The following is a 103,364-nucleotide window of genomic DNA, read 5'->3' on the forward strand; positions in this document are numbered from 1 at the left end:
TAGGAAACAGACAGAGACTTGGGAGAGCTGGATTTAAGTTCTGGCTCAGCCACAAAGTCCCTATGTGACCTTGGGAAATTCACAGTCTCTCTGCATCCCAGGTCCCCCTCTGGACAATGGAGATCACAACAGTTCCCTGCCTCCCAGAGGTGTTTGAAAAGGAAATCTATTGATGTGTGTGTGAGGTGCTCAGATGCTGCAGTGTTGGGGGCTATAGAAATACCTAGACAGAGAGAACCGCTCTAGCCTTCCCAGTTCTTCACCCTGCTCCCCTACTGGCTAGCCAAAACACAGCTACTGTAAGGATCAGCCACACTCGGAATGAAAAAAGTGAGAGTAAGATAGCCAGAGAGCAGAGGGTGAGCACCCCCCAGCAATAATCAGAAATCCAGCCTGGTGTGAAGAGGTAATTATGCCTGGAGCCAGTGAGGGGAAGGGGGAGAGGGAGCCAAGTTCTCCATAGCAACAGGTGTTTGCCACGTAATGGAGCCCTTTCCGTTTGGCCTCAGCAGCAGTCACCCTTATTCACATGGTCATAAATAATTCAATTTTATCATTCACACACATGAATGCTGCAGGCTTGGGCTCCGTGCACATCCAGCCTCCATCTGTCTGGAGGGGGAAAGGCAAAGCACACACTGATAACAGAGGCAAACATTTGTTTAACATGTATGAGTGTGGCCAGATGGTACATTTGGAGCGGGGGAGATGGAAAGGAGCAGTAGAGAAGGGGAAAGGAGAGGAATGAAGTGAACTAGAGGACATCCCCTCTTTAGCTCCAATTTCCATAGGGACCCTTAAAAAAATTCCGTGCCATTTCATGTTTTAGCCCGTATTTGCGGTCTTTGTAGTTGGTATTTGGAGACATCTTTAGATTGCCAGGTTAGCAGTTCGGCCGTGCTTCTTCCTGGGTAGCGAGCACAGTCAGAGGAAGCTCTAGCACCTATGGTCATCTCCATCAGTTAATGCAAGAAGTCCTTGCTAATCAGAGGGAGGCTGCTACATCTCCTAAAATATGTGGGACAACCCTGATTCCAGTAAACTAAGCTTACCCCCAGGACAAGGAAAGAACCCAAATAGATCAGGGGGGCTAAGACATCACACATGTATGATCATGGAATCGGGCTATTGCACAAAGATGCCAGCAACATGGATAGGCGTGGACTGGATTTGGGGCACTCTTTGTCTGAAATCGAGTGGTACCACTCCCCTCTCCTTCCTGTCCCATGAATGGGGGTGGTAAGCTGATGGGCAGGATTTCTAGTGTGTATACAATGCCAGAGGGGATTTGGGGAGCATTAGTTTGCAGAAGGACCAAACTGGTCATCTGTTGTAGGCTTGGGAAAAGCCTCCTAACCAAATGACTAGGGACATGTAGATTTTTAGGGTCAAACCAGGAAATCTTCAGTTCAGGTCTGAGCTAAATATCCCTGCTAAATATTCCTGTGCCAATATTAGTGAGGGGGAGTAAGCAGAAAGCTTTCCTCTCCAGCTGCTTCCTAGAGCCAGAGGATTCCTGGTGTTTACCGCTGTATCCCATGCTGCCTGAGAAGGGAGAACAGCCCCCCTGAAACTGTTGGCTTTGTCAGAAAATAATGAAACTGACAAACAGAAAGACACATTGCAGAACGCCCATTGTTAGTGTAATTAGTGGGCTCTGTGCTGCTCTCTCTTGTGGGTGAAGGGGGGCTGATGAGAGAAAACAATAGAATTAACAGAGTTAATAGGGTGGATTTTAAAGAGACTGCATATTATTCCAGAAGAGACTGTGCATGCTGCACACACACAAGCTGATCTGCCTACTGAAGACACAAAGATGGGTCATTAGCTCCCGGTGGCATCAGTTTCAAAAATACCCTTGCAAATGCTACGAAATCCAGACCATATCATGCAGGGGCACAAAAGTTGAGATCTCTTGTCCCTCTCCATTAGATCCACATTCAGACAGAATGAGGGTTTTCATTCTTACACATGAATCACGCAGACCATGTAGGGGCAGATATCATATACTGTATGCGAGAATTATATCAAGTGTTATGATCAAATAGTGAAGCAATCAGAAGTCTAGAGTTACTCAAATAACCTTAACTCTGTCCCCTTGTGCATTAGCTTTTCAATACATTATTATAATTCTATGACTGCATACTATTGTTTCCACAAGATCTCTACCTCATTCACTAGGTGCAAAATTAAGTCCTGATTACTCTTTAGGACAGCACCTAAGTACATATTTATCTTTGAGGTTAAGTATTATCCTGAACTGAGGCCCCATGAATGATAATGATAATGAATATTAAATTATTTTAGATCACGTCGGTTCTATTGTTAAGAGGAAGGATGCACAATGTGCAATTGCTATCTGTCAACCAACTTTTACAATTTTTCCTCTCTAGAAATGAAAATACTTATTTTAAATAACATAAATGTGTGGGGACAGAGCTACAGGATACACAAGCAGCCATAGCTCTGACATTTCTGAACTGCATATACTAACTGCAGCTGTAATGCTCTTAATGTAGGGTTTTGTATGGAATTTCCTAGGATTTTTTTTAAAGTGATAAAAATATAAATATTTAGGTATCTAATATTTAAGAAATACAAACAAAACCCCTTTGGATTATCAAGACATGGACAATCACTACTTCAGCTATCTTCCTCGTATGTTGTATCCCTCTCTCTTTGTCTTTTCAGAATGTAAGCTCAAAGCCAATAACTGTGCCTTTCCATGTCAGTACAGACCTAGCACATTATGGGCATGACTGTAATAATTGTAGGCCCACAACTATAGATAACTAGTACTAACCACAGGCAGTTAATTACACTTCCCAAACCACTTCTACTACACTGTTAGTGCCAAAGAAAGAGTTAGGTCAGGTTCTAGCAATCCTCCAGCCAAGTGGTTATTACATTCATGGATCTCCACAATCCAGTCTAGCACCCGCTATAATTGTCAACGAGAATCTGATGGGTCATTATCTTGCCATGGTATCAGAGCTCTATTCTCTGCTGTTTTGTGCAGCAGAGATTGCAAACACAGTTAAGACCTTCCGCAGGTCACCTTGCTAATCTTTCATCGGGTTAGTTACCCAAAAAGGAGCCATCTCAAGAACAACAACAGCTTCCTCAACAAGCTGGACCAACAAACCCTCTGGCAACTGTGGATACACTCATGTTTTACTAGTTCAGTCTTAGATCATATAACGGCCTTAGAATGCACTAACAACATGTACATGAATAAGATGAATCAACATGTTAGCTAGTAAATTATGGCTAGTCTCACTCTCATCATTCCTTGAAGAGGAAAGTCAGCAAGAACTGCCTGCTCTGAACTAGCCCAGGAAGGAAGATCTCATAGGTGATTAGTCCAGTCCTCATCAGGACTCCACAGAGGGATTACCATTTGACAAGCAACTGATTCAAGCTGGATGACAGTAGCACCAGCACATTATCTAGTATTCCTGATTCTTGGCATACAGGCATTTTGTTACAATTGTAGCTAACAGCAACATACAATCACTCTCCTAGAATTTTTACCTCCTCCAAAGGGTTTAACCCTCAAATTTCCCCAGGGAGGGTGTTCTTGGTCTTTCAGTGGGTTCCTAAACACTCAGACCCTACTGTCTACTGCCCAACACTCCTGCACACCTTTCTGCTGCACCAGCAGGTAATGCTCAGGTGGCCTCTTGGATTTCCTTTGTGCTCATCAGTCACTACCAGCTCAGCTCTCTCTGAGTGGCATGATGGTTAGGCTATTGCACAGGTGATAAGTGTCTTCCAAAGTGTCAGTTGGGAAGGATGGCTCAGTTGATTTCACCATGGGATTCAAAGGCTTCATCCATCACTGTATAGGCTTCCAATAGCAAGCTCCCTTGATATCATTGGGGAAGAGCTAGCAGGCTTTCTGGGGCTTCCTTATTATTGCTTTCAGTGGGGATTATTTTTAGCTCCTTCGTGAGCAATGTCGATGCTCAAATATCTAATCTTTATATAGAAGAGTGTGCAGTTGTTGGTGCTTCTTAGATTGACCTCATTGCCCTTCTCAGCTCTAAATTCAAGCTGGAGTAATGCAGCCACAGAGGCCATTTGAACCTTGTAATCAGTAAGGTGCTGCTGCATCACTGGCTGGAGTCACCCCATCACGTCTCCCCTTACCCTAACCCCCAAACAAACAAACAAACAAAAAATCCACCCAGGGACAAGCCCCCTGGGGTTGATTGTTGGGAGATTTTAACCCAATGTGTGCCAAAGCACTTCAGCTCCCCGTGCTGCTGCTGCAAGTGGGAGAAGCAGATGTGCAAACCCAGGAAAGCAGCAGCCTCAGATTCCTACCCAGTGGGAGATTTCCATTTTATGACTTTATTTGCTTTTCTGCTACGTCAAAAAAAGGAGGGACCAGCCCAAACCCTCAGCACCCTGGGCAATTTCAGACATCATTACTTGTCACCTAGGTGACAACACCCCAACATCATTGTAAGTAAATTCCACCAACAGATTTGTCTGCAGATGAATACTGAGGTGGGGCAGGAGACGAAGTAGAGATGTTTACTTTCTCTGACAAGGGACACATTCCAGGGAGCTGAGATATTTGCTCTGTTGCTTTAGGGGGAAAAATCTGTATATTGGGGATGGCATGTTTGACAGAGTATCTAGTAGCTCATCTATGAATAGCACCCACCCTTTGTGATCTGGGTAGGAAAGGAATTCCGTCCACAGGCAGATTGAGCTAGTCCCCGGGGGCTGACCCAGTGCCCTCCACCAATCCAGACAGACACTGAGGGCCAGATCCTCAGCTCGTGTATACCAGTGCAGCTTCTTTGAGTTGGAGGGACCTACACTCATTTACACCCGTGGAAGATCTGGTTCACTGATGTTCAAACCTGAGAACAAGGTAGCCTGGGGGAAGTGAATTGAAGAGTTTTTAAAACAGTCACATTTATACAGTCAGGAAGGCAGTTCCATATGGCGGGGAAACACACAACCCACTCCTCCTTCCTCGTCTTCTCTTAGCCTCTCCTAAGCCTCAGACCCCATCCCCCCCCACCCAGCCCATACAGTGACATTTCAATCCTTGGCAAGAAATAACGCAAGGCACTTACCTGCACTGGAGCCTGGCTTCTTCCTTCCCCCCAGAGATGGAAGAATCATGGATGGTAGGGCAGGAGCACTGCAAACCCGGAGAAAGCTGCATCTGCCACCTCACCCCCTCGGCTTTGTGCAGCCTTCTGCCCTTCCTGAGGTGATCATCATGTTCCCTGCCACATTTACCCCGGGCGTCTCATGAGTAGAGGGTACCTGGACAGGGCAACCCACACACACACACACACACACCATTTCTGCTCCGCACTCAGCGCCTGGTAGCTTTGCTTCCAGCAGGCAGCAGCAGCGTCTTCCCCATTTGCACTGAAGCTGCCGGAGACTTTCCAAGCCATCTGGCAACATGCCGGGGCCATGCCCCAAGCCCAGCTCGCTGCCAAGTGCCAAGTACGGGTGAGAAGACACCAAGCTCTCTGGCTTTGGCCAGGCATACGGCTGCATTTTGGGCCCCTCTGAATTTGGGAACCCTAGTTTGACTCAATTTAAAAACAGTCCCTGCTACACACCCGTTTATACCCACCACTGGAGCGTCTGCTGCCTCTTGACACCCACATGAGCCTCGACCTGCCCCCAGCTCGTGCTGGGGCTGGAGAGGCAGCAGAATGAAGGGTATTTTCAAAGATCTAAATTTGAACGCAAGAGAGAGCTAGGCAGACGTGGCTGGAGCCCCCCTCCAGAGTCCTGCAGACTGCAAGGACAAGGACACTGTCTGTGAAGGCGTCAACCAGAGAGATCAGCAGGGAGCTGTCCGCGGTTGTGGTGCTGCTAGGACGCTGAATAGGTATGGTCTGGGGAAATGCTGTCCACTTTGCTGGTGCTGAAATCGTACTGCAGCCTCCCTCTGGGGCCACGTTTCAGGTGTTACCGGACCCCTCACACATCTGCCCGCCGGAGTTATTGAAACCGGGGACATTTACTTCTCAGGGTTCTGATGACATCGCCCACCTGACAAATCTCAGGTTACCATTCACCACGCCGCACAAAGGCAGCCAAATCCAGCCTTTCAATTATTAAACCCCAGGATATTACAGGACACATGACCCAGCACATGAAAAGTTCATCAGTTAGGACATCCCACCCTCCCCCCATCAAGAGAGGCTGGGGGAGATTGGAGAAAAACGGTGGCTAGACTGGGTCACTGAAGACAGAAGAATTGGGAAGAGCCAGAACCTCAGCCAGGGAAGTGCTTCTAACCTCCTACCCACCATCCAAACTGCAGCCAACTCTCCATCCTGAACTGTCTCTCGCCTGTTCCCCCACCTTCCCCAATCTACCTCTTTGCTGGGAAATAGCTCCCTTGTGATGGGGGACCCTTGGGAAAAAGACATGCTTTTTGCTGGGTGATGCTCAACAGAGAAGGATTGGACGCATTGATGATGGAGAAGTGCAAACATCAAGCCATTGGGCATGAGTTCCGCTGGCTGCTACCATTTAATAAACAGCAGCGGAGTAATTGGGGGTGGCAGTGACACACAATGAAGCCCCTTTGTTAAATCACAGCCCGCAATTGTTCTCCAATTCGATTTGCACTAAAGAGAAGTCAAAGCAAAGCGTTTTCTCCTCTTGTAAGGGGGAGGGGGAAGCTAAGGGAGAGAGAGAGATCCTCGGAGATATTAGATTAAAGCCCAATAACACAATCAAGAGTTTGCTGAATTAAATTATTAGCATTCAACAAGTCCCGCAAAAGGGTAATTGCCATTTTCCAGGAGAGGATGCTAGGATGTCATTAATTGCACCGATCCCCGGGACGAGAAGGGAAGCCGGGACTGGAAAGCGAAATGAAAGGCGGGCGGAACCGCTTGTCGCAGGGAAAGGGGAGCTATTTAGGCTCTTGGTTAACAAGGGGGAAGCTAGCAGCTGCAGAGTCCCGGGGCAGTTTCACGGGGTGGGGTCCTTACAAGACCAGGCTGGTTGTATGCCTGGACGCTCAGCCCGATGGAGGGAGTGGGGGACATGGGAGTGCGAGAGAGGGAGGAACACAGTAGCTAGAAGGGAAGGAGAGGCAGGCGTGGAGGGAGAAGGAGAGCAGGTGAAGAAGCGGATGCAGCTAGCAGCGTCCGCGGCTGCCAAGATTTGCTCTGGGACAGGGAAGCCCTGGCTCGGGGGAGGGCTGCTAGGAACCCGCCAGAGCTGCCTCGCCCCGATTGCTCCCGAGCCGGGTTTGCAGGGTCCGTGGCAGCCGGCGGGGTCGGGCGCTGCTCTCGGGAGGACTAGCGCCAGAGTCCCTCTCCGTTCTCCCCCTACTTCCCCCAGCGCCTTCGCTCAGGCTGCAGCCAGCCGCACACGCGTGTTGGCCGCTCCCCTAAAGCCGGGGGCCGAGGCCCAGCGGGATGGGACCGGGGCAGGCTGAGAAAAGAACCGCGGCCGCGGAGCTGGGAGGGCAGCCGCCCCCTTCGCCGGTTGCAAGTCTAGACACACGCACTCACGCCAGCGCCACAAGACCCTGCGAGCCTCCCGGGGCTGGGGGCACAGGGGTTCCCGGGCAAACTTTCCCCAGCCCTGGGAGGAGGGGGGGCAGTCTGAAATGAAGCCTTACCTCTGGCCATCTCCCTGGGGCGGACGGACAGCCGGTCTGGAGGCTTCGTTCCGCGCCTCGGTCTCCACCGGAAGGAGGGAGGCTTTCACCCAGCGCTGCTTCTTGTTGTAGTTGTGCTCGCTGGGGGCGGGGGGGGGGGCTGGGGGTGGCCAGGCTGCGCCGTGTCCTGCCACCTGGACCACCTGCCTCCTCCGTCCTGACAGCAGCAGGCTTGGACGGAGGGTGGGGCCGGGGCTGCTGGGCCCCATCTTTTTATCAGGTGCAGAGACAATAGCCGGGGCTCCTGTTACAGGACTGTCTCTTTAAACCCTTGATCAACCCACAGGTGGCCTGTCACCACCGTGGACATCCATGACGTCACCTGAAAGGAGGTAGGGAGAAAAATCCGACTTCAAAACAAGAGTCCCTGGGCGACCATGGCAACAGATTGCAAATGTCAGTGCACACATCATCCATCCTGGTGCTACTAAACTGCCTTCCTAGTGCCTCCCACATGGGGGTGGGGGGCGGAATCAGTGTAAATCTACAGCAGTTAGCACCGGTGCCAGCCTTGCTAAGGAAGAAGCATTGCAGGGCTGCCCAAAGGTGCTACCGGATTTGCAAAATCCTCTGTGCCTCAGCAAATCTCTTTCATCATAGCACCTTCATTTATTCTCACTCTCTCCGCTGAGAACTAGCAGCAGCTCCTAGGATGGAAAAAGCTTAGCTGCTCCCTTGCTTAGAGCAAATCCCAAACAAGTGATGTTTTGCATCTGATTGTCAATAGCAAGAAGCTCTCTGAAGGAGAGAAGAGGCTGGGTTCCATTCAGAGTTAAGGAATACACCAATTAGCCTTAGTTCCGAAAACGGGGATTAAAATGCAGCTGCTTATCCTTTTTATAACCTCTTTACACACACCTGGTCCTATTTTTTCCTTGTTGCAGGAGAATAACTTGCCTCAGCTATAGACATATTCAAATCCGCTTGCTGCCCTCCTTCCCTGCTCTACCCTTTCAAAGTCAGCAAATGGGCACAGTATGTGGAAAGGTTTATTTTTTACTTGAAGAGGTTAGAACAGATTGGGTATGTAGAGGGGTGTGATAGGAGGAGGGGGTGAAGACACTATCTCTGAAACACTTGCAGATTCCCCCCTGGCAACTCAGTGCAGAGATGCGACCCCACAGGGCTCAGCATACTAGATGTTCAGACACTACCTGGGTCTGGTATAAATACGTAACTAGATATTGATTGTGACGATTTAAGTGCCCATCTCAAGCTCTGGGCCCTTTAAAACAATTCCATGCAAAAGTTAAAACATTGTCACCCTCTCAGCATCGTTAATAGGTGGCCTGGAAATCATCTTAACAAACTAACCCCTTTAACAACAATGTCCATCAACCCACTTCCCCAAATGAAAGCGAAGGTGGGATGTTTGGATGATTAACCATCTGTGCTCTGGCAGACCAGGCAGGGGAACCAATTCCAAAGTCAAGGACACCTCCCAGAAAATGCCTTACCGAGAGCCCTGTATACACAGAATATATTATTCTCTCATATACAGAAAGGGCTCCAGTTGTGGGAGCATGGTCTGAGAGAGTGCGATGGCCTCTCAGTTAGGCAGCTCCCATTCCATTCCATGTTTTATAGGTCAATAGCTCTGCTATTAAGTAGCCAGTGTAGTTACCTGAGAATGGGTGTAAATTACTCTCAAAGCAACGCACTGATTAACAAGTGGGTGGCTACATGCTGCATTAGCCTCAGTTTCCAAATGGTCTCAATGTGCAGCCACATGTTGAGCTCACTAATGTCATCTTGATGGATGGAACATACGCTGATGGTAAGTCCCATTGCCTTGCTCCTTTGGCTCTGTGAAGTGTTATGCCCTGCAACATGGGTTGCTGCAAGAGTCAGGATCATTTAGAAAGATCTCATGCAACCTTTTAAACTGTCTACAGCTCTCAGTAAGCGCTTGTACAGCATCTAGCACAATAGGGCCCAGATCCCTTTGTGGGGTCCTTAGTCACAAGCAAAGTACAGGTAACAATACAATTTTGCCATTTTCAGCTGTGAAAAGAGCTTTGGGCACCCAGTTAAAATGGGATTTTGTGATGTTTCACTATGATGAAAAGGAAAGCGTATTGCCACGTTAAATAGTGCTATAAAGGTACACAGTGTTTTACAAATCACAAATCAAAACAAGGTCCTGGCCCCAAAAGGACGTAATCTGACTCAGACACATAAAGGACTACATAAAAAAAAGTGAAAAATTTAAAGCAAATGGACAATGGGCCAATATTTGCTTCAATTACACCATTACCACCCTGCTGAAGTCAATGAGGTTGCAGAAGCGTCAATGTGAGCAAAATGTGGCCCCTAACTTTTTGTGAATTTGGGGACAACACAAGTCATCCTAGTGTTTGTCTGCACTGAGAACATTTTCACTCAGAGCTGAAGTGAAGTTCATATTTCTGAATAATACTTTATTAAAGATCATACATTGCACCTTCCACCCAAAGAGCTCAAAATACTTTCCAAACATCAATTAAATCTCCCCCACAGACTTGGGAGGTAAGTAACTACTGAATTAAGGTTATTTTGGGATTTTTTGGCATGGTAAAAAATCTTAGACATTAGAGATAGTTGAGACCTTTGAAACCAGCTAGTGTCTGCCCACCCCAAAACCTAGGGCTGGATTGTTCCTTACATTCCTTGTCCAGTTACTCAAGCAATGGAGCTTCCACTCCCTCTCCAGGCTGAAGTTCAAGGTACTTGAATGTAAGGCAGGATGCTTTGCGTTAGAAACACTGTGCTGATAGATCCTTTCTAAAGAAAAAAAAAATGCAGGACTTAGATTTCTCATTGCAGAACTGACTAGTTACATCCTACATAGGAATCTTTAAAGGATAGCTTTTAGAGTGTTTAACCTAACTGAATTAATACTGCCTTTTATATTTAAGTGGCATAAAATACCATTCTGAAGGAAGCTTTCATAAGGCAAGTTGTAGGTTGTATGGACAACAAATGGTTTGACAGCTGAGAATGGCAGAATTCATTGAAGCTGCTGGATAACCCAATGGTCTAGCAGCCTAAGCATGCATGAGGCTGTTGTATGCACACTGAGTTAACATTTAATTAACAAGCCAAGTGTGTTCTGAGAATTCAGTCCTTGAGAGGGAATAGGTCTGACGATTGGTAAGAAATAGTATTCAAGGCTGAAGTGATCTTAACTGCTCAACAGTATCTGTACTAACCATTTTCTGAGCAAATCCCCAGAAAGCTGTATTTTCTCTGAAACAACATGTAAGTCATGTTTAATGTTCAGCAACACTCTGTAGACCTTGTGGCTTTTGCTATTTCTGAAGCCTAGTGCTAGCCTTGGAGGGGGAAGTTAGTTTAAGGTTCAGAAACGGAAGCATTTTCTTCTCTACAAGTGTGGCCCTTACAAAGAGAGAGGCTGACATTCTTCTGTAGCAGCATGGCACTCAAGGGTATGCCTAGTGGCTTGAAATCCACAATGCAGTAGGTAATCCATTGCCCCTTGCTCATAGCATCTCCATAATCTGCCACATTAGGCCACTCATTGCACACAAGAAGGCACAGAGATCTAGATCCAGCAGGCTGTTAGTAAAAGGCATCAGGAAGAGTACAAAAAAAGTATTAGTCATCAGAAGAAAAGTTGTTCCGATACCAAATAAATGAAAAGTTATACATGGGGCATAGTGCCTGCTCTCTACACATGAGGGAGCTGGTGAAGGAGACCTGAAACAGAAGCTTTCCAATGCAAAGCAGGAGCGGGATCAGTGTTACTAGTCTGAAATTGGAAAGCACTTGTTCTTCCTGTTCCATTCAGGCCTCACAAACAGCATGGCTGAGAAATCAGGCAGAGCCTTTCTTCTGCTGGATTGGACTCTTGAGGATAGGGGTCATATCTACCTGCTTGCACGGTGGAGCCCAAATCCTGCGTCTGGCCTTTAGGTGGAGCCACAATACAAATAATAGTAAAGGGACACCACACTGGGAGGACAAACCTGTGTCCCAGAGGAGAGGAATGGGACCAGGTTAAATGGAGAGAGAACTTTACAAAGAAGGAAACAAGGTGAAAGGTGTCACACATCAACAGATTGGTCTGTCTCAAACTAAGAGGATTTAGGCTCTCTTTGGGTTTTGGAGATTTCTGAAAAGGACTGAAGTAAAGATTCTTAGATGAGAAATCCTAGTCCTAACAAAGGCCCTATCTGTCCCCCACATCATGATGTCCTTCACCAGAATCTTAATTCATTCCAATCCCTGATCAGATCCCAAACTCAGACCTTGAGGATGCCTACAAAACCTGACCTTTAATCAAAACTGGAAACCAAGACGTATAGCACCCCAGATCTCTCTTCTTTTCAAATACATGCCTCTGTTTTCACATATAAATAACAATACCTTCAGAAGGGAGTTAAACATTCAGCCTCATTTGAGATTGAACAGGATGATTTCTGTGGTGGGACCAACTGACGTTTCATAGCGTGACGATTTGCTACTAATAAAACAATATCTGTGAATATTGCATCACAAATACACACTGGCTATGGTTCAAATCCATCCCTTCCTGAATTTTGACTTTATTCTTAACATATACACTAAAGCCCCAAAATAGGATTGCACTTACAAAGATAGGCTTTGGTCTGCACTAACTGCTTCTAGGTTTCCCCCCCTTTCTAGATCTCCTGACCCTCCTCCAAGCAGAGAGACTTTCAGCTGTTTATACTCCTTCCTTGGTGTTAATGAGCCTCATCTGATCTAACTGCCAGCATGAGTTGGCAGCGTAGCTCTGCACCACCCCACAAAGCCCTGAAGTCTAACACCTGGTCATAACCTGTTAATAGCAGCTATTTTACTGTCACTATGGCATCTGAAATGGCAACATAAGAGAATATGTATTAGTCCCATGCAGTGGTGCAAGTAGAAATCATTTCTTGCTGGTACCGTACTCATGGGACAGACATAAGACAGGGGCATGTAACCTCCCCACATGACCTTCCGTGTGACTCCACCCCACCCCCATCCCAGGGCCCCACACTCTCCCCGTCCCCTCTGACACCCCCCTTTGTATATACAAACATCAACATGCTTAACTAATCACTTTCCCCCCAAATATGTAGTATTCAGTCTGTTTATATGGAATGTGGGAGTTGGGTGAGGAGCCATTTCAGCATATGTATGACTTATTAAAAGACAAATTTTAAGTAGAACTGTATCCCAAACTGCTTTATAGTATTGTACCCAAACATTGCATTTCAATGGGGGATTCAATTTCCTTTATAGGAACAGACTCTTGAAACTCTTACTAGTCCATAAAAGTAGTCAATAGTCATGCAAACAGTCCCATTATCTTCAGTGGGATTGATCAAATGATTAAGGATTTACAGGATTAGGTTCCAAGTTTGTAAATTGTTCTGGATGAAACTGACAATGCCTGAGCTGTCAGATCAGAAGGAGCTTCATTCCAATAAAGGTGGGCAAATGTGTGATAAGTCTTAGCTCCATTGCTAAGATGAAGAACATATTTTCAGCAAAATTCTTGGCAGATTCCTAAGGCAGTTGGTTTAAGGCCGTCAGTGTCCAGCATTGTAATCTTCACTTATAGTTCTCTCACCCCAAAAGCTGGAAAATGAGGCATTTTTTTGTTTGTTTTGCTGCTCCAGTCAGAATCCAAATATCCTCTGGCCACTGCAAGCAGAGGCATTCCTCTAATGACCTGGACTTGATGTGATGCAGCATGAATGCCATGGATAATTCAGACCAATGGGGAGAAACAGAATAAAAACCATTGTTTTATTAAAACACCTTCCGTCCCCCTCACCCCTCCCCTCTTGAGGACTCCTGATCAACGTAAAACAACACAATACATATGCTAACAAACTTAAACAAAGCCTTTTTTAAAGTTTGTTAGCATATGTAGTGTGCTGGTAAAGCCATAAAGAATGAATGCCCTCCCTAGCCACTTTCTGCTCCTTTAAGGAGCAGAGCGCAGACCCGCCCCCCAGCCGTGTGCTCCTGTGGGGGTGCTGGCCCCTGTCTTTCCAGTATCCTGTACCGGCTAGAAATTTCTTGCAGGTATTGCATACTGGAGGGTACTGCCCTACTTGCACTGCTGGTCCCATGACTTGCAGGCAGGTCTGTATTGTAGATCTCTGCACCAACTCAAAGACCCACAATGAAAAAATGCATATTGGGGCTATGAATTTAAAGAGATTTCTCTGCAAACTGGAAAAGGAGCTGCTTCTTTTGCTTCTGTGCACTTCACCAGCCACTGCTGAGAACTAGGTTGTGCCGTTCCATTATCATCCCATTGCTACCAGCCTTTCTTTCCCAGTGAGTGCTACTGAGCAGCCACAGCAGAGACTCCAGAAAGAGTAGCCAGAGCAAAAGATTGGAGTCTATGAACAGCTGATTTTTGTGCCGGACGATATAGGGTTCATCGAACTGGACCTCAAGGAATGCATCAGCATCCCCAAAAAGAATTTGGGGTGGAATGAACTTCTCTCACAGTTGCTGGTCACAAGTGGCAATGGGACATTGTTTGAACAGTTCTTAGATTTCCCGGGGCCTTTGGTGGAATAGTCACAGAAAGTGCTCGGCAGCTTGGATGGATGTTTGTGTCTGGTGTAGCCTTCAGCAGAAGGGTGGATGGTTATTTCCTTAGTAACATTAAGAAAAAGGAAACCGAGAGACACCAAGATAAATGGCCTTGCAAACTGTTCATTAATTCCATGATTACAATCAGGAACTGTTATCTCTCCATTAGACTCAAAGGAAATAAGGTGGGCAATGAGGAGGCCTTGGTGTTGAACTGACCCTGGCAGCCAACCTGGTTATTTCCTCTGTCAGAGACAACATAACAAGAACCCAGATCCTAACAGCAGCATGTCCTGAAGGATATGAACAGCTCTGCAAACTCCACCTGACAAACATGCCAGGAAATGGACTGTGGCATCTCACTCCCCACCTGACACTTTTATGGCACTCAATTTAAATTTATGACTGACTTGACGAAACGGCTTGTCAGCCAGCACAGACAGACTGTGCAGCCCCAGCCCCTATGGTCAGCTAGCATAGAAAGACAGTAAATCCCCATTTCCCAGGTGATGCAGAATCCCGCATCTAATGCAGAGCTGCCCAAGCCCAGCTACATCTTTCCAGGTACTGCCTGCCCGTCCCCTAGAAAAGTTTGTGTAGAGCAGGCATGGGGAATTTCCTTCTGAAGAGATGACAAAGTACTTAGTGTAACGACCCAAGAAATGGCTACGTTGCCGCTGATGCTATTCAAATTTGTGTTTTTAGGGAGCCTAGGTGTTTCAAACCTTAACAGAGATGCCATCCCCTCCAGGACACCAAAATGTCCTAGAAAGGAAGTTATTTCAAACTGCCTTGGTACAGCTGTGACAATATATCCCTTCTTCTTGCACTCTGCTATGTATTTAGGTATTGTATATTCTTCTGGGCACATTCTATACAAAACCTCAGTTAACAAACACCAAAAGCATCCTCCTTTAGAGGCTGAAATAAAGTCTGGCAGCATGCCCTGAAGGTCAAGAAAACTGATCTAAGCTCTCTCTCTCCTCCACCCACATTTCTCTATGTGCCCCAACCTCTCCCTGCCCCCTCCTATTAGCTGCCTTTCTCAGGCATATCTGCATGTTTGCTTGTCTCGTGTAATACTACAGTTCAGAGGCTCATTCCTGTCCATATTTTCCATTAAATCCTTTTGTCTGAAGGTTTTTATATTCCAAGTCCAATGGAGACAGAGCTTTGCTGCCTGGTTTGGCTCAGGCTCGCTGTGAATGCTAAAGATTCCCAAAGGCACATTTCATTTAGAATCAATAAGATTTATTGTGTATCATATAAATCCCAGCTGATTAGTCAAAACACATAAGAGGATCGCCCCTCCTGGCACACACCAAGCTCATCACAGCCATGTTGACATTGTAATAATGATGTTATTAGCTTAGGAACCTCTAATAAACACTCTTAAATGGGTCTTTTGTCCATTTAGCTGCCTTTCTCCCTTTCTATGTCTGGCTGTTGTTTTCCTGCCAGCCACTGTGCGTTTGGATGCTATTCAGTATTTAGTTTTATCCTATTAAGGTGGATCTCAATTAATTACACAGGAGGAAGAAAGACAAAGAGGGAATTTGGGACCCACTCTTTTAAGTCCTGGCATCATGCTTTTGCAACATAGATGTAGCTATAAGACTGAGGATAACCAAGATGCCCGTCTAGCTCAGGGGGTTAATACACTAGCCTTTCACCTCTGACTTGAATTCAGTTTCTGATTAAATCACAAATGGAATGTGTTTGATGGGCTCAGTTTGATCCCCATGCGAACTGAGTACATGACCACACCATGAAACCAGCAACTCATTCTGACATGACTTCACTCTGGAGTGGCTGATGGACCGGAACAGTTAGATGCACCAGAGGTTGGGATTCAGATGCAGCCGCAGAATTGGGTAGGAAAGCCCAGTACTGAAAGAGCAAAGGTGCTGCAGATCAGGTTGAGGAGCACTGTCAGAGCTGCAGAAGGAGTGGGAAGTTGCTCAGAGCCTGCTGGCACTTCACTTGCTTCTGGCCAATGTTCTGAACCTATCAGATTCATAGACCCCCACCATTCACCCAAAAAGAAAAAGGAAAGAAAAGTGAGTGTTGCACCCCTTCTCACTGCCAGAGGAGCAGGGAATATTGCAGCTTTGTCATCCCACTTCCATTCAGTCCCTGTAAATATCCGCATAGCTGGCGATTCCACGTTCACTGCCTTTGGCAACAGCATGTCCAGGCATGAGGATGCCGAGAACACATTGACATGAGTCCCAGCACATGCCCCAGAACACCCATCATCCCCTCAGTTCTCTCCTGAATCTCCCCCGCGTCACAACTTTGGAGCACAGCGGAGATGTGATGCCTGTCACATCCCAGTGCCCTTTCACCTCTCTGCCCATCAGACAGATAGTGGCTGTTGGGTTTATTTAAAGCACCATGCCTCATTAAACCAGAGCCAAAGTGAAAGAAGCCTGTCCTCTCACTCTGAAGTTCAAAGGTGGTAGTAACAGATGTCCCTGTCAGCTTTACAGCACCTGAGGCAGGCCTGGCGCTGTTTGTTTAACAGCACCATCAGTAACTGATTATTGGCACCAGCAGGGAACATCTGTTCAATTTACAGAAATGGCCGTGCAGCCCCTCTCTCACCTGACATCCTCCCTGGGTTTTATTGAATCTTTGGTCCTCACAATTGCCTCTAATTTCATTGCCAGCCTTGTGAATAAAAGCACTTCCCCTGCAGCTACTTCAAGACACTTTTATGTCCCCTTCCCTCTGTCTCCATATTTTCCCTTTATCGTACACGTGAGCAGCACTTAAAAACTGCATTGAAGGAATCAGAAAAGCCTGGCTGGCGTTTATCACCAGTATGGCCAGGCTCAGGTGCCTTGGGCAACCTTCATTCGAATAGGAAATCTCCGATCCTGCCCAGCCTCCAGACCAATTGTGCCTGGGCTACACACGCCTAAGGCGCAAAGAACATGTAATAAAATCAAGGTTAAAATAAATACATGGAAACCAAGGTAAGATGTGCAGAGCGAGACGCAGATTATTGATGGCTGCTTGAAGCAAGGTCTGTTGTGCATAAGGCAGGGCACAGGGCTTACACTCCTTGGGGTCATTTTACTGTTCTCAGCATTGGAATCAAGATCTGTGAAACTCAGGGTCCCCATCTCAGCAGTGTTTTCATGCAGCTTTCTTTGGTGTATATCAGGGGTGGCCAAACTTACTGACCCTCTGATATGGCAACTGTCAGAAGTTCAAGAGCCGGGGCGTGCCTGCTGGGGCTTGGGGCTTCAGCCCCGCGGAAGGCGCCTGTCAGGGCTTCAGCCTTGTGGGGAGGGAGGTCTCAGAGCTTCAGCCCCATGGGAAGCCCCTGCCTGGGCTCGGGGCTTCAGCCGCACTCCTGCTGAAGTCCTGAGCCCTGGCACATGCGCCCTGTGGGGCTGAAGCCCTGAGCCCCAGCAGATGTACCCCACAGGGCTGAAACCCTGAGACCCCTCTTCCCGTTGGGCAGAAGCCAGAGGCAATGCATGAGGGAGGCATATGGGGGTCACATGCCCCCCTAGATTTTTGCCAGGGTTTTCTGGCCCCACTTGGTCACATGATGCACCAGGCCCCCCCACCTTGCACTGCAGCTGCTGGAGTCAGAAAGATGGGAGCTGCGCCTTGGGTAGAGACAGCGGCAAACAGCTGAGAGTTGCAGGAAAAGCCGCTGCTTTTGCTACTGTCTCTCCCTGCAGAGCTAAAGCAGCAGCCCCTCCTGCAGCTCCAGCTGTTTGCTGCTGTCCCTCCATGCGGAGCTAACACTTGGGAGCTGCAGGGAGGGGCAGCTGAAGGTAAGAGGGTGGTGTATGCATGGAGGGGGTGTGACTCAAGCTGTTGGGGGGGGTGGGGGGACGAACCTTTCACTTGTGCCCCCTCTCCCCCGCAGCAGGCACCAGTCGTCTCTGCTCCTAGCTCCAGCACCCGCCGCAGGGCAGAAGCCCCAAGCTCCCTCTCGGTAGGCCGAGAATGGGGGGTGGGGTTGGGAGCTCCGGGAGCCACACTTTAACTGTAAAAGAGCCACATGCAGCTCATGAGCCATGGTTTGGCCACCCCTGGTGTATACGTTGAATGTTCTTCCAGTCTCGATTTCGCCTAGGTGCAGTAACTGGCATGTATTTCCCAAGATCCTGGCCCACAGTGTCCTATTCTCCTCAGTCCACCCAGCTCGGCTATCACTCCTCAATCCTGACCCACCTTGCCTCACGCTGATTCATTCCAGGTCTCCCCACACAACTCTGCCAGTGAGCCTCTGTCCTGAACTGCAGTAGTTCCCAGAGCCGGAGCCCGGTTTTCCAGAGGTGGAAGGCCTACTGCACTGACCCCCCTAGTGTCATCTGGTTCTTAAACCATTTTTAGTAGCCTCCAAACTCAGGTGTGGGCTTTTGGATTCTTTTCTTGGGGAGGGTCAAATACTTAGGCTAGATGAAGCTCACCCCCTTGCAATGATAATAATAATAATAACAACAACTATGATTATAGGTGGAGCCAGCAGTGCTCCCTATAGTTCAGGTTTCCAGACACTTTCCATTATAACACCCTGTTTTCAGTTGCTTATAACTTTGCCAAATGTTAACTATTTGCACTGAAATTTCCCATGCAGGGTGTCTGTCTCTGGCTGAATTTTTTTTGGAAAATTTCAGCGTAAATGGTTCAGATAACTCCGAGAACGAGAATCTGAAAAAATACATTGTTTTGCCCATGTCAAAAAAAATTCTTCCAACCGTTTCTCTAGCACTTCCATTCATTGGAACAAGGACTTGCAGTTTGGCAGGGTGTGGGCAGGAGGCAGCAGGTCCTGATGTCAGGGGTGTGCCTTTTCTGTTCCCATGAAAAAACACTCCAATTTGGCCATGTTATAAGCCTTTGAAAAATCTCTGTTTTCATATGCTCAGCAGGGACTTGTTAGAGTTTGGCAGGTAAATTCTCCAAAGATTCCATCCGCATGGGACAAGCCCCAATACCTCACAGGTCTGACATGCTGACTGGACTGTGCATAGGCACCCACTCCGTGGGTGATTTGGGGCTGCAGCACCCACGGAAAAAAAATAGTGGGTGCTCAGCACCCACCAGTCACCCACCAAACAGACTGTTCGGTGGGCCCCGTTGATCAGCTCCTCCCCCCCTCCCAGCATCTCCCGCCCACCACCGATCAGCTGTTTGGCGGTGAGCGAGAGGCATTGGGAGACAGGGGGAAGAGCAGGGGTGGGAAGAGGTGGCGTGAGGGTGGGGCACACTTGGGGGGATGGGGAGGAGCGGGGCAGGAAGAAGCAGTGCAGGGGCACTGGGGGAAAGGGTGGAGTGTGGTTGAGGCCTCAGGGTGGAGCAGGGGTGGAGCACCCCCAAAGAAAGCCAAAAGTCGGTGCCTGTGGGACTGTACATGCACCATCCCCACACAATGACTAGGCATGCTCCATCCCAGGGCTTCGTAGCTGAACAGGACTTCCCTGCAAGTACCGCTCTGGGCTGTTGCCAATCGCTGTGGCCCTGGACACTGAAAGCAGGGAGACTGTCTCTCCGGTGCTCTCAAAGCTCCCTCTGCTGGTGCGCAAGCAGCTTGGAGGAAACTGAGGCAGGGCAATGCTTACAGGTGTTTAGATTTTTGTCTAGCTCTGTGTATTCCTTGAGCTATCTAAAGTAAAGAGTAATTGTGTTAGAAACCTTAGCAAAGAGGCGGTTATGTGCTTCCACTATCTCATGTCCGTGGGGGGAGATACAGTAAACCAGAGTGCCATGAGGTTGGTGCTTTGGGAAAAGGTGTGCTTAAGGAACTGGGGAGCCTATGATGGATCAGGACAGGTCCTGGGGACCTAGGGCAACTGGATTGTGAGGTCTCAGTTCTAAGCAAAGCTAACAGGCAAAGAGCCTGTGTCCAGGAAGTGTTCCAGAGAGCCCAAGGTAAAAGACAGTGCTGGAGCCCACTCAGACTCAGGAAACTTAAAGCACAGGGGTCCAGTGTGTGAGGATGAAACACAGCAGCAGGGTGAGGGTCTCATGATTAAAGCAGCTGAATGCTGCCCTGGAGAACTGGATTCTACCCCGGCCTCAGCCAGGGAATTCCTACATGATGCTGGGCAAGTCAGTTAACCCAAGTTTTTTGCAGACACTCACTAATTAAGTGTTCCTCATTTACTGGGTGCCTGACTTGAGACCCTGGGATCTGGTTTGCAGAAGTGCTGAGCGCTCACAGCTACGACTGAAGTCAACGAGACCTGTGCTTTGAACAAATAAAGTGCTACATAATGCTAAGTACTGTGAAAAACCAGACCCTAGGCATCTCAAATTGGGCTCTCAAAATTAGTGGATACTTTTGACCTTAACCTCTCTGTACTTCAGTTTCCTATCTGTAAAACAGGTATACCCCTGGATCTTACAAAGGGGTTGTGAAGATAAATCAATTCATGTTTGTGACGCGCTCAGATGCTACAGCGATGAGTGCCAAAGAAAAGCCAATGAGGAAATTAATGCTTCTGTATTCAGAGCAGGGTTTGAATAGTGTGCAGTAAGGAAGGCCTGGGGCCACACACTGAATGTGGAGGATAAAAGAAACATTGAAGAGCTACCTATTCACTAAATGTGGCTGGGATGCTGTGGGAAAATAGTATGTGATCGTGTAATTAAAGACTGTATCATAGTGCATATGCACAAGGGGAGGCAAATTAAGGCTGCACAGACAACCTAGAGTCTGGCATTGCCTAGCTTTTGAGTGCTTGACTCTGCAATCTTAACATTCTTTTAACATAGTTTTTTAAATGTAATCTAAAATTTCTATTGTGTCAAATCCTTTGTCGGCATCAGGGTCCCTCTGTCATAGGTGCCAACTCTATGGGTGCTCTGAAGCTGGAGCACCCATGAGGAAAAAATGGTTGGTCCTGAGCAATCCCCCTGTTAGCTCCCCCTCACCCCCTAGTATGTTCTGCCTGCCTGCCTGCCAGGGGGCACCATAAATCAGCATCTCCCTCTCTCTCCCCATGCCTCCCGCTTGGCACAATCAGCTGTTTTGCATCATGCAGGAGGCTCAGGGGGGCGGAGGGGAGGAGGAGGAGCAAGGATGCAGCGCACTTGGGGGATGGAGTGGAACAGGGCAGGAAGACGCGGGGCACGGGTGGAGCGGGGGCAGGAAGAGGCAGGGTGGGGGTGGAGGCTTGGGGGAAGGGGTGGAGTAGGGGTGAGGCCTGGGGTAGAGCCTGGAGTCCAGCACCCCCTGGCACATTGGAAAGTTGGTGCCTGCATCCGCTGTCCTGGGCAATGTACAGATACGTGGATGATATGGTCCCTAGCCCAAGGATCAACCTTGTTTTGTATTTATAGAGTAAATTCTAATATAGGATATTGCCCAGAGGAACCAGATGTAAGATCGGTGGTGAATACCCTCCCCACGCTGCATTTTGAAAACAAAATATATAATAATAGCATGTCTAGATCATCCATTGGATGGGAAATAATAACCCCCTCTCACCTAGGTACCTGGGAGATGGGGTCTGTGCCAGCCAGTACAGATCCTTTGGGACCCTCATGCACCCCGGTCCCACTTTTACTAATAAGGGAGGAGGCATCAGCCTAGCTATTGGGACAGGAGGGCTCCAGGAGACACTAGAGCCAAGGACAGCTATTCACAAAGCTCAGGGAGTTGGGAGAGAGTATGAGCCCTCTGAGCCTGATTCACTTGCACAGCTGTGCCGCCATCCTCACAAAGGGGCATACAGAGAGCCTGCCAGAGGGAACTTCTCTCCATTTCCTCAAGATGCTCAGGCAGTGATCTTGAGAAGAGCTGGGAATTGAGCCTGGCGTTGTTATTAGTTTGCACCACTTTGGTTCCTTTGTGTAGCCTGCCCAGGACTGCTGGGCTGGGCACTGCACTCAGGTCTCGTTAGATGGGATGGTCTCTGCAGCACATAAATGAGGCCTCCGAGCAGGAGGTTATTTTGTTTACTGCAGTGAAGCCTTTTGTGGTGGGTGGATCTGTATATGGGGCCCGGTTACAGGCTCTCTACAGAGCATAGATAGGTTAGCTCCAATATCCTCTCTCAACCCTACAGCAAGCAGGGGCCCACTCAGACTGCTGGCTATGCGATAAAGAATGCTAGCATTTTCAACATCATCCTCTTTCACCCTCCTCCCCCAGTCCCATCTCTCTTTTATATCTACTGCACTTATATCCCTGCTTTATGAAGTAGCTCAAAGTGCCTGCACCAGGAATGCTTAATAAACCACTCAGCCTCAGAGTGAGAGAGGACAGACCAGCAGCCGGCAAATGGAACTCGAGGGACCCCTGACATTGTTCCTTTCAAAGAAAAAAGGAAAGGGGGAAAAAAAAGGCAAGTGCCCCTCTAGTGCATCTTCCCCGCTCCCGCTTCCTTGCCGCTGCTGTGTGTCACTAATGCAAAGGGCGTGAGAGGAAGAGCTGCTAAAAGCCTTGCAGAATCAAGCCTCAGTTTGCTGCACAAACCTGAGGAGAAACAAAAAGCTTTCAAGGCCTTTAAAAGCAACCGAGTGCTGCCCCTCCTGAGCAACCCATTGCCCGCTGGTCATTCCTCAGGTAAAGAAGACACCCACCGACCAGGCTAATCGGCCAGTTATAGTCCCCATGTCATGCACAGATAGGAAGAAATGAGTTGAGAAGGGGAAAAATAAGGAATCAATTTGATGTAAAGCCTATATTAATATAGAGCTTGTGAAAGTGAGGGATTAAAAAGCTACTGGCTAAAGGTAGGTGTGGTACAGAGAGGGGATGGGCAGCCTTCCCACATCAGGTCTGCCGATGCTCCTCACTCTTGACCAGCAGCATCCCCTGCTGTTGCAGTCCTGAGCTTCTCCAGCCTCCACACAGCAACACCACAGCAACTCAATCCTGACCTCCTAGTCCAGAACAGGTTCCCCACACAACACTACCAATACATCCAACTAGTGACCTACAACATTCCCTGCTGTTCTGGATCTGGGCTCCCCATACACAGCTCTGCCATTGCCCCTTAATCCTGCCCCACAATATCCCCCGAGTGTAGCCCAGGAACCCCCTCGCGCACACACAGCTCTGCCAATGCACCTAAATGCTGGTCTGTAACGCTCTATCCTATTCCTGACCCAGGACTCTCTTGGGAAGACACCATTATGAAAAGTTGTGTGTGAGCTTATGAGCCCTGGGTGAGTTGGATGTGGTTTGAAAGAAACATGAGGAGGGCAAGGTGGAGTGGTACTGAGTTAAATGAAAAGATGGTTTGTATAGGAACTGTTTGAGACAAGGGCCTGTGCCACTAGAGAGGTCAGTGTTCAAGGATACAGACTGGCAGAGGAGGAGTTTGGGCAGAATACATTTTGTAGCTTGTTTGTTTGGATGGAAGGTTTTGCAGAAAGTCAGTACTCTGAGAAATTACTTCCGTGAATCAGCTATGACTGCATCTCACAGCATGTGCAACCCTGAGATCTGGGGGAAGACCGACCAGACCTCCAAAGAGTAAGGCAGTGAGTAAACCTTTTTGGAGGGACTGTGGGACCAGCCCTGAAATCCTCAGGCAAAGCTCCTCCTGTCTTCAGGGTGAGTGTGTTACACGCATGAAAGTATGCAGTGTAGTTGTAGCCATGTTGGTCCCAGGATATTAGAGAGACAAGGTGGGCGAGGTCATATCTTTTATTGGATCAGCTTCTGTTGGTGACAGAGACAAGCTTTTGAGTCACACAGAGCTCTTCTTTCTGTATGGCTTAAAAGCTTGCCTCTTTCACCAACAAAAGTTGGTCCAATAAAAGACATTGCCTCACATGTACCAAAGGACAGAATTCAGCCCTTAGAATCCAGTGTGTCCTTAGAATTGTGTTCATGCAAGGGCAAAAGGGGATGGAGAGAAAGCAGCGATTTCTATTTAACAAACACAAGGCAATGGAGGCCAGACGGCTGCAGTTTCTCACCATGCTCCAGATCACTTTCCAGCACCCTGCAACATCAGCAGCATCTCTTGGAATTAGAACAATCTCTCTGAAAAGATGAGGTGTTTACTGTGCAGGGAAGACCAGCCTTTGCTGTATATTAAAGTGTGTCTCACAAATTTTCATGTGCCTTCGTCTGGGTCGAAAAATACCACCCACCATCAAATACCAGCAGATTTTAACTCAGCACTAGCCATGAAGCCTAGGCTTGACCTGCACTGACTGGAGATCCTGAGGCCCTCAGTGTAGCAGAGGCAGCCAGGGGACAGCTATTTACTTGGGCAAGAAGGGAGGCCACACACAGCTGTCCAGACTGTGGAGCAAGGTATACAGCGTGAAGTAATAAAGTTTGCAAATGACAATGCAAACCACAGAAACACAGAGAAGGAGAGCAGACAAACTCATTCCCTGGCTCGGAAATTGCTAAGCATACAGATTCTTGGCTTTTCCCCTATAAATAATCTTTGCTGGTACAGCACAGGTGAGAGGTAGAAGGGGTGGAAGAGGCACAGGGGTCAACCGAGAAACGTTACTGAAATATGGGAACAGCTGACGTTCAATCAGAAACCATCTGAGAGAGAAATTATTCCATGCAATCAGAATGGATAGAAATGCACTGTAACCTGGGTACAGTACAACCAGGGATTTAAATACACTAGTGCTGAATTTGGCTTAACATGACTCCATGCTCATTGTTTCTTGAACCTGTTCTACCAACAAACATGATCTGCTTGGATGCTGAGCTCCCACTGAAGTCACTGACTCAGAGGAGCAGGGCCGACAGAAGCAATTCTGAAACTGCAGATAAACTGGAATGGCCTCATTTGGGTGTAACAGTCCCAAGCCACACTGGTCAGATTGTATTGTACCAGCATGGCTCTGCCAGTGCCTCCGAATGGACAGTTACATTCAATCCTGTACGTTTAAATTACAGGCCCAGCTGCTGAAAGTTGGCTGAGGGGGCAGCGTTCGCTCTAGTTAGTTCCCATCTCGCCTTGCAGATGTAAGCGCTGAGCATCCCTCTCGCTCAAGTTGATTGGTGCTGCTGGTGCTGAGCACTTTTGAATATGAGGCCCCCAATGACTACAAGAAAGGGCAGATGATTCTTTGTTGAAAGAATCCGACTCCAAATTCCTCCTTTGTTTGTTTCCCTCTCTCTGCCTCTCAGGCTATTTTGGGAGGAAGGTGTTTGCATAAGAGGCACTTTACAATAATTGTTTCATTCCTGCAGATCCACGCAGCACCGAGATATGTTTTGCAGCTCACAATGTCTTTAATGCAGAGACATACTGAGACAGAGGTTACAGCTCAGCTCAGGGCCAGCCTTGCAATTTGTGGGCGAGCGAACAAAAGAGGCTGCTGGGAGTGGGACATAAATGGGGCTGAGAGTTGTCTCTCCCTTTGGTCCCACTGTGGGGGTCAGTGGAGATCAGAGTGGGCCATAACTTTTTCTGTTTGTTTGTCCCCCCGCCACACACCATACTCTGAGAGGTGAATGGTATCACTTCTTTGCTATTTTACTGCCCTGGGGAATCATTTATTTGGAAGCTGAATCCCATAAAAAATATACCATGAAATAGAATGATCACAAAATCATGTCCTCCTGCAAACAAACTGCTCTGAAAACCTGGAGGCCATGCACACCTCATGGACCATACACTACAGTAATGGAGGCCATGGGTCAGTTTTCAGCTCAATGCTTTCCCTATTTCTCTCTCATTTTCGGGTGACTCTCCCTAGTGGCCATCTGGTCACTAAGGCCAAAGTTACAACAGTTACAAGCCTGCAGTCTGCAGAATGGTGAGGACACCACATTTCCTGTGCCGATGTAAATGTAATTGCAATTAGTCCTTGGAGGACTGGAAACAGTCTGAGCTCTAGAATGAGATGTCCCTATTTAACAAACTCAGGGCTCTGCATGTGTGAGGCATGCAGATCTCTGGTGGATGGGAGAGGATGGGGAAACAGGAAGGGGAAATTCTGCCCTCCAAGCCATTTTGCTGAATCTGACCTCAGGAAAGACCCCGTCTCAATCTGCAGCCTCCTCTAATTGGTGCTTCCCTCCCACAAAACAATGTTCATTAAGAACAAGGGGACGGGACTGCCAGAAGTGAATGATAGTAGGAAGTATATCCTATCCCTACACCACTCAATGCCCATTGGCATCCAATCAATGACTGTTGTCATTGGCCATTAACTAGAATGGAAGACTGAGATACACAAAGCATAGCTCTTTCCATCAAGAAGCAAGGGTGACACCAAGCGACAGAAGAAACATCCTCTCTATTCCAGTACTCCCACTATGAGGGAGCATGCATGAGTGAGTCCCTCTGATTACCAGAAATGATAAGATATCTCATCAAAAAGTGTTCAGGAAAACTAGTGCCCGGTCCTTGGGGAAGGAAAGAGATGGCAGGGATACTATTATGCACTAGTACAGTCTAATCTCAGTGATAAGAGGGCAAGAGGGAATCTCAGTTCAGATCCTTGGAGACATGATCACATGAAAAACCAAAAAAATTGGCTTCCTTCATTGGGCCCTGGAGCTGAACTCATCTGTCACGCCTTTGAAATGGCCCACTGGTGGAGAGGCTGGTGCATGGGGACATGGTTGCCTGCTGTTGCCTGCACTGGTGATCTATAGAGGTTTCAATCTTTAGCACTGCTGGAACCTGTATTTTTCACTGGCACAATATTCATAGTTTTATACCAATGGTCGAAATGCCAAACCCTTGGATTGCATTGTGTTCTGATAACAATAGGTCACCTGCATCCATTGGGGACTGGCGTGGGGCACAACTCAGGCTGCATCACTTCTGTCATATTTAATGATCAATAGAGCCTACAACCACAGGGGCTGTTGTTGAATTAAATGCACAATACACAACAGGAATGTTGCAGAACCTCTCACTGAGAGGAGAGAGATATTCCAACCACTGAAGGAAGGGGTCAAAACAGGAAAAAGGTTTTCAAACCTGTGACGATTTTCACTGCCTCACTGAAGGACCAGGTGGCAACGTGACAGCACGCACTTGACTCTCTTCTCTGGAGGCGACTAGGCTTCCCAGTTTGCTTGGATCACAAATGTGATGAATTTGCTGGTCACAAGGGGCCAGGTTATATCCTTTAGAAAGGAACATTTTGAGTTAGCAAAACTGTTGCTCTCATTGACTCCTAATCTATTCCCAAATGGCAATTAGGAATGTGATAATCTTACTGGGAGTGGGCAAAGCCAGGCGATCCTCAGGGAGGAGGGTGGGGTGGACTCTTCTCTGAGAACTGACGTGAAGAGAGCATTAGAGTCTTCGAGCAGCATGGTTCTCTCTGACTAGGAGGGCAGTGAAATGGGGCACAGTGTGCCCTCCCCACATTGAGTATCAGCTTTTTCTGCATTCAGGCTGTACAAAACTCTTCTGGGGCGATGGTGCTTTACCAGGAGGGGAGGTAATGCTGGAAAGTGAAGGGTCAGGAAGGCTCCATGGCAGATGGCCAATGAGAGCTGGACTGAAGAAAGCAGGCAGTGAGGCAGTACAGGAGGGGGATTGTGCATCAGTCCCAGTCCTGAGGGGGGAACACCCACAACACATTTTGGAAAGACATGTTTGTGACAAGGTGTAATGGAATGCACTCGTGTATTCACCTTATAAGGTATCATTTGAAAACTAATATCTCACTGGTCAATAATATCATGGTGGAATGTATGTAGCAACATTCTGTGTAAAGTTATGAAATCCCCCCCTGTATAATGTTAAAGGCCCATGTTTAAAGTCACATAGCCATTAGGTAAAGCTGATCAAGCAAGTCTTAAACAAAGGGATGTGTGTGTACCTCAATTTGCATATACGCTGTAAACAGAGCCCTCAGACAGAGGGGAGAGAAGGAACAGTATGAAATCTCCCCCCCACACACCTGATGTCTCCTTGCTCTCCCCATGTGCCAGCAATGCCCCTCTGCCATGTACATTGGTCAAACTGGACAGTCTTTACATAAAAGAATAAAAGAATTATAACATTCATAAACCACTCGGAGAACACTTCAATCTCTCTGGTCACTCGATTACAGGCCTAAAGGTTGCAATATTACAACAAAAAGACTTCAAAACAGACTCCAACGAGAGACTGCTGAATTGGAATTAATTTGCAAACTGGATACAATTAACTTAGGCTTGAATAGAGACTGGGAGTGGATGTGTCATTACACAAAGTAAAACTATTTCCCCATGTTTATCTCCCCGCCCCCCCCAACTGTTCCTCAGACGTTCCTGTTAACTGCTGGAAATGGCCCACCTTGATTATCACTACGAAAGGTTTTCTCCCCCCCCCGCACACCCCCCTGCTCTCCTGCTAGTAATAGCTCATCTTAAGTAATCACTCTCCTTACAGTGTGTATGATAACACCCATTTTTTCATGTTCTGTGTGTATATAAATCTCCTCACTGTATTTTCCATTGAATGCATCTGATGAAGTGAGCTGTAGCTCACAAAAGCTTATGCTCAAATAAATTGGTTAGTCTCTAAGGTGTCACTAGTACTCCTTTTCTTCTTACTGGAAAGAACGTTATCTAAGGATATGTCTTCATTAGCAATGTTAAAGCGCTGCCATGGTGGCATTTTAACGTGCCTGTGTAGTCGCGGCACCAGCTGTGTAGTTGCGGCACTCCACCTCCAAGAGGGGAATAGCTACCACCGCTGGGAGCTGCTGGTGCACTGTCTACACTGCCACTTTACAGCGCTGAAACTTGCAGCATTCAGGGGGTGTTTTTTCACACCCCTGAGCAAGAAAGTTGCAGCACTGTAAAGTGGCAGTGTAGGCAAGGCCCAAGGGTCACTCTCAAGGAAATGCATTTCAAAGGGTGATTGAAGAGGCAAAGCCACTCCAAGTTATCTGTCCCTATCGATCTCTCTTGAACTTAAGAATACAAGGGAATCCAGCTGTTTGACTTTGGGAAGGATCCTGACCTGAAGACTGGTCAGTAATGTTGTTGGAAGCATATGGTAAGAATTTTACCTTGAACCAAGCCTAGTTTGTAAAAGTTTAGTACAGTATCTTTTTTTCTTATAACCATTTTTGACTTTAATGCTTTAATACTTGTACTCATTTAAAACCTCTTTCTTTGTAGCTAAATAAACTTTTTTGTTCTTTAATCAAAATTAATCTAGTGTTGTGAACTGTGTGGGTAACTCCAACTAAGGTGGCAAATCGTATATTGTTCCTTTACAGGGACAACAGACCTTTATTATCTGATCTGTCCAGCAGAGGGCAGTACATTTTGGGGGGGGGGGGGAATCCAGGATTGGGAGTGTGTTGGGGTTACCCTGCATGTGGTAATCAAGGCTGCTGGAAGTCAGAGTGTGGCTGGTATTTGCTGACAGGCTGCTGGGGTCAGAATTGTTGGCCCAGGACTGTGGCTACACACAGACACTCAGGGTGTGACCTGCAGGCTGTTTGGCAGGAGCCCAGGTTAGAAGCCACAACAGCAAAGCATTGTGTGACACCCACAGCTGAAGGGCAGGGGTGACACAGTCACTCGCTGCTCTGGATTGCACCCCAAAATGTCATACAAGGGAAGTGGGGTAGTGCCCCAGGCAGCACTGCAGAAACCCAGGCCCCAGTAGGCCGTGGGAGTGTGCACCTGGGAGAGAGTTCCAAGTTCCCATGGCGCTTACCCTACACCCGCCATGCCCCTCAGAGCCAGGCTCCCCCCAGAGTCTGCCAGCAATGGCTGTAAAGCGAGGGGTCAAGCTAGGAGCAGGGGAGGGGCTAGGGTGGGCACTGCACGCTGGGCAGGGAGGTGCCTGGCACGCCTGAGGGGGCACAGCTGGGCTCGGGGGGGAGAACAGCTCCCTCCTGGGCTATGCCTGGCCGGTGCCCTGGGTGGGGAGAGGTCAGGGGGTGCCCTGCTCTGCTGGGGATGGGGCCCACCTGCCATGATGCCCGGCTGCCGTGGTTGCCATGGTCCCTGGTGGGGCTGGCCCGGCCCCCGAGGGCGGCTCTGAAGGGCCCTAGGCTCCCGCAGCCCTGCGGTGACTCCTCCGGCCGCCAGGGGCCACTGTCTGCCGGGTGCGGCGGACTACCTGACGCTGTGGCCTCCAGAAGCCCTTCCGGGCTGGCGCGGTACCCTCTTGCTCTCGTCACCAAGGCTGCGGAGGAGTCGTTAGCAGCGCCGCCTTGGCGGAAAGATGGCGGCGGCCATAGAGTGACCGGACGGCGGAGGCGCCGGGACCCGCTGCGGCCCGGAGAGGTGAGGAGACGCGCGACGCCCACCAGCGTCCCCGGCTTCTGCCGCCGCACGCCCATCCCGGGGCCCCGCAGCGCCCCGGCGTCTGGAAACCGCTACCTCCGTCTGCCGGGGCGCCCAGGGCCCCCTAACCCTGTGAGCCTCCCACCCCCGGGCCCTGACGCTGGGGCCGCCTCCGGGGGAGCCTCCCGCGCCCCCTGTTCTCAGCAGGTATCTCCAGTGCACCTCGCCTCTGGGTTACCCTTGCGGCGCCCTGCACTCCTAGGAGACCCCCTGACATTCCCCCCCCGCGACACGTTCCGGTGTAGGATCGTGCTGCTCCCTGTCCACTACAGTGGCCTCTGTGTTTCCTTCCCTCCCAGGGAACGATGAAGTGATGGATCATGACGCTCCAACCATCAGGCCCCGCAGAATCCAGAACCAGAACGTCATCCACCGTCTGGAGCGCCGCAGGATCAGCTCTGGTAAGGCCGGCACCCACTGGCACCAGGTCCGGGTCTTCCACCAGAATGTCTTCCCCAACTTTACTGTGGTCAACGTTGAGAAGCCGCCCTGCTTCCTGCGCAAGTTCTCCCCCGATGGGCGCTACTTCATTGCTTTCTCCTCGGACCAGACCTCCCTGGAGATCTATGAGTATCAGGGCTGCCAGGCAGCAGAGGATCTCCTACAGGGTTATGAGGGAGAGATCTTGGCCAATGGCAATGACCAAAGATCTGTCAACATCCGTGGGAGGCTCTTTGAACGTTTCTTCGTCTTGCTTCATATCACTAACGTGGCCTCCAATGGCGAGCACTTGAACCGCGAGTGCAGTTTGTTCACAGATGACTGTCGCTATGTAATCGTTGGCTCTGCTGCCTACCTGCCCGAGGAACCTCATCCCCCATTTTTTGAGGTTTATCGCAACAGTGAGTCGGTGACCCCTAATCCCAGGTCCCCTTTAGAGGACTATTCTCTGCATATCATAGATCTTCACACAGGTAGACTGTGTGACACAAGGACATTCAAATGTGACAAAGTCATCTTGTCTCACAACCAGGGCCTATACCTGTATAAGAATATCTTGGCTATTCTCTCTGTGCAGCAGCAGACTATTCATGTCTTTCAGGTGACGCCTGAGGGCACATTCATTGATGTACGGACTATAGGTCGCTTCTGCTATGAGGACGATCTCCTGACCCTGTCCGCTGTCTATCCAGAAGTGCAGCGAGACACTCAGACAGGGATGGCAAACCCGTACAAAGAGCCCTTCATAAATTCTCTGAAACACAGACTGTTGGTGTACCTGTGGAGGAGGGCAGAGCAGGATGGGAGTGCAATGGCAAAAAGGAGGTTCTTCCAGTACTTTGATCAGCTGAGGCAGCTGCGCATGTGGAAAATGCAGCTGTTGGATGAGAGCCATCTGTTTATTAAATACACCAGTGAAGATGTGGTCACATTGCGGGTGACAGACCCTTCACAGGTAGGGCCTGTCCTTTTTGGGCAGCTTATTGCTTTGTTGAGGTTATTCTCATGCAGATAAATACTGTAAACTGCATTTCTGGTCTAAGTGCTGATTTGGGTCTTTGAGTGTTGGGTAGAAATGTTCTGTTAGGACCTACACAGTATATAATTTGGATCCTGTTGTGAGGGGCCTTGGTGGTATCTTTGATGGGATTCAGTAAGATTCCCCCTCTCTGTGTCAAAACTTCATAGAAATTAGAAAGAGAGAAGACCAATGTGGTTATCCAATTCCGTCTTCCCGCAAATGCAGGATCGTTTCCTGTACTACACTTATTGGTGCTTTGCCCAGTCTGTTGTTGTTTTTTTAGTAGTCAGGATCAGGGACCTATGATGTCTGGCATTGTACAAATACAGGCTGAAAAATAGTCTCTGTCCTGATGAGCATACAATCTGATTATAAATGTCCCAAGTGACAGTATTTCTACTTCCCTTGGGTGACTATTCCACAGTTTAATGGAAATTTTTCTTAATTTCTTCCAGTTATTCCTAATTATATTCAAATGCTACCCTTTTTTCCATCTTTGGTAAATATACCCTTCAGTTACCTGTTGAGAGTCATCCAGTCATTTCCCCGTCAGATGTCTTACACAAACTATACAAAAAGAAAAGGGAGTACTTGTGGCACCTTAGAGACTAACCAATTTATACAAACTATACAATTAGTCCTTTAATTTAGCTTCTTATTTCAACCCCTCCAGCCTGCTGATCATTTTGTTCCTTTTCCCCACTCTCACCAGTTTCTTTCTGTTGAAGGGTGCCCAGAACTAAACAGTGCTTCAGAGGCAGTCATGCCAGAGTAATATAAAGAAAGGACTGTTAATTTCCCTACTCTGGGTCTACAGACTCTGCATGTGCCACCCCAAACTGACCTTTTTTTCTTGCCATATTGTACTGCATAGTTGGATCTCTAAGCCATTACTGCTTTCCAGATGCTTCTTTCCTATTAGGTATGTATGTTTGAGTATTTTTCAGATGTAATGACATTTTTCAAGCTGAATCTCACTTTTTCTGCTTAAATTCTAATCTCTCAAAGCCTCTTACTATCTTTGTCCTGGATGGTATTTGCAACTCCCAATTATTCCTGGGAGAATTCTGCACCAAAAAATTAAGAATTCTGCACACAATATTTTAAAATTCTGGAAATGTTATTTGTCAAAATCACGCCAGTTTCAATTATTTTGGTAGTTTATTTCAAAATACCTGTCAGCAACTATGTCTGTAACAATACAGACGACAAAAAAAATTCAGGAAATGGTTTTTGACAAATAGATTCCCTACTAGGCATAAAGAAAAGGAGTACTTGTGGCACCTTAGAGACTAACCAATTTATTTGAGCATAAGCTTTCGTGATATTAATACAGAACTTTGAGTAACAATTCATTTAAAGTACAATTCAGAAATGTATTTCCCGCACCCCTCCAGAGCAGTGCAAAGGCTTTGGGAAGTTGGGGGTAATGGAGGAGCTGAGGGAGAGGGAAGTAATTGCTGGGAAGGAGCCTAGGAGAGAATCTGGAGTGTTGTTGGGTATGGGTGGGGGAAGTATGGAACAAGGTGTTTTTCTGGAGGGGGGGCAATTGTTAGGGAGTTGGGGAGCCTCCCCCAGGCAGACCCTGGCTGACTACTAGCCTTTCCCATTCAATCAGGTACATCTGCCCCTGTCCTTGTGTGTCCCTGCACCCCCACTCCTCATTCAGCCAGGCATATCTGCAAATGTGCCCGTGTGGTCCTGCACCCCCACTCCCCTCTTTCCCCATGTGTCCCTGCATGCTAACTCAGCTATGCATAGCTGCCCTGTCTCCATGTGTCCCTGCACCCCCCACTTCCCATTCAGCCAGGTATAGCTGCCCGTATCCCCCTGTGGCCCTGCATCACCATTCCCATTCAGCCCCTGGGTCAATGTTGTCACCCCACTAGCTCCTGTACCCAATCTGTCTCCCCTCACTAGCTCTTATGAACCCCAGTCTGCGTGACCCCTTGCAGCAGCCCCATGTGCCCCATTTTCTGTCTCCCCCCCCCACCCCATTCCATGCCTCCTTACCTGACTCTGCAGGCAGTGTTCTGTGAGGAAGACAGCATCTGCCCCCTCCCTCTCTATGGTTGGCTGTTCCTGCTCATGAGCCAGTTGTCCTCTCTTCTGACAGCACATCAGCCCCTGGTGGGCAAAAGATGTAATTGTAGCGTGACTCCTCACATGACTTCCCTTTGCCTTCCTGTCAGAATCAATTATTTTGCGGGGGAAAAAAAATCTGCGGAGGACATTAATTCTTCACTTGTGTAGTGGTGCAGACTTCCCCCAATTTAGTATCATCTGCTATCTCTAATTAAAATGTTGTTTACTCCTGTTTCCAGGTCGGTAATGAAGTTAAATCAGACCAGCTCTAATGCCTATCTCTGTGGTAGACATCCTTTACCGCTCTGTCCCCACCATAACACGTTTGTCATTGCCTTTTTTCCTAGAGATCTTCAGTTTTCAATCCATGTGAGATTGGTCTGAGACTACTTTAAGTTTTTTAATCTATTTAATTCCTTTCATCTGCTTATTTTATAATTCTATTAAAAATGTCTGGCAAGAACTCTTTCTAAACTTGCAGTGCTGCTCATTGCTCACTGTTCTGTTTCCTCCCCGCCCCCCCTTCAATATTTGTCCCATTGTTTTTCAAGGGCTAGAAGTTGGAATGAATGGATGTTAACTGTCCACTTTGAAGCTTTCTTTGTGTGTTACTTCTTCCATTGTGCGCATACATTAATCTGCTGTAGATCGTGTGCACTGTTTATTATTGTAAAGTAGTTGAGGATTGAGTGTCTTTTGTAAAAGCAGCATTGAAATATTTGTCTAACAAATACACATAAACAACATGGATATTGCAAAGATATTAAAACCTTTGTCCAAGTGGGTTGCAATTTGGGAGGTTTTGGGGCCCACTTTACTGCTGCTGGAGTCTTGAGCCCTGTCAGTGGCCAAAAATATCATAAGCCTTCCTGATTCGGTGAATGCAACCAGTTCTCTTGGATCTGGACTTTGACAGGCATCTGTGACTGGTCACTGCAATGCTCTCTAGAATGCTTCCATTTGAAGACCACTTAGACTTCACAGCTAATGCAGATTGTGGCTGGCTTGAAGCTGCAGAGGCAGGCAGCAGACTACACTAGTTCCTCAGGAGATGAACTTAGCTTCCCCTTTGTTTCTGGGTCCACTTCCAGATATTGACTTTGATCTGTGAAGCTCTGTGTAGGTTCTGGCAGTCTGATCAGCTGAGGCATTCAAGATAACTGGTTAACAGGTTCTAGATTTAAGCACCTGTGGCAACTGTTCTGTGTGTAGGGCTCTCAGTTGTGGAAAGTCTTCCCCTTACTTCTGATTTGAGGGAGCTAGAGCTTATTGACAATTAGGCCCATCTCCTAGGGTTTCCATGAGGAGCGGTTGGTGAATTGGTATTTAGGGTACTGGTTTTTTTGGTGCATTGAGAGGGAAAAATTAAGCTTTTAATTTTTATTAAAACTCACTAAAAGGTTGTTTTTCAAATGTTGTACACGAAGCCTGAGTTTTGATAAACACATTTATGCATCTTAATAAACAAGAAGTCGTACAAAGTAAAGCAAAAATGGTCACGTTTTAGATCTGCCAACCTGGCCACAAGGTCCCTTCTTCATGCTCTGCCACTTCCACTGCTCTTGGATGGTTTCTATGGCAGCTGTAGCAGGGTTCTATATTTAGTGAAAATTCTGTTCTTTCCTCTGCACTTGAGCCTGCACTTGTTTGTTTGTTTATGCAGTGAGGCCTAAAATTATGATCCAGTTGAATATCTATGGCTGGTTTATTTCCCCCACACACACACACTTCTTAGGATCTGAGCTTTAAATTGGCAGTGACATGGACCAGATGATTTAGTAGGTTTTTCCTATCTCAATCGTCTGATTAACGCCAGCACGAGTAGTGGGAACCTATACTGAAAGTATGGAAGATGAATTTTCAGTTATTCAGATGGGTCGAGATATGACGCGTTCTATGGAAATACTATGTTTTTCTCAATAGCTATGTGGTTACCTAACTTATGCCAAGTATAGCATAACATCCTACCCAGGAACTACAAGTGGCTTTAAAACATAATTTGAGAAAAGTTTCTCTGGTTTAGCACATTCTATAGACACATAATTACAGTAAATATAGAGATCCCTGTAAAAGAAATATCTTATAATTGTAATTTTGCAATCTTTAAAGTGGTAAATATTTGTACAGGAATGAATCGAGGGTAGTCAAGCCCTTCTTCCCTCTGCACTCCAATCCTATAGCCCAGAAGGACTTTTTTTTTTTCAGGAGGTGGTGATTTAGCTAATAGTTCAGGTGATTGGGAGTAATATGTGGGTATTTGGCAACCACCCGTTTCCCCCATTTTCTGAATAGTCTAAGTACAATGTGTCAGTAACAGCTCCCTTGAGAGAGAAAACTGGACAGCATGGACCAACTTCTCCAAAACCAACACAATTCTTTAACAAGCCATGGGCTTGGTATAGTGATAGTCTAAACTCTGTCCCATTTTGAGAGACCCATCTGAGTTCTTTCCTCCTTCTTCTTCTCCCCAGCCCACAAATTATCCTATAGGGTGAAGTCTTGAGGTGTGTCTGCAGCTGGGCTTTTTTGTAAAATGAGGCCAGTCGTGCATTGTGAGTATAGCAAGGTGGAGTCTATAGGTTGGGAATATGTTCAGAGCTTCCCCAAGCATCTAATATATATGGAAATCCTAAGGTCTGAGTTCATCTGGATTTACAAAGGTGCTACTCTGTTGTTATATGTTGTTAGAGGTCACGCATGTGACTGGTATCTGGGTTTGGGACGGGGTGGCAAAACTGTGGCTCGCAAGCCACATGCAGCTCTTTTACCATTAAAGTGCAGCTCGCAGAGCCCACTATGCCCCCTCATTCTTCACCTACCAGACTGGGGGAGGAGAGGAAGCTCAGGACCTCTGCCTTTTTAGTGGGATGGTACAGTAGGGGCTTCTGTCCAGCGGGGAGGTGGGTCTTGGGGCATCAGCCCTGCAGGGCACACCTGGCAGGGCTTGGGGTTTCAGCAGGAGCCAGGCTGAAGCCCCAACCCTGGCTCCCAGCAGGTGTGCTCCGGCATTTGAACTCCTGAAGATTGTTGTATGTGGCTCTGAAGGCCAGTAAATTTGGACATCCCTGGTTTGAGAGTTAGTGTCTGTAGCGATTGAGTAACCTTATCTAGGGAAAGATTTATTGCAGAAGTACCTGACTCATGTTTTGGATTTACAATGGCACCTGGAAATTCTTGGATAAGAGTGTCAGTATTAAAAAGAAATAGTTATTGTCCTTCACACTTTCATTTCTATAATGGGTAAAACTTTTGCAGGCAATGTTGGAACACAATGCACTAAAAATATCTCATCTCTGCATGCTGGAAATATTAAGAGGGGGAAAACGGTAAATGCCCCCCAAAAAGCTCTCAGCTCTTCACATACAAGAAAAATAATTTGTTGCCAGCTAGCACCTGGTTTAAAATCACTTCCCCAGCAGGAAAGAAAATTAAATCTGCCACTTTAAAAAGCATTTTATATTTGGTGAAAAGTGAGGAAGAGAAAACAGAAATATTGACGTCCAGTTTGAAATGAAAAATTGAAAGTGCATTTAGTTCCCTTCATAAATACACTGTCGTGAATAGGCTGGATAATCTGGTACCCTCTGAGGTATTTGAATAGCATAATGAATTTGTATAGTGAATGTGAGATTCTCCTACATTGCAGAGTAATCATGGGTAGTCTTTTGTGTGTGTGTGTATGTGGGGGGAGGGATTCCCAACTAACATAGACACTGTATTGTCTGTCTGCACTCTGTTGGAAAACCACTAACTCTGCTACTCTCTGCAGCCTTCATTCTTTGTTGTGTACAACATGGTGACCACAGAGGTTATTGCTGTGTTCGAGAACACTTCGGATGAGCTACTGGAACTCTTTGAGAACTTCTGTGACCTCTTCAGGAATGCCACCCTGCACAGTGAGGCTGTTCAATTTCCCTGCTCAGCTTCCAGTAACAACTTTGCCAGACAGATCCAGCGCCGGTGAGCCATTCGGAGCATGCCTTATACCATATGGGTACATGCTCAACACTGCCAGCCAAAGGCCAGTATCAAATAGCGGTGGCAACCTTGAGAAACATAGCTCATTAGTGACTGACCTGGTGTATGAGTCCATTCTGAACATGGCACATCTCACCACAGCCTTATGGTTCTGAAATGTGCTGAAAACTCAAGGCTGAGGCAGGGTACGCCTGGTTCTGTATTCCACATTCACTGTCTTGTTTGGTCTGCCATGTAAATGGTAGACCAAGGCTAGAAAATATACAGAGGACAATCTAAGCACCCAACCCTAGGGAGAAAGATTTCTGAGGGAAGCATGCTGCCAGCACACCTTGTGCTGTGACTTCCTTTGGGGCTGTTTAAGTGATGGTCTCTGAGTAGTTAGGGCCCAAAACTAGGATTTGTTAAACCAAAAATGTCACCACATTTGGGATTTATTTTGCCAGACAGGTTTCCCCAAATGTAATATGAATAAAACTGTGTGTTTATGGCATTTTCTGCAATTTCAGCAAAAAGTATGCTGTTCCTTTTTTCAGTGGGACCTTCCTTTCCAGTGTGAGAGTAAAACTGACCAGTCTAGTGTCACAGTGAAGGTGGAGGGAGAGATAAAAGTAAATCAGGCTTCTAAAATTCTTTTAAATAGACTAAAGTCATGTGAGTAATGCAGGTGGTGGTGTTTCTAAAATGTGGTCCTAGGAATATGTGGTGATGTACCCAAGTGTGCCAGAGCCTTTTGTACTTCCCACAACTTATTTAACTTCAGCAGAACTATATAGTGACCATTGCTGCCATTGCTTATAGGGGAGACTTCTGTTGATTCAAGTTGTTGAATCCATGCAAGTGAAGGAGACTTAGTCGTCTTGTATATTTCCATAACTCCCACTGGAGATTCCTTACTGCTTGTGAGAGACAGAACTTAATGCCAACATATGAAGTGCGGCTCTTGTTTTGTAGCTGAAACCAGAGGCAAAAACCTCTTCAGCCTTCTGCTTGGTGGTCAGAGCCTATAACGGGGCTGGTTATAGGGTTGGTATGGTGCTTATTAGATAAGTAAACACAATAGGCCCTTGCCCTGAGAGTTTACAGTCCAGTATAAACTGTTCCTGATAAGTTGCTCTTATACCGCTGGTCTCATAAAAGTTGGATCTCACCAGCAGAAATCTCAGATTCTGCTTACTAACTTGTAAAGAAGAAAAACTCCAATCCAGATCAATCTTCTCACAGGAAAGAACTTTTCAGACTGTGCTGAGCTAAACAGCTGCAGGCTTCTTTCTTCAAGGTTCTTCTTCTTCTACAGTTTCTTCCCTTTATGCAATCAAAACATAATGGCTGGGGAGAGATGGATTCCCAAGTCCTCCTTTAACCTCAGGAATTCAGCTGTTATAGCACACCCTTCAGGCTTCACTTACAATGTTTACAATCTTTGCAATAAAACCTGGATTGATTGATAAGCTGCTAATCCATCTTTCCCCGTTTCTGATCTGTACATTTCCAGTACTGCTGGGCAGCTGTAGCCAGACCTTGTGGAATGACAAGTTCCTATCCACTTGTCAGTCCATAGTTCCAAAGCAGAATAGAACACTGGTAAAAGGTCACCAGAATTGAGACTGATGGTGTATTAGATGAAATACAGCTTCTGAATTTAGTAGTACTAGTTTTTAAACTGCTGCTGTTTTGATTTTTATCTCTGTCCTTTTCGAACACTAATGTATCTACATTGTGCCATTTACCTGTGTGCTTTGCAAATAAAATCTGTCTCTTTGTATGCTCCAGGTTTAAGGACACTATTGTGAATGCAAAGTATGGAGGGCACACAGAGGCTGTGCGGAGGCTGCTGGGTCAGCTCCCAATCAGCGCTCAGTCCTACAGTGGCAGTCCTTACCTTGACCTCTCCCTCTTCAGTTATGATGACAAGTGGGTGTCAGTCATGGAACGGCCAAAGACATGTGGAGATCACCCCATCAGGTATGAAGAAGAGTCAGAAAATTGCACATGGCTAGGACTGAATGTGTGTTTCTCAGAAATGTACATGTGTCTCGACTGTGTCTCAGACTGAAGTGTACATATAGGGCTGTTTGCCTTTTCCCCTCCTCTGTCCCATTCCAGCAAAGTCCTTGTGTAAATTATTCCAGAGAGACCAGTAAATTAGGAAGCTCTGCCTTTCCTCTCCTATGGACTGTGCCTATTTTACATACACACATTTACATTCGGCTCTTTCAAAATTGGAGTTGAGGCGCATTGGCCATGTTGAGAGGCAGAAATGGGTAGCGAAACTTGAACAGCCTTTTATATGAACATTAAATTCCTCCTCTTCCCAGACTCCAGCCTTCTGCTATATGACAGCCAGCATGCTATGGTTGCAATGTATGAGTTTGCTTTGCCACGTCAAGAAAATGCTCATTTTGGGAGGTGGGGCTGGCAAGCACTTATACAGGTCTGATTTGTTTAAATATCTTTATATGTTATCCATAACGTTCACAGCAGGGTTTGACTGTCTTCATACTCCGTTGTCTGTAATGCACACTGAGAAACTTAGACACCAAAGTCATCTTTCACTATGAACTTTATTCCTCTTCATTTAACAAACACTGGAGTCCGTGGTCCCCTTTCCCCTATCGTCCCTTGTGTTTCTCATTAATTGGAAACCTATAATGCATAAGAAACTTGCTTGCACAGCAGAAGCTTTGGTCAGACCTAAGGGCGATTCTTCTTATTTCTGTCTGTACCTTATTAACAGGACTGTGCCTAACCTTGAAAGTAGGGAGGTTTGCAATGCTCCTTGCAGACTAACAGGTGGTGCTTGCACATTTCTATCTTGGGCATGCACAAATTGTTTCTGTCTATTGGCCACAGCAATGGATTTCAAGAATAGCTGTTTGGATTCTGGCACTTCCCCCACCAGATTCAAAACGTCTTAAGGAAGATCATACTTTGGGCCTAACTGTGCTGAGTGTCCCAAGGCAGAAAACTGCACAGCTCTTAGTGCTTGAAGAGCAAAATAAATCCTACATTTTGTGAACAAAGAGAGAGATCGAAGAGTTGATCCTGTGCTCTGTGACTGCCCTGAGGTTGGTGTCTTGATCTGCCCAGAGAGATGGGAAACAGGTCGCAACCACCAACTTTATTGCTGTCTACAGTATTCCCTCCTGCACCATGCACATGACACCTATCTAAGATTTGGGAACTTTTGACCATCCATACACACACAATCCCCAAATCATAGCTATTTAATTGATTTCTCGTGTATGGTTTGGTTTGATCTCAAACTCTGTGCAGTCTGCAGAGAAATATCTGCTTCTTTTCCTGTCACTGTACTTGATGTTCAGAGATCTCACTGGGTGGTGTTTGTCCGCATCTGCCAACATTTGTGCCACTTCTACAGACAAAAGGGAGTAGGACTGCAGACATTTGCTATGGTCACGTCTTCTGTAATAAACAAAGCAAACTACCACCTTCCCTCTCTCCCCTGAGTAGACGTGTAGCTTTGCGCTTTAGAAGATCAGGTTATAAAATGCCAGAGTCAATCAGGACTTGAATAGGGGTTTGGAGCTGTTGGGGGGGCTCCTGCTTCCCAGCTGCCTGCTTATAGTATGTAGGGCAATTCAATAGCAGAAGTAACCCTTAACCCTTGAACAGCTGGAAAAGTGCTGCCGTGTTTCTCTCACACAAGACAGTGATTAATAAAATACAACAGCGGCCCATCATGCAGAAATCGGTTTTGAAATAAAGACGCATTAGCTTTATTTTCTCTCTACTGGTAATGTAGGATTTATAGTGACAGTTCCATGCACCTGGCTTTGGCACAGAGCCCATCAGCAGCCCAAGATACACTCAATCTATATTTTATTTTCTTCTACGCCATACATGGTTTGAGGTCCCATAGTTGTGTCCTGCACCGACTCGGCACCCACTCATGTTGCCTTTAGCTTACCTCCTCCTCACTCTTGTTTTTACTGTCTCTCTTCCCCTGGAAGGCTGCAGCAGCCCTCTCTCTCAGCTGCTGGAGTGGTTAACATCCTGCTTCCTGGCCTCTTTGCTGATGGAATGGCTTCAGGGCCTTTTCCCCAATATCTGTTTACAAGCGGCTTGGCAGCAAACTCACAGCAGGGAACCACAAAGCTTGTGGGGGAGATGCATGGGCTGCCAAATCCTTAACACAGCAACTTCTGTGTTAGGGGGTTAAATCTTGTAAATCTAAAGAGTTAATAAGGAGCCTACAGAAATGGTCTGCAGGTAAATTTACCATTTTTGTACAATTTGAAAAGCCTGGTCTTGTTGTTTTTATTGACACAAGGTCTTATATTTCAGTGCCTAGTTTATCCACAGAGTGAGAGTCCATGGAAATGGCCTCTGATTGCAGAGCACTATACCAAACTGAGCACAACAGATTACCTGAGATTACAGGGAGCTCATCTTGAGTGTGTTTAAATTACATTGAATTGTGAAAAGAGGAGCAGCGCATAGGCCATGTTTTAGTTAGAAACCAACCCCCCACATGCCTAGTTCTGTGTAGGAGGGAGCTTTTTAGAAAGCCAGCTACTTCTAGATGATCATAATGGTCCCTTCTGACCTTAGTATCTATGAATCTAAGATTGTAACTCTTTTGCTTCATTCTTATGTGTAATCGGCATGCCAGCTGGTTGGCATTCTTATTCAGGTGAGGAGGGAGATTGGAGAGGAGAATGGTGCTCTAGAAAAATGCAAGGAATTTAGCAATTCCTTAAGTGCATTATCAAAACCTGGAGGGTGTCTGATATTGAAAGAATCTGTCTGGAGCCATTGCTGCCAGCCTAAGAGCTGTGAGTGCATCAGGCTAGCAGGTGGTGTTGGGAAGAATGTGCTCTGATACAAAAGCAATTTTGAGCTGAAACCAGCGGCAAATGCAAACAACCAAAAGCTACAAGGCAGGAAGGAAACGGAAACCGATAGGGACAGAATGACCAGCACGAGTCTGTGCTCGGAAAAAGGTCCTAGTAGTTTTGGTTTCCAAATTATCTGAAGAACCCACTGAAGTATTGGGTGGAAGGTGAAGTTGCAGAGATCATTGTGTTCTGATAGAGATGTAGGGGGTGCAGCTTGAAACAGCATAACTCTTGGACATGGAGAGGAGTTCCTCCACAACACAGGAAAGATCAAACAAACAAAGGAGGGCTAGGCAGAACTCCCTTTAGAGGCAGCCAATACTGCTCTGCTTATGGGCCAGAAAGTCAGTGGAGAGCAATGTCCACTTCTTACCTGAGCCACATTGCAGAGCACTTCAGGTTTGGGGAGCAAGGGTCCTATCTGAGTCTCAGAGGTGGATCTCTGCATGGTAGTATATTGGATGATTTCTTTCCCTTTCCAGATCACCCAGACTTGCTGTGATCACTGCATTTGGCCATTAAGCCAAACATCTCCCATAGTCATAATAGAAGTTACACATGAGCAAATGAGAAAACAGACCCATAAATTTTAAACAGCCTTCGCTCTCCAACTGTGAGAATGTGTTGTCTCTCTCCTGTTCTACCAAAAAGACTTCACAACACCACATTGCTGTTATGTGACTTGGCTACTCACACATCATGTCCCCTCGCTGTATCCCCATTCAGAAGATGTAGGAGAGCTACTGGAATTGACTTGCTCTAGGGTTCCTTAAACTACTTTACAGCCAGACTTCACAGTCACTTGCAGATTTTCAGTGAAAACTGTCAATGTAAGATACATTTGCTCATGTGTAACTCCCATTATGACCATGGGAGATGTTACAGTGGGATGGTAGGGAGCCAGTATGTATTTTATTAGGGATAAACCCTTTTATTCTAACTGTGGATCCTGAAATCGGAGCCCGCAAGAGTGAAATACAGCTCTTTGCAAGAGGCTTCTCTCTTGCAATTGCAAGAGGCAATAAAATTAGTTAAAAAGTTAGAGATTAAAAACTTCTACCCAGGAAGGGACTTTCCCTACACGACCTTCCATCATTTGTATTGCTTAGTCAATGCTACGTATTGGCCAGGGCAGGCTGAGTCTATCGCGCCATCTTGCCAGCATGCCTTTGGGTAAATACGAGGGATGGAATAATGAGCAGCCATCAGTGGCACCTGTCCCTTTTCATGCAGAGTTCAAGATGGCAAAAACAGTGAGCAGGAATAGACGTAATCAGCATTCTCTGTTTCTCTTCCTTACAGATTTTATGCCAGGGATTCTGGCCTCCTGAAGTTTGAAATCCAAGCAGGACTCTTGGGCCGACCCATCAATCACACAGTACGACGCTTGGTTGCATTCACCTTTCACCCCTTTGAGCCCTTTGCTATCTCGGTGCAGCGGACTAATGCAGAGTATGTTGTTAATTTCCACATGAGGCACAGCTGCACATAGTACAATACTGGGCTGGGACAGCTGTTGTCATCATGGACACACCAAAGCTGGACACTCATGCCTTCTAGGAAACCAAACCATTGCTCACCTAAGGAACCTGACCTGGAAGCCCTAACCAACCAGCATTGTTCCCCAGCATCTGCAGCTGGCACTCGCAAGCCATTGAAAGAGAATCCCATTATGCTTCTGAAGAAGCCATCTTGATCGGAGATTAGTCTTGTGACCATTTCTTTCTATAGATACCATCCAGTTCATATTGCCAAAGCCCCTTGTTGCATTAAATCCTGTCTTTTCCCATAACTATTGGTGAACAAAATGTAGCTGAGAAACCTTGCCTGTTTCCCCAAGAAGTGTCGTCTTTTCTCTCGCTTTGTCTGCTTTGTGATAGCAAAGGCAGAGTTCTCCAACACTCCTTCTGTACTGGTGCCCTTCCATCTAGTAAAGACAAGTAGTCCATCTTACAGAGCGAGAATAGAAGCCATGGTGGTGGGTTTTTTTTAAAAATTTGTACCTTCACTGTTATGAGGAAATGAAACTAGCTCTTGTGATTCACACAGTGCACTCAAGCCACGTCAATATGCAGGGCATTAGGGGAGAAAGGTCTCTGTTATTGGGGAGGTCTAGTAGTTAGAGCAGGTCACTGGAAGCAGGGGAGATGATTTCTGTTCCTGACTCTTATGCAAGTCACTTAATCTTTGTGCCTTAGTTTCCAACCGTAAAATGAGGATGTGACTGAGCCACCTTCTGTAAAGAACTTTGAGCCCCTCAGATGAAAGGTGGCAAGTACAAAGGGAGGGAAACCAGAACAGCTGACTGTATGCCTAATGTGTGAGCTGGTGGGTAGCTAGCAGCAGGAATGCACGAGAGAGGCTTGGAACTTGAGAGCAGCTTTCTCTTTGGTGCCTCAGTTAGGGAAAAGCACTGCATGGACCAGGAATGTGTCTCCAGGGGTGTGTCGTCCTCTTCCCTCACCCTGTTTCTGCTGACAGGGTGGGAAAGAACCAGCCCCAGTCTTTGGTGCACGCCAGGTACATAAATGTGGAGAATGTCTGACTTGTGGCATCCTTGTCTTTCCCATGACTACTATGTGATGCCTCAAACTGTAAGGTTATAGTCACCGGGGATAACAGAGTTAGACCTGAGAGAGCTGATTCCATAGTGTCTGCATCTGTTTGACACTAGAATGTGGCTGTACTTGCCTTTCCCCTGCAGTTAGAGGACAGCTAGGCTGGATTTTGCACTGGGAGAAGGAGAGACTTGGATTCATTTGTATTGCTGGGAGCTTGTAGCCGAAGGTTTGACTTTGCTGACTTAATGCTGCCTGTCCTCTCCTGCTTTACACCCTATTCTCTGTGAGAACTGGGGGTTAGGTGGTAAGGGGTGCCAATGGGTGACTCCCTGGGATTGAAGCACATCTTGCTGGTGTGTTGCTGTATACTTGAAGCAAGATTGACTTCTACATTGTCTGAGATGTCTGCAAAATGAGCTGCTGGACTTGAATCCAGAAGATGTGCACCTAAATGCCTCTGGGTCTAAGCTTGTGCAGGCTTATAAAAATGCTGGCCCTGCCTTGATCTGAAGACCACTTCATTGTTTGCTGCATTTGTACTACAAGGTAGCACATGGGCTTTCTCAAAACGTGTGCATACCAAAAATGTGCATGTTGCTAGGGAATGTTGTCATCTTAGGCAAACACGGGGCTGGTGAAAGGTGCTGGATTGACACTGGAGACTGCTGTTCTCTGATGCACATGATGGGCCGTGACAGGGCACTGTCCTTGAGGGCGCCCCCCTCGAAGGAAAGCCCTTCAGACTAAAAGCCCATTCATATCTGCTGAAGGTACCAAAAAGGGGGCCAGTTGTGGGTAATGTTGTCGCCACTTGTCTGCTCAGAAAGTCCTGAGGTCACAAGCTCATCTCACATATCACTGAATAGCCATCAGATAATCTTATTTTTGTCACTATTGACCTGGGCAAGGTTTGGATACCTCACCTAGATGTGACAGGCTCCACATCCCACACCAGATTCTTTGAGCCATCCTGTCCTTTGGATGTTTACAGCCCTCAGTGTAGTTCTTTTGCTCTATCTTCCTTTCTTCTCTCCTCCCAAACATAACCCCATCTCAACACTATAACGCAGTTTTTGTATAAGGATCTCAAAGCACTCTTACAAAAGTATTACTGCCATTTTGCAGATGGTGAAATTGAGACTCAGATGAAATAATTCATATGACCTTGTGTAAACTGAGTATCGAATTGACTTCCAGTTGTAACCAGTAGTCCATCCGCATCTGTGCAGGATTGCTAAGGGCTTTCAAAGCCGGGCTATGGAAAATGTAGTCCTAGGGCAAGAATACATATTTCTTTGTCTTCTTTCCCAGGGTATTTGTGTTGATGGGAAGTTTCTCGGGGCTGCAACAAATGACTCCAGGTTGGGAGGCCACTTGCTGGGGGAAGTGTCAGGACATGCATGCAGTAGTGCCTCATTCCTCTCCAGCCCAGAACACTATTTCATGGTTTTAGAATCTTTCACCTACAATCTGTTTCTCAAATTCTTTCTATTAAAGCTCTGAGCAGGGAGTCTTTGCATATTGTCTCCTGCTTGATAAAACGCACTGTATCTGATAGATAACTGAGTTACCTGCTTCCTCTCTCACCAAAACTTCACTCTTCATTACCCTTTTCCATTGTTAATGTATCTTTCTGTCTTTCCCAAAAGTTCTCAGCAGTTCCCATTAACTCCTTAATGCCACAAGCTAGCATTCCTTCACCCTGGAGCTCCAGATGGGGTAGAGCCGTGCTTCAAAATATCTCCACTTTCTGTTGATACCGTTTCCTTTAAGTGATATAAGTAACAACTATATTCACAGCTCTCCCACTAAATTGTGTAATCTCAGGCGAGTCACTTCCCCTCCCTCTGCCTCAGTTTCCTTATCTGTAAAAGGAGATGATGTGGACTCACTTTTGTAAAGCACTTTCAGTTCTGTGGATGAAAAGTATCAGGTAAGTGCTAAATATTGCTTTAATGTGTTTCTGGAGGCACAGATTGATGGTTGTGAGGAGTATGAATGCCTTGGTGCAGCACTGTAGATTCTATGGCTGGGGCTGCTACATTTTGTATCTAGTGAAGGATTAAGGTTACCACAGGAGTGTGTTGAAAGAAAAGCCTGTTTCATTCTCATGCTTGAAATTTTGATTCTTTTATTTAAGAAACAAGAAGTGCGGGTGTAGGGGCGGGACATATATTTTCTATCTAATATTTTTACTAGGTTAGGATGAAAACTTGTTAGCAACACAAGATAAATACCAGAATAAAGAAGAACTTGTTTCATGAGTCTGACTTGTATCCTCTTTCCAAGATCTCCTACCAGATATCAGTGGTAACTTAAATCCTTTCATTAAGAAAAAACAGGGTGCATTTGTCTTGAGGAGTCATGACCTATATGTGTAGGAGGGTCTGCATAAGTCTAGGATATTAATTCATTGTGCTGAAGTTTCACCTTAGAGCGGTTAAGATGTCCATACAAATGAGTCTGTAGGAGCAATGGTGTGAGCTAATGACAAAGGTGGGACGCACTTCTCTCTTCCACTTTGGTGTTCAAGTTGCCAGCCCAACTTGTGAACATAGACTTTTTCCTTCTGCCTGTTCCTAAGGCCTCATCCTATGGCTATTTTATCTCCTTTCCCCGAGACATTAACACAGGGGCTGTCAAAATTTTTGGTCTGAGGGCCGCATTGGGTTTCGGAAATTATATGGCAGGCCAGTTAGAGGAGGCTGTGCCTCCCCAAACAGCCAGGCATGGCCTGGCCCCGCCCCCTGCTTCTTGCCCCCTGACACCCCCCGCCCCGGGACTCCTGCCCCATCCAACCCCCCCATTCCCTGATGGACCCCCCCAGGACCCCTGCCCCATCCACCCCACCTGCTCCCTGTCCCCTGACTGCCCCCCGCCGCCCCATCCAACCCCTCCTCTCATTCCTGACTGTCCCCCCAGGACCCCTGCCCCATCCAACCATCCCTTTTCCCGGTCCCCTGACTGCCCCCCGCCGCCCTTGAACCCCCCCCATTCCCCACCCTCTGACCTCCCTGACTACCCCTCCCCTCCGAACTCCCCTGCCCTCTATCCAAACCCCCCCCCCCGCTCCCTGCCCCCTTACTATGCTATCTGGAGCACCAGTAGCTGGCAGCGCTACAGCCACGCCAGCGTGCGCCACAGAGCACCGGGTCAGGCCGGGCTCTGCAGCTGCGCTGCCCCACCGAACAGAGCATTGTGCCGGCGATGCAGTGAGCTGAGGCTGTGGGGGAACAGCACGGGAGGGGCCAGGAGCTCAGGGGCCAGGCAGGACGGTCACGTGGGCCAGAGTTTGCCCACCTCTGCATTAATGTGAAAGTTAAGCCAATGTGAGTGGCTTTGCAGGGCTGTCACCAACTCTTTTCACTGTGGGCCTGTCATAAATATAAAGGGAAGGGTAAACACCTTTAAATCCCTCCTGGCCAGAGGAAAAACCCTTTCACCTGTAAAGGGTTAAGAAGCTAGGATAAATTCGCTGGCACCTGACGAAAATGACCAATGAGTAGACAAGATGCTTTCAAAGCTGGAGGTGGGGGAGAAACAAAGGTTCTCTCTGTCTGTGTGTTGCCTTTGCCGGGACCAGAGCAGGAATGCAGGTCAGAACTCCTGTAGAGGGCTAATAAGCAATCTAGCTAGATATGCGTTAGATTCTGTTTTGTTTAAATGGCTGATAAAATAAGTTGTGCTGAATGGAATGTATATTCCTGTTTTTGTGTCTTTTTGTAACTTAAGGTTTTGCCTAGAGGGATTCTCTTTGTTTTGAATCTGATTACCCTGTAAGGTATTTACCATCCTGATTTTACATAGGTGATTCTTTTACTTCAATTAAAATTCTTCTTTTAAGAACCTGATTGCTTTTTCATTGTTCTTAAGATCCAAGGGTTTGGGTCTGTGTTCACCTATGCAAATTGGTGAGGATTTTTATCAAGCCTGCCCCAGGAAAGGGGTGTAGGGTTTGGGAGGAAAGACGTTTCCAAGCAGGCTCTTTCCCTGTTATATATTTGTTAGACGCTTGGTGGTGGCAGCAATAAAGTCCAAGGGCAAAAGGTAAAATAGTTTGTACCTTGGGGAAGTTTTACCCTAAGCTGGTAAAAATAAGCTTAGGGGGTTTTTCATGCAGGTCCCTACATCTGTACCCTAGAGTTCCTTGACAGGGTCAAAAATACTGGTGGGTTTTGTTTTGATTTATGCATTTTTTTCACTGCATGGTCCTCCCAGGTAGAAAGTGCCTCTGCTGAGCTTGAACAGCGGCTGCCAGTGCACAAATGGGCCCGGCCTGAGGCTCCACAGCTTTGGATTTCTCGCTGCTCTGCTGCACCGAGTACTCAATAGCAACACTGTGTGTGCGCACCTCCATACTCAGTCTCAAGCAGGAGAGCACCGGAGAGGCCAATAACTGCACTTCCTGAGCCCTTTCCCTCTATTGTGTGTAGGTGTTCTTTATTCTACGGCTTCTCTTGAGCTTTGTGTCAGAATGACCCCACAGAAGCCCTTTAGCACTGAGCACTCCTCAATTCAGTTCAGTTCTGAACTAACCGGCAGGGAAACTCATGCCTTGAAAAGACCGTGTGTTGGTTAACAACAGATCTACTTTATGCTTTCAGTGACTCCAGCCATCTTTGATCTGGCAGACAATCAAAATAAGATTGGGTCAGTTGTGTGAGGATTATATATAGCTGTATTAAGTGACAAGCTACAGAAGTCATTGTGGGCTCAAAAATGCCGCCTTCTGTACATCTGTGTATTCATCTAAAGGTAGATCCCTTCTTAAGACTCCTTTCAATTAACCTTCCAGCACAGACTTCCTTTCCACCATTTCTGCCCTCTTCCTTGGATTTGCTCCCTTGCAGTCCCAGTGTAATTATGGTAGCTTCCCTTTGTTCACATGCTCTCCAGTGTATCTGCTAGGTTTGTTTAGGACTTTTCTGACACGGCGGGAAAAAACAGGTTTGTGGCTTTCTGCAACTTTTTTTCAGGTCCTTCTTGTCTCTTCTCTTCCACCACCCCCTTCTATGGGAACCATTTCACCTCAGGGGGAAAGGGGTCTAGTAAGACCAGGATTGCTTCTGCTAAATGTTTTTTTGATTTAAAAGAGTGAACGTAGAAAATGTTTTGTAATCAATAAATCGTGTGCCAGGTGTGATGGTTGTGTGTTCATGTTACTCATGCCGTGTTAGGGCCAGGTTGTTAGTGTGTCCTTGTCCCTTTCTGCCTCCCTGGCATCATGTTAAAAGTTGTTCTCGTCTTGTCAGAGTAATTGTGAGAAATGTTCGGCGAAAGGAAGGGAATGGAGCGAGGGAGACAGCTACAAACTCCTGTTGCTGCTAGGCTGCAGAAACGTGCTCTGGTGAGTTGTACAAAGTAAACTCTTACGCAGATTGCTTAACTCTAGGACCCTGCCAGCTGCTCTGAGACATGGCTGACTTCAAAACCAAAGCTGCTTTTTGGCTGGCAGTCTGTCTGCTCCAGTGCAGAATTTTAGTTGGCATGCTGGAAAATGAGTTCTGGTTTTATTCAGAGAAACATTGATATGAAAATGCTGAATTGTATAGGGTTTTTCTTATGTAACAGGATAAAAATACGGGCTTTAAGACGGTAACAACCAGAAAACTATAGTGACATGTGGGTAACCAGCAGCATAGCGGTAGGTTTGTGGGGGGATATACTAACGAAGAAGGGCTAGTGAGTTCTGACAGAGCTGTATTACATCTAGTTATGCTCCATTGGCAACTAGTAATGGTAATCCGTATATCCAGACTTCAGTTGGTCCTACAGTGTCATGTTTTGGAGCTCTGCTATAATGCCAAGTTAGCGTGTTGACTCTGTTGCTTTGATCCTAGGAGATGGCAGGCTTGGAAGCTTTACTGTATCTTGTGGGTGGGTAGAGACATGCCCTAAAGAGCTGGCTTCCAGACAGACAGCTGCAGCTGGTAGACTTCTCTTGCATCTCTGCCTGGTTTGGCTGTTCTTCCACGGTCTTCCCTTTTGTTTTCTCACTCTGGCAGCTGGCGAGATCCTCTCTTAAAACATCTTCTGCTTCCTGCAGTTCATCCACCTGACAGAATTGCCATCTGCTTTGCAATGACTGGAATGCCAAGTGCACTGAGGAATTCAGGGAAAAGTTGATTCTTGCACTGGGGGTAGGGAGACAGACTATCGCCAGCTGCTCAGTGAGCTTAGCAGAACCTACTTGAGCTTAGAGAGACGACCAGGAAAAGAATCCACTGGTGGTTGAGAAGATCCAGAGGGCTTGGAGGCCAGTCACTGGGGCTGGGGAACGTCTTGTGGAAACTGAAATGAGGCAGCATGAAGCTAGAGCAGGGGTGGGCAAACCTTTTGGCCCGAGGGCCACATCTGGGTCCAGAAATTTCATGGTGGGCCGTGAATCGGGGGTTGGGGTGTGGGAGGGGGTGAGGGCTCCAGTTGGGGGTGGGCTCTGGGGTGGGGCCAGAAATGAGGAGTTCAGGGTGCGGGAGGGGACTCCAGGCTGGGACCGAGGGGGGTGAGGGCTCCGGCTGGGGATGCGGGCTCTGGGGTGGGGCTGAGGGGTTGGGGGTGCAGGAGAGTGCTCCGGGCTGGGACTGAGGGATTCAGAGGGCGGGAGGGGGATCAGGGATGGGGCAGAGGGTTGGGGCACGGGAGGGGTGTAGGCTCTGGGGGGCGCTTACCTCAAGCAACTCCTAGAAGCAGTAGCAAGTCCTCCCTCTGGCCTCTAAACAGAGGCGCAGCCCGGCGACTCTGCGAGCTGCCCTGTCCACAGGTGCCACCCCTGCAGCTCCCATTGGCCATGGTTCCCAGCCAATGGGAGCTGCAGGGGCGGCGCTTGGAGCAGGGACAGCATGCGGAGCCCCCTCGCTGCCCCTATGTGTAGGAGCTGGAGAGGGGACATGCCACTGCTTCCAGGAGCCGCACGGAGCGGGGCAAGTCCCAGACCCCGCTCCCCAGTGGGAACTCGAGGGCTGGATTAAAATGTCTGGAGGGCCAGATGCGGCCCGCAGGGCATAGTTTGCCCACCCCTGAGCTAAAGGAAACCTTAAACATCCCCAGCCTCTACCCTAGTGGGGCAGTCTGACTTGTCAGGTTGGAGGCTGATGCTTGGTGTCACTGGCCTTAGAAGTGAATACTCTTTGTTGGATTGCTAATTTACAAGGATCAACTGAATTTAACAGAAGCTGTTAGTTTTTAACCAGTCACATACTTAGTAGCAACTATCCCTGTTCCTCAGTCGGGAGCTCTCCAAATGCCTTCATTATGTGCCAGCTGCCGGTTATGAGAGAGAAATCTCAAGGAAGTGGAGCCCTTCACAGGCACACGCTGTTTGGCTTTCGCCTGAAGGACACATCAGGCTTTTGCTCCTGGACACACACCTTCAGACTTCCCAAGTTGGGATTACCCTGCGGAGCAAGCTCCTCTTGGGGACTCCTGCCCCTCTCACTTGCCATATCTCTCTTCTCCCAGCCTCGCTGGGGCAGCTATAGGCCTTGAGTACAAGGCGAAGTAGAAATAGGAGACAGTAAACCCTAACTCACTCTGAGCCCCGTTCTCCATTCCTTATGACATAAAACTTCCTGGCTTCAGTGTGGATGTGTGAGGAAGGAATGATCAGGTCCTTCAAAGCAATGGGTATGGCCGCTTGCATTTTCCTAGCCTGTGTCTGGGAGGAGTGGTATGGGGGTGAGCCTGCATCCAGATGGCATGTGGAGTTTGGTGGTATGGTTGAGGCATGTGAACAGCTGCACTCAGGCCAGAAGGTGTCCAAGAGATGTGCGGACATACTGCCATACCCAGGCTGCCCTGCAGGTAGTGGGTTTCTCACCAGTAAGAAAGCAGGAATGATGGGCAAGGGGAAAGGGAGAACCCGGTCTGGAATTGAACAAATATAACAAGGTGGGAGGAGGTGACCCAGCCATCTCCAGAGACACCTGTCTGTCAGTTCTGGTCAGATTTGATTTAGAGTGTTAATAGGAGTAGCTGGCTGAGTACTGCATCCTCTCCAAGCAACTATCGCAGTCTTGGAGCTGGTCATTTGATAGCTCTTTGATGCTTGTCAAAGGCGTAAGCCGGAGCAATGCTGGGATTAGATGTACCTGCTGCCCTTGGAGAGCACATGGGGAGATGCAGCTTTTTCCCCTCCCCCATCTCAGGATTGAGCTCTTGCTAATCACTGTAACCATGACAACCAGAAGAGACAGGCCGCAAAAGCAGCTATCAACATGGCAACGTCCTCGGCTCAGGGCAACAAAATCCAGTTAAAACAGCCGCTTGGAGAGGAAAGAGCAGCCAGCAAACAGCCTGGGCTCTCCTGCGCGGGGGGGGGGAGGATGCAGCAGCGCACATGGCTACTCTGCATGTGGCCCAGGTCATTTCCCACCCTTTGGCCCAGTGTCTGGGCAAGGCCCCTGTCCTCGTTAAGCCTCCCCAGGGTGGGATGCAGCAGCCTGAGCTAGATGACAGCAGGGTCGAATGAACCTGCTACTCAGAGCAACTGGCGCAAGGACATCTCCTGAGAATGGTGCTTGCCAGCCCTGGAGACAACCCCGGAGCAGGCTCTTACAACAACTCTGTTCACAATGGCTAAAGAACTGCTACTGGGACTATGCTCATGCCAATACTTTCTACGAGGGGGTTAGTAGCTAGTGTCACCTGCAGGGTAGGCCCCATGCTCACACTCTTGGTCCCTCTTTCTCATTTTCTTTCCTACCCCGAGGGAAGGTTTTCAGTGCTGCTTATTCCATTTTCTAGCTAGAGGCTGAGTCCAGCGTCCAACCAGGTTAGACACGCTGCTATTGGTAGAGATAGCTGGGCATTGTCTCTCTCCCAGCCAGTCCGTGCAGAGCACTGATAAAAGCAAGGGACAGGCATGGGCATTAATTCCATTTTTTGGCTAAAATGTGTGCCTGTTGGGAGGGAGAAGGAAAGTAGCGCTTGGCAGCCAAACAGCTCTGCTTTCCAACCCCTCATCTAGTTCGTTGTCTCTCTCGGCTCATCGTGTGCTGATTAAGGGAAAGGTGAAACTGACCTGAAGGACTGAAAGTACTTTTAAAGCTAGCTATAGCCTAGGGCCAAGAGACTATTTTCTTTTAAAGCTGCAATTCTATATACCCACACTGACTGCTGTGAATCTCTTGTCTAGCCCTCCCCGCTCTTCCCACCCAACATTTTGGAGAATAAAATCCCTATTCTACCTGCACCTGCTTCTTCCAAAATAGGTTTGAAGTTAAAGAGGCATCTATATGAGGGCCTGGCTGGCCCAGAAGCAGGGTGCTGGAAGCATTTCTCTTCTACAGGGCCTGTTTAAACCTAGCTGTGCTTATCGCTACCCTCCAGTGGTCCTTCATTGACATCTGAGGAATGAGTTGAGCGTGACAATATTCACTTCCTGCTGCAGAGGTGCCCGTATCACACCAAACACCAGCACACAGGGTGGCAATCTCAGCAGAGGGAAAAGATGGACTGGCTGCTGCTGGTCAGGCCCATTGGGAAGGGAGCTTTGTTTGCAGCTGTCCAGCCGGCTACGATTCAGTGGGTAAATGGAAAATATCAGTGTGGCTCTCATTGTTGGCATTAAACAGACTCTTTACCAACATGCACAATGATGAAGCATTTTGATGCATGTTGGGTGCAACAAAGACTGTTGGAGGGAGGAGTAGGGAGAGAAGCTGCACCTGTTATTCCCCCTTCCTCCCTGGAATAAGGAGAAATGCATTGGGGGCTGACACTGGAGGTTAGTCTGACTCTTGTTTTGTAGACTTTCTTGGGCAGAGTGTGGTCCTGACTGCTCAGTTAATCGGTCATCTGCTTCTGTGATGGACCCTGCAGGAGCAAATGAAGGCCAGAGTCCAGGTCTGTGCAATGGGTGGCATGAGGGCTATTCCTGACAATTACTGGAGAAAGTTGCTTGCCTCAAGGCAGGAATGGGAAGAGATTAGAATAATCTTTCAACACTTCAGCCTGTGACCTGTCAGAGGGACCGATTAGGAGGGCTGTGAGCGTGACTCTTGCTCAGCTCTGCTTTTCTTATGCGACGCTGAGTCCAGTCTGCTGTAGGAAATGCAGCCTGTTCTTGGACATGGTAGTTAGTGGAGGAAACAAGGACGCGTGATTAAAATGGACCAGTAGTGAAGCTGTTATCCAAATGGTTTTGGACAAATATAGAACATGAACCCAGGCCATTCCTGTTTTTCACTTTGGCTTTGCCAATCAGAATCCTAACTGGTGAGATATTGCAGGTCCTAAACTTGCTCTGATTTTACCTAGCTCTAAAGAAGGGATCTGTGCATAGCAGCTCAACTCAGCAGCATCTTTGGGGGAACTCACTGGTGGACTGCTGCTCCTGCAGTCTCTTATGCTGACAAAGAATCCATCTCTATAAAGACAAGCAAAGGCAGAGAAAGCCTCATGGACATACCCTTGGAGCTTCCCTATGGCCAGACCCATGGGGCATTTCAGAACCAGAGCGGGAGGGAAAGAAAAGTTTTTTGAGGGGTGTCATTTCCACATACAGAAACTAAAATTTACTAAAGAGAGGCAAGTTGGGAGTCAATTCCCAAGGGGATTGTCAGGCCAGTATTAAAGGCAGCTAAGTGAATACTCCCCATGGACGCTTCATGCTAATGTCAGGGATACATGGAAACTCAGCTGCTTTTTTGGGTATTGGGAGAGGATGAGATTTGGGAAAGCAGGGTTCCTCCCTGCTAGGGAAAAGGAATGAGTCATTTGAATAGCTGTCAGAGTAGCAGCCGTGTTAGTCTGTATCCGCAAAAAGAAAAGGAGGACTTGTGGCACCTTAGAGACTGACTAATTTATTTGAGCATAAGCTTTCGTGAGCTACAGCTCACTTCATCGGATGCATTCAGTCAGACTGAATGCATCCGATGAAGTGAGCTGTAGCTCATGAAAGCTTATGCTCAAATAAATTAGTTAGTCTCTAAGGTGCCACAAGTCCTCCTTGAATAGCTGTAAGTCCTTAGAATACAGTTACTGCAGCAGTGGTCCCTGCTCATACTGCCAGACGCTTTTGGTAACACAGACGTCTCTAGACTGTGAGCTGGAGGCTCAGCATGGGAGAAGATTTGGATAGTTATGGCAGAACATAACCAACCAGTTTCTGTACTTTGATCCAAGAGTTCTCTCTTCTTGAGCTGCTCCTGTTTCATTCCCTTCATCTTTTCTTAGCATTCAGCAATGCTGCGCCATGTGTTTGCTCTGCCTACTTCCTCTAGAACAGTAGCTCTAAACTGACTACATTAGCTACTCCCAGGAACAGCCTCACTTGGCCTGGGCCTAGGGGAAGAGTTATTGGGGCTTTCCAGCTGGTGCAAGATTTCAGTTCAGATAGGAGCCCATGTAGACTCTCCAGCACTCAGCAGATGTGGGGCCAAGTGAGGGAAGGATCATGAGCATCTGAGAAACAAAAGGGAGGGGGGTGGGTCAGTGGGACAGGAGCTTTGCCACTGCTTTTACAGGAGGGCTGAGAACACAATGCTTCCTCCTACACTGGTGCTCAGTTTTCTCCCCAGCTGTTGTTTAGCTGCCCAGCAGGAGCTTGATCAGCAAAAGGAAAAGGAAAATAACCATTGTCTGCCTACTTCTCCTGGTACCCCCTCCCCAAGTGAAATGTGCTGCCTACCCCCACCATTATCTCAGGAACTTGGATGCCATTAGCTAGCTGAAAAGCAAAACCTCCAAGCACTCACTGCTGTTGAGTGCCAATTAATGCCTGAGCCTCTTCCTGGGGAGTGGAGAGCATTATGAAAGCAAGAAAACAATCTGAAGACCCTTGACCTATTTTGGCCTGAGAGGTTGCATGCTAAGAACCTGGAGAGGTAACTAGGAAAGGAAGAGAGATGGCCAAGGTAAAGAGGCTTGAGCTGGGTTGGTATCAACGATTTGTTTGCAGACTGGAGAATACCTCTATTTATGCCAAAGTCTCAGTGCACAGGAAGAGCAGAATCATGACCTCAGTTGGATCCCCTCCACCCTTTAGGGGAGTTCATAAGGCTTTGTAGTTAGGAATGTCCAATCATGGAGTTAATTTGATTTACCCTCTATAACTGAGCATGATTTTGGCCCACTACCACTTTGCCAATGTAAGGGAGTGTAATTCCACTGCAGTGCTCCTGAGGATGATTTCTGGTTACAAACATTTCCCCCTGGGGGCAGTGAGGGGAAAACTAAGGCAAAGTCCTACCACAGGCACACATTGGGCTGAAGTAAACCACCCCAGCTACTGCAGTTTATTGGCACTGGAAGCTCTGCCCTCTTCTCGTCCTCACTTGCACTTGGTGTCAGCTATTAAAGGACAGCGGCATCATTTGATTAATGGTTCAATTGAAACATGCAAAGGAATTGGGCACCGGACTTGTCACCAACAACCATTTACAGCTCAGCTACAAAGGAAATAGTGAATCACTGGCTGAGCAAACAAGGATGACCATTGCTCCAGCTCCAGGGTGGAAACTGCTTGGTGCAGGGACTAGGAAGGGGGTTCCCCCACGTACAGCAGTGCACTGTGAGGGATGAGTTTTTGTGGCTTTTGTTCAAAGCACCAAGCACAGATGCACAAGGGAGACTTTGGCATCTGGGTCCAACCTAAATTCCCGCTAGCGAGCATGCAGAAAGCAGTCTCGAACTTGACATTACCGAGCTGCTTCATGCCAGGCTCACACCTGAGCCCAGGTGGGATTGACAAACTAGTCATTTCCCTGTTCCTGTCTTGCCTGATCCACTAAGTGTGCTTCTACATCAAAAAAGGTAATGGTGCCCCTTTTTGTTCTATAGCCCAGGGATTAGGGCACTCACCGCTCATGTGGGAGGCCCGGGTTCAAATCCCCATTCTACCTGATTCAGAAGCATGAACTCGTCTCCCACCTTCAAGCTGAATGCCCTTGCCACTGGGCTATAGCAAGGAGGCAGGGAGCAGGAGTGCCACAATCTTTTTTTTTTTTTTTTTTTCTCAAGGAAGGACTGACCTGGTTTAGGCACCAACTCCAGTAAAATGAGCTGAGAATCCTGAGTGGAGGAAGGGGTATGCCTCTGGCCCAGAAAGATAGGTACCTAACTCCCTTTGAGGGTAGGGTATATGCACCCAACTCAGGCTTATGAATTCCACTAGACAACAAGGCAGCTAGAAGTTAGGCAGTGCAATGGCCATGCCAAAGTCCCCCTTGTTAAACTAGTCCCAGGTATTGGCCCCTGCTAGAGGCAGGGTAACAGATCAGCAGGACTAACCACCTGAGGCAGTATGGTAAAGCCTACATTCAATAAGGTAAACTCATATTACCTAGCAGGGTATCCATAAATGAGTAACCTATTTTGCATTTTGATCCCCCACTATAGGGAATTTGGGTATGTTCTAGTTTAAAAGAAAGGGTAAAAAAATAGCCTAGGTTTGTGCCATGATAGGAAAGAAGAAAAAGCAGAGCTTTGCCCTCAGTAACACACTAAACAGCTTGTGTTCAAAAAGGCCTGTCTGGGCAGCCTTGAGTCATGAAGTGGAAGCTACAATGGTAGGCAGAGAGTTATCAAAGCAAGGAAGCGAGAAGCCTCCCTATGCCAAGTGAGTGCCAGGGCAAACAGAGAACTCCTGAGAGGAGAGAAGTCAAACGGGCTGAAGAGTCTGACCAGAACAAAATTACTAGGACCAAATGGTGCTGCGCAGGGAGGAGCAGCAGCTAAGCAAGCCAGCATGGAACTGTACATCACCCAAGCACCAGGGAAAGCAATTAAAACTTGTAAATCCTGGTGGCTGACTCCAATCGGGTTTTAATTAACGGTTGAAATGGAATTGTAAAGAAATCCTGTAATTAAGTGCTGCTGAGGTCCATTCGTACCCAAAAAGCACAACTGAGCACACGGCACTAAAAGATCTGCAGCAGATTTTCATCTGCAGCACAGTGTGTGAAGGTAACTGTCCCACACAAGGGGTGTAAGAGTCCAGTTTGGAGGCAATTCTGCTCTTCCCCAAGGCTAAAAGCTGCAGCATGGGCCTAAGCTTTGCAGAACAAAGAGGGTTAAAGCTGCAGCAGAGTCAAGGCTCCCGTGCTCTTCCACTCACACTTTATGAGCGATTGGCCTGGGCTCAGACTGTCCATTTTTCAGCAGTGAAGTCAAAGAGAGAAAGAAGGTGAATGTGGTGGATTTGAATTCACAAACAAGCTCTGTAGTTGACACATTGTGTTTGCAAGCCCATGAAGATTATGCTGAGCTGGGGGACTGGAAGAGAAGCAAACATGTCAAGATGTTCTATATGGCCAGCTAATGAACAGATGGAAAGGTAATGCCAGCTACTTCTGGCCAGGTACACAGGGATTCTAAGAGAGAGCTAGGCAAACATCAATATAGGATAGGAAAAGACAGAGACAGGCAATGGGGCGAGACAGAACAGCAGAGAAGAAATGAGAAACTTCTTTACTGCACATACAGTGCAAGGAGTTTGTTGGCTTCATGTGTCTTTTACAAATGCTGAGGAACCAACAGTGTTAAAAGCCCCGTCTTCATAATTGCTAAGAGAGTGGGAAAGGCCAAGCTTTACTCTAGATTTGGCCTGGACCTACAGAGGGTATATGTGATGAGCGTATGACTCAAAAAAAACAAGACCTCCCCACAGCACTTATTTTTTCACTCCCTTGTACCATTTACACTTAGAAGCACTTCTTGCTGCCCCAGTGGTGCTCACAGTACCATTGGATTGAGCAGCACATACGCTATTTGTATTCAAGAATGACTATTTAGATTGCTCCAGAAAACATATATTATCATCTTCATAAAAGTCTGTGTCTGTTCAGCAATGCTCAGACATGCACCTGTTTAGAACTATGCCATTTTTTTTGCTGGGTAGTGAATACACATATTCTGGAATATTGCTAAATTGCCACGACTACTTGCTGAACCCAGCACTAAAGATGATCAAGCTTTACCCACATCTCCATGTACACTCTCCCTGGCCATTAATGAAGCATGTGGTTAATATTTTTCTGTAGGGTCTACAACTGACCAAGCATCTCCTCCTAGACAGTGTTTGGAAGTCAGCAGAAGCCCAGAAACCTCTTTCCTGGGGTTGGGGGAAAGCTCTCCTAACTTTTTGAGTGATTAAATCAAATCAGTGGGGACCCTACAGGAAAAAGCTTCTCTTCCCCATCCTGCAGTCTTGCGAATTGTAAAGGGACTTCCCCCTACTTTAAAACAACTTCCCCTCTGCCCAAATACACATACACAGAGCTGGAATGAGGTAGGAGGAGTCATTCAAGCCTTGTTTTGTCATTGGTTAAATTTAGCCGGGTAGGCTCCTCTAAACAGCCTGATTTCATTAGCTTTCTGCACATCTCACAAAGCCATGAAGGAGTTAAACACTGCCTTGTTGCTATGGCACCCTCTCTCTTTAAAGGGGAAGAGAATAGCTAATTACACTGTTTGAGAAACTAAAGAGGAAGCAAAAGAAAAGAGAAATAATGGAACAGAGAAGCCTAGATTTGTGCTAGACCTGGCAGATAGACCAAAGGAGAATCTGTGCTCATTAACATCCCTGATAGAGGTGAAGTACTTGCCTAGTGTTTGGGATATGTAACCAATGCTTCTTTCTGTTCCTCTTGGTCTCCTCTTGAAGCAAACTTCCCTCAGCCAGGAAGAGACACCTTCCTCAGTTGCTAGAGTTACCACCTCTCTTTCACACTCCCGAGTGCCCATAGCCTACGACAGGTTTCAGAGTGGTAGCCGTGTTAGTCTGTATCAGCAAAAACAACGAGGAGTCTTTGTGGCACCTTAGAGACTAACACATTTATTTGGGCATAAGTTTTCGTGGGCTAAAACCCACTTCATCAGATGCATGGAGTGGAAGACTCCTCATTGTCTTAGCCTACGAGACTCTCTCCTTAGGTGGAGCTGAAATAGGTGGCAGCAAATAGCAGGTACATTCCAGGCAGATAGGTCCTGCCTCTAGCCAAGGGCAGCATTGGCCTGACCTAGCATTTTAAATTTCTTGGGCAGCATTTGGTTGTTCCTCAGGCCTCCTAATCCCCTACTTACCCTCTCCCTTTGAACCCTGGCACAGCAGGTGCAGTTGGCGTGAGAGAGAACTGAAAATACTGCATGCAGAAATAGGTGGGAAAAATGTACCAGCGACTGTATATGCATTTCACAGTGCTAGCTATGGATGGAGTTGGCACAGTCACAGCAATGATGCTGTAGATCAAAGCTGGCAAGATTCCTGCTTCAGTAGAACTGGGGTTTTCTGTTAGTAAATACCACCAATAAGCCAACTGCAGCAAAGGCAAAATGAAGCAACAAAACAAACCTACAGCAGCAATGACTTCAGACTCCTCCACTCAGCGCAGCTAGAGGAGCTGGCTGTTCTGCACCCCTCTCACATAGCAGTGCTGGGCTCTGGTGGGAACACCACGCTTTGTAAGCTAGATGGAGAGAAGAGGTTCTCCACTTCCAGCTTCCAAATCTCTGTGTTTGGATAAAAGGGAGATGAGAAAAATCTGCCATTCATTGCAAGAGGGTCCCTTCCTAATGACAAGAGTAGCAGCACCTGGATTTGTCAAGAGCCACATATAGCAGTGACAGGAGGAAAACAGAAGTTGAGAGAATAATCCAAAATGCTTCCAAGTAGACATGGCCATCACAAAGACTAAAACATTTTAATTTATTAACTTTACAGACAATGCTTCCTACTCAGAAAGTAAATACAGGCTCGCTTCAACCACTAGGCTAAAGACCAGGGTTGCGTCCATTCTCTAAGTTTCTCCTAGGAAAGGCTTCCAAGGAACACGTCCTGCCAAGATCCATCAAAGACAAAATTCAAAACTAGTTCACAGGGCACCAAGCTGATACTGTACACGGTGTCTCCCTTCCACTCCCCTCTCAAAGTCTTCGTGCCTTCCGAGGACGGCAGCCGTTGTGTGGAATTGGGGTATTGTCTGTGATGGAGATGACCTCCAAACCCCCCATGGTCAACCCCTTGATGGCAGACTGAAAGAGCAAGAGAGTGGACATTAGACTGCATGCTGCACTATTACGCAATCAGCACAGACTGGCAGAAAAGTGAAAGGTATCTTTGAGGAGGCAATCTGGAACAGGGCGATCTCTTTGGAATAGTCTTAACTATCAGGAAGCCCTGTTTGGTCCCAGATGGTCCATTCCTCCTGGCTAGGGCAGGATTGTTTCTTACAATGAATTCTCCATTGTTTTGCTACTCTAGTTTGAAGTGACGTAAACAATTTGGCTTTCACTCAGTCCCTTACACAAAATTATTCTAGGATCTCACCAGGAGAACATTTTTTTTTTCTTTTTGTGATTAATGCTTTGGGGTGACAAAACAGTAAATTCCCTCCAGCACCTCTGTCCTTCATATCAGTTTCAGAAAAGCAGGTTAACAGGCAACATAATTCCGTAGACCTGAATAAAAAACCCTGCAGCCCTCAGAGAAAGGAACAAATAGATGAGGGCTCATGCCAGCGAAGAGGAATCTTAGGCACTTACCATACGCCCAGGGCCCAGACCCTTCACCACCACTCGCACGTGGGACACACCCTTCCCGCAGGCTTTCTGTGGGGAGAAAAGAGCTTTCAGTGATGAAAGGCAGGCAGGTCAAAAGGTATCTCTCTGGATTAATCCCTTTCATCCACTCTCACAAGCTTCTTCAGATAGAAAGGAAAAGGGAATCAAGAATGGTTCCGGGGAGATAAACATGGAGATCATTTGGATAAAGCCAGGGATTTGGGGAAAGTTAGGAAATGCGTGGCCAGGGCAGATTTAACACAACATTATGTACAAAGAGGAAAGGGGAGCTGAGAAGGGAAGCTGTCTTGGGTCATGAGCTGAGGCAGCAGATGTTGTGTCCTTTTAAGGCTGGTAGGTGACCAACTTAGGGAGGGCCTAAAAGAACTTCAAATCAACAAATCTTACCGGTTTCTCCTAATGTGGCGCAGCACTGCCATCTAGTGGAAATCTCTAACCCTCCCTGATGGTGCATGTTAAAAGTTTTCTGGGGACATGTTTACACTTTAAAATGCTACAGCCGCAGAGTTTCAGGGCTTGTCTACACTTAAAATACTGCAGCTGCACTGAAGCACTTCAGTTAAAACACTACCTAAGCCAACCGGAGGGCTTCTCCCATTGGTGTACGTACTCCACCTACTCAGGTTAGGTTGGTTTAACGGCATTGTTCGGGGTGTGGATTTTTCACACCCCTTAGCAACAGAGTTATACTGACTTAATTTCCTAGTGTAGACCAGGCCTGATGGGAGGGGTTCTCCCATTGGTGTAGATAATCTACCTCCCTGAGAGGCAGAAACTGGATTGACAGAAGAATTCTTCTGTCAACTAGCACTAGGGTGACCAAATGTCCAGATTTTATAGGGACAGTCTTGATTTTTGGGTCTTTTTCTGATATAGGCTCCTATTACCCCCCACCTTCTGTCCCGATTTTTCACATTTGCTGTCTGGTCACCCTAACTAGCACCATTTACATTGGGAGTTCAAATGGCATAGCTACATCTCTTGGGTGTAGATTTTTCACACTTGAGAACTATGCCAATGTTTGTTCCCAGTACAGACCAGGCCCCAGGATTACAGGGATAGAGGCTAATTTCTGACACTGGCTGTTTGTGAGGGGTAACAGTACAGCACTGCACCTGTATTCTAAGAATCAGTCCCTGATGCATAACATTAGTGCTGGAAATGGTTCTTATTCATCTAAACCAATCGCAACATGTTGTTCTTCCCACAATAGGAAAGAAAAACTCCAGAGGCTAAAGGGTTAACTAGAGTGAGTTCTATCCAGTTCAGAATGGGGATACTTTAGGTTTTCATTCTCACTGCGCCTCATTCTGCAGTGCTGGAGTCTGGGACACAAGCAGTCTCATCTTCCCCCACACATCACGCACAAAATTCGGTTCTTTTAGAAACACTTACACTAGATCCACAGGGCCAGATATTAAACTCTTGTGTGAAACTGATAACTGTAAGTGCAACTGTGTCATATTCTCAAAGTCTGACCATGCTCTTTTAGGAATGAAGGGTTACCAGAATGGCTCAGATCTTTGGTGTGATATTCTGCCTCCAACAGCAGCTTACAGCTGAGACTTCACCGGGCCAACTATGCAGTGCTGCTCATGGAATAATTCTAAACACAGCAATTCCTTCCTGCCCCTCACACCTGCTCGGTTTGTGCCTAGATTTTATTTCCCCTTATTTGGCTTTTGAAAATAAATGGTCCATGTTTCAAGTGAGACCATCTGAGCAAAAGCTGCTCTCAAGTCAGGGCCACAACTCTGCACAAGGTAACAAGAATTTCTTACCCTGGATAAGCTTATAACTGAAATGGAATCTCTGTCTCTCACAACAGCAACTGCCATTTTACCAATGAGTGACACTGCTTATGACAGCATCAATAATGTGGAAGGGAAGTCACAGCTGAGTAACCTGTTTCCATCTGGGCTTAACAGTCAAATGAAATGTGCTACTTAACATTTAGACCAATGGTTTAAACTACAACACTGTCCAAACTGGAGCCAAAAAAGGATAGGAAGTAACTTATATTTCTCCATTACAGGCCACTAAAGCCACCACATTTTCATTTAAAGCTCCCATTTCACATACAGTTTATCCAGGCTGAGATGCTCATCATGGCCCCCCACTCAAAGGAAACAAGGGCAGCAATGTGTAAATGGGGTGTACTGCTCAGACACACAGGAATTGGCAGACTCTACTTCTCTCCTCCAACAGAAGATAGAAATGGGAGAAGGAAGCAGAACTTCAGAGCCCATTCACAAATGCATTCTGTTGGCAATCACTCCACTGCTAGCACACCTCCTCCGAATTCAGCAAGATTAGCCTCAACAAGCAGAGTGACCAGACCAGACTCACCGCTGCTGCAGCAATGCCTGCAGTCTGTGCTGCAATGGCAGTGGCCTTCTTGGCATTTCTGAATCCTTCTGTGCCACAGGACGTACGGGCAAATGGCAAGTTCTCAGGACTGATGACCTGGATGTGGGTGCTGGGGATGAGAAAAAGGGGAGTAGGAAGCCATAAGAAAGTAATTCTCCCATCTTTTCTTGCTCTGATTATCTTCAAGGCCGCCCAGAAGGCCCCACCCAATACCTCTACACTACTGCACTCTAGGCCAGTGGTTCTCAACCAGGGGTACGCAGAGGTCTTCCAGGGGGTACATCAACTCATCTAGATATTTGCCTAGTTTTACAACAGACTATATAAAGGCTAGCGAAGTCAGTACAAACTACAATTTTAAACAGACAATGACTTGTTTATACTGGTCTACAGACTATACACTGAAATGTAAGTACAATATTTATATTCTCATTGATTTATTTTATAATTATATGGTAAAAATGAGAAAGTTAGCAATTTTTCAGTAATAATGTACTGGGACGCTTTTGTATTTTTATGCCTGAGTGTGTGAGCAAGTAGTTTTTAAGCAAGGAGAATCTTGCAGGTACGCAAGACAAATCAAACTCCTGAAAAGGGTACAGTAGTTTGGAAAGGTTGAAAGCCACTGCTCTAGGCAACAACAGAAGGCTCTGCAGCAGCCCTGGTTTGTCTTAAGGGTGATGCTAGAGTGGCAGAATGAGAGAGTACTGTCTTTTGGGGTAATATACACCTGCTAGAAATTGCTCAAATTTCCAGACCCACTTTCCCACTGCGTATGATTCACCACCTCTGCTTATTCTAAAATGTACAGAACACCTTTGTTAAGCTTCAGAGACCTTTACAGAATTATAAATTATGTCTCATTGGGGGACACCACTGAAATGCAACCACCTAGGTGAACAACACGGCAGCTGTTCAACAGCTAAACAGCAATATTGCAACAATGTAGGACAGGAAATGACCAGATTCCTGTATCCTGTTAAAACTGCCTGTGGAATATAGGGGGGACAAGATGTAATTACCCATACCTGAATTTGGTCAAAACATGCGATCAACAGCTTTACTCTTGTGAAAGGCACTATGAGTTAATGGCCTTGGTCTTACATTTCCCATTACAGTTGGCACCGCCAGCACTGCACTGAACTATTGCTTCAGTACTGACTCATAAGAAAGAGTGCCCTTTCCTGAGTCGCCAACACTACTTCCCAGCCTTTTCCATAGAGACCTCCCATCTAGCCAAGATCAGGGCCCAGTTGCTTAGCTTGGGTGTTCTCAGCATAAAGCGGTACTGCTGCAGGCCCTTTTACATGCGACCTGTATACCAAGAAGTTTGTGTCTTACTTGTTGTACGTAGCTTTGATGTGAGCTATTGGGATATCTTCATATTTCTTTCCACCCCAAGTTAAGGAACTTCCTTGTCCTGGTACTGGGGGGAAAAGGCTGAAAAGTAAAATAAGAGAAATCAAATACCTGCAATATCACTAACACGCAATGGTAATTTTTAATACAGTCTTGGAATTTGGGAAAAATGTGGATCAAATGCTGCCAAACGAAGCTTAGAACTTCTTATATAAACTGTGTTTGCGATTGTTTCACGTCACTTGTTTCCCTTACTTTCCTGAAAGATGCTTGAGGTGATTTACCCCCCTGATGGGAGACAGATGAAGAGACTTTACACCACAGCTTGGTTTGGAGCCATACAGGATGCCTCACCTGAAGTCACTCTTGCTTTGGTTTGCTATCACCTCAGGTGCAACACTGGTATTCTCCATTTGTTCCTGCAACCTCTGGAAACCTGTGTGTATGCCACGACACAATGCAACATTGTAACCACTAGGTGAAAGAAATGGGAGAAATAGATTAGGATTTCACAGCTACACAATAGTCTTTTACATTATCTTTTGCCACCCTCACATAAGACCTCCCATAGTATATTTTCGCACAGGAAACAACCAAAGCTATTTGCTAACTGCAGGACTATCTCAAGCAGTCATCATCACCCTCACGGTTCCCCAGTCACCTTGAGGAATCAAATAGTAACCACCCCAGGAACATCACTTTTTCAAAGGGACATTGTCAGGTGTTCACATTCCAGTTTTTTATAAAAACAAACAATTGGGCAAAACGGAGGACTGTTTTCACAATAAAAATAAACTCAGACAGCATGCTGGCAGTGCACAAGAAACAGAAATGGAAAGGGACTAGGCTAAGTTCGCTGGCTAGGAGCTAGGGAGGAGCAAAAGCAAACAAACACTGAAATGAGCACTGAAAGGTATTTTGTTATAATCCTTTTAGTGGGACAGAAGAGGGGATTTTACATTTCTCTCAAAATACAAACAAAATTAGACAACATCCATTCTGAAGAGAGACTTAACTGGGAGCACATTTGAAAATAAGACTGTTCATCAATAAAACAGTAGCCTTGCCCAATCATTTCCTGCCAAGCCTATGCTATACCCTAAGAGCCTCTACCTCAAGCCCTGGATTTCTCTATTGGTCTTAGATTCTGCACAAGTTCATCTGTTGACATGGAAACAGCAGCAACAACACACAGTATGACCTTGTTACAGGTGGAGTTGGGAAGGAGGGCTCTTGTTAAACACATGTAGCTTTAATAATTTAGCTAGTTCTACCCAAAACAATCTCTTCCTACCCAGCAGAGACCTTCCCCGTGTGTATCAATCAGAATTGCTGACTTCAGTAGCTACCTATGTTTCATTAGTTGGAAAGTGAACCAGTTTCTGTCTATTGCACCTCATGCTTCGTCTACACAAGGGTGAACGGAGTTGCAATGACAGGGCCCAAAGCCTGTATACAGGAGCAGAACATGAAGACGGTGTGATTGCACAGGTATCCCCGGGGAACAGAATCTTTATTACCGGTGACCATACCCAGCCAGAGGGAGGCTAGCCCGAGCCCGCAGGGCTGAGGGGGGCAGAACAAATGTTTTCATTTGCGCTCTGCGCCATCTGGCTCCGGAATCACGAAGATGAGAACAGTGAAGGAGCCCCACAGCGCCCCTTTGGCGGAGTCACTGCTTGGGGCAGGGGCAGCCTGAACCCACAATGCAGCCCAACGCGAAGGGCGGCTGCAGTCTGTAAACCACCACCAGGGCGCTGCGGTCAGCCCAGCGCTGGGACCCCAACGCCCTGCAGGCCGCCCGCTCCCCCCTTCACGCCCAATGCCCGGGCCGCTCGCTCCCCCCTTCATCCCCGCAACTCCCCGGCCGCCCGCTCCGCCCACTCCCCAGGCCCTGGCCGCCGCCCGCTCCAGTTACCCCAGTCCGGCCCCTAAGAACCGCTGCCAGGCAACCACCGGCACCCGGGTCATGGCCCTTCCCCACTGCCGTCCGACCGGCCCCAGAGCGAGGAGCCAAGGGCCCAACCCGACAGAAGAGGGGAAAGGTCAGCGTCGTGCATTGTGGCCTATGGGAGGAAAGATGGCGGCGCCCGGATGGCCCGATGGCGCGGTGCATTGTGGTCTCGGGGACAAAAGATGGCGGCCCCCATGCAGCGGGCACTGTGCGGTGCCGCGGTGCCATGGCGGTGGGTGCTTGGCCCTCGGTGGCTGGCCACCTCGGCCGCGCCCCGGTGGCGGCTCGTGGGTGCGCTGTGTCTGCAGAGGCCGCCGAGCATCACGCAGGCCCTGAGCCCGGAGCAGGAGGAGATGGCGCAGCTGGCGCACCAGGTAGTGGGGGTTGGGGGGAGGCGACCCTCCTGGGGCGGGGAGCGGGAAAACCCCCCCGGCGTACCTGGGGATGGGGCTGCGCAGGGGAGCGGGAAAACCCCCCCGGCGTACCTGGGGATGGGGCTGCGCAGGGGAGCGGGAAAACCCCCCCGGCGTACCTGGGGATGGGGCTGGATCCTGCAGTGCCTGTCGGAGCCGCTCCAGCCCCCGGCAGTGGAGCTGGTCCAGATCTGTGTAGGCCATATGCTGTGTTTCCCCCGGAGGAGACTGCTGCCCCCCGCTTTGTCAAGCTCAGGCGTATCAGACCTGAGGAAAAGCAGCTTGTTGTGCCTCTGGGCTGGGACCCACCTGGAAAAGTCCTCTGTCTAAAATGCAAATAGTTTGTAAAACACAAAGTTAAAACTCGGGTTAAAATGCTCCTTTGTAACTGTACTGGGGCAAGACACAGGCTGTGTCCCAGGAGTTTCAGCACTTTGATGCAGGAGTTGCTGGGTGAGGTTCCATGGGCTGTGATGCTCAATCAGAGTGTCCCCTTCTTGCTTTAAGCACTGTGACTCTGCTTCCATGAGTAGCGTTCTAGTGTATGGATGGTGTGGGGTTGTGGATGGCGCACTAGGCATGTCCTTTGAGTCATGAACGCCATGTCCCCGGCTGCACTAGTGGGAGCTGGGATCCCACAAGTGGTGGGGGTGACTTGTTGGGAAGAGAACACTCCCTTCTGAGGCAGTAATGACTCCAGTGCCTGGCTGTAGTTCTCAAAGGGGATATCCGCTATACATCACATGGAGGCCATGTTACTGTGAAACCCTCAATTTTTGGATTTCCTGATTTATGTGCATTTAGATTCCAGACTACAATATTGTGCTAACATATTTTTTGTAGTGAGTACATAACTGTATTTACAGTGGGCTAGCATCTCCTTATGTCGTCAATATTAGATGTGATCTCTGCACAGTGTAACTTTAACCTCCTGGGGTAGAGCTTATGTTCTGGGCAGAGACGTTACTGTCCAGCACAAAGAAATAAACGCAAGCGCTGTTTGTGGCAATAAAAATTGCTTTATTCTCTACGTGTGACCTTGGATAACAGCGCTAGTAACTGTGACCCATAGTGGGGCTCCTGATACTTGACAATTCTCTATGGTGTTCTTTCCAGATAGAGGTGGAGAAAAGCAACTTTTCAGACCATGAGATCCGTCGCTTGGCAGAAGAGGAGCAGCTGCGGAAGATGAAAGACAATATACAGGATGAGGAAGCGGACTCTGGGCAAGCTATTGTGTTGGCCCAAGACCTGGAGGATGCCTGGGAACAGAAATTCCAACGGTTCAAAGCTGGCCCACGAATAACAGGTTCTGATCCAAGTTCTCTCAGCGGAGCAGGAGAGGGATGGGGCCTCTCTGGTCTATCTGAACGTGGTTGACTTTGGTATAGTGGAGTGGAAGTGAGGCAGGGTGCTGAGCCTTCAGGAGGAGGGAGCTTCCATGGGACTCCCATGACTCCTTTCAGCTATTATAGGAGGAGTTATCTGGTCTGTGAAAAGAGCTGTGTTCTGTTCCTTTTCTCATAGAACCTTTGAGAGAGGATAAAGTATGGAGGCTAGTTATTCTGTCCTTATCAGAAAAACCATGACCAGCCTGACTCCCAGTTGTAGTTCACAAGAGCACACAATACTAGTGTTGTTTTTATGTAGGTCCTGCATAATCATTGACTATTAGTTATTAGGTACTAAGTTGAACTAGAGACTTAAACTACTTGCTTTAAATGGTCTTTTTTAAAAAGAAGAGCATCTAAAGTGCAGTCCTGCTTTCACCTTTATGAAACATGACTGAAAATCAATGGATTCTGTCCAGATCCCCAGGTGGCACCTATTCTGTTGTATGTAGGTTCTTATACTTTGCTCGTCACCGTAGTATCTGAGTGCCTTCCAGAATTGCATTAAGTAACACGACTAACTTCTATCACATTCTATTTGGTCTCTCATCATCTACCCAGTGGGAGAAGCATGTGTAGTGGAGTGTCTTGAGAACATAAGAATGGCCATACTGGGTCAGAACAATGGTGGTTCTAATCCATTATCCTGTCTTCTGACAGTGGCCGGTGCCAGATGCTTCAGAGGGAATGAACAGAACAGTGCAATTTTGAGAGTTCTATACCCTTTTGGGTAGTCCCAGTTTCGTGCAGCTGGAGGTTTAGGGGCACCCGGGGCATGGATTTGCGTCCCTGTCCATCAATGGCTATTTGCCAAGATGGTCCTATCCTTCATGAATTTACCTAACTTTTTTTTAACCCCATTATACTTTTGGCCTTCACAACATCTCATGGCAATGAGTTCCATAGGTTGACTGTGCATTGTGTGAAGAAGTGCTTCCTTTCTTTGATTTTTAAAAAAACAACAACAACAAAACCTGCTGCCTATTAATTTTGTCCAGTGACCCCCTAGTCCTTGTGTTATGTGAAGGGGTAAATAACACTTCCTTATACACTTTCTCTACACCATTCATGATTTTATAACCCTCTATCATATCCCCCCTTAGCTGTCTCTTTTCTAAGATGAACAGTCCCAGTCTTTTTAATTTCTGCTTGTATGGAAGCTACCATATCCCTAATCACTTTTGTTGGTCTTCTCTATACCTTTTCCATTTCTAATATATCTTTTTTGCAGTGGGGTGACTAGAACTGAATGGAATATTCAAGGTATAGATGTACCATGGGTTTATATAGTGGCATTATGATATTTTCTGTTTTATCTATCTCTTTCCTAATGGTTCCTAACACACTGTGTTTGACTGCCACTGCATATTGAGGAGATGTCTTGTTTTGGTAGGTTTTTTATTATTATTTATTTATTATTAATTATTAATTAAATATACCTATTACTGTGGGTGTATGTTAGAAAAATCAATATCAAAGAAATGTGCCTTGCACTTGGAGTGGAAAGTAGTGAGGTTTGTGATGTTTCTTATTTCTTGGGGGAGTTTATTCCACAGTCTTGGACCACCCCTGGAGAAAGTTCCTAGAGCTGATAGCATTTGTACCTAGAAGCATCACTCGGAATTGTTCCATGTGTCCTTGTTGTCAGGGGTCTGAGAGAGAGGAAGGCTTGGGCTCTGATGAGCTAGGTACTGGATGACCCCATCCCACTTGGAGCCTATCTGTCTCTGGAATCTGTTCTCTCTTGGCAGATGCTGATAAGCGCAATGACCGGACATCTTTGAACAGGAAGCTGGATCAGAACCTGATGCTTCTGGTCAAAGAGAAAGTTGGCAACCAAGAGTTGTGGCTCCTGCCTCAAGCAGAGTGGCAGGCTGGAGAGACGTTGCGAAGCACTGCAGAGCGAGCTTTGGCTACTCTCTCGGGTAAGTCATCTGCTGTGCAGCTGCTGCCACCCCTTCCTGTCCTCATTTCTTTCTCTTGTGTCATTACTGGGATATTATCAGCTCATACTAGTAGAGCCCCATTATACTCCATTAGGATTGGCCAGAGAAAGGGCATGTAGTAGCAGATGGGGTGGGTTGAACCCAGTGGGGTCTCTGAGGAGAGTTGTGTCTGGGTAAAGTTGCTGGGAAGCCCAGGGGTATTGCCCATTGCAGGGAGAGTTGCTCTACATTCCAGCTCAGCTACTAGCGTATAGGCTCTCGACAGGTGGCACTAGGTGCCTCAAGCTATGTCTACACTTATGGCGGCATGTAGAGTACAGGTACCACACATGCAGCGGCAGTGAAAGGTAGGCTGCGTCCACACTTATCGCTGCAGTAGAGGCACCACAGAGAGAGACGTCGGCAGTGGAGATGCAGAGGGACACTGCAACTGCTTTTTAAAAAAAAAAAAAAAAAATAGCAGCATAGACAGGGGAGGTGCTGCTTAGTATGTAGAGAGCCTGTGTGGGGTGTGTACCCGGGAGTTCAGGCATGTAGGGCACTCCACTCATCAAAGCCATGCCTCACCATCTACCCTGTCATTTATACCCCTGCAAGGGGGGTGGGTGTGTGTGTGCAGTGTCTGTACACTGCACACCACCGTAAGTGTAGACCTACCTTGTTGTTGGGGAAAGGGCTTCTGTCTCCACCACACACACAGCCCATTAGCAGCCTTTCTTGGCACGTAAAGCCTGTCCTCAGCCAGGTCTCTTCTTGCTTCCCAGCAGGGGAGCACTGTGGAAGCTGCACCATTAGCCTGACAAAGGGAGGGAGCATTTTATGATCCCCTGGACCACACTACCTCTGGCCAGTCCTTGCGTGGGGTTATTGAGACTCCAAATAGGGTCCCTAAGAGGGAGGTATGGCACAGTGTGGACCTGTGGGAGGGGTTGTTCTTGCTAGAAAGAGATAACAGAATTGAACCAAAACTAAGCATGACGAGTCCTTTACTGTCCCACTGTTACCCCTTAGATGCGGCAGCTGCTGTCATTGTGTGACCTGATCTCTTGCTTTGTTTTCTTTCCCCTCTGGACACCCTTGGACCTCACAGGAAATTGCGTCCAGGCCAAATTCCTAGGGAATGCACCATGCGGGCTTTATAAGTACAAGTTCCCCAGGGCCCTCAGGACAGAGGGCAGTGTGGGGGCCAAAATATTCTTCTTCAAAGCCCTCCTCCAGAGCGGTGATCTGCTCCAGGCAGAGAGGAGAGAAGACTACGTGTGGGTCAGCAAGGGGGAGCTGGGGGATTACTTGAAACCGGACTACCTAACACAAGTCAACAGATTTTTGATGGACCAGTGAAAGTCAGGGCTGTGCTCCAAGTAAATGGGGAGGATGCAAAAAACAACTTCAGACAGGTGCATTGCCTCTGTACACAGAGGCAGTGGCATTTGAACCTGAAGAAGGATCCAACCTCCCCCTTGTTTTCTGTTCCTCTTTTCTAGGCCTGTATCAAATAAAAAATATTAAAACCTCTGCTAAGTGAAGAGTGTTGTGCTTATGTTGCACCCTTTAATGCCCACAGGATTCTCCTTTTTCCCCCCTCCCAGCTGTGTCATTCCCTAGGTCTGTGGTACCTCTCTTCACTGGATCCCCGTAGTAGCTTGAAGCTCAAATGGTCTCTCTGAAAAGCTGTAGTCTTCCTTTAGCAGCTGTTCCTCAATAAAAGGAACAGTGAGTGAGCTCCCTTTACTTGCTTAGGTCGGATGAGACACTGTTAGAGGAGTAAGAAGGGGATTTACCAATTAGTTGCATTGGGAAACCTGGCAAAGGACCATATTTAAAGTTCCCCATTTTTAAACTCTGTGTCCAAGCCTTTAAGTCCTTAATCTCCTTCTGGTTATTGTGGCCCCTCCGGGGAGGAGGCGCACCTGTCAGTGTGTGGGGGAATAGCAGCCACCTGCTTCTCTAAGGAATTCAGTTTTCATTGGCCTGGAACGTGGGAAAGCAGCATCTTCAGTAGCACACTGGTCCCTGTTGATGCAAATTGTACACACTGCTGAGCCCCATCTATCCTCCTCTTTAACCTGCCAGGGGGTCCTTTGACCTCTCCAGAGGCAGCCACTGTAATTTATCTAACTAAGGAGAACTGTTCTAGGCCAGTGCTGTGTATTAATTTGTGCCATCTATGCCTCAGTAGAAAGTATGTCTGAGTGGCCGCCACGATACGGTGGCTGAAGACAAACTGTCCTCTCAGCAAAGTGGAGCATCTGAGCTTTATGCTCTGAGCCATGCCCCAGGAAATGTTCGTGCTACAGCTGAGGACTTGGCTTCTCTTCTGTTTCTATCTGCATGGGAAATTCACAATGAAAGTCAAACTGCTTAAGTCACATGCAGCTGTTTCATCCCTGTCTGTGGCACTCTTGGGCCTTGGAAGGGTGCGGCAGCAGGTGGTGTATTGGCCACGTACCACACAACCCTCTTTCTTTAGCATAAAGACTATCATGTAGCTTTCCTGTCACCATTCTGACAGGGCTTCTGTGAGGCCATTGCAACCCTCTAGTGCAGAGGTTCTCAAACTGTGGTTTGTGGACCACCAGTGGTCCGCGAGCTCCATTCTGGTGGTCCATGGGTAGTTCCCTCTCAGGTGCTCACCTGGGCAGCCGCACATAAGAGAATGAAGGGCCACCCACCTAATGAGTGGAGCCGTGCAGGCGTGGCTCCACTAATTAGCTGCGTGAACCCTGGAGAAGACACACATGTAAGGTGATGTGGTGGACTTGGAATAGGGGGCAGGTGGGAGGGGGCAGTGGGGTGAGAAAAGGGGGTGGGGGAAATTTGGGACGTGCAGGGCTGCGGCGGCCAGAGAAAGAGGTGACTTTCCCCAGCTCCAGGGCTGCGGCTGCCGGGGAGAGACGGCCCTCCTTCCCAGCCCAGCTCGGGGGCTGCTGCGGTGGGGAAGAGAGGGCACATCCATTGTATTAGAAAGGTAAGACTACTGATATTAAAATGAGTTGTTTTTATATTTAGAACAAAAAAAGTTAATAAGGTTTTTATATAGTGGTTTTATCCAAAGTGCTTTACAATAGCTAAGGATACAAACAGCATTTGGAAAGATCATTAAATGGTCCACCGAGACCCTCAGCAATTTTCAAGTGGTTGGGGGGGGGGGGGAGTTTGAGAACCACTGCTCCAGTGCGTGAGTGAAGCCTGACAGACTTAGAAGCACAGAAAGCAGAGCTGCTGCTTACACTCTGCCCTTACCTACTGTCCAGCGAGTATCTTCTCAGTCCCATCAGGAAGTTCAGCATTAGAGTTGCCACTTCACAGATAGGAGAAGTATGGAGGGGACACGACTTATCCAAGGCCAGTCTCTGTCAAGCTGGGTGTAGGAATTCCTGGCTCCCCATTCCTACGCACAGCTTGTTAGGCCAGAATTGCTAACCTTACTTGGTAGTGTCTCTGTTATTTACAGTCACTTCAGATTACAGGGTAGGGGGGTGATTCTTCTGAAGACTGTGTCCCATGCTTGCGGGGCTCTGCCTTACCCATCTGACCTTACCCAGACCCCACTGATGGTCTGATTTCCAAAGGCATTTTCTAACTGAAAGCTTTGCTGACTTTGGGTTAGGTATGGATCTGGTGCTCACTGTACTTTGTGGAGCAACAACCTTCTCAAGTGGCACAGGGAGAGAGGAGAAAGCAGTTCTGAATCATCTCGGGAGAGTCAGGGCTTCAGGGGACCAACAGGAGATTGCAATATGTATTTTATCAACCCCTTGGGAACTGTTGAGCTGCAGGCCGCAAATTAAAGCTGTTAATCACCCATAAGCAATCAGAGATGCAGCCTTCTGTTTTCTAAAGCAAGGGAATTTCAAAGCTTGTAATAAATTATATAAAAACCCCTCTCGTCTTAGATTGCCCTGGGAGGCTCAGTGGGGAGCTGAACCATCGCAGAGAGACCAGGGAGAGGGAGAGCAGGCTGCAAAGAGAAACTAAATAAAAGCAGAGAATGTGCCCTGCGTCTGTGAGTTTAGTTTGCCAAGGTCTGGTGACTCCAGCTTCACCGAAAGGGGCAAAGGGTTGGACTTTAGCCTGCTGTGATGCTAAAAGCTGTCTGCAGCAGGAGGAGATGGGCACTTCTTTCCATCCATGCTAAGTACCTGTTTGTTCTCGGCCCCGGCCTGTCAGGCACACCTCACAGTGGGGTGTTCCCGGTCTCCATGGCAACTGGAGGCAGACCGGATCTCTGTTCTCAGCCTGGGCTCAGAGCTGCCCCTCAGGAAGGACTGTTGGAGCTCGCCTCCACGCTCCAGAGCTCTCGTTCAGAAACCCTGCAAAGGCTTTTAACTAAATGTCTCTCTCTTTGTTGGCTTTGAGGTTTGTCAGAACAAAAAGAATTCCAGTTGGCTCTGAGGTGGTTTTGAAGGACAGCAGCTCTCCAGGACCCAGCTCCTAGCTGGCGGGTGGGTGAGGTCCATGCCCAAGCAGGTTGCGTGGAAGCTGCCTTCCCTGAAGCCAGGCCAGAATCAGTGGCAAGTTTTTTTGTTTTTTTTCTTTCTTTTCAGCGCCCCCATATGGGACCCCTATTCCCACAGTTTGCCTTGCAAGCAGGAAAGTTTCATGGAACCGCCTGAATCCCCAGTGCTGAGAAGGCTCCAAAGCATCCCCTCTTCCCACAAGCTGTTTTACCTGCAAGGCCTCTACTGCCAGGAAAGATGCTAGCTCCTGTGACTTTTCTGCTACCAATGAGTTGTTTATCTCGAGAGGCTCCAGCTCATTCCTCATTCTGTGTGGTCAGGCCCTGCTCAGTCTGGACTCAGCAGCAGGGAGCAAAGGGTGATGCGGTGATTCAGATCCCCTTCCCTGGAAGATAGACCTACCTCCTTTCCCCTTTCAGCCTCCAAGGCTCCCACAGGAACTTATATCGTCTGTGGGGGGCACAGCAACAAAGCTGTCGTTGAGGCTATATACAAAGTAATACGTCCTACCCTCCTTCCAGTGAGAATATCTTCAAACTGATTTATCTCAGCAGGTGTTCCCTTTGAAACCTCTCTGCTCCTCTAGGCTCCAGCTTAGATTTCACATGAGGAAGAAGCTGTTACTGCCTTTCCTGAGAGGTGGAAGACTCGCGCTGGGATTCTTTTGTGGGGGGAAAAAACATCTAGCCCCATAAGCTTCTGGTGATTTTTTTGGATTTCCAAGTTTGGGCAAAACCTCCCTCTAAGACCTTAATGATGGGCCCTTATCTGTGAGTGACCCACTTACGAAAATGGGTACTTGAGATAATCGGGGAAAATTATTCAATAGAGCTCATTTGTTGTCCAAAGTTTATCCTTTCCCCAAAGTGAATTAATATAAATCAACACTAGTAACAACAAGTCTCCTTGTAGAATCTGAAGATGAAGGGTGCAGAAGTCCATTTCCTACACATTACAATGATAGAACCAGTTTCATGGGAGACATATTTTGGAAAAGGCATAAGATTCTTTGTTGTACAAAGAAACAATAGCACACAGCCTATTTTAGATCTTGGGTCTTTCATCCATGAGGAGATCAATATTCCATGCAGAAATACTGAAATCAGTCCTTACAGCATTATCACCCCCCAAACTCAGCAATATGAAAATACACCTCCAGGAGATATACTGAAGGTATGCACGGGGAGAGTCGCTCAGGGATACTTTTAGGTTCTGCTACCACAAGAAGCATTTTCAATACAAAGCAGTCCCCTTTTGGACTCAACTTCTAAATGGATATACAGCCCAATGCTTCATCAACCTTCCTTTCAAGTGAAAGGGATACATATCTACCCTAGTCTGGATGACCTTATGCTAGCAATGGCTCCTGGGCCTTGTGTAAAAGCCTTCAGAAACAGGGCTTTGAGTGAATAGGTGGTAGGGCCAATTACAGCATGCTCAGAGCTCCAAAAACTAAGTAATTATCAAAGACCAAATTTATTTCAGAAGAGAAACGGAAGAAGATAGTTCACCAAACATTAGCACACCTCTCTTAAGATTAAAATCTCACTCAACTCCTGGGCTAGCTGGTTTCATGTGGATACCCAGCACAATTCTTTCTTTGCTTCCAGACAGCAATTGCAGCAAATCAGTATGTAAACATCTTCGTCCAAATCCACTACTTGAATTCACCAAGAGATGCTTTCTTAATATTATTTACAGCTGTCTGGTGTTGGGTCCAGAGAACCTGGTGATCAGTACAGATACCAGACCCCATGTAAGGGGCACATATCTGAATTCCTGTCTGACTTGTGGGGGCGAGGGGAAGAGCTGAGGTCCAAGGAGGAGACATGCAGTATAACTTTGCACAGAAACAAAGGAATGTGACCTAGACCATCTCGCTGTTTGGTGTATCACAGGCCAGGCTGGAATCCTGTTGATCGACCTATTTGCATCAAAGTCCAGTTGGAAAATTGAGGTACTACTATGTAAAAAAGAGACACTTGATAGTGGAGGCTGTTCTCCCCTTATCTCAGAGGTGGACTTAAAAAGCTTCATTTACATCTCCGTGCCCCCCCTTAACCACTGAGAATTGTTCAGATACAATGGTTGGTAGAAGAGTGTTACGCAATAGAGTGACCCAGTAACCTTTAAGTTCCTTTTCAATCCTACATGGGTAAACAGAATCTTCTGTCTTCTGTAGGGATGGTTTGCTGCTTTGTACGTCCCATTGTGAAGACTACCTGACATGGAGGGGACAGAGAGAAAATTCACAATTTTTTATTCCAGGACACTTCATTGGAGGATTGCATTGTGCCCAGGTTTTTCTCGGGCTATTGCTCACTTGTTAAGGAAAGGGAAGAGGATCCCTTCCAGAAATCCTGAGCTTCATGTCAAGGTTTTGCTGAAAATTGCTTGAGTGAAATAGCACTTTTAGAAAGAAATGATTTTTCAGTGTTGGCAGTTATCATTCTGGAAAGTCCTCTCCAAGGGACAGTCCTAAGCTCAGGCTCATCAAAGATAAGGTCACCTCCATTTGCCCGGGAGACCGAGAACACCCATTGTGAAGACTTTCTGACATGGAGAGTCCTAGAACTAAAATTCACAGGTAAGGCAAAAATTTTCCTTTTCCCCCTTGTGTGTGTTCAGGAGCCAGTGGTCTCTGCTGGTCAGATCATGAGCTCTGGAGTAGACCATGAAGGGCTCAGGGAGATGAGTAAAGTTAGTGTGAGACCCTTAAAACACAATCCTTGGAGCCTCATTCTTTGAGAGTGTTGTACTGGGAAAGGTCCTGCACTGACACCCCAGCCGCCTGGTCTCCTCCTGTCCTTAAATTCATAGAGGTTTTACTTTCTCCTCTCTATCACAAACATGTCCTCAAGCTTGCCCAAATGCACCATTTCTGGGGGGAAGAAGGGAGACCAGTCTCCAGGGCTCATGCAAGCCTTAGTCTCTCTGCTGACAATATTGGCAAGGATGTTGTTGGTGGCAATGGATTAGTGCTGTAGACACCCTTGAATTGGCTAATTTGGGGGATGGTATGCAGTGTGACAAGAGCTAATTCTTCACTCCTGGATCGGAGTGTGGTTCCATCCTGCTCCGCTGAGGTGGGAAGGATGAGATCTTGTTCATTGCACTGGTAGAAACAGCCCAGGCCATCTTGTCCTGTGCCCTCAATTCTGGGTGTATCTCTGCTCTGATTTGTCCCTTCTTCCCTGGGAAAGGAAAGAGAAGATAAGGTTTGGCTCCCACTCAGCCCTATGGTCCCTCCTTCCCCAGTGTTCCCATCCCTCAGGAACAGGACACTCCTTTGGACGTGCAAAAAGCCATGGCAAGCAATCCTTCGTGTTTTATTACATTAACCTCACATCCCAGCGGGTTTGAGAACTGTCCAGGAGTGGGTACATGACTGGTAGATTTTGGCCGCAGCCCCATGTTCCCCTGTCCCATCCCTGCATTTACAGCCCCAACATTCCTGTGGTGTGAAATGCCAGTAGGGAGCATGTGTGGTGTGGGCGGGGTCTACAGGCCTCTTGCTGGCATCTTGGCTGGGCCTCAGATGTTCTGTTTTTTGGTATATTTAATGATGGTATATAAGGTCTCCTGCGCACTCTGTTTTCCTTGCTGGAAAAAATGGTGGAGAGAGAGGGCTCTAGATTTCTTGGCAGTTTCTTTCTCACTCGATTAAACTCCCCTGAATCTTATTTGTGTTGGAAGTTCTGCACTATCAGAAGCATGAGGAACGTTGTACGGGAATTTCTCTGACAGCTCACAGCATTTCTGAGCTCTGCCTGTTTCTCCCATAAGCTGGTGTATGCAGTCTGCAAAAGGAGCAGGCCGCCTGTGCTGAGTAAAGCAAATTTCACTCCGTGCAGCCAGGTGGCACAGTCGGCTAAGGGTTTCAAAGCCTGATTTAGGTCACCAGTGGCAAGCATTTACCTGGTGTCTCTAGTGTCTAGCGGATATTTTCTCCCACGGTATGAAACCATCCATATAACCTGACATGCCTCGCTGGCTGTGCAGGACAGGTCTTGGACCAGCAGGGGTTGCTGTAGGTCAGCGCTGAGGAGGATCCACAGGGATAGGAGGGAGGGTCAGGATGTGCATAACAGGGTGAGGTATTAGCAGAGAGGACCTGACTTAGAAATCTCTTCCATGGCTGGTGATGGGACACTAGATGGGGCGGGCTCCGAGTTACTACAGAGAATTCTTTCCTAGGTGTCTGCCTGATGGGTCTTGCTCACATGTTCAGGGCCTAACTCACCAGCATATTTGAAGTCAGAAAGGAATTTTCCCCTGGGTCAGATTGGCAGAGACACTGGGAGATTTTCACCTTCCTCTACAGAGTGGAGCACAGGTCACTTGCAGATTTAAACTAGTGTAAATGCTGGAGTTTCTGTAACCTGAAGTCTTTAAATCATGATTTGAGGACTTCAGTAACTCAGCCACAGGTTAGGGGTGTATTACTGGAGTGGGTGGGTGAGGTTCTGTGGCCTGCAATGTGCAGGAGGTCAGACTAGCTCAGGGGTGGGCAATAATTTTCACAGGGGGGCCACTCCATGAATTTTGGTAAGTCGTCACGGGCCACACATTTCTACTATATTAATGGAGGGGGTGCAGGGTCTGGGAGGGAGTTTGGGTGCAGGAGGGAGCTCCGGGCTGGGGCAGAGTTTTGGGGTGCAGGAGAGGGTTCTGACCTGGGGCAGAGGGTTGGGGTGAGGGAGGGGCTGCGAGGTGCAGGCCCTGGCCGGGAGGCACTTACCACAGGCGGCTGGTTTCCAGCCAATGGGAGCTGTGAAGACGGTGCTGGGGGTGGGGGCAGTGTGTGGAGTTGCCTCCCCTGGCCAGGGGCGCACAGAGATATGCCAGCAGCCGCTGGCTGCTTCCAGGAGTGGCGTGGGGTCACGGCAGGCAGGCAACCTGCCTGAGTGCCCCGCCTCGCCGCAGGACTTTTAGCGGCCCAGAGATCGCAAGGGGGCAGCCAAAGAGCCTGGTGGACTGGACAGAAATGTTAGGCCGGATCTGGCCTGCGGGCTGTATATTGCCCACCCCTGGACTAGATGATCATGATGGTCCCTTCTGACCTTAATAAGACTACATCTTCAAGTCAGAAAAACAAGAGAAGCAAACGCATTGAAGGTATCAAGGTCAGTGGGAGACAATTGGAGCAGGAGGTTTCAGGGCAGGGTGCTGTTTTAGATATGACTCTCGCAAGAAGGACATTTTTCTCTTTAAGAACTTGGAATGGTCTAGTTATTACTTAGTCTTGCCTTGAGTGCAGGAGACTGGTCTAGATGACCTATTGAGGTCCCTTCCAGCCCTACACTTCTATGATTCTATCTATAAAGCTCCACAGAGGGAAACTGACTCCAGCTGGGTTTCCCCTGCCACCCAGAAGTATCTTGTAAGACAGGGACAAAAGGATATTTAATGAAATTAAAAGGGGGCAAATTCAAAACAGATACAAGGAAAGACTTTTTTCACGCAATGTGTGATTAGACTGAAACTCATTGCCCCAGGGAGTCATTTATACCAGGAGCTTAGCAAGATTCTAAAAGGGACTGGACTTTTATATAGATAAATATATAGATATAGAATAGCCAGAGTTGTTATAATTGACAACACATTTTGGAAGCGCTGTTAAACCTTATGCTTATTGGCTGAAGCCCATCTCTAACTATTAGAGATCAGGAGGAGACCTAAGATTGGGGCAGATTATCCCACATCTGCCCACTGCAGGGTTTTTACACCTTCCTATGAAGCATCTAATACTGGACACTTCCAGAGCCAGGATACAGGACTGACTGGACTTCGGGTTTGATCCAGTCTGGTTGTTCCTATGTATCTGCCAGTAGCATCGGTGGCATTCCCATGATTGTGTGTGTGTGGCCTTATAGCTCAGTGTACTCCCTGCCTGCCTTCTGCTCTCTCTCATTCATCAAAGTAATTACACACATTACATTTATCCTTTCAGGTTTTACCCTCCCAAATGTTATTCCTGAGCACTAAACCTGTGGGGGAAGTGAATTACCAGGGAAAGTAACTAGATATAATCCAAGTTTAATGGGCACATAGAAAAGCAAACCAGCTTGGGTAGGGCGGCTTAGGCAGCATCCTGCATTTGCAGGCAAATAGGAATTTATCTTGATGTGTGTATATATCCAGCTTAGTGATCTGTGAGCTCTTCATAATTGGTTTGGTGCCCTGTCAGCAGTGCTCACTCGGCAGAGCTTTGCCCCGTCTCTGGTTAATATAATGGGTCACAAATCCCATTCGCTTTTGAATTCTGAGTAATCCTTTTGTTAATGTTGCCTATTGCTGTTTTGGAAGCATTGGGGGAAATCTGAGCCATGTGCTAATTATGAAATCTGGGTCTGCACATTTGTAAGCCGCTGACCTGCCCTGGGCCAGTCTTCCAAATGACCAACGTATCCCATTAGCGCCCGACACCAGTGTGCCACTCTGGAAAACAAATTGTTTTGCGATCCATGGAATTAGAATGTTGGATGATCTTAGGAAAGCGATGGGGTGTGTTCAAGAGCAGACAGCCAAACGCGAAGGGTAGGTGCTAGTAAACCATGGACTGCTCTTGCAGACCCCAGGATCATGCAGGGGCTGCTGTGCTTCAGGGAGCAGTATGGGTGACTCTCCCTCTCTGAGTCAGGGCCGACTTCAGTGCTCCACTTGTGCGAGGGGCTCTGTGTTGCATGAAGCAGCATGGATGAATCTTTCTGACTCAGGACAGACTCTTGCCCAGCGTTGTGCTAAAAAGGGCTTGCTTCAGGGCGTGGTACTGGTGGTCCTTTTGAATCAATTCTGACCCCGTGCTGAGTAAGGGGCCATGTGCTGGGGGAAACGATGTTAGTGACTCAGTAGTGGGTGCTGTCCTCTCTGAGTCAATGCTGATCCCAATCCCCTGGCATGGTGCTGGGCTGCAGGGACTTTAGAAACCTTCTAGTTGTGACCATTCTCCCAGGCTGCCTGCCTTTCTACCCCCTTGATTTCACTGGCCTGGAAATGGGATTCTTGTGGCTTCTGAGTCCATCTGCTGGTGACTGCTCTTTCCCACTGGCCTCCTAACCCCACAGGTGTAGGGGAAATCCCAGCTGCAGTGGGGCTGATGGAGGTGTGTCATTCACTTTAGATGGGGGTGAATAAGCAGATGAGTTAAGAGGCTCCTAAGGAGAAATCAACCCATGTTAATGCAAATGGTCCTAGTGGGGAGAGAAGGAGGGGAAACCCAACTGTTCTTCAGTCTCCTGAGCGGCCCACCTGGGCTTCTGTGGGAGATCCCAAACCCACCTGCACTCACTGAAGCGACTTTCTGGCTACCTTGCCCAGTGGGACAAGGGAGGAAAGTTGTTGGTGTGCTTCTTTCGGACCTGTGGGTGTGCTGGCCCGGCCCAGCACCCTGCAGCCCCAGATATGTGCCCGTTCTACCATGTTAGATAGGACAGTCGAGGGTCATTGCAGAGACAAAGCTAGCTGATTACAGCTTGTTACTGGGCTGGCCTCTTTCTTCAGACCTGCCCGCTGCTACCAACGCTATCCCCTCTGAGTCGGTGGTGATCCTTATCCCTTAAGGTGATGCTAGTGGGCACTGGGCTTCAGAGAGAGGATGCTTTCCTCTCTGAGTCAGTGCTAACTCCAATACCACATAGTATGCTGGAGGCTCTGAGTCAGCTGCCCCAGCCACGGGGGCGCTCTCTGCTGTACCAATGCTGACCCCCATGCCCCAGTCACGGTGCTGCAGGGCTGGAGGTGCCATGTTTCAGAGGAGGCTGTGGTTGCTCATGGGTAACATTACATTAAAACCTAAGGCTATCTGGGGTTGTTATAATGGGATGCAGGCCAGCCCCAGAAAGATTGAGTGTCCCATGTGCTAAGTCAGTGTTTCTCAAACTTTCCAGGTTGGCAGTTCCCTTATTTGAAGTCAGTTTTTTTTATTATTATTTTTTGCAATCCCCTTTCATTTACAGTATGAGAGGCTGACTGTGAATGCTTGACTCTGAAGGGTAAGCATGTGCATGGAGTGCAGGAAACAGATTTTCTTTACTTTTGTTTGTAATAACAACTTTAACACCTCACAGCCCCCATTGCCTTCTGTGACTTCTCCTCCTCCTCATTGGTTGAGAAACACTGTATTAAGCGGTGGAGGTGGGTCTCAGCAGGGTGTGTCTTCACTGTGCTTTCGTTGAATTGACCCACTGTGATCTGGGCTGCTGCTTACCTAAGAAACGCCTTCCCTCCTCTCATAACCATGGCCCAGAGGGAGAGGAGAAGCTCCCTGCCAGAGCTGCCTTGCACTGGGGCTCTGAGGCTGTGGGCAGCTCTGGTCCATGCTCTCTGGCTCAGATATGGGGCTAGATCTAATTTAAAAGACAAATTTGGCTTCCTCTTCTAGCAAATAGAAAAGGAGTACTAGTGGCACCTTAGAGACTAACCAATTTATTTGAGCATAAGCTTTCGTGAGCTACAGCTCACTTCATCGGATGCAAATTGGTTAGTCTCTAAGGTGCCACTAGTACTCCTTTTCTTTTTGCAAATACAGACTAACACAGCTGCTACTCTGAAACCTGTCTTCTAGCAAATGTTTGTTGACAGCAGTGTGTAGACCAACACCTTACTGTGCCACTAGGTGGCAGGCTCTGCCTGGGAAATCCCATCAGCTTCTCCTACACTGGGCTTTTCCTTAAGCTCTCCCAGGGCATCAGCTCCATCAGTGGCAGCAGCAAGGGCGGGAGCAATAGCCTGGACCAGCTGCCAGTGCTTATTACCACCCCATGGTCCAACCCTGCTCAGAGCATGGGAGGCTTGTGCCAGAATGGCCCTGGGGAGGCTGGTGCAGAGGGAGTGGTGTAGCAGCTGGCCGCTCTGCCAAGCTCCCGGTGGCTCAGAAGGCCGGAGTGGCTCTATCCCTTGAGCACAGTGAGGGGAGTAGAGAGAGAGGCCAACAGAGGGTCAGGTTATGGGGCCATTGAGAATGGAAGGGGTGGAGGGGTAAGAGTGTATGGTTGTGTGTGTGTGGTGGCTGCACATGTACAGTCGTTCATGGCGAAGTACGTGTGTGTGGACATAGAGAGTGTGGTGACTGGCGGTTTTGCTAGAGGCAGGCACAAGCCGTGGGACTGTCAGGCTCAAATTTCCAATAGGCCAAGTGGTAGATGCTTCCTCTGGTGAAGGTAGCAAATAGCTTCCCTCTTGCACTGTGTGAATATGTCCCTGTGTTGTGGATAGGGTCGGAGAGCCTTCAATTACGGAGCTGTGAAGAGATGGAGGGACTCTATTCTGGGACCAAGAGGCTGAGTCGAGGACTCCAGCCGCAGGTAAAAGTGGCTCTAAGCCAGGGGTGGGCAAAATACGGCCCACGGGCTGGGTCTGGCCCATCGAATATTTCTGTCCAACCTCCTCTGCCCCCTCACAATCTCCGAATCTGGGCCACTAAAAGTCCCACGGCGCAGTGGGGCACTCAGGCAGGTTGCTTGCCTACCGTGGCCCCATGCCACTCCCAGAAACTGGCCTATGGGAGCTGCAGGGGCGGTGCTTGAGGGCGGTGCCAGAGCTGCTTCTGGGAGCAGTGTGGGGCCATGGCAGGCAGGCAGCCTGCCTGAGCCTTGCTGTGCCATCAGGTGGGAGCCACCTGTGGTAAGTGCGTCCTGGCCAGAGCCTGCACCTCGCACCACCTCCTGCACCCCAACCCTCTGCCCCAGGTCAGAACCCCCTCCTGCACCAAACTCCCTCCCAGAGCCCACACCCCTCACCCTCTCCTGCACCCCAACACTCTGCACCAGCCCGGAGCTCCCTCCCGCACCCAAACTCCCTCCCAGACCCTGCACCCCCTCTATTAATATAGTAGAAATGTGTGGCCCATGGCAACTTACCAAAATTCGTGGAGTGGCCCCACAGCGAAAATTATTGCCCCCCCCCCGCTCTAAGCCATTTAAAACACTGCTTTGACCCCTAATGCTTTCCCCCACCTCTCAGCGTCCCTCGCAGAATTCATGAGGGTGGCAAGAACCAGCTCCATCCGCACTGAAATCTCTCGAGGGTGGGGAACCTTGGCCAGGGGTAGGATCGCCTGGTAACACAAGCCCTGGCCACGCCCAGGACTAGCCCTCCAGGACTAACAGGCCAAGCTCTCTGCATGTTTGTGTCTCTTCCCAAGGCAGGTGGAAGTGTGATACCAGGGCTGTGCTGGGCCGGGAGGAGGAGAGCTGCCTGCCATAGTAGGCTGTCACGGGAGTCTCTCAATCCCCAAATGCTTGTGACTGGCTCCTGAGTGGAAGGGTGTCAGCCTCCCAGCTGCAATTTAGCAGAGAATCCATTCACTTTAATTACCATCAGTAAAACCTGTGCATTAATGTAGCACTCGTGAAAGTAACAGGCCAACCCCAAAGTTGTTCCAGACCTGCACCCCCTACAGCTCTGCTGATGCCCCTCACTCCTGGCCTACAGCACCCCCAGCTATTCCAGGCTTGGGCTCTCCCTACACTGATCTGTCAAGACACCTCAATCCATTTCTGGGTCCCCGCACCACAACCCTCGGCTCTGCAGAAACTTTACTGTCCTAGTCCTGGCTTCTCTCCCCTTCTCCCTAGAGCTCTGCCAATGTGCCTCAACTCCAACCTGCCATTCCCCTTGCTCCTCCACTCCTAGGCACCCTAAACACCCCCTGCTATTCTAGTCCTATCCTGGGCTGCATCCAGCTCTGCTTGTGCTTTGAAGCATCCTCTTTAATGATGGCTGCTGCCTTCCTTAGCAGACCCAGGACCTAGCCCCAGCTGTCTGTCCATCACTGTCAGAACTTGTGTCCAACAGGGCTTGTGTTGGTTCTAGTTGGTATCTCCTATCATGCCAGGTGGCCCTGGGCTGTCATGCTGCCCCCCTGCCCTCATCAGAGCCACACAGAGAACTTCCCCCTGGGGGTGGGCTGTCTCTCCCCAATGGAAGCATGTCAATCAGAGCCCAAACAGCTGAATCTGGCGAGAGTGTGAAAACTCGCCAGCAGCTCCATAAATTATTAGGCTGTAAAGCCCCTCCCCCTCCCTCTCCTCCTGGGTTTGACGTGCCCAGCAGCATATTCCAGATGGCCAGGAGGGGCGTAGGAGGTACCATCTCTGGCACTGACCCATGGGCTGCATCAGCCCTGCTGTGAGCTTATGGCTACAGCTAGGCTGGGGGAGTGACGCCCCTGGAATATTTAGCAACGTTTCCATCTCTGCCCAGTGTAAGCAGCATTTGCTTCCACGGTCTGCCCCAGGGCTGGGGAGAGAGGAGCCTCCAGAAAGAGACTCTGGATGCAGAATATTGGAGAGTGGGGGCAGCCTGTGGGTCAGGAGGAAGGTGCATCAGCAGAGTCTTGGATGTATTTGTGCCATTGATCTCTAAGCCCCCAAGCTTTATCCTAGAGATTCCCAGGGCATTTGTAGTAGGAAAGTTCTGGGTTCAAAGGTGAGAGCAGCAGGGAGAGCTGCTGGAGCAGGACTGGGGAAGGAGGGTCAAGAACAGGCTGCCCTCCTGCCCCCATCAGTGTCCACTCCTACAGAAGCAGAGGGCAGAGTAAAGTAGCTCTGAAGCTGCTGCAGCCAGTCCTGCTCCCACCCATTTGAGATGAGAGGCAGATTTTGTTCCTCAGCTGACAAGGCCCTTCCCCAAATGCCATGGAAACATCCCCATTCCACGCAGGCTCTGCCGCTCCTCGCCTTGGTGGAAGGAATAAGGATTGTTTGGCTTGGGCTGTATGGGGCATTCTGCCTGACCTGGCCAGGGGTATGGTTGAAGGACCCCTGTGGCTGGACTCCTTCCTCTGGGACACTGCAGGCCACAGCCCTGCCTTGTCGGGGGATTTTCACAGGCTTGGTACAATCTCAGTTCAGAATAGAATGCCACCCCCGTTAGTCCTCTTGGGTTACTCAGAAAACTGGCATGAGTCTACATTGGCCTCCAGCTCCGAGTCCCATCCCACCCCCACTGCCAGGGGGACCGTCACACAGGCCCCTCTGAGACTCTCCCACAAAGAGCCTTCTCCAGCTCCCACTGCAGGCAGCAGAGTTTCGCTGTTGATTCAACAGGAGCTGGGGTGGGCCCTTGGAAGCCCGCCTGTAGCTCAGTGGGACTCGGTTGCCTCTGGAGGAGAGTTGATAACATTGGGTGGGAGCTGTCTGGGAAACAAATACACTATAGACCAATATGTAATAACCAATTCCTCAAAAGGGCTCCAGAGGTACTCCTGGCAATAACTGGCCAGTAAACCTAATTTCAGGGCCAGGCAAAGTGGTAGAAACTATAGTAAAGACCAGAATTATCAGCCACATAGATAAACACAATTTTGTTGGAACACGATTGTTCCCATTTGTAAAGGGAAGTCATGTGTCATCAATCTATTAGAATTCTTTGAGGGAGTCAACAAGCATGCGGATAAGGGTGATCCAGTTGATATAAAGCGTACTTGGACTTTCAGAAAGCCTTTGACAAGGTCCCTTGCCAAAGGCTCTAAAGGAAACTAAAGTAGTCATGAGATAATAGGGAAGGACCTCTCATGGATCAGTTACTGGTTAAAATATAGAAAACAAAGGGAAGGAGTAAATGGCCAGTTTTCACAAAGGAGAAAGGTGAACAGCAGGGTCCCTTAAGGATCTGTACTGGGACCTGTGCTGTTCAACATATTCATTCATGATCTGGAAACAGGAGTGAATAGTGAAGTGGCAAAGGCTGCAGACAATACAAAATTATTCGAGATAGTGAAGTCCAAAGCAAACTGCAAGGAGTTACAAGGGGATCTCACAAAACTGGGTGACTGGGCAACAAAATGGAAGATGACATTCAATGTTGGTTAGAGTAAAGTAATGAACATTGGAAAAAATAATTCCAACTACACATACACAAGGATGAGGTCCAAATTAGCTGTTACCACCCAAGAAAGAGATCTTGGAGTCACTGTGGATAGTTCTCTAGAAATTTCTGCTCAATTCACAGCAGCAGCCAAAAAAGCTATCAGTACGTTAGGAACTATTAGGGAAGGGATTAAAAAAAAGACAAAATAGTATAATACCACTTATAAATCCATGGTGCACCCACACGATGAATACTGTGTCCATTTCTGGTTGCCCAAGCTCAAAAAGGATATAGTGGAACTGGAAAAGGTTTGGAGAAGGGCAACAAAGATGATCAAGGGAATCCATACAAGGAGAGACTCGAGAGTAGGGCTGTTCAGTTTAGAAAAGAGACAACTAAGGGGGGATTTGATAGAGATCTATAAAATCATTAATAGTATACAGAAAGTTAATAGAGAAGTGTTATTTACCCCTTTCCACAATTCAAAAACAAGGGGTCATGCTAAGAAATTAAGAGGCAGCAGGTTTAATGCAAACAAGAGGAAGTACTTTTTCACACAATGCACAACTAACCTCTGCCACCCATTGTCGTGGGATGTTGTGGTGGCCAGAAGCAAAACTGGGTTAAAAAAACTGGATAAATTCATGGATGATAGGTCTATCAATGGCTATTAGCCAAGATGATCAAGGATGCAACCCTAAACCTGTGACTACCAGAAGCCAGGCGTGTACCCTCTCCCTGAAGCTCTAGTATGGACTGCTGTCGGAGACAGGATATTGGGCAAGATGAACCAAGGTCTGACCCAGGACGGCAACTCTTATATTCTTAAGATCCCTTGGGACTCTCCTGGCACTCCTGTAGCTGAGACCACAGCCTCTAATGTGTCCTCTAATGGAACTCTAGAAACCATCTGCCACATCCATGTCTGTATCATGCACATGGTGATGTACCCATGCAAACCTGGCCATGCTGGGTGCCTTACCTAGGCTTTGCCCCATGCTGGACCCTGCATCCATGTGCCCCAGGCTGTGTCACAGAGGCACCGTAGCCACGTGCAGCCAGGTGCCACTGGTATGCAAAGTAACCAGCGGGCACTTGTGCTGTGGAATTGGCAAAGCCCTTGTGCCTTTGTAGATTCCCTGTAAGTACCTTCCAACAAAAAAGGGATTATCTGTAGCTTGTTAGCGTCCTCGCAGGGAGGGAAAATCAGGCTCTTTGCTCTGAAATGTTCTCTTCTCTGGGATTACAAGATAATGCATATAAAATGCCATTGGCTCAGCCAGGTTTATGGATTATTTGAAAACCAAATTCTTGTAATCTCATCCACCGTCTGGCACCAGCGTAGCAGCCAGCCTGGGGCCCCGGCTTTCTGGGGGAGCTCCTCAGAGATCCTCCCTGCCTGCGCCTGGGGCTCCAGGCCAGAGCCCAGCATTGGGGGCATTCTGGCTTTTTCCCAAGGCACTGTGGATCCAGCCAGAGGCCAAGGTTCTCTTTAGACTCCCCAGCTTGGCACACACACCTGGCAGTGTTAGCATGAAGCTTCTCTAGGCTCCCATCCACCCACAAGGAGAGCCCTACCCCTCCCCACCCCCTCGATTACTATGGTGAGGGCCAGGGTCTTATTCACACCTCCCGCTGCCATACCAGGTGGTTTCGGCTTGCACCAAGGAGCGGAATGATCATCTTAATACCCCATCTTCCATCCCTTTCAGCTTCCACCTGAGGGCACAGGCACAGAGAGGGGAGGCCTGTGACAGGAGCTGTGGGGACAGAGCCTGGCTCCCCTGGCTTTCAGCTCTGAGCAGGAGTCACAGAACTGCCCTTCACTCCCGCGAGCGAGTGCTGTTGCAGGCGTCCAGTGGTGGCAGCTGGTCCTGTTCCAGGGGCTGAACACCGCCCCCCTGGTGGGCACATTCCAAAGAAGCGGCATTAGAAGTCTCAGTTAAGGATGTATTGACATGCTGGTCATTTTCCTCCCCTTAAAGTTTCATTTAGGGCTGATGGAAGGTGCCACTCTTGAGATCCCCAGAGACCGAAGGGCTATGTCTATCCACAGAGAGGATGCTGCCTGGCAGCAGCTGGGCAAGCTCCCTTGACTCAGCCCTGCCCTGCAGCAGCCCCCTCTGGGGGTCAGTGGGGAGTTGAGTCTCCTTGGCCGCTCTGCACACACCACACCCTGGGTCCCAGGCAGCGCCAGGCCTGCCGGTGCTTTTAATTCCTTCCCTGGCTCCCTGCAGGGATTTCTGATCAGGGTGTTGACTTAGGCAGTGGAGCGGGGCACAGGGCAGGGTTTGTTCTCCCTTGTAGCTCTCTGCTGCCTGAGCCTCTCCCAGATGAACTGGTGTCTTGGGGATGTGCCCAGTGGATGGGCGCCCATGGTGATCCCAATAGGGATTTAAAGGGAGGGGCGTAGAGGGGCAAGTTCCCAAGTTGAGAGGGAACTGACCTTGCATGTGGTTGTGTGTGAACAAACAGGCTGGCAGCCTAGCGAGCTAGTAGGCTACCAGCAGGGCTGCACCAAGGAGCAACTTTCCCGAGGATGGAGCTCTGCTCCACTGTATCTCTGCAGCCCATTGATTCAAAGTCAGCAGCCGGGGGGGACGGGGACTCTAGCCTCAGAGGAAAAAATGGAGGCCCCTCACTGGTCCACATGAATCCCCCAGGCAGCATTACTGTTTCCTTTGCACTAATGAGGTTTGTAATGATGTCCTGGCTGGACAGAGTGGGCTGAGGGGTCAGGACTCACTGCAAGATGCTGATGCAGGGATTCTTTATAGGAGGTTGAATTTTCTGATGAATATGAATCTGGAGCTGTCCTAGTGGATCTGGGCTGCGTGCTGGGGCTGGAGGCTCCCATTGTTATGAGGATCGGGGAGCCAGGGATAAATTAAATTGTTCGCTGTGTGTAATGCAAGTGGACATGAGCTCTCTGCATGGGGCAGAGCATTGGTGCCAACCCAGAAGTGCATCTGTGCCGTGGTGTGGCCTGAGTTCTCATGGCAGAAGCCTGTCTCCCTGGAGGCAGTCACAGCCTGGCACTTCAGCTTCCCTGTGGGCATCTTCATATTCAAAGGAATGGGCAGCACGTGAGGTGACCCAATAGGCAAAGGGATGGGTGTCTCTGTGGCTGGGGCTTGAAGGCTCCAGCTGATGCCTGCCCCAGCTGTGCCAACAGTTGGCAACCCTTTGTGACATGCCCAAATCCAGCCTCCCCATCTCTGCTGGCAATGCTCCCACTAATACAGCCCAATATGCCATTGGCCTTCTTGGTAACAAGGGCACACTGTTGACTCATATCCAGCTTCTCATCCACTATAATCCCCACGTCCTTTTCTGCAGAACTGCCGCTTAGCCTGTCGGTCCCCAGCCTGTAGCAGTGCGTGGGATTCTTCCGTCCTAAGTGCAGGACCCTTCATTTGTCCTTGTTGAACCTCATCAGATTTCTTTTGCCCCAATCCTCCAATTTGTCTAGGTCAGAAGTTCTCAAAGTGTGGTCCGTGGACCACCAGTGGTCTGCGAGCTCCATTCAGGTGGTCCACGGATAGGTCCCTCTAAGGTGCGCACCTGGGCGGCTGCACATGAGAGAATGAAGGGCTACCCACCTAATTAGTGGAGCTGCAGCAGGGGAGAGACTCCCACTCCTTCCTAGCCCCAGCTGGGGGGCTGCTGTAGCAGGGGAGAAAGGGCACATCCATCGGATTAGAAAGGTAAGGCTACTGATATTAAAATATGAGTTGTGTGCTTTTATTTGTAGAACAAAAAAATTAATTATTAGTACGGGGTTTTTTTATATAGTGCTTTTATCCAAAGCGCTTTTCAGTAGTTAGCTAATGGTACAAACAACATTTGGAAAGATCATTAAGTGGTCTGCTGAGACCCTCACCAATTTTCAAGTGGTCCACCAAAAAGAAAGTTTGAGAACCACTGATCTAGGTCACTCTGGACCTTATCCCTACCCTCCAGCGTATCTACCTCTTCCCCCAGCTTAGTGTCATCCGCGAACTTGCTCAGGGTGAAATGCATCCCATCATCCACATCATTAATGAAGATGTTGAACAAAACTGGCCCCAGGACAGACCTGTGGGGCACTCCACTTGATACCGGCTGCCAACTAGATATGGAGCCATTGGTCACTACTCGCTGAGCCCAACAATCTAGCCAGCTTCCTATCCACCTTATAGTCCATGCAGCGCCTGAACACCTGAGCGCTGGGCTGAAGAGCTGAGCTGTCCCGTGGCCTGGCCACAGCTGAGCAATAGACTTTGGGGCTGGGAAGGGCTGGAATGCAGAGAGCTGGTTTGTGGCTGGCTTCTGTGCCGAGTGTGATTTCACACGGCTCCCTGGGACTAAGACACAGTTCTGCTCTGAAATGCCACCTTGGGCTCCATGTTCATTGTGCAATTGCAGAGCCATTTTTCCCAGCTCAAAAGAGATGGTTTTTACCATCCAGCCCTGCCAACTGCCCTGGGCTCTGAGCATCAAGCTGGGCCCAGTCTGGATCATGCATCGTAATCACTGATAAAGATACTGACCCCAGCCCAGCGCTGAGCAGGTGAGCCATGCACCTTCCCTATCCTGGGGCTGCCCCAGCTTGCACCCAGGCTGTGACGGCTCCCATGGGTGCTGTGACAGCCAGTACCCCTCCACCCCAGACTAGGCAGACTCTGGCAATGAGGCCAAGCAGTGACAGGGGCACGGCACCCACTGTTTCACTCACATCCCAGACTCAGCTGATCTGTGTGACTTCTTCTCACAGTAAAATTCTTCTGGTAGAGATTAATTGTGTCCATATTTTCACAGTCTGTTGACTGTTCTTATGACCTTGAGCCAAGGGCTATCACATGCCTCATAATCGCAGGCGGTGCACTTGCAAGCAGAGAGTTATGGATCTGATAAGGGGTTCTTTTAGTTTGCTGGGTCCCTTGCCTGATAAGATGAGGGGCCCTTGCTCCAGGAACATCATTGCCTGCCCCCCACATCAACACCTGCAGCTGATCCCAGGTTCATGGGCCTCCTGGACTCTTCTGGAGCCCTGGGCCCTGGCTTCAGGGGCAGGAACCCTGATTCAGGCTGGGGGTTCCTGCTACCAATTCCCTGGGGACTGGAATTTTCAGGCAGGTCCTTATGGGAACAGCAAACCCGCCCCCCATCCCCTGGTGGGCAGGGTCAGATTTACACCGTGGCCTGCATAGGCACAGTATCTTCAGCCCCCCTGTTTACATCATGTTTTCTGTAAAAAATGAAACTTTTAACCCACTTTTAACTTTTAGGCACCCCTAGAATGTCAGCGCCCCTAGGCATGTGTCTGCTGTGCCTAATTGGAAACCCAGCCCTGCTGGTGGGCATTTCCTGCCCTTGCCAGAATGCTCACACCTGTCAACCTTTCACAGAGGAGGTGCACTGAGAGTACCCATAGGAGATGACCCAGGGTGGGGATGTTGCCACTTTCCCTAGCTGGAGCTGGAGCTGGAGCAGGAGCTGGGGCGGGGCGGGGCGGAGGGAAGGATTTCAAGTTTTTTGTCCTTGCTGAATCATCCAAAATCCCAATTTAGTCATACTCCAAAGTGGCCTCAGGTTTTCACTTTAAATCTCCTGTCCCTAGGGATTTGCTCTTTTCTCCCTCTCTGCCTAGGCAGGTCAAGGCAGCCTAGCCACTAGCCCTGCCTTCCACTCTGGGTTCACACTCCTGGGTTCTTTTCTGAGACTCACTGAATGCTTGTTACCCTTGCTGCTGCATCAGGGCAGAGGAGAGGTGCTCAGAAGGCCAAAGACACACCCACATAGCATGGAAGGAAATTCATGCAAAGACTGATCTCCCTGTTGGCTCCAGTGCTAAAGCATGTCCCAGGTAGGTAGGGGGTATGTCCCACCAGGGCCCAGAAGCCCTGTTATCAGGCAGGTGCTATCTACCTCCTCTGGGACACAGCCAGGTAAGGAGATGGGAGGGGCACCCCAGCATCCGCCCTCCCTCAGGCTCAAACCCAGCATCCCAGCCACCCTGTTCATGAAAGGCAAGAGATGGTTAAAGCAGATCAGGAGAGAGAGGGCTGCAGGCTGGATGACAGGCAGGGAAAAATTTTAATTCTCTGGCAGTTAATAACAGATTGTCCATGAACAAGGGCTCACAATATGCTGTGTGTGGAATTATTTTGGGAAAAAACCCAGCCACAACCCCTAATTGAGTCTGTTGGTTTTCTGCCTTGGAAGCCAGAATGCAGAGCTTCCCCCACAACCCCCCATGCCATTAGCTGTCCAGAGGGGGAACTCCCCCTGCAGAGGCAGGCAGACACACGCACGCGCGCGCACACACACACACACACAGAGTGGGGTAGTCAAGCAGAAGGGAAGCTCTTGGGGCAGGGAGGAGGAGTGGGTCTGGATCTGTAGGAGGGGGAAAGCCCCTCTCTACCACCCTCCATCCGAGAAGCACAAGGCATTTGACAGGCATTAATGAGTTCAGCCTGCCTATGGAGAATCACTCTCCCTATTTTACAGGTGGGGAAACTGAGGCCCAAAGCCACATAGGAAGTCTGAAGCAAACTGAGGAACGTGGCCCAGGAGTTCTGGCTTGCAACCCTGTGCTCTAGTTACTGGACCATCTTTCCCCCGCTGGGATTGTGAGCATGTGAATGCACCAGTGCACTGTCCCCACTAATGAATGGGTTGGGGTTGCTTTGACTCCTCCCTCCATTACCTTCTGGGAGATCCCCAAACCTCCAGCATAGCTGGGAGCAGGCTCTACCTCCTTAGCACTGCTCCTGGAGGGTAGCCAGCCAAATACTATAGCTGGATTTAAGAGGACCGTGTAGGTTAATAGCCATTGGTAACATCTCTAGCTATGTCAGCTAAAGTAAAACCACATGCTTCAGGGCATCAGCTGATTGGAATCAGGGATTTCCTCACCTGATACTTCACTGCACAAATGGCTAGATGTCATTTTGTTTGCTTGTTTTAGAGTAGGGGTTGTGTGCTTCCTCTGAAGTATTAGCTCTTGCCAGAAATAAAGTGCTAGATGAAATAGGTCAGTGGCTAGATCTAGCGTGGAAGAAGCAGGATAGTGGACTCGATTAGCCTCCAGTCTGATCTGGGGCGGCAGGAGGCAGGCAGGTAGATTGCAAGGGTCAGGATAGCTTGTTTAGTAGAATTAGGTGGACAGCTGAGGTGGGTTTCCCAAAGCCCCTAGGGTTAGCCTAACTTCATTCACGTTGGCTAGGTGCTCTCAGTCTGTTCTGATAGGGCAGGAGGTGAGACTGAGCAGTCTATTGATGTGATCTGTTACAATAAAGCCTATGCTCCTTTATACTGGGAATTGTAAACTGGTCTGGTGTAAGGGGCTAAGATAGGTGACTTGCACCAGTTGGGCTGCAGAGGAGGAGATGGGGGTGCAGCAGGACAAGCAATAAGCAGGAAGGTGTAAGAAAAAGCAGCTCCACCCTAGGGATAGCATAAATCTGCCCCTGCCAATGTGCCTCGGTCAGCCCTGAACTGGTGGGACTGTGTCTGAGGGGAGCTCTGTCAGTGCTTGGGCTCTAGCCTGAGACTGTCTGTTGGGGGACAGGAACGGAGTTATTGCTGGCGGTTATGGTGTATTTTGTGGTGGGAGCCTCACTGCACACAGCGATCAGATGGGAATGGCTTTCACTTGCTACTCACCTGGCTTGAGTATGAGGCAGCTCCATGCACAGCAGAGCCCCTCTCTCCTCACCTGCATATCCAGTCCCTCTGCCCCTTTCCCATCATCCCAGCTTCTCCGAATGCCCTGACTCCATCACACACAGAAGGCCCTGCCTCCATCTTTCCTGAGTCTGCACCGAGGCAGCCCCGGATGGAAGGCGGTGGGGCAGGAAGCAGTCCCACCTGTTGTAGATTCATACATTCCAAGGTCAGAAGGAACCATTGTGATCATAGAATCATAGACGATTAGAGTTGGAAGAGACCTCAGGAGGCTCCATCCTTAGGGGTTATTAAGGCCCGGCTTGACAAAGCCCTGGCTGGGATGATTTAGTTGGTGTCGGTCCTGCTTTGAGCAGGGGGTTGGACTAAATGACCTCCTGAGGTCTCTTCCAACCCTAATATTCTATGATTCTATGATCTAGTCCAACCCCCTGCTCAAAGCAGGACCAACCCCAACTAAATCATCCCAGCCAGGGCTTTGTTAAGTCGGGCCTTAAAAACCTATAAGGATGGAGATTCCACCACCTGCCTAGGTAAGCCATTCCAGTGCTTCACCATCCTCCTAGTGAAATAGTTTTTCCTCATACCCAACCTAGACCTCCCCCAGTGCAACTTGAGACCATTGCTCCTTGTTCTGTCATCTGCCACCACTGAGAACAGCCTAGCTCCATCCTCTTTGGAACCCCCCTTCAGGTAGTTGAAGGTTGCTATCAAATCCCCCCTCACTCTTTCCTTCTGCAGACTAAATAAGACCAATTCCCTCAGCTTCTCCTCATAAGTCATGTGCCCCAGCCCCCTAATAATTTTTGTTGCCCTCTCCTGGACTCTTTCCAATTTGTCCACATCCCTTCTGTAGTGGGGGGCCCAAAAGTGGACACAGTTCTCCAGATGAGGTGACCAGTGCTGAATAGAGGGGAATAATCACTTCCCTTGATTTGCTGGCAATGCTCCAAATAATGCAGCCCAATATGCCGTTAGCCTTCTTTTCAACAAGGGCACACTGTTGACTCATATCCAGCTTCTCGTCCACTGTAATCCCCAGGTCCTTTTCTGCCGAACTGCCTCTTAGACAGTCAGTCCCCAGCCTGTAGCGGTGCACGGGATTCTTCCTTCCTAAGTGCAGGACTCTGCACTTGTCCTTGTTGAACCTCATCAGATTTCTTTTGGCCCAATCCTCCAATTTGTCTAGGTCACTCTGGACCCTATCCCTACCCTCCAGCTTATCTACCTCTCCCCCCAGTTTAGTGTCATTCGCGAACTTGCTGAGGGTGCAATCCATCCCATCATCCAGATCATTAATGAAGATGTTGAAAAAAACCAGCCCCAGGACTGACCCTTGGGGCACTCCGCTTGATACCGGCTGCCAACTAGACATTGAGCCGTTGATCTCTACCCATTGAGCCCAACAATCTAGCCAGTAGGAGCTCTGTAACACACAGGCCAGAGAACATCCCCAAACTAATTGTTAGAGCATAATGGACTCTAGGCTCAGCCTGAGTCTAACCTGGTTTGCCTTTCCCCTGGTTTTGCTGCAACGAGCATTTTCCCACTTGGCTCCACAGCTTCTTGTTGCTTGTTGCAAACAGGAGTTGGGGGCGATGCCTTATATTTCCAGACATGAAGCCTGTTGCACTGTAGAGCCATACGGCTTGTTCCTAGAGGGCAGCACTTGAGGTTTTTACTCCCCTTCATCAGGCCTATCCTGATGGGCCTTCAGTGCTGCTGGAGCAGCCCTTGTGGTTGTCCAGTTGCTTTGGGATCTGGGGACTGATCTCAGCTATTATAGCCACAGCAACATGAAGTTGCTGGGGAGAAGTCAGGGGATCCACAGGAGTGAGCTGCAGTGTTTAAAGGATCAGGCCTCAAATGCCATACTGCACTTTCAGGGCCAGAGACCAGCTTCCGTCTTAGGCCACAAATGAAAGTGACTTTGGTGGATGTCATCCAATTCCCTTCGGGACACCTCACACCGTGCAGAGCAATTTGCTACCATGGAATCCATGTTCTGGAGGCAACCAGCGCTCAGGAAAAAAAAAATTAATAGGTCTAAGTAAATGAAAGTGTCATTCCCATAAGTAATTAATTACTAATTATACAATCACAGCATTGTCTGTATCAATAAAAAATTACTTGGTTTTTCAGTAAATTGTAGTTTTAATTAAATAAATCTTTAGACTTTAAAAAAAAACTCCAAATAATTTTTTTATTAGTGCTACAGAATAAAATAATTGTATAATTAGTAACTATTAATCTGTCACTCCCGGAAGGGTTATTTCCAGGTAGCACATGTTTATGAAAGTATGCTTTGCTTCTAGAGCGCTGCAGGCAGGATTGAGGTGCACAGGGAGAGCTGAACACATAGGAGCTCCTGCGGGGAACAGCAGGTGGGGCCTGCAGGTCAGGATTGAGAAGCATCCAGAGAGCTGTGTGAGAGAGGCTAGAGACTGGAACAGCAGGAGGTACTGCAGGTCAGGACTGAGGTGCATTGGCAGAGCTGTGCATGCAGGGGAGCCCAGGACTAAAATAGCAGGGGGTGCAGATGATCAGGTTTGAGGTGCATTGGAGGAGCCGCTTTCTTGACAGTCAGGACATCACAATAGTGTGTAGGTCCCAGGGCCATAACTCTTGGAGGTCTTAGCTGGAGAAAGTCGTGCATCCTGGGATATTGCAAGGCTTATATACTCCAGGGGAAAGGAGACACTTTGCTTGTAAAGAAAACCATTCTGTTAGCCATACAGGCAGCACGGTTAGCCCAGCCAAAGGCAACTCCTTTGTCTATTGCAGGGATCGGCAACATTTGGCATGCCGCCCATCATGGAAATCTGCTGGTGGGCTGGGACGGTTTCTTTACCTGCAGCAGGTTCGGCTGATCGCAGCTCCCACTGCCCACAGTTCGCCGTCCCAGGCCAATGGGCCTGCGGGAAGCAGCGTGGGCCGAGGGATGTGCTGGCCACTGCTTCCTGCAGCCCCCATTGGCCTGGAACGGCGAGCCGCGGCCAGTGGAAGCTGTGATCGGCCGAACCTATGGACGCTGCAGGTAAAGAAACCGTCCCGGCCCGCCAGTGGATTTCCTTCATGGGCCGACTGCCAAAGGTTGCCGATCCCTGGTCTATTGCCATGAGCAACTGGGCCCATGGAGGATGAACTTCCCTAGGAGAAACCAAGGAAGTTCTGAGAGAGGAACCAGGAAGGGGTAGGGGAGCCCAGGGCAAGGCCTTTTATTAAAAAGAAAGTTTTGGTTTTCACAAAATATTTTCCCCCTTAATTTAAACCATTGTTTTCCCCAGGGAAATGTAATCATAAAAGCCCACGTGTTTCTAACAAACTGGCAGCCTGTGCTGCGTAAACAATTGGGGTTCCTGTCTGAACAAGATTCCTGAACTGTTTCTTCTAGGAGTTTGTAACAATAAACCCCCAGCCCCATACAGCAGCCCAGCACTTGCTTTTCACCAGAGCCAAGTGGACCAGGAGCCCCTTGAGCTGCCCTAGACAGAGAACCCAGGCTCTGCGAGCCATTCTGCATGGCAGGGTGATTTCTCCCCTTCCTGACACTCAGCCCCAGCTGGCTTCCTCTTCCTGTCTCACTCCCCTTCTAGCAAGGCAGATTGCTGGCAATGACCCAGCTCCATGTGGAGCAACCCCATGGGCATCCAATTCATGGCGGAGCCAACCTCGCAGGGTCCAGTCAGTGCTTCCACTGTCATGCCTCCTCTGTTTTCCACAGAGAGGGAGTGGTTTGACCAATGAAATTCGGGCCCTGAACTCACTCCCTCTGAAGCCCCGGGAGGGCCAGTGTGCACTGTGCTTTCTGCTCTCTCCTCCATCTCTGGGGAAGGCCCACCTGCTCAGATCCCCTACCCCAAAGTGCTGATGTCGGGGGGGCCTTGACACTCCCAATAAATCTTAATTAGTTAATGCTTGCCAAGCACTTTGGCAATGCAAAGCCTTCTCATCTAATAGCAGGACACCCTCTCCCCACACTTCCCTCTCCGAGACTCAGCGGTTCATATCATCCTCTGACCAGCAGCCAATCTGCTTTTCTCTGCATTGGAGGGGTTAGTCCTGTCTCACAGGTACACCCTCAGCACCAGAACAGAGGGCATGACTGGGTGGGGTATGGCTGGAGAGCCCACCAGCCCACACCCAAAGTCAAGCCAAATCCTGACCTAGGCCCAGCTATGTGCTAGGAATACAGCCATCAGGGCCCTGCTTCCACCACAAATCTCCCCTGACACCATGCAGAGATGGGATTTTAACCATGTCCTTGGACCGTGTTAAAGTCTCCAATTATGCAAGATCCTGTCACAACTTTTGTTGGCGCCAGTGCGTGCTCGTGTCCCCGACTCCACCCCTCCCTGCCCCTATTGGACCCCTCCCCAAATCCCCACCCCGGCCCCACCTCTTCCCCAAGCATGCCGCGTTCCTCCTCCTCCTCCCCACTCCCAGCGCTTGCTGCGTGAAACAACTGTTTCGTGGCGCAAGCGCTGGGAGGGAGGGAGGAGAAGCAGGATGTGGTGGCGCACTCAGGGGAGGAGGCAGAGGCGAGCTGGAGCGGCGAGCTGTCGGTGGGTGCAGAGCACCCACCAATTTTTCCCTGTGGGTGCTCCAGTCCCGGAGCACTCACGGAGTCGGCACCTATGGATCCTGTTGTATTGGGGGAACAGATACTGGGGTAGCCCAAACTCTAAGATAAGGAAGAATGTTCATCATGCTGGTGAGAGCTGGGCCTGGGCCAAAACCAAACAGTGCTCACCTTTGAGGCACTTTGGGTCCGGATTTAGATCTGTATCTGATCTTAACAAATGACCCCACCCCCATTAAGGAGCCGAGCCAAATCAACCCCCCTGCTCTGAGTGCTCTAAACTTGGAGGTCACATGCAGGGCTGCGGCTTGGGGGGAGGCCCATCTCCACTGCTGGTGAAGGGCGCCGGCCTGATAGTGATGGAAACTGTGGAGTCCTCTTCTTAGGGCCAGAACATGTGGAGCTTGGGCGACAGCAATGACACCTCCTTCTGCCAGTGTGTCACTTCTGGGAGAAGTTCTGCCTCACCCGAGTTCCTTGGACCTTTTCCCTGAGATTGCCAGCCAGGGAGACGATTAGTGTCCCCTGTGATTGTGGCTTTTCTGCTGGGCATACCTGGCCTGTCAGGAATTGGACTGAAACCCACCAGCTCCTCCCATGTGGGCCACTGAGCAGGCAGTGGGTGGTAACAACTTTCAGTTTCTACTCACCTGGCCTGGATTTGAACTTGCAGCCTAAAGGGTGAAGGAGTTATATCCCTAAGCAGTCCCCAGAGGAACCCCCTGGATCAGTCATAGCAGACAGAAGGGAGCTCAGGGTGACAGCTCCTTGAAAGGACAGTGCGACTAGCAACGTAGTATAAGGATTTCGATATTGGCCATTTTTCTCTGATCATAATCCATCATTCCTGCTTTTTCATTGTACTCCACAGTTTCCTCATTCTTCAGGAACTGATCTCCTGTAAGGCCTCTTCCACTCCTTCACAGCTGCTGCTGCAGTCTCCTTCTCTGGTTATTTATTCCACAGAGTTTTAGTCCAATGGGATGGAGGAGGTCTCCCTCTGGTTATGTCCCATAGCCCCACACACCAGTGTATTATTCCCCAATCAGGGCTACCAATCTCTCCAGTGCTCCTAGAGTGTTTACACTGCCCATGAACCTAAAGCCTGTTGTGGGACTTGAACCTGTGATCTCAGAGATTCCAACACTATGCCCTGACCTGGACTGATGCTACCCATGAGCCTTCCCGACATCAAAACTTCAACCAAGAGGAGACTGTAACAAGGGCACCTCAGGAATCTGACACCGCCACCATTCATCCACAATAACCCATCAGTCGTCCTGGCCAGCATTGCTCATCCCTTTATTCCTCAGATTTCCAACTGGACTGAATGTGACAGCGAGTCCACCAATCACACAGGGAACGAGTCCTTCCTTTGGAAACTGGAGTTCAGGGTCATTCCACATGGAGTTACAGAGGCAGCTTCCCTCCTGACTGTGTCAAAACAAAAACCCTTGGCCTGATGTATGTCCAGAG

The 103,364-nt window shown here is 48.3% G+C and overlaps 3 protein-coding genes and 1 long non-coding RNA gene across 4 annotated transcripts; 2 read left to right on the forward strand and 2 right to left on the reverse strand.

Moving 5' to 3' along the window:
- Positions 1–15,914: 15,914 nt before the first annotated feature.
- Positions 15,915–30,205, reverse strand: LOC141995344 (uncharacterized). Its single transcript, XR_012641301.1, has 3 exons — positions 30,080–30,205; positions 27,133–27,281; positions 15,915–16,240 (listed from the first exon to the last, which is right to left on the reverse strand). It is a non-coding gene; the product is annotated as an uncharacterized LOC141995344 (long non-coding RNA).
- A 111-nt stretch (positions 30,206–30,316) lies between these two features.
- DET1 (DET1 partner of COP1 E3 ubiquitin ligase) lies at positions 30,317–48,081 on the forward strand. The gene is made up of 5 exons (XM_074966483.1): positions 30,317–30,398; positions 30,758–31,854; positions 37,775–37,965; positions 39,757–39,948; positions 44,148–48,081. Exons 2-5 carry the CDS (start codon positions 30,772–30,774, stop codon positions 44,335–44,337), a joined length of 1,656 nt encoding a protein of 551 aa, XP_074822584.1. The 5' UTR covers positions 30,317–30,398; positions 30,758–30,771; the 3' UTR covers positions 44,338–48,081.
- Positions 48,082–62,061: 13,980 nt separating this feature from the next.
- On the reverse strand, positions 62,062–68,727 carry MRPS11 (mitochondrial ribosomal protein S11). The gene is made up of 6 exons (XM_074966485.1): positions 68,574–68,727; positions 67,010–67,129; positions 66,638–66,736; positions 65,276–65,405; positions 62,888–62,953; positions 62,062–62,377 (listed from the first exon to the last, which is right to left on the reverse strand). Exons 1-6 carry the CDS (start codon positions 68,624–68,626, stop codon positions 62,270–62,272), a joined length of 576 nt encoding a protein of 191 aa, XP_074822586.1. The 5' UTR covers positions 68,627–68,727; the 3' UTR covers positions 62,062–62,269.
- MRPL46 (mitochondrial ribosomal protein L46) lies at positions 68,723–73,864 on the forward strand. Its single transcript, XM_074966484.1, has 4 exons — positions 68,723–68,983; positions 70,139–70,331; positions 72,165–72,338; positions 73,450–73,864. Exons 1-4 carry the CDS (start codon positions 68,750–68,752, stop codon positions 73,698–73,700), a joined length of 852 nt encoding a protein of 283 aa, XP_074822585.1. The 5' UTR covers positions 68,723–68,749; the 3' UTR covers positions 73,701–73,864.
- Positions 73,865–103,364: the final 29,500 nt, after the last annotated feature.

Source organism: Natator depressus, chromosome 10 (genome assembly GCF_965152275.1).
Source record: "Natator depressus isolate rNatDep1 chromosome 10, rNatDep2.hap1, whole genome shotgun sequence".
NCBI lineage: Eukaryota > Metazoa > Chordata > Testudines > Cheloniidae > Natator > Natator depressus.

What these genes read in the sequence shown, in the direction of transcription:
- MRPL46 (XM_074966484.1), top strand. Translation starts at nt 68,750, where the DNA reads ATGGCCCGATGGCGCGGTGCATTGTGGTCTCGGGGACAAAAGATGGCG. An exon ending in AGCTGGCCCACGAATAACAG is followed by an intron (nt 70,332 to 72,164) that starts GTTCTGATCCAA and finishes CTCTCTTGGCAG; the next exon opens with ATGCTGATAAGCGCAATGAC. An exon ending in AGCTTTGGCTACTCTCTCGG is followed by an intron (nt 72,339 to 73,449) that starts GTAAGTCATCTG and finishes TGGACCTCACAG; the next exon opens with GAAATTGCGTCCAGGCCAAA.
- MRPS11 (XM_074966485.1), bottom strand. Translation starts at nt 68,626, where the DNA reads ATGACCCGGGTGCCGGTGGTTGCCTGGCAGCGGTTCTTAGGGGCCGGA. An exon ending in CAAAGCAAGAGTGACTTCAG is followed by an intron (nt 66,737 to 67,009) that starts GTGAGGCATCCT and finishes TTTACTTTTCAG; the next exon opens with CCTTTTCCCCCCAGTACCAG. An exon ending in ATCAAAGCTACGTACAACAA is followed by an intron (nt 65,406 to 66,637) that starts GTAAGACACAAA and finishes TCTCATCCCCAG; the next exon opens with CACCCACATCCAGGTCATCA.
- DET1 (XM_074966483.1), top strand. Translation starts at nt 30,772, where the DNA reads ATGGATCATGACGCTCCAACCATCAGGCCCCGCAGAATCCAGAACCAG. An exon ending in GCCAGACAGATCCAGCGCCG is followed by an intron (nt 37,966 to 39,756) that starts GTGAGCCATTCG and finishes TGTATGCTCCAG; the next exon opens with GTTTAAGGACACTATTGTGA. An exon ending in TGTGGAGATCACCCCATCAG is followed by an intron (nt 39,949 to 44,147) that starts GTATGAAGAAGA and finishes TCTTCCTTACAG; the next exon opens with ATTTTATGCCAGGGATTCTG.